This window comes from Solanum verrucosum, unplaced genomic scaffold (genome assembly GCF_900185275.1).
Source record: "Solanum verrucosum unplaced genomic scaffold, falcon-dt-bn FXZP01000256.1, whole genome shotgun sequence".
Taxonomy (NCBI): domain Eukaryota; kingdom Viridiplantae; phylum Streptophyta; class Magnoliopsida; order Solanales; family Solanaceae; genus Solanum; species Solanum verrucosum.
In genome coordinates this window covers 746,909-891,087 of record NW_026020785.1, presented here as the reverse complement: position 1 = coordinate 891,087, position 144,179 = coordinate 746,909, and the positions used below count along the sequence as shown (strand labels likewise).

Here is a 144,179-nt window from a genome sequence, read left to right as displayed (position 1 = left end):
CACTTTCTTTGGATTATCAACTTTAGAGATGGACTGGTTTGATAAGAGACACAGATCAGCCACCACATGATTAGTGGCCCCTATATCTATTTCCAACCTGTATTGTGACTTTGAGTTCTTTGATTAGAGTTCATACTTGCTGCATTTACACAGTGTGGAACCTCTGACTTCTTGTCAAGAAGTTGCAAGACCTGATTATATTGCTCTCTAGTCAATGTACAAGACTCCAGCTGGTTTTGATTTGGTAGTTTAGTCTCTGCATCACACCTTAACTGTCCATTTCCTGTATCACTAGAACTGCCTCTAGCACTTGACCTTACACCATCCTCAGATCTTGATCTCACACCATCATCAAATTCACCAGTGACATTATATGCAGAACTACTTACTCCTCTTTTTTTGAACTTAAAATCCTGTGGATATCCAATAATCTTGTAACAAGTTTCCCTGGTATATCCTTTGACCTTGCAAAAATCACACACCAAATTATACCCATTATTGAACTTATTCTGAGATCCACTAGTCCTTGAATACACGATAGCATCAAACGATCCATGTAGACTCGCTGGATCAGTACCTAACACTTTGCATTTGTTGCAACTGATTTTTGACTCTCATCACTTAGAATCATAGAATATGCCTGATTAACACTAGGCACCAGTTTCAACATCAGAATCTGACTTCTTACCTACAGATAGGAGTCATTCAGCTCCATGAGGAACTGAAACAACTTCAGACTTTGTAGATGCACCACATATTCTTTTGACCCCTCACACGAACATCCTAGGAATGGGGCTAGAACTTCAAACTCTTCCCACAACCCTTTGAGTTTAGAGTAGTATACAGAAACAGAACTGGTGCCTTGACTTAAGGTGGCAATTTCTTTATGAAGATTAAATGTTCTTGATCCATCCACCTTGTTGAATCTTTCGGACAAGTCATCCCATATAACTTTAGCACTTGAAGCATACATTATGCCTCCTAACAAGCTCTTTGAAACATAATTCATGATCCAAGACAAAACTATAGCATTGACTCTTTTCCAATTGCCCTCTAGCCCTGGAAATATTTCCTTTTTACAAGATCCATCAACCATTCCCAGTTTGTTTCTTCCTAGCAACACAATCTTCATTGACCTAAACCAAATCGAATAATTTTCTAATCCAGTTAACTGAAACAAAATTATCTGCATACCACTTACATCAGAAAAATTCTAGAACAATGGGTGATTGTTATCAATCACAGCTACATCTCCTCCATTGGTACTAGTGGCCTAACCTTGAGAATCAGCAGAATTTGGTGCCATTTCTTGACTCAACTTCGAACCTTTGAATCTGTAATAATGTCAATCGATAAAAACATGCGGAATTCCAGAATCAAGCAATGAATGTCTTGCTTGAAAGCTCTGATACCATGTAGTTTATGATGACTAGATTGAAGAAGAAGAAGAAGTGATAATTGTACTGAGTTTGTTAATACAAGCTGTAGTGAAATGTTCAAAGAACTAGCGATAATACACCAAACTTCTTGTGCTTATACACCCCAAAAAAATGGAATAGCTGAAATGAAGCACATGCATATTTTAGAGGTAACAAGAGCCATAAGGTTTCAAGAAAATATTTCTGTGATGTTTTGGGGGATGTGTGTTAATGCTACAACGTATATTATTAACAAAATGCCTAGTAATGTAATTGGTAATATGTCTCCTTTTGAAAAACTGTATAACAAACTACCTTCTTTACATCAATTAAAGTTGTTAGGGTGCTTATATTTTGCAAAGAAAGTAAATGAAACTAACAAATTGAAGCCTAGGTCTACAACTTGTGTATTTTTAGGATATTCTGAAACTCAAAAAGGATATTTGTTATATGATCTAACTAGTAATGTTTTCTTGGTTAACAGAGATGTAATATTCCAGGAAGATGTGTTTCCATTCAAAATGAAGTCCATAGAGACAGTTCCTATATTTACATACAATGGTGTCAATCATAAGGTTGATGAGTTGGAAAGAGTCTCAATAGGAACACACTCACATCAACATACTCAAGTTGATATATTGGATCAAGAACAATTTGAGAGTGTGGAGGTGGAGGTTGCAATAGGCTTACAACCACCAGAGGAACCACCAACTGAAGTACAAACATAACAATTGTCTCAAACTAAAGTGAGAAGATCAGGAAGAGGAACTAAACCACCTTTGTGGTTAAAAGACTTTGTGTCTCTAAACATTCATGAGGGACAATATAGTCTGGACAAATATCTATCATATGACAACATTAAACTAGTCTATCAAACATACTTGGTAAAAATGTCAAGTGTTGCAAACCACAGTCCTACAAGGAGGCAGCATATGATCCTAGATGGACTGAATCAATGGTTGCTGCGATCAAGGCACCGCAAGAAAATCATACTTGGGAAATAGTTGAGCTACCAGAGGGTAAAACACCTATTGGATGCAGATGGATATTTAAAGTTAAGTACAAGGCTAATGGAGATGTTGAAAATTTTAAAGCAAGGCTAGGGGCAAAGGGGTATAGCAAAAAAAAAAGGCATAGATTACCAAGAAACCTTTAGTCATGTTGTCAAAATGAAGATTGTCAGGACTGTTTTGGCTATTACTGCACAATAACACTGGCAGATACATCAAATGGATGTATTCAATGTATTCCTTCAGGGAGATTTACCAGATGAAATTTATATGCAGTCACGATAGGGATTGAGAGTCAGGGGGAGAATAAAGTATGTAGACTCACTAAATCCCTCTATGAGTTGAAAATAGCTCCCAGACAGTGGAATGCAAGGTTGTCTGAGGCATTGCTAAGGTTTCAGTTCAAGCAAAGTGAACATGATCACTCTTTATTCATCAAGAAAACATCAACAGGTTCAGTGTTTGTTCTTATATATGTTGATGATATGTTAATTACATGAAGTAGTGTTCAATTTATTGAAGAAACAAAAGATATATTGAACCAAACATTCAAAATGAGGGATCTAGGTGAGCTCAGGTTTTTATTAGGGATTGAATTTGCAAGGTCAAGTAAAGACATACTGATGCATCAAACAAAATATGCATTAGAACTTATTTCTGAAACAAGATTGGGAAATGCAAAACCTGCATGGACTCCTATTGACAACAATAATAAGCTAACTTCAAAGCATTATGATAATTATGTCAATTCAGAAGATGACAAAGAAGATCCTCCAGCGGATCAAAGCATCTATCAGAGATTGATAGAAAAGCTACTATATCTTACAATGACAAGGACTAACATTGCATTTGGAGTACAAAGATTGAGTCAGTTTCTACAACAACCTAAAAAAACCCATATGGAAGCAGCTCTAAGGATTGTTAGGTACATAAAAGGCCAGCCTGGTCAAGGGATATTGTTATCTAGCAGTCAAGACAACAAGCTTACAACATTTTGTGATGCTGACTGGGTATCTTGTTCTCTTACAAGGAAGTCTATAATAGTCTATTTTATCAAGTTTGGTAACTCAGTGGTCTCTTGGAAATCTAAGAAACAATCTACTGTGTCTAGAAGTTCAGCAGAAGCTGAGTACAAAATTCTAGCTACAACTGTAATTGAAATTATTTGGATGTTGGGTTTACTAAAGGACTTAGGGATTAAAGTGCAGAAGCCTGTAGATGTGTGTACATATAGCAAATCAGCAATCTTGTTAGCTGCCAATCCAGTGTACCATGATAGAACAAAGCATATTGAGATAGATTGTCATTTCATAAGGGAAAAAATTGTACAAGGAATAATATGTACCAAGTACACTCCTACACATGAACAACCAGCTGACATGCTCACCAAAAGACTGACAAAAGTTCAACATCAACTGCTTCGTTCCAAGCTTGGAGTTCAGAACATATTTTCACTTCCAAGATTGAGGGGGAGTGTTACTGTTAGTAACCAAAACTAAAGAAGACAAGTCACATTTGGAAAGTTATAAGTTAGTAGTTCCGTTAATTAGTTAAGAATTCTAACTAACTATTCAAGAAGCACTATATATATATAGATAGGATTGTACTCTGTAAAGGTTAACACATCAAAAAGAATACTGAGTGAGAGTTTTTAGACTCTCAAGGATAATTCTACCTCTTAAGAGATTATGTCTACTTCTTCCTCTCTATCTTCTTCTGTTTCTTGTTCTCTTTCTTCTTCTTCTTCTTCTTCTCCAATCTAGTCATCATAAAGTACATGGTATCAGAGCTTTTAAGCTAGTCATTTTGATGCTTTTCGTGACAAACGACACTATCCTACGATATGAGTGTCTACGATTGTTAATAATATAGTAACCCAACCAAGGGTTGGGGTCGTGTCCCATAGGAGTAGTTTTGAGAATCAATAACCAATTAGAATTTCATTCAAATTAGTCGTAGTTAAAGACATTTGCGATTAAAGACATTGTAAATCAAAGGTGACACAAAAGTGTGAAATATCAAAGGGGATTTTGTAACAAGTAATAAAACAGCAAAATAAACAATGAAAGATCAAGATTGGGGAGAAGTTCTTGGGGCGGGACCGCAATACATATTGATACCAAGATGTTGGGTGCATGCTTTCGATAGAAAATTTAGAAGATAATAGTGGCTAGGCTAAGCTTTACTCCTTAGGCCATTAGTCTAGTGATCTTGGTTTCGCGACCTCCCTCTCGGGCAAGCCGAAAACACATGAGTGGTTTTGTATTTACAACTACAAATCCATTAAATTAAACCACAACCACTAGGTGAAATCACCATTAAAATACATCGAACCTATCAACAAGCAAGACCCAACAATAATATCAATACATATTTGCTAAATCACACCCTAAGAGTGGGGTTTTTAGCCACATATCAAGAAATAAGAAATTATACCTAACATGATAATGAAATCAAGTGGGTATAAGAAATTAAACCTTGAATTAAGCAAAGGAATAAGAATAGAGAAGATCCACTTCCAACTTGGGAAGATGAAACCCTTTCTTCAGGTCTCCCAAAAACCCTATCCAAACTTGAGAGAAAAAGTACTATTCTATCTAAAATTATAATAAAAATGTTTCACTCTAAAATCTGATTATGTCTCCAATTACAACTCTCAACGAGTATTTATAGTTTCCACAGATTGTGTTGTGGAGGATTGTTCGACGACGTTAGTCGAGATCGCCGATGAACTCGGTGATCCGCCCTTTGGTTAGCTCATCGACTTTAGTGTCTTGCCTTCAGCATCCTCACATTCTGGATCATTGGGCGGTACAGTACTGCCTCGCGGAACTAACCGATGACTCGCCAACTGCTCCTTTCATCGCCTTTTGATCCACTTCCTTCAGTGCTTTGTGTACTGGAACAAAGGGCGGTGCATGTCCTTTCGCCGACTCGCCAAGTTGGAGTCGGCGATCCGTAGGCTTTCCTTTCTTGTTCTTTTCAGCTCTTTTTGCTCTGTTTTGTACCTAAGTGTCCATTCTTCCACTAAAACTTCAAATACCTGAAGCTTAAGCATTTTAATAAGGTATTGAGATAAAACAAGCATTTAAGGACACTATTTCTATTAAAATAAAGCCCTAAATGAGTCCAATTTGTGGACTCATCAATACCCCCAACTTAAACTTTTGTTTGTCCTCAAGCAAACTCAAGTTCAGCAGTTCAAATAAGATGTCTCAAATAGTGCTACACAAGATTAAATCATGAACATACACCATAAGACTCAAATTACTCATTTAAAAATCAATTATGTACTCAAAGATTCAAGTTGTGACACACCATTATCAAAGATTCTCATACTCGCAATATTTGCTATTTGTGCGAGTTCAGGTTCGACAAAAGATATCTAAATGCCCTCACATGAAAAATGATTCCATATTCACACACAGAGGTTTCTCAATTCAAGATCAGGAATCAAATGCAACGCTCACACTCAAAAAGAGGAACACAATACATGTTTTCACCCATAAGTTTGCCTTTATTTTCTAATCCATCTTCGATTTAGCTTATTCAAGATCAAAGAGGTCTTTCTAAAGCTTGTAATGGGGCTGAGTGAAAATGTTTGGTCATTTAGGCTCATTGGCTTTCATCCTCAGGAAATGTGGTATTCTCAAGGCATTCCCTTCTTTCCCTTTGTCAATTTTTTTTCTAGTGCTTCTAAGTCATCTTTAATTGACCTCCATAGATTGCTTGGAAACCCAATTTCTTTTGTACTATTTATTCCACAACTTGTCTTTTTCATTTTTTTTTCTCATTTTTTTATATATATATGGAGGGTTTCCACTGTTTCGCAACGCCATTGGTTAGAGAGACTTTTCCTGCACTTCTTGACTTCTCCTTTTCCTTTTCACCACACCCCAAAATTAGGCTTTTGGCCTAAGTTGTCTATTCACTAAACCACAAATCAAGAGGATTATAGGTAGTGGGTCAAGTAAGGTCTAGGGTTCATCAAGGTTCTTCCAAAGAAAGTATGGCTCAAAAGGGTGTTCAAAAGAGTTTCACATGCTCACGGGTAGGCCACAAAAGAGGTATATGTCAAATTGACTCACACTCTTTAAAGTTGCCTAATATCATCTCAAAAGTACACCTTTCTAAATCAACCATACTAATAGGGAAAATTCTAGGTTTATTCATGCAAGGTTCAATGTAAGCTCATCACATAAGGCATCGATACTTAAGTCAAGCAAATACTACACACTTTCGCTAGTGTGCAACGGTCATTACAAGTGAATCAATTCGATAAGTGCCTAGTAACAACGAGATGCAAAGAGTTCACATATTTTCTATGTAACTTCATTTGGCCTCATCGTAGCCTACATTCATGTTCGTTCAATTATAAGCACTATTCGAGTCATCAGTATTGATCGAAACTGAGACTCAAATTTTTGCAAAAGAACAGAGCCACATTCAAGAACAAATAACGGATGGCGAAAATGTGTAAAAATTTCAAAAAATATTCTGAAGGATCAAAATTATTTTGCAATTAAAGCAAACGGAGCCATAAGCTCAAACATCCACACAAGCAGTATTAAAACAAAATTCAAACAGACAACCAAAATATCAAAATAACACCCAATGTTGGGCCTTATCCCACCACAAATAAAAGCATTTGTCCTCAAAAGCAAGTAAGAGGTATTGAATGGGAATCGATAATGTAAACCAATTTACCCAGAGATATCCAGATCAACAAGTTACAAACGAGGTCAAATTTCTCAAATATTACTCGGGGTGTTGAAAGACCAACCTTGTGTGAGGATAAAATTGATATGGAGGATGCTTGGCGGCCATACAATCCACTACTGAGGACAATTTAACAACTCGAATACTCTAATAATGCGTGATATATGAAACTAGAGTGCAAGTGTGAGTTAGGACATATGAAAAAGTGAGAAAAACAGTAAATTGGAAACTTTGAAACCTTGGCTTGGAGGACTTTCCAGTAATCGCCCATTTGGCGACATTAGTCATACTAGCCTACTCATTCGGCGAAGCGCCGAATATTTAGCTACTTCGCTAAAACTTACAGGACCTCTGGTTGAAGGGGGGTCCGAACGGTGGCTTGCATTGTGCTCGCCGATATGGTCGGCAATTCGCTATTAATTTTCAAAGTTCACCGAGTTTTACAGACTCCAAACCCAGACTGGGTGAGTTCAAATTGCGGTTAATAGTGGATCACCGAACATTAAAAGAAAATTGGGTAATTTAATCTGTAAGGATCGGCGAGAAGCCTGACATCGCTGAATGCTTTCGGTGACTCGCCGAGAGGCTACTTAATTCACCCTTCTTGCCTGCACCCTTAATCCCTTTATGCACAATTTTCAATAAATAACCTAAGTGTGTGAGCACGTCACCAACTAGTATGGCAAGGTGATTATACACTCGAAATTCTCCTGCCCTGTTCATATACTTTCTAACTTTTCCCGAAGCCTTTGTAGAAATGGGAAGACCAAAAGTTGTAGGGAGAGACATGCCACCCCGACATGTAAGAGCAAGGGATTTCAAAAGAGACGAAAGGATAGCAGAACTGGCCAAAAAAAGAAGAGAGAGTAAGAAAGCAAGTGCCAGTAGGAGGTTTCCCATCGACCCCACCATTCCTCCGTGAAGACGCGGATTATACACGACTGCAAATTCCTTTTTAGCGGCCCATGACGTGGATAGAATGGTTGAAGCTAACGTCGCTGCAGAAGCTAGAAAAAAGGAACAAAATGAAACCCAGAATGACAACCCGGGGACCATTGTCGAGTTTCAGGCAACAATGCTCCGACAGATGAAGCAAACATGTAAATAAGATCCCCTCTTCACCTCTCTCTATCCTTACTTGTTTAAACTTTTGGATACTCTTATTCGCATTTGAGGAGAAATGGTTTTAACTGTGGTGGGGTGAGGCCCACCTTTGTGTGTTATTTTGATATTTGGGTTGTCTGTTTTAAATTGTATTTGCATACTGCATGTGTCAATGTTTGAGTTTATGACTCCTTTTGTTTTAATTGCAAAATAATTTTGATCCTTCTGAATTTTTTAAAAATTTTCACACATTTTCGCCAACCGTTATGTGTTCTTGAATGTGGCTCTATTCTTTTGCAAAAAATTGAGTCACGGTTCTAATCAATACCGATGACTCGAATAGTGCTCCCAATTGAACGATCATGAATGTACGACTACAATGAGGCCAAATGAAGTAACATAGACAATATGTGAACTTTTTGCATTTCATTGTGACTAGCCACTTATCGAATTGATTCTCTTGTAATGACCATTGCACACTAGCGAAAGTGTGTAGTATTTGCTTGACTTAAGTATCGATGACTTGTGTGAAACATTTTTATTATAATTTTAGATAGAATAGTACTTTTTATCTCATGTTTGGAGAGGGTTTTTGGGAGACTTGAAGAAAGGGTTTCATCTTCCCCAAGTTGGAAGTGGGTCTTCTCTATTCTTCTTTCTTTGCTTAATTCAAGGTTTAATTTCTTATACCCAGTTGATTTCATTATCATGTTAGGTATAATTTCTTATTTCTTGATGTGTGGCTAAAAACCCCCATTCTTAGGGTGTGATTTAGCAAATATGTGTTGATATTATTGTTGGGTCTTGCTTATTGATAGGTTAGATGTATTTTAATTGTGATTTCACCTAGTGGTTTTGGTTTAATTTAATGGGTCTGTAGTTGCAAATACAAAACCACCCATGTGTTTTCGGCTTGCCCGATAGGGAGGTTGCGAAACCAAAACCACTTGACTAATGGCCTAAGGAGTGGGTCGACATGAGGTTCAGCCCAAGAGGGTGAGCCCTAGTCTCATATCCTAACACTCAGCTCGAGAGAATGAGTGTGATAAGGCGTAGGCTGGTCTTCATGCGGCAAATGGGTGTCCGAGAGGAACACATTTGCAACGGGATAAGTTTCCCGAGAGGGAACTTATTTCCATTTAAAGCTTAACCTAGTCACTATTATCTTGCAAATTTTCTATCAAAAGCATGCACCCAACATCTTGGTATCAATATGTATTGCGATCATGCCCCAAGAACTTCTCCCCAATCTTGATCTTTCATTGTTTGTTTTGCTGTTTTATTACTTGTTACAAACCTTTGATATTTGACACTATTGTGTCATCCTTGATTTACAATGTCTTTAATCGCAAATGTCTTTAAATACGACTAATTTTGATGCTTATCGTGACCAAAGACACTATCCTACGGTATGAGTATCTATGATCGTCGATAATATAGTAACCCAACCAAGGGTTGGGGTCGTGTCCCAAGGTAGTGGTTTTGAGAATCATTAGCCAATTAGAATTCCATTCAAATTAGTCGTAGTTAAAGACATTTGCTATTAAAGACATTGTAAATCAAGGGTGACACAAAAGTGTCAAATATCAAAGGGGGTTTTGTAACAAGTAATAAAACATCAAAATAAACAACGAAAGATCAAGATTGGGTAGAAGTTCTTGGGGCGTAACCACAATATATGTTGATACCAATATGTTGGGTGCATGCTTTTGATAGAAAATTTGCAAGATAATAGTGACTAGGCTAAGCTTTAAATGGAAATAAGTTCCCTCTCGGGCAACTTACCGTGTTTCAAATGTGTTCCTCTCGGACACCCATTTGCCGCATGAAGACCAGCCTACGCCTTACTTCACTCACTCTCTCGAGCTGAGTGTCAGGATATGGGACTAGGGCTCACCCTCTCGAGCATGTCGACCCACTCCTTAGGTCATCAGTCTAGTGGTTTTGGTTTCGCGACCTCCCTCTTGGGCTAGCCGAAAACACATGGATGGTTTTGTAGTTGCAACTACAAACCCATTAAATTAAATTACAACCACTAGGTGAAATAACCATTAAAATACATCTAACCTATCAGCAAGCAAGACCCAACAATAATATCAACACATATTTGCTAAATCACACCCCAAGAATGTGGGTTTTTAGCCACACATCAAGAAATAAGAAATTATATCTAACATGAAAATGAAATCAACTGGGTATAAGAAATTAAACCTTGAATTAAGCAAAGGAAGAAGAATAGAGAAGACCCACTTCCAACTTGGGGGAAGATGGAACCCTTTCTTTAAGTCTCCCAAAAACCCTCTCCATACTTGAGATAAAAAGTGCTATTCTATATAAAATTATAATAAATTGTTTCACGCTAAAATCTGATCATGTCTATAATTACAACTCTCAACAAGTATTTATAGTTTTCACAAATTGTGTTGCGGAGGATTGTTCGGTGCTGTTAGTCGAGATCACTGATGAACTCGGCAATCCGCCCTTTGGTCAGCTCATCGCCTGCTGGATCATTGGGCGGTAGAGTACTGCCTTGCGGTACTAATCGGTGACTCACCGACTGCTCCTTTCATCGCCTTTTGATCCACTTCCTTTAGGGCTTTGCGTATTAGAACAAAAGGTGGTGCATGTCCTTTCAGTGACTCGCCAAGTTGGACTTGGCGATCCGCAAGCTTTCCTTTCTTGTTCTTTTCAGCCTCTTTTGCTCCGTTTTGCGCCTAAGTGTCCATGCTTCCACTAAAACTTCAAATACTTGAAACTTAAGCATTTTAATCAGGTATTGAGATAAAACAAGCATTTAAGGACACTATTTCTATTAAAATAAAGCTCTAAATGAGTCCAATTTGTGGACTCATCAGCCATCTAGTATAATAGAATGAAATTGGGCGCAACCCATACATCATGTCCAAAACTGAAATACAATAAGTATACTGAAACAATGAAAATTCATCCTTGAAGCATGAGGACTCAACAAAGCTCGAGCACCTCGAAATCAACCACTAGCCACGAAACTGAGAAACCTGACTGTGAGACCCTACATTTGGGGAATGTAGGAAAAAGTATGCGTTAGTACAAAACAATGTACCAAGTATGATAGCTATGCATAAAACATTTAAATTATGCTAAAAGAGGACATTTCATGACATGCAATTGACCAAGCTAAAACATGATATAAAAAAGCGTTAGAAAACATAAGTCATAAAACCATGGTCAATGCAAGTTAACATCAGTAAAGTCTTAGAACACGTATGAAATACTTATTGAAGTAACCTTAGTTCATTATTAATGTGGGGGATTAGGCTTAACCGACTTAGAAACCATGTGATCTATAACATAATCCCCGATGTCTCCCACACCGAAAAGGGTTGTCCTACTTGCCAAGGTAAGGACCATAACTTCTAGCTTAGATGGATCAACAAGCTAATGTCTATCTAGACAATCATCCTATGGGGGCACATAGGTAAGGGATAAGGAGATGACTTCTAGAAACCAGGCCTCTACTAACGGGATAACTTTCATCTCAATATCCACTCGGTGCTAAGCATAAACCCCACAGAATAGTCATTTCTTACTTGTTCTTATTATCCATGGAAGGGCACGTCATTTTATAAATCCAAGCTAAGTCATTATTCATGGAAATGTATCACTCATAACCAATCCAAGCTAGGTTCCATTAGGATAGCTCTTAATCTTTGATTCAATTAGGTGAGAAGACCTTTCAACCTTAGAATCCTTTATTATGTGAGAAAACATTTCACATCATGCTTTCATGTGTTTATGAGAAAATCCTTTCAATAAAGTAACAACAACATCATCATTGATACTTTTCTCTCAAAGCATCCTTAAAACATTTGCACAGATTTCATAAGAAAATGCATAATTCCATAATTTACCTTTCAAGGTTCAAAACCCACTTTCACTCATCAACCTTAAGAAATCATGGGTTAGCTATGGATTTCATCATAAATTCATGTAAATCTATCAATACATTCTTAGTTTCATAAAATTCTTATAATCAAAATCCCACATCACATGATCATAACTTGAAAACATGGGGATTGCATGGGTTCATGGGGGAAATCATCATAAAATCATAGTATTTCATCCATTCATGCAGAAGATATCATAATTCAAAAATTTAAATTAATAATCAAAAGAACCCATGACAATTGAAGAAAACCCTAACTCTATTAGGGATTTCTAACTTTTAAAATAGAGGAATTTGGGAACTTCATGAATGGAAGAAATCCATGGATGAAAACTATCATACCTTGAAGCCAAATGCTAATCTTCAATGGAGGAATTGAGACTTTATTTGAAACCCTAGGTTGAATCCTTCTTCTTCAAGCTTCCTAGAGAGAGAATTATTGGAGAGTTCTTCTTTTTGGTGAATTTGGAGAGAATGAAATGAATGGGCTAATTTGGGGGTTGAAAACATTTATATAAGGGTAAACTGACGTAGTATATGAATAAAATAATTAGGAAAAGACCCAACTACCCCTGAACTTAACTGTTGAACCACCATCGACGAACCACTGACGACAGACCATCCTGCACGATCGTCGTTTGTGGTCAGTAGGTGAGTTCTGGGCTAGTGAACTACGGGCCACCAACCACGAACTGTGGTCTCACCGACAGTCCATTGTTCAAGTCGTGGTCTTGGGCTTTCTGAGGATTCTGGGGTGACCAGTCCACGGACCATACCCACTGTCCGTAGTCCTACCTACAGGCCGTGGTTGGCCTCTGTGGCTGGCACCTGCAACTTTTTGAATGTTGCCTTTTTATCCTCTTTCGGATCCATGGTGTTACACATGCACTATCAACTCTTCTATGTCCTGTAGCCCTACTAGGGCCTCAACACTAACTTGCTTATCTTCTTTCCTAAACTTGTCATCTTTCCTAAACTCGTCATCGTCACTCTCCTCTACAACATCATCCTCAACCTCATCATCAATTGGCTTCTAATCTAACCCCGAAGGTGTATTAGATCTCATATCAGTATGAGGTACAACCTCAGGCGTCTTGGGTAAGGGGACCTCATCCCATAAAATCAAAATATTAGTGGACTTTAGCTGGTACACATCCACCCAAAATGCATTTATATCACTCCTCAACTTAGTTAAGTTGGTAGAACTACCCTACACTTCTCTCTCTCCTCAACTCTAGCTATGAGATTTTCCAACCTCTCCTAATACGAAACTAAAGTAGCCCTATGGCTAACTATTTTGAATCTCACAAGACACATATCATCCTCAATGGCCCTAATAATCATCTTGGGCACCTCTTTCTCAATCAGAGATGCCGACACATCCACAGAATGGGAAAGGTTTCCCATATGATAAATTAGGGCCTGAGTCATAAGAGACCAGGATGTGGAAAGTGGTACCAGTGAAGTGGAAGGTGCAGAAAACTAGAAGGAAAAGACGAGGGCCGAGTGATATGTGAAGGCTCTAAAGAATTATTGGGATGAGTAGAGTTTGACTCAAGAGTAGTGGGATCCACTACCGGTGTTGTGTCTGGTGGTGGCGACTTTCTTCTTGCGACATTGTCCCTCAGATAATCATCATGTATCCTCCTAATGTCGATGAAAAAGGCTGGGTCACCTTGACATCAAATTTCCCCCGAAATGGAACTCCAGTGACTCACACAACTATTTGATCAAAACAGGGAAAGGAAAGGAAGTTTGCTCCTATCGTGATCGCATGAGCATCTTCTCCTCTATGATTGCACCATCATGGATCTCTTCCCAATCTATGATGTTTCCAACCAATACAACCTTTGGGTGCCGGAGAATAGACTTGTTTTCAGATGACATGAAATTCTTACTAATAAACCCAAACCAAAACCGAGCGGCGATATTGATGTCCTTATTTTCAATCATTTCCCCATCTACCATCTGTGTGGGAGTATTGTAAGATATTAAGGGTGCCAACCATCCTTTCAGAGACAAATTATATTTCATCCGCGCCTTGTACATTTCTACCATGTTTCCTTTTGTTCCCAAAATATCATTAATAGCACCCACATGACATTGTACCTTTTCCCTTGGAATTCTACTTCTTCGAGGAGTTTCCAAATAACACCCTTCCTCTTCTTAGGCAAAGCCTTTTCGTAGGTGGCATAGAACTCATGAACCCACAATGGGACATATAGGGGTCGAGCTCTTCTAAATTTCTCAAACCCATGGAACTTGATCGTGTCCCATATGGCTAGGTAGTGTCTTATGACTCTGTCTCTAGACAACCACCTTTCTCAAGTATAGTCCATTCCCCACTATTCTGAGCCTATTTAGGGCTCTTGGAGCTATGACTAGGAGCACTCTTAAGGTACTCACATTTGGGGTGGGATTTTGAGGAATCTTATGCGTCCTGTTCTTTTCCACAACCTTCTTAGGTGCCGGAGATTTTGAAACCTCCACAACTTTCTTTTGATTTTCTACCACACACATAGTGCACAGAGTGACCTATTGTTGCTTAAAGGGATCATGTATTACTACCCCCTATTCATTTTAAGAGGGGGCGGAGGAGGATAATCATGTTCAGACTCATATGACACCACCGTTTACCTTTGGTTTTCCCCATATTTCCTGTAAGGAACAACATTTCAAAATAAAGATAGGGTTAAGGTTAGTTGAAAATAAGTTCGCCAAAATCACATTTAAAACAATGTTCTTAGGCTCACCGAATGGAAAAGTGATTGTACTAACAGGTTGGGTGAGCTCAGTTAAGCTCGCTGAAGTCTATTCGATAAAAATAAATTTCACTGAGGCATGATAAGCAGTGCCAACTCCAACTCGGTGATCCGCCTAGTTGGTTTCGGTGAACTAAGACAAGCCCGCTGAAAGTGAAATTGCAATCAGTTCAAGGTCAAGTACAATGGGTGATGCCAGCTCCAACTTGGTGATCCGCCGAGCTAAGAAAGCCCACTGAATGTCACAGGACCCAAGTCACAAATTAAAAATCAAAAGTAGATTAGGCTTACGCAGTGAATCTCTTAATCACCTTGGCGAGCTATGACAAGCTTAACTTACCCAACACCCAAATAATTTCACAAGTTACCCATATGCTAACCTATCCCAGGGTACTCAGACTTCCCTAATTATTAACAAAGCATTGCCAAATCAATGATTTGATCTTAAGAAAGACGTCACTATATCTATTATTTGGCAAATACAGGTTGAAAGAACAATACTAAGCTAATCAGACTTCACCCAATCCAAATTCAAGTAAAACCCAAAAAATTTAATAAATCAATTTCAACTTTTAACCTTCACAATGAATTTTAGCAATTTAAGGCACACAATCAATTATTCTATCTCATTGGTATCATTCAATCGGTTAATTCTAAACAACCCACATTTTTTAGTCAGCACAACACCAACAATAACAACTAACCCAATCAATATGCATCAGATTTAAGAAAAACTAACAAAGATAATGTCGAAGAACCAACCTCAGACAAATATAAGGCAGCGACAACAAGGGAGGAAGGGTTTGGGGAAATAGTCTTGGACATTAAGACACTCCAAGCAAGTAAACAAAATAAAAAATGAGCACACACTAGTATTTACACAAATATTTAAGAGTTTAGGAAGTGAAAATGAACAAAAAGGTCAAAGGGAGTCTTTTAAAATTTGAAATGACTGTTGGCCTTTTTATGTCAGGCACGTTCGGTGGTCTGTGACTACGTCGCCGAACGTGTTTGGTGAATTTACAAAGGATATTAAGCTCACTCATGATGCCTAAACAAATAGCAAACCTAAAGTTCAACTCGACGGACCTGATGTAGTTCACCTAGTGTCATTTGGTAGATCACCGAAATGGTCCCTATACGCCAAAGTTGACACTGTCACTTTTAAAATTCTTGTCCCAAATGGCGAACATGAGGATATCCACATAACCACTTCGGAGGATCACCGAATGGGGTAATTTCATCACACATTGCATCTTTTTAAACCTTTTTATTCCCTTTCATCCTGCGCTCACAACACACATTAATGAATATAATAAAATAAACTTGGGTTGCCTCCCTAGAAGCGTCTTATTTAACATCGTGGCATGACATAGGTCTTACTCATAAACAATTATTTTGGGGTTTAGAATAGTGTCACTAGGCAATGTTCCCTTTTTCCTTTGATTTAGATGGGCGAAGATTTGGTACATTTGAGTCTCCATTTGATTGATTTTCATAGAATGAGAGGTATCTATTTGAGACAAAGTGGAGAAGTCATTTTTCAAATCTTTCAACACTTTTTCAGACCCTACAACCTTGTTTAAAATCCTTGTTAAAGTATCATCGGTTCATTATCCCTCATGTTCATCTTGCTTTTTTGGTTTAAGAAAATCATGAAATGGAATATATGTATCTCTTTCAGCTTCACGATCTCTTTAGTTACCACCTAAATCTCTCCAGTCTTTCCAGCAATTATCTCTTTCCTTAATCCAAACATGGTTTCCACCCGATCTAGGTTAGTTCAGATGAGAACCCCCCATTTGTGTCTCCATGTTATTTATTTCTTCATTGTACAATGCCTCAAATTTGACATCCTCCAAGAACTATATACTGCTTTTTCTGACTCCATTTACTGTTTAAATCAACCTCCCATGATATCATGTTTGAATAACAAACTAAGTTTAGTCATCATCTTGGCCATGTTTTCATCACCCTCATGGTTCTTCTATATTTGTTCCTTTCTCATACTCAATTGTAGAGAAGACACTTGACCCTCTCTAGTATGTCATGCTTTGTTTATCTTTGTCATATCGTCAAGCAACTTTGTTGCTACATCAAACCAGTTTTGCATCAGCTCACATTGGATAAGTTGATCAGCCAACCCTTTATTGATCGAGTCAAGGCTATAATAAAAGTATTGCAGCAAAAAATTATTTGGAACACCATGTATTGGACATTGTAGCAACAACTTTTGAAACCACAACCAGGTCTCGTGAGGAGGTTCACCTCCCACTCTTTTGAAATTCTGGATGCTATCTCTGAGCTTTACCATTTTTGAGGGAGGGAAAATCTCTCAAGGGTCGCTTCGGTTAGTTCCTCCTACAAAGTGATAGAATTATTTGGTAGTTCGTCAAAACCATTTATTTGCTTCCCCCGATAAGGGGAAAGGGAAACACCTCAAACTAATTGATTCTTGTGAGATGTTCGTGAAGGAAAAATGCCCACTAATGGGGTTATCCTAACCCAGGGGTACCCCCTAGATGTAACATGTAGTATAGAACCCCGAAGAACCCCATACAAGCCACTTAGCTCTCATAACATAAGAAATAGAACAAAAGAAGTAAAATAATATTTCAAGAGTTCCATAGTTTTTATAAAAGGTCCAAAACACTTGTCTCAATAGTCATCTAATACAATAGAATGAAATTGGGCCTAGCCCATACATCATGTCCAAAAGTTGAAATACAATAAGGAAACTAGAAACAATGAAAATTCGTCCACGAAGCATGAGGACTCACTAAAGCTTGGGAATCTTGAAATCAACCACTAGCCACGAAACTGAGATTCCTGACTGTCCGACCCTAGTGTGTTGCAATATCAAGGGAGGACGATATAGAAGTAAAGAAACACAATTACCAAAATAGCACTCTAATATAAACAACTACTATAAGTAAAAATCATTACAATTGTTGGTTTGACCGACGAACTACATGGGAAAATAGACCTTATTTCATTGATTTGAAGCAAGATTTTCTGAAAGTAACAATTTCACTCGAATAGAAATAAATTCAATTGAAATAATTCTAAAAAAAAATACTTTTTATGTCGAAGACACGGGTTTGATTCATGTAAGGGATAGGTACTCATTCCCTATTGCATTCAATTTGTATTCATTGCTGAGTGATCGCTCGCTATTTGGATGGAAAAGATGGTGTGGACTTTTTAGGAAAAAGATGTCTGGCCTACAAAAAGAACTGAAGACATCTGATGAAAAGCTTTATCAATATGAGTTTCTCACTCTGTGTCTAGCTATCGCATAGGAGATCACTAGCAATTCAAAATATAAGAAAAAGGGGAATATTGGCACGAAGGCACTCACCCAACAAAAAATAGAATGCAATGTCCTCAATGCAAAATAAAACAAAGTACCTGGAGGCTGAGAGAAAAAATCCCCCTGACAGGCTATGCAAGTGGAGTACTCTTAGTTGGAGTCTCAGGAGGTGCAATATAAAGAGGGGCATCGATGCCCAGCAAAATGATCACTAGAGGTGGCGTGGTAGCTACAACTATGGCATCAGTGCCCGTCTCAGAAACCAGAAGTGTGGTAGAGTTATGAGTGACTTCACTAGACCAAAACCTATGAAGTCTCTCGAAGAGATCTCTCCACTGGAGCCTGAGAATGACCTCTTTAATCTCATGCAGCTCGGTCAGAGTATCAACAATCTTGTGATCCTTAACCCTCAGCTCCTCTTCGTTAGTCTCTTCTCCCAACTCCTCATAAGCCTTCTCACTCTCATCATCATCATCAATCTCATCATCCACAGAAACATCAGGTATAATGGAGGTAGGCACAACAGCAGGCATCCCAGGGGAACCTTTCCCAAAGCAAGGAGATGCCCATTGATTGTAGTTACCTCAGCCCTCAACGGTAATAGAAGTACCCTCGACCTTCTCCCGAGCCTCAACCCTCAGTGACAGGTTATTAATCCTTGAAGTATGGCTCGCTCACAATCGTCCCCTGACACTTGCCCATTCTCTCTATCACAAGAGCCAAGGCCTTCGTGATGGCATGGTCAATGAGCTTGGGCAAGTCCTTCTCAACCCAAAAACCTCTCACATCTACTGACCGGGCAAGGCTGCCCATCTAAGAAATTAACTTCTGGGTCGGGGGTGGGGACACAAAATAGGAGAGAGGGAGGCCTCACAACAGTAGTAGGGGCAACAGGTTGTACAGACACAACAACAGAAGATCCAACAAAAGATGAGGTTGCAGAAATACATGCATGCTCCATAGAAAGAGATGGTGTATTGGTCATAGATCGCAGGGTGGCAGGGTTGACCAATGGAATGGAATATGGTGGTGGCGGCTTTCTCCGAGCCACATCATCTCTCAAACACTCTGCCTCGGTCCTCCATATATCATTGGATGAGGTAGGTGTGACTCTCACATTTGTAGCGGCCCAAGAAATGACTCATTCCCTCTCATATAGATGCTTGATCAGAAGTAGAAAAAAGAGCGATGAATGCTCGTATCTTGCCCTCATCAACATCTCAATAGAAATAATGGCACCAACATGTATATGTGTCACAATTTAGGGGTACACCATAGATTTAACATGGCACATAGAACCCCGAAGGACTCAATGTAAGCCACTTAGCATATCATAACATAAGATAATATAAAAGTGCAGAAATCTTAAAAACATTTTTCATACAATCAAAGTATTTATAAAAGCAAAGCAGAAGTCTCATTACACTTGTCTCAAACCATCTAAACATCTTTGAATTATTCTTGGGACACAACCCATATAATAGTCTCAAAACATAAAAGAAAGACATAAATAAAGGTGATCAAATCCTTGATGCTATAAGGCCTCACCAAATCTTCTACTCCTTGCTCTTCTAGAAACCTAGCCATAAGAATGACACTCAAAATCGCCGAGCCCTACATTTGATGAGAATGTAGGCAAGAGTATGCATTAGTACAAAATTACTAAATATGGTAGCTAGCATAACATTATAAGAGCATAACATAAGAGTTAGTCAATCATCAGATATATGCCATAAACATAAGAAACCACAACATAGTCATAAACATAATCTCCAACAGAGCCATAATATAAGCATTGGTCCACATTAGGCATAATCCATGACATAAGAGATACATCATGTTCATAAGCATGGGAAATCCATAGAACTTCAAGACATAAGAGAACTACTTCTCACATAACTTCAAAGCATACTTGTGCAATGCATGAATGAGAACCCATAATCCCATCCACACTAAGTACCACTTTTAGGCCATCATAATCAAACTTACCCTCTTAGGATCTCATCCTTAGCATAATTCTCATAGGCAAGGGAACCTTCACCTTTTGTAATACATATCAAGGAAGGCAATTATAGAAACAATCCAAGTTAAGCATACAGCATATGTCTATCATAAGGGCCAATGGGTATTCACCTATCTATGTCTATCATAAAGGCCAAATGGGTAATTTACCTCTTACTTTACATGTATAGTCATAGGTATTCGCCTCCATAACTATTTTTGGGAAACATAGGTATTCGCCTCTATGCCCCACCATTATATGATATAGGTATTCGCCTCTTCATCGCTACATGAGGATCATAGGCATTTGCCTCCATGATCAACATAAAGGCTAATGGGTATTCACCTCTTGCCTTATGATAGAAGTTATATATTATGGGCAGTCACCTCACATCCCTCTCATACGAAGGTCTTTGGGTGAATCACCACAAGACATGTCGCATTTCATATTCCTTGGACTTAGATTAATTTTAGGTGAGCAAGCCTTTCAACCTGGAATCATTCTATGTGAGAGAACCTTTTATATCATATCATAGTCATGCATAAATGTGTGTGTGAAAATGACCTTTCACAGCACAACAACATATCATAATCATAGACACTTTACTCTCAAAGTCTTCTTAAGAATATATATAGATTTCATAAAACATGCATGAATCTCATGCTTTACCTTCTTGAGGTTTCTAAACTTTCCATTAATTATCATATCTAGATTTCTAATTTAGACATGGATATCATCATAACTCAAGTGATTCTATCACTTCATACATTCAGACGTTCATGAGGTAGATTAGGTGGGTAAAGTCCTTCCACAACCATTCTATCTAATAGTCTACCATTATCATATAAGCTTCACTCTTAGGGCCTTGACATATATAATACATCATATTGACTTTACTCTCAAAACCCTAGTGATCAACATTCATGACTACAAGCCTTACTCTCAAAGCTTTACTTCTTACAATCATTATTCAGACCAAGATTTCAAGGCATTATAGTCACATGTTTCATTATTAAGTGATTCTAGTCATATATTATCATAAAGGTTCAACTTCAAGCTTTACTAGTCATGATCCATCATATATACTATAATCTTATTCAATTATGTCTACATGCTTCTATTCTTGCACAATTACTACTCATATCATCAATTCTAGAAGATCATCTATAAATCCTCAATTTCCCTTCACAAGGCATAAACCTACATTACTTCAATTTCATCAATTAGATTAGGGTAAGCCATGGAAAACATTTAATATCATCATAATAATATAATTCAATAATTATTCAATCATAAACAAGCGATATCCACTCAATTGGATTCATACTCAACGTAACCCACAATATTGGAAGGAACCCTAACTTGAATTAAGGATTCATTTTCACAATTAAAGGATTTCTAAGGGCTCCATGGATGAATAAGATGTCATACCTTGGATACAATTCAGTCACAAAGCTTGGAATATTGGAGTAATTTGACCTAGATTGATTCTCTTCTTCTTCTTCTTTTTTCTTGAGTTTTCTAGAGAGAGAATTTTTTAGAAGATAAACTTTGGGATCTTTTGAGGTTTTTGAATTAATGACTTAATTAAGGTGGTTAAAGGCTTAAAATAGTTTATATAGGTGTACTAAGACCATTCAAAACGATCTCACTTAATAACCACCTAAAAAAGAATTTACCAAACAGCTCATCACTAGGCAGCCTACTCCCAAGCACTACGGTAGGCTCCACAAGCCGTAGTCCTCACCTTGTGTTGTGGTCCTGCCTGTGGTCCTTGGGCAGTGTCTTGGCCTTCACAAATTGAAGGCACCTTCACGAGCCTTCCCACGAGCCGTGGTCTTCACCACTGGCCGTGAAGTGGCTCCTGAAGGTGAGCCAGTTTGAGGCAGGTTTGAGGGAGCTACTGCCTTGGTCTTCACAGACCACACCACGAGCCGTGGTGGTGGTCGTGGAGATGAGGCAGTACATTCCCAAGCTTGGGGCAACCCCTTGGCCTTGGACCTTACCCTTTGCCTTGGCTCTTGTTTCCCTCACACTTATCCCTAGTTGCTCTACTAAACTACGGGGTGTTACAATATATCTCCCTTGGGAACATTCGTCCTCGAATGACGATTCTAAACACCTCTTAAGGTCACAACTCTAGACTAACAACTCATCATGCATGCAACTCATCTAAATGCACATAACCAAGGAGGAAAACTTCAACTCCAAGCTAAACATACTCAATGCAACACAAGGAAGTAGGAACTTCATCTAACAACCCAAAATGCAATTATGCTACTCATATTCAAGGAGGAACTACCATCTCTTAGCTAAATTATGTTCAGCATACACTCATGGAGCTCATATGCAATTAACTCTTTAAAAGCATTTATTCAAGGAGTAATCTCTCAGCTCCAAACAAAGGCATGCTCATATATTTATCTCATGAAGTCAAATAGGTAACTCATACTCAATGCACTACAACAAGAGGAAAAATAGTGCATATAAGTCATTTCCATCAAGACCTAAGCTTTTTAATGAACATGCATATAAAGAAATCATGGACACACACAATGACCTTGCTATCTAGGCACACCATCTCCCCCTTGGGAGTAAGCATAGGTGAACTTTCTAAACACCATTACTTTCAATTCTAAGGTCCAAACAAGTCATCACTAAACTCTCATACCCTTCACACAAGAGGATTCTATACAAAGGTGAATTACACTACTACTCTTTAGACAAGGCTACTCATTGAAGATCACAAGGTATCTTCTATACACCCTCTTCATCACATCTTTCAACCTTCCCTAAATTCAAAATGGTCAAGTAGGGTTCTACCATCAATAACATAAGACAATAATTCAGTCTATTCATGCTAAGGACAACATCAAAGTCTATCATATAAATCTATCAAGTCATAAAGGACAAGCAATACCGGAATCTAAATAAACCTTAAAAACACATACCGGTAGCAACATAAGGAGGTCACTCTTGTCCACCTCTAGGTTGGAGAGCTTAAGATATATTCTTCTTTGGAGCACTCCCACCCAAACCAATTGGACCGGAGGAAGGGTAGGGTTGGGACATACAACGACTATCCCCTTCATTTCTAGCAACTTTAAGGCAATGCGTTATCTTGTGGCCCAACTCACCACACCCAAAACAAATATTATAACTCTCTAGGCATTCACCCTCATGCCTTCTAACAAACTTACTACACCCCGGAACCAGAACCCCACTACTAGCTCGTTGAGGTTTAGGGTTAGGCACCCCTTTTTGGTTGAACAAAGGAGTGTTTGGGGGACTTTGCCTAGGGAACTTTTGTCTATACCTAGTGAGACAATGTCCATCGGACTCATCATGAAAGGACTTATCATCATCCATTGTAGAACTCTTTTTCTCCCTAGAACTCTCTTCCTTGAATTTTTACTCCTCAATTAGTTGGGCGAAAACCATAAGACGTTAGATATCCATATCACCAACAAGCATTGCCGTATGACAATCTTTTTCTACTAAGTCGGACACTCCCATAATAAACTTATTCATCTTAGCCCTCGAATCCATCACTAAAGTTGGAGCATACTTGGATAGTTGGGTAAATTTCAAGGCATGTTCCTTCATACTCATACTACCTTGCTCAAGGTTAATAAACTCTTGCATATTAACCTCCCTCAACTCTAGGGGAAAGAACCTATCAAGAAATGCTAACTCAAACACTTCCCAGTCTATTGGACCCGCTCCTATCGGTCTACTCTCCTTCCATTAACCATACAAATTTGTGCTACACCTCTCAATTGGTAAGCAGCTAACTCTGATTTCTCTTCGGAGTCACCCCCATGATATCAAGCACCTTATAAATTTCATCTATAAAACCTTGAGGATATTCCTCCACTTTGGAGCCATAAAACTCCGGAGGATTCATCTTAATAAAATCCATGACTCTTGAAGCCGCGGAATTCACAGTCGGATTCACCGGAGCAACCACTTCCCTATAAAGTTCTGTCGTCATGGCTTGAGCCAACATTTGGATAGTAGACCTATAATCCGCATGAGTAATATTCTCAACTAGAAGATCAACTGGATCTTGAGGAGGAGCTTGGGAAGGAACCTCATGATCCACATTTTCTTCCTCATTTGTCCTAGCATTTACCCTGTATTAGCCATACCCTGAAACCAACGAGTACGGATTAAGAGAAAGACCTAATAGAGTTAAAACTCTATGGCACGACTTAGAGAATGAAGAAGTGAAGTTTCCTAAACATCCAATAGAATCTTATTCATAAATGTGGTGCACTTCAAATTTATGAACAAGACTCTACTAGACGTGGTTTGATATATCCTAGAACCATTTTAAACTTTGTGCTCTAATTACCAAGTTTGTCACGACCCAGGGGTACACCCTAGATGTAACATGGTGCATAGAACCCGAAGGACTCAATGTAAGACACTTAGCATTTCATAACATAAGATAATAGAAAAGTGCAGAAATTTTAAAAAACATTTTTCATACCATCAAAGTCTTTATAAAAGGAAAGCGGAAGTATTATTACACTTGTCTCAAACCATCTAATCATCTTTGAATAACTCTTGTGACTCAACCCATACAATAGTCTCAAAACATAAAACAAAGGCATAAAGGAAAGGTGATCAAATCCTCGATGCTATGAGGACTCACCAAGTATTCAACTCTTTGCTCTTCTAGAAACCTAGCCACAAGAATGGAACTTACAATCTCCAAACCCAACATTTGATGAGAATGTAGGTAATAGTATGCGTTAGTACAAAAGTACTAACTATGATAGCTAGCACAACATAAGAGTTAGTCAATCATAAGATATATTACATAAACATAACAGACAATAATATAGTCATAAGCATAATCTCCAACATATGCATAATATAAGCATTAGTCCACATAAGGCATAATCCATGACATAAGAGATACATGATGTTGAAAAGCATGGTAAATCCTTAAATCCTCACAACATAAGAGAACTACTTTTCAAGTAAACTCAAAGCATACTTGTGGAATGCATAAATGAGACCCCATAATCACATTCACACTAAGTACCAGTTTTAGGTAATCATAATCATACTTAACCTCTTAGGATCTCATCCTTAGTACAATTCTCATAGGCAAGGGAACCTTCACCTTCATTCAAACATATCAAGGAAGGCAACTATAGAAATAATCCAAGCTAAGCATACAAAATATAATAGAAGCACTTCATAGGTCACCTCCAGGCAAGCTTATGCAATGCATGAATAAGAACCCATAATCCCACCCATTCTAAGCTAGGCACTTTAGGCTCTCATTTATATTTATCATCTCTTATTCTCATAGTTAACTTATTTCTCATAGAGAAGGGAAATCATCTCTAGTCATGCATGTATTGGAAGGGCCTTTCGAGCTACAATCCAAATTAGTCATGCTCATACTTCATAGCTCGTATTACTCTTTACTTAGGCTTAAGACATGGGAACTCACCTCTCTATGTCTATCATAAGGGCCAATGTGTATTCACCTCTCTATGTCTATCATAAGGGCCAATGGGTATTCACCTCTCTATGACTATTATAAAGGCCAAATTTGTATTCACCTCTTACTTTACATGTATAGTTATAGGTATTCACCACCATAACTATTTTAGGGAAATATATGTATTCGCCTCCATGCCCCACCATTATATGATATGGATATTCTCCTCCACATCACATGAGGATCATAGGGATTTGCCTCTATGATCAACATAAAGGCTAATGGGTATTCACCTCTTGCCTTATTATAGAAGTTATATATTAAGGGTAGTCACCAAACACTTCTCATATCATGTCATGGGTAATCTCCTCATGATTATCTATATAGGGATAAGGGAAGTCACCTCACATCCCTCTCATACAAAGGTCTTTGGAGGAATTACCACAAGCCTCATCACATTTCATAGTCCTTGGACTTAGATTCATTTTATGTGAGCAAGCCTTTCAACCTAGAATCATTCTATGTAAGAGAACCTTTCATATCATATCATAGTCATGCATAAGTGTGTGTGTGAGAATGACCTTTCACAATACAACAACATATCATAATCATAGACACTTCACTCTCACAGTGTTCTTAAACATATACATAGATTTCATAAAACATGCATGAATCTCATACTTTACCTCCTTGAGGTTTCTAAACTTTCCTTTAATCATTATATATAGAATTGTACTTTAGACATGGATATCATCATAGCTCAAGTGATTCTATCACTTCATACATTCAAACATTCATGAGGTAGATTAGGTGGGTAAACTCCTTCCACAACCATTTTATCTAATAGTCTACCATTATCATATAAGCTTCACTCTTAGGGCCTTGACATACATAATTCATCATATTTATTTTACTCTCAAAATCCAAGTGATCAACATTCATGACTACAAACCTTACTCTCAAAGATTTTATTTCTTACAATCATCATACGTACCTAGATTTCAAGGCATTTAATCACATTCTTCATTATTAAGTGATTCTAGTCATAAATCATCTTAAAGGTTTAAATTCAAGCTTTAATAGTCATGATCCATCATATATACTATAATCTAATTCAATTCATGTCTACATGTTTCTATTCTTGAACAATTACTACTCATATCATCAATTCTAGAAGATCATCTATAAATCCTCAATTTCCCTTCACAAGGCATAAACCCACATTACTTCAATTTCATCAATTAAACTAGGATTAGCCATGGAAAACATATAATATTATCATAATAACATAATCCAATACTAATTCAACCATAAACAAGCAATATCCACTCAATTGGATTCATACTCAACTTAAACCACAATATTGGAGGAACCCTAACTTGAATTGGGGATTCATCCTCACAATTGGGGGATTTCTAGGGGGCTCCATGGATGGAAGAATCCATGGATGAATAAACTATCATACCTTGTATTCAAAGCACGGAAGATTAGAAGATGAACTTTGGGATCTTTTGGGCTTTTGAAATTAATGACTTAATTGGGGTGGTTAAAAGCTTAAAATAGTTTATATAGGTATAATAAGACCATACAAAATGACCTCACTTAATAACTACCTAATTAGGAATTTACCAACGAGCCCCTCACTTGGCAGCCTACTCACATGCACCACGGCAGGCTCCACGAGCCATGGTCATCACCTCAACTCGTGGTCCTACCCGTGGTCCTTAGGTAGTGGCTTGGCCTTGGTGTCTTGACCTTCATAAATTGAAGGCACCTTCACGACCCTTTCCACAAGTCGTGGTCTTCACCACTAGATGTGAAGTTGCTCTTGAAGGTGAGCCACTTTGAGGCAACTTCTAGGGAGCTACAACCTTGATCTTCACATACCACACCATGTGTTGTGGTCCTCACCACTGGCCGTGGTGGTGGTCGTAGAGATGAGGCATTGCATCCCCAAGCTTGGGGAAGCCCTGCTCCTTGGCTTGGACCTTGCCTTTTGGGCCTAGCCCCTTGCCCCTTGCCCCTTGCATTGGCTTTTGTTTCCCTCACACTTAGCCCTAGTTGGTCTACTAAACTAAGAGGTGTTACAATGTGCTCTTGATCTATGATGGTGCCGACCAATATTGCCTTGTCATGGAGAAAGATGGACTCATTCTAGGATGACATCAGTCTGCTCCTAATTGATCCAAACCAATATTGTGCTACTACATTCAAATATTTATTCTTGATCGCGGCACCATCAGCGATACAATTCCCTTTCGCTTCTTGTGAAGGGCATGAGCATACGTGGTGTAGAATTACCTTACCTAAGAAGGGATGTAGGGACTTCTCGGTCTGGTGAATCCGTCAGAATTATTGAATTGTATCGTTATCCATATTATTAGGTAGTCATCCACAAATCCATCTATGGAGAGTCGTCTCTCCACAAGTATAGTCTGTTTACCAGAAACTTTAAGAGTATTAAGGCCCTTGGATCTATAATTGGTAAGACTCTAGAAGTTGGTGCTCTATCCTCTTTCTAACTACCCTTGTCTAGGTTGTGCTCTTTCTTATGTTGATGATTGTATATGGGTCGTTTTCTTATGATGGAGAGCCTCCGAAGGTTCATTTGTTGTTATTCCACGATGTCTTCTTAGAGGAGGAGGAGGGAAGGGATCTCTATTCGACCCCATATTACAGGAAACCACCTATTCGCCCTTTTCCTGCCATTACGTGCAAAGAACACATTAAACAACGCACGTGTAAAGGTTAGTTGAATTCTAAAATGAATTGAAACACATTTCAAAAACACTCCTTAGGAGCGCCTAATCGGTAAGGAGAATCACCAAACATGTTTCGGCAAACTCCGGTGAGTCCATCAAAATTGACAATGTCAAACTACTTAGGGTTCAGGCATAAAAGGCGAAGCCAATGCCAACATGGCAATTCACTGAGTTGGTTTCGGTGGACTAAGATAAGTTCGCTAAAACTGATAGTGCAAAAGGGAAAGATACATGTATCAAGGGTGATATCCTCTACCACTTGGTGATTAGCCAAATGGGTTCGGCGGACTAAGACAAGCTTGTCGAATGGGACAGTACTGAAGGCCATGTATTTGCTCAAAAAGGCGAGTTGGGTCTTACTCGACAATTTTCCTAACTTGTTGATGAGCTAAGACACACTCATTCCATTGCCAAATTTTCACAAGACAACCAACACACATAACAAATACCGATTCCCCCAACATCATAGTTTACCTATATGCTTTTATACCCTTTGGTACTTAGATTTCTCTTATTTTATCACTAAGTAATGCAATAACATACAATTTTCCGTTAAGAAAGCAGTCGCCCTGTCTATGATTGGGAAAAATCAAGAAATTGGGTCAACACTGAGCTACTCAAACTTCACTCATATCAAACTAGGCATTGACCCATCAAAATAAATAACTCAATTCAGTAATTTAACCAACACAATCAGGATTCAACATTTTCACATGCATACACAATTAAAATAGCATGGGCACAGTTCAATTCCAACAATACACAACAAACAATCATAATCAAGCACTCAATCACAGTTAACGGGCTTAAGAACGCACCTTATATGCTCTCTTAACTCAAAAACAATAACAAGAAGTTGATACACCAACCTTAATGCCGAAAATCAGCAAGAAACTAGGGGATCTGGGTTGGGTTGATGTAAATTCCAAGAAAATGCACTCCTAGAACGTTCAAGACACTCATATGAGGCTAACAAACACTCGAATAGTACTACGCAAGAGAAAGGGATTGAAAAAGCTCTACAATTTCAAAGATATTGAATGTTGAATTTGAAAAGACCCTTGGCCTTTTCATATATGGCCCATTCGGCGATCACAAATAACATCACCAAACGTGTTTAGCGAATCACCAATTTCATCTTAAGCTCTTCAAATATGCTTGAGCTAACACCAAACTTGAAGGCCGATTAGGTAGACCCTATAGAGTGTAATGCACTCCAGTGAATCACCCTTTAAAGTTCTGATCGGTGATCTTGAGAGGGCACTTTTCCATCTTTTTAATTCCAAAAGGCAGACAAGACTTAGTCCACGTAATGCCTTTGGTGGATTGCCATTTGGGTTTTGCATCGTCTATGCATCGCTTTGAAATCTTCCAACCACTTTTTAACTTGTACTCACATTACACGTTATTTGAAATCAACAAAAACAATATTAAAGACTTAGGTTGCCTCCAAATAAGAACCTTATTTAACGTCGTTACACAATATATTGCTCAAACTCAACAATCATTTCTAGGGTTCGGGATGTTGTCACTATGAAAAGTTCCATTTTGCCTTGGATGTAGATTAGTGGAAATTTGACCTAGTTGGGTCTCGAGCTGCTTGATAAAAACTGAGTGTGAAGTCACCGTTTGAGATAAAGTTGAAAAGCCATTTTTCAAATCTTTCAACACCTTATCGGATCCTTTAACCTTGTTATAGATCCTTACAAGCATTTATTTTGTCGACCTTCCTTCTAGCCCAGCTAGAGCTTTTCAGCGTGGACGATCATGGGGAGGCACATATCTATCTTTGTCCAACTCTCTCTCTCTCCAATTTCCACCCCTCTAGTCTTTCCAACCACTATATCTATCTTTGCTCCAACCTTGATTCCCAATTTGTCATTGATAATTGTTGTGAGAACACCCCACTTAATTTCCCAAGTATTGAACTTCTTCATTGTAGAATGCCTCGAATTTGGCATCCTCCAGGCACTTCCCGTTGTTGGTTCGAAGTGCATTCATCGACTTGGTTCCACCTCCCATGGCTTTTTTTGACATCAAATCGATTTGGGTCATAATTTTGGCCATAGATTTATATCTTTCATGGCCCCCCTTGACTTGTTCTTTGTTCGAATCCACTTTTAGAAGGGATGCTTTCTCCTCCCTAGTATGCCATGCTCGGTTGACTTTATTGATATTATCTAGCGACAAATAATCTATATAGTACGGTTGTCTTATTAGTCCACCATGGACTAAATGATCATCCACGCCTATATTGACTGAAGCAAGGTCCTAATAAAAATTATTCTAGAAGCAAATTCTCCAGAACGACATGCGTTGGACTTTGCAACAGTAACTTCTTGAAGCTTAACCATGTTTCGTTCAAGGGCTCACCTCCAATACTTTTGAAATTTTTTATTTGGAGACGAAGTTTAACCATATTTGAGGGTGGAAAGAATCATTTAAACAACACCTCCATTAGGTCATCCCATGAAGTAATAGAATCATTTGACAACTCTGCCAACCATCTTGTAGCCTTTCCCAATAAAGAGAAAGAGAATAGTCTCAAGCTTATGGATTCTTGGGAGATATTCTTGAACACAAAGGGTTCACACATCTCCTTGAAATTCCTAAGGTGCTCATGGGAATCCTTATGAGCTAGACCCCTGAAAATTCCTTTCATCTAGAGCAATTGGATCATAGTACCGATGATGTGAAACACTGTTTTCTCGGTTGTATGAGGTATTCAGATTGCTCCCGCGGTCTGAATGACATTAATGGGCATGTCATTTAAGTCACCCCATTTTGACCATAGTGACTATCATTATCTCTCCCATGGTCAATCATTTTGTCAACCTACAAATCAGCCAACAACAGCAAAAAACAACTCCACTACAAATAAACCAAATTAAAATCTAATTTCTTAACTAGAATTCTCAACCACCATTCCCTGACAGCAACACCATTTTTTATAACGCTCAAATCACCCTCGAAAACCAATTAAAAGAGTAAGCAATTGTAGTTTGTAAAAACCGAACGAAGAGTGGGGGTTGAATCACACAAGGAATGGTATATCATGGAGAATAATTTATCGAGAGATTTGGACTTTAAATTAGATCATTTGGAATAATAAGAACAATTGGGTGGAAGGTACCACCAACTTAATATAAATCTTTTGTTTTCAATTATCACAATTAAACTAAAATTTGAACAAAATCAAGAGTTAACTAGCTATCTAGGGGTGCGGGAATTTGATATCAATGTCACATATGAGTGATTGTGTTGCTCTATATCTATGTACATACATGAATAGGTTAAGTCATCATCATTGACATTATTCATCTTTTGATCTTATAACATCTAGTCATAGAATCACCTTTCGGTCTCATCTATATGTCATTTATAAACAACCCATTACCTTACTACTCTCTCTTTCAAGAATAGGGAAAATAGATCTAACCCATAACCTCTCTTTCAAGAAAGCCAGACATCAAAACTAAATTTCTATTATTGAACTAATTACCCATTCTACTTAATCTCTTTCGAGCATCAACTGGATATTAGAAGTAGGAGTTAAGTTTGGAACCTTAACCCTTAAGTTATCCCATGGTAATTAGAACAAATTCATGCATGAACAATAACAAATGGAGCATAGCATAATACCCACTACATTAAATGAACACCTAGCCCCATTAGAGCACCCCCTAGATCTTAGGGTTTTAGCCATCCATCAAAAAAAGTAAACAGAGACTTTCCATGAAAGCAGCCATGGATAGCTCGAAATCAACCAATTAAGAGTAAACCCACTTTGGATTTAACTTCGAATTATCAAATTTAAGCTTCAAACTGTAAAACTCCAAGTAGACTAGAAAAAGTGTTCTAAAAAGTAAAGTTTTCTAACTCAAAACATTCTCTTGAACTCTGTAGTTCAACTCTCTAATCCAACTCTCTAGAAATAATATCCTTTGGGCTATTTATACTTCCCCAAAATCCACTTCGCAACCAACTCAGTGACATTAGTCGGGCGCGCCAAACTCACTCGATGAATATCCCTTCACTCCCCAGCTCACCTTATGATGCTCTAGGCTTCATGTGTTTGAATCTCAGTTGGAGAACTCGATTGAGTCAGCCTTTCAGATTCGACAAGTAACCAAATACCACATTAGTTCGTTGTTCGAGCATTAAATCTTTGCTTTGCAAACTCTCAATTTGGATGATGTGCATCAGGATTACCTTTCTAACACCGCGTATCTCCTTTTCCACTGGATTTCGCCAACCTTCTTTGGTAAACACAAGTGCTATGCACTGTCAATCTGGGTGAGGTCGTGCTCAGTTAATGATTTCCCCTTCATGTTAGGCAATCAACCATGTTCATTTTGCACTTCTTTTTCTATTTTTTGCCATTCTTTCAAACATCAATCCTTCCCTTGTCCAATTGCCTTCGTAGTTGCAAATTATCAATATTTGATTTTAAAAATACCAAGTTAGGCATTGAGCACACTAATTATTGAGCTAAATGGACCTTATATGAGTGCAAATCTACCTCTCATCACTAACCAGGATCTCTAGTAGTCCATTATACGGCCTCGGGCCCAATGAGCAATTAAAAGTAGATTAAAACTCAAGAACAAGTGTAGCAACCAACAATCCATGCCAAACAAACACACGACAACCTAAGTTTCACATTACATAGAAACCATTTCTAAGGATACTAAATGATATCAAAGTCAAAGATAAATCTTAACTAAGGTTTTCCAATTAAAAGCCACACTAAGCAACCAAAAGATAGCCATATATTGATTATGGATCAAAAACCCTAAACTAATCAATAAATAATCAAACAAACTAAGCCAAGTCTAAAAGTGGTTAAACTGTAACGTACCTCAAGGCTGAAACAACACACAGAGTGCTGCTCTGGAGCTATTCCCTTCCAAAAGGCCTCCGCACGATACCACTTTATGAACAACACAACAGGAATGCCAAAATAATGAAGAAAAATAATACCCATATCAATATAAGAAATTGAAGTGGAAAAACAAGCACAAAACATAACGATGAGACCTATACACGAAGTCAAACAATTGAATCTAACATGAGTTCTACACAGCTCAAGCAACTTCGGATCCTAAAATGGGCACAATTCGATCAACACTCAAGCAAATCAGCCCCACCATTAATTAGCTCAAGAGAATCACGAATGGAGAATTAGAAGGAAAATGTTTGATTTTACCAAGTTTTACAGAGCATTTATCAATCTCGGAAAGTGGCCATGTGATTTCCGCATGCAACCCACCAATAAATGCTCTCTAATTCGCTAAAAGCCCAAGTCTTTAAATGGAGTTTGCATGCTGAAAAATGACTATTAATTCTTATAACTGCCAAGTAATTAACACTTTGCGAACATGGAGGCTTGCCTGCAAACATGGAGGTTAGCCATGTTGACCCTTCACGAATGCGGCTGGAGGCTTGTGAATGCAAATGCTTGGGACAACAACCCTCTGTGATCCTGGAAAGACTCATGCCAATGTGAAGGCTTCAACAATAAACCCTTCGCGAATGTGAGGGTTCCTTCATGAACGTTGAGGACACATGAAATGCTCTCTTGGAATGCAGGCCAAGCATTGCATCATAATTTCACCAAGAATGGGAATTCCCCCGATGGGAGCTCCAGATTTATTCGAAACTCTTTCAGTGAAAACAAATTTTCTACCAAATAAAAATTGATATTCCAAACTTAACACAATTGACAAAAACAAATATCATCTCATAAAATATTTAACCCAAGTCAATAGTTATAACGAAACAGCAAACAAAATGACAAAATCCATAAACTATTCGACAAACACCTTGGGATCAAAACCCAAGGTCGTTCTAGACCAAACTCGGTATTCTGGAGCTAACTACGTTGATCTAATTTCCATCTTAGTGTGTTTAACAAGATTGTTACAGTAGTAAAACTTTGGCGAAAATTTTAAAGCTAAAAAATCTAACAACACAAACTTAAAATAAAAGCCTCAAAACCCATACCAACCACACTACTAGACAAAAAAAACCTTTCAGAACTGATGGAACTGACAGAATCCTCATTCAACATCAAACTTTCTAGGTGTTGACTAAAGTCAACTCTCTTTTATTTCAAAAGGTTCCAAAAGAAAAATTAGCTCAAAGCACGCTGGAAAATGTTCCACCCAATGAAACACCACACAAGAGCTACAATGAAGCTATGTGAAGGGGGGAAATAGTTAAAGTATGCAAAAATACAGAAACAACCTTGAGGTCATTAAATTCCTTTTCTATCTCCTAATTCTAATTTGACGACCAGTGATTTACTGAATGTTCAATTGCAAAAGCTTGCCTCTTAAAGTGTAGAAAGAAGAGAAATAGAAAATCAGAGAAAAAAAAAGATATAGGTTGTAAGTACAGAGAAGAAAAAGAAAAGGACGACGACGAATGAATACCATTTTCTGGGATTGAGGAGAAGGAGGCCTAACTTAGATATAAAAAGGCCATAAGTATGTGAAGTAACACGTCTTTTCATGAAACAATATTTTTCTTTCATCGAAGTGACTATAATTTTTCTTTTAAAAAAAGTTTTTCCATTCGATGGTGTTTCCTTACTGTCTATATGTTTCTTTCATGAAACTGTATTTTTTTTTAAAAAGAAAAAAAGTTTTGTATGAAAAAATGTTTTTGTTTTAAAAAAGTTTTCATGAAACTATTTTCTTCTTAACATAAGATTGTATGTCTTTTTATTTTATTTGATGATGTTTCCTTACTTTCTATATGTTTATTTTCTGAGAAATAGCTTCTTGGTTCTGGTTACGCGCTATGTGTTTGACTTACCTGCTGGTTTTGTTAGTAGGTGTTATCATGACCTAAGATTTTAGGCTAGGATAATTATTACAATTTTTAACTTGGGGGGGGGGGGGGATTTTAGATGAAAAAAAGATAGTAAAAATAATAGAGTAGAGAATAATGAAATAAATATACCGAAATAAGTGAGAAGTTTTAGACAAGAAAAGAAATAATGATAATCCAAAGAGAAAATAATGACAGAACTATGAATTTCTAATCATGGAGTGGTTTCAAGGAAAAGGAAGTATTACATAAAAAGAGTGAATTACGGAAAATAAAAGAAAATTTAGCAAAGAAGCAAATATACGTATGAAAAGGATTTTAGAACGAGAGAAAATGAGAAAAAAAAAGGAAAGAAATAACCTTATTTTAAAATAGTCGATAAATAATAAAGGAGAGGAAAAAAATAAAATAATATTTTTTCCTTTTAAAGGAAATAGAGAAAAAAAGAACAATAAAATAATAATTTTTTTCCTTTTAAAGGAAATAGAGAAAGAAAAATCAGGAAAAAATGCATTTAATATAGTCTATATGTTATCATACTGTGTCAATTCTATTCCAAAATAAACCTTTTCAAATCAGCACACAAAAACAAATATTGTAGCCCAAACCCTAAATCTATTTTCTTCTCATCAACCACACTTTCTCTCTCCCCTCTATCTCTTGCAGTTTTAATGCTAATTTGCAACTTTCATCATCCATGGATACGTTCAAATTTTCCATTTTTTGAGGAAAATATAGTCATTTTCCCTACCCCTTCTTACATATGCCTCTCCCGAGAAATGACTCTTTCATTTCATGCTCCAAGGCATATCAAATATTCAAGTACAAAGAAGATTTTACATTCACAAGAACACCACTCCTTTTCATATGCATATCATCTCACAAATAATTTTTATTCCCCTCTCTATCTCGCATTGTTTGAAAAACGAGTGTAGATTCGAGACCTATAGCAGTGAACAATTCACTACGCCACAAGAGGTAATCCTAGTATACTTTGTCTATTCTCTATTGAACTATATTATTTTTGAAATCAGTGATTTAGTTCTTTATGTTGTTTGTGATTTCATTTCCATTTCTTTTATAGCCCTTGGGTATAATGATGTCTAATAGATATGTTATTTTCTCTATCGAAAACATGGCAATAATATATTTCATACATGCTCATGCTTCAGATTAATCTTTGTACTTACGGTGAGTTAGTACATACACATCACATAAATGCTCCTATTATTGTTGCTTTCCATGTTTTGATTACTGTTAGGATTTTTATTATTCTTATTCATATTACCCTTTTATTTTTACACGAACACTGAAGTTGAAGAATCCCAATTTAAGACTTAATGTCACCGCAAGACATGAAATATGCATATACATCTTCATTTCTATCTTTTGCTCCTTGGAAACCTACACGAACACAAAGGAACAGAGGGAGGAGTACCAAATATTCCATTCTCTATCCTGCTAACAACTTGTGTATCTTCTTTTAAATATACTTTTGGGTACTTATCAATTAGTTACTTGTGTTACTGATTTTGTATGGCATTTTACATTTGATTGTAATAGTTATAACTAACTATCACACGTAACTTATAGTTAATTAAGTCAATCACATGAAAGAGTCTTAGCACAATATTTTGTTTCTTAAAACCTACCTCATAGTTTAATTCAGTAGTATACATATAAGCTATATGGAGTCTCCATTACTAAGAATCAGTTTTGCATCTATCAAGTAGGTTTCCGATAGGTATAAAGTTGTGAACGCATTCCAAAACTCAAGACTATATGCAGTCTACTTGTTTTGATGTATAATAAAGAGCAAATAATTCATCAATACATTGTCTAAACTACGGATTGACTTGGTTCGTCAATAACTAGTTTTATAGTCGTCCTAATAGGAATATCAATGGGCTTGGCACTTTCTAGTTTGATGCTTTTTAGCAGATCACAAATATAATTTTGTTGATTGATCATAGTCCATGTTGATGACTACTTAACCTGTAAGCTGTTGTCACGTCAGTCGACCTATTTTATTAGATATTCATCACGATTATCATTTGTAACCTGAAATTTTCATGTTAATGCTAAGTTATCTTACTTGAATGTCCAGAATGTGTTCACATCTAGGCTATATGCAGTCCTACTAGAAACCAATGGGTTTGTCATGCCATGAGTTTTGTAAATGCATAATCTATTTGAAAATCATTGAGCACATACGGAAGATTAATGACTTCTTTCAATACAACTTCTTCTTCTAATGGCAATCTACTTTGAAGTGTTTTGTAATCTCATGATAAACTTAATAATAGCAATCTGAATATTACATGTATAGTTAGCGTGGAAAGGAGTAGGATTAGATTGAGGAAAAACTATAATGACCCTCTAGGTCATTCATGTATTATTGACTTATTTATTATGCTTAGAGCATTCTTATAGCTACCCCAGTCATTTATTACTTACTAAGAATGATAGTTATTTTACCTGGTTTTTCATTTAGATTCTATCCAAGTTTCTTTTTTAGAAACTTCAGAAAGATAAATGGTTCACTTTGGTCAAAAGCTCAAGAAGATGACATCATAAATCAATTCTAACGGTTCTGTCAGCTTTGGAATATTATGTTTTTTTCTAGAGGGACCTTTCATAAGGATCGTGAGGCCTCCATGCTAATCTTGAATCCCCTTGTGGAATTTGGGTTAAAATAAAGTTTGGATGTGGGACCTACTTTTTATCAAGATGACCTCAGTTTAAGTTTTCAACGTCTCCGCTTATTCTAGAATACATAATTTGGTGGGGTAGCATATTTCATTTGTGTGCACGGGGTTCCAAATGAATCTTGAGTACCACGTCGGTGTTTTCAATTGATGTACCAGCAGATTGTATTGGTGCCTCCTTTGGCGAGGTGGCATTTGTGACTTAGCGATTATGGAGGGTTGTACTTGACCATTATGATGGTGTGCGCCTCTGTCTGTCATTAAGATTAGTGGTCATGTGGCGTTGACCACCCTCAATCATCTTGTTTGCAAGGTTTGGCTTATGGGTTCTTGAAGGTCATTTAAAGGATGGACCACTATCGCGGCCTCCTTCCTCCGCTATCGTGAAGTGTATTTATGACATTACATTTGATTAAAAGACCATATTATGATTTATTTTTGTTCTAACATTTCCTTCTTCGATTGTTAGAGTTGTTAGTGTCTGATTTCGGTGATTAAAAGTTTAGTATGTTCGGGAAGGTTGTGGCTACACATTGGAGTGTGTGGGGATTTCCGGGGAAAGCTTGTTTGCAATAAATCATGCTCTGAAGGGGATGCTTGCCCTCTTGATTTTGCTTAAATGTTAAATTGTCTCATGTTGGTGGTTGGGTGTATTTCATGCCCTGCCTATTTCAGGATACAAGTTTGGGGATCGTAAATGGACCTTTTGATTGAACCAATTTTTAAATTCCTAAGGGGGTCCCACATTCCCATTTTGACTTAATATTTTGGTCTTTCTCCTATTAATGTGATTGGTGTCTAAATGACTGTGTTAATATTGTTATTTTATAGTTGATAGTGTCGCACTATTCGTAGGCCGTTCTGAATGGAGAAGCACTGAAATTGTGAATTTGAAGCACAAACTAATTTCTTTGAGGTAGGCTATGGCTTCATGTCCTTAAGATTGAGCTCAAGAATTTAAATACATGTTGATATGTGTGAATTTGAGTTTCATAGCTAGTTGATAATGCTTAGTTAGTTAATATCAAGTTTTAAGCTTCTGTCGGCTTTTTCAGGCTACTAGCATGTTGTTCTTCATGCTCGTGATTATCCATACATTGTGGAATGACTTGTACATGTTTATTGTTGTGGTTGAAGGCATGTTCGACCTTAGTCTAGGAGTAGACTAGTGCTTTCCCTAGACTTTCCTATCCAGGAGCATGTGCTTGCTTCAGATTACATAGCTCAATGTCGATTGATGTAATAGGGTTTGATAGAATGAGTCTTCGTTATTTAGTAGCTCAATTTTGATTACCTTCTATCTATACCTCAACTTTTCTACGACCATAGTGATTCACAATTAGGATATCAGACACGGTTGGACAGTTTGGGATTGGATTTGGTTTGGGCTTGGAGTTTTTGTATTGATTATCTGGGAGTGGACAATCTTCCATGATGGCATTGTGATGTTTATTTGACATGGTATTCTTTAACAGATTTATGGTCGAAGATTCAAGTTTTGGTCACACCGCCCTATTTATTTGGCATGGGATCTTAAGCAGCCTTGTGGTCGCAGATTCAAGGTCTGGTTACTCTGCTCTTCTATTAGTGAGAAATTCAATGTTTGGACATTTGATTTTCAGTCACAGTCTGTAGTTTGGGATAAATATAGACACTAAAGATTTAGCACTTTAGATGACAATCTATTAATTAAATACATACTAGTAGACAAACATTCCACCTAGTAATATGAATTGGTACTTGGTTGTCTGAATGGTTCTATTATCTCTCTAAAAATTCTTTTCATTCTTGATTTTACTAGCACTAAAAGGAAGGAACAAAAACACAGCTCTGCTAAAGCAACCTCATCAACCCAACTACTAGCCGAACAATTTTAAGAAAATTTGCATTTTGGGTTTCCTAGTTTTGAGAAATGTATGCTGCCTTTTCGCATGTCTCGGGGGGATTTTTGTTGGTAAGTGCAATTTATTTGTGATTCAATTAGAGTTTTTTGGGTCCTATATAGTCTAGATTTTAAAAAAATATTATGGTACAATAGAGATTTTGAAGGAATTTTTGTCATTTTGATTTGCAAAATGTGATGACGTTGTTCTTTTGGTGGATGAAAATGAAGAAACATTTGTGACCAAGTATCTTGTTGGTAAGAATGGATTGAGTGGGGGTTGGAAAGGGTTTTCCAATGCTCACAACTTTCTTGAAAGAGATGCCCTGGACTACCAACTGATTCGGCCCTGCGAATTTTAGGTAACACCTTGTATCTGCTTAAATCCTAGTCATTTTATTAAAGAAAGAGTTACTTTTTTCATTTGATTTATCTTATATTCATCGATAATATGAATAAATTTCTTCATTAACCTTGAGATGTAGTATTAGGAGCGAAGATATATTTAACAAGGTGGGAGTTGGTCCCGTGGTGGACAAGATGAGAAAATTGAGACTGAGGTGGTCCAATTTGTTAAAAAGAGAAGCAATACCAATAACACAATAACGAAGGAATCCACGCTTCTCCTCTTCACATACCAGAACAATCTAATTCTTGTTTTCCACATCCTATCCACCACAGGGCCCACTCCCACCTAATTAAATATATCTCTGTTTCTAATACTACCTCTATAGGTCATGCAACAATTCATGTACACTATTGGTGCATATAAGATCAATAAAATGAAAAAAAAAAAAAAAAACTCTTTAATTTCTTTAATAAAATGATTTGGATTTAAGCACTTACAAGGTGTTACCTTAAATTCCCAGGGCTGATTCAGTTGAAGACCAAGACAACTCTTTCAAAAATATTGTGAGCAATGGAAAAACCTTTTCAATCACCACACAATCCCTTTTTATCTATTAGGTATTTGATGTGAAATTCGTCTTCATTTTCATCCACCAAAATAACAGTGTCATCATGTTTTGACAAATAGGAATCGAAAAACTTTCTTCAAAAACTCTGTTGTATCAAAATATTTATAAGACCAAACTAACTCTAATTCTATCAAGAAGAAACTAAACTCACCAACAAACACCTCCCCCCCCCCCCCCCCCTCCCAAAGATATACGAAGGGAGCATATATAATTATATTTTACTAAAGCACCAGGAAACCTATAAGGCAAATTTGCTTGAAATATTTTGGCTTCTAGTTGAACTGATCAGTTTGCTTCAGAAAAGATTGTTTCTAAATGAAGAATCACAAGCATTTTCAGAGAGATAATAAAACCAGTCAGACAACAAAACAACATTTCATAAGAATATAATTTCTTTTAGATATAATATCCTATATGAATATGAAAATTTTAGTTTGAAATATAAAACTTAATGAAAGAAATGTGAAAGACGAAAAGCATCAAGAGAAATCACTCTAACTTGTCGTTTTCAACAACTATTTAAGCTCACAAATTTCTAACAAGAAATAATTTGTATTTTTCTTTTTCATTTCTTAATTATTTTTGGCTTGTTCTTCATGTTCTATGTTTTTCTTCTTCATTTGGACGAATATGGTTTTTTCACTATGTTTTCCTTTTGCATTTTATCCTTCTTTCATTTCTTGGTCATATTATTTAGAACATTCATTTTTATTTCATTTTTGTTTAATTTAATTTTTTTGTCATATTATTAAGAACATTCATTTTTTATTTCATTTTGTCTAATTTAGTTTCTTGCTCATATACTGTTAAAAGAACACATTTAGTTCTCTATTTCCCTTCATTATACCATCATTGTAAGACTAGTATCTTCTAGAGAAAAAAATTGAATATATGTTATAAGTAATTCCACCATAAATTTGAAGTATTTTTTTCCAAACTAACTAAACTCTTTTTTGTTTCACTTGCATTATGCTCTGAGGTTCACATAAAAAAAAACTCTGATTTGTTGTACATTTGACATAAATAAAAAACCCAATTTTCAGAAGTTTGCGAAGAAAGATTTTGGAGAAAATATTTTTTTGACCGAGAGAAAATCAATAAAAATCAAAACGCATGTGACACATGTAATAAAATTGAAATGCTATAAACTTGTAGGTATTGTTCCAAACTAATGAACATCCGATACGAATAAATATTTAACTTCTTACTAGATATATGAAGATGAAACATGTAACCTCACAAAAAATAGCATACACCATTTAAAGGAAGCCTGCAACTAGGAACTAGTTATACTCCTAATGAGGACAAGTTTTTGATAAACAAAATTTTACCATGGAGAAGTTGCTAGAGCCTTGAAATGGAGTTAAAGATTTCATCTTCCTTTGTGAAACACTTCATTTTAGAGTTAAGACATGCTTTGCTTTTAAAAGCTTTTCATTAAAATTCAACATTTTATCTTTTGCTTTATCTAGCTCAACTTTTTTTTATTCAAGAATGTTCATTGATTCACATGACAAGTAAACGAAATTACTAAGCCTTGCGCGTACAAATCTAACTCTCATGCAAAAACACTATGTCTCTTTCAACGAATAGTCTTAAACTTTAAGATGATTGCTAGGGGTCGAAATGTTGAAAGCTTTAATGGAATCCACAATTTCAATAATAATTCCAGCATTTATGTTGACATTTAAGCCACATAATAAATGGTCATGCATAAATAAATTTGTGCGACAAAGATCGTACTATTTGGTCCAGAAGAGTGGATGAACCTTTGAGTACGTGATCAAGCCATTAAAAATAATGTTGAAACAAGAATAGTCATTGATCACATCCTTTAAGTCGACTCTCTATCCTGAAAATCTAATGCCTTCATAAACTTCAGAGTCATTTTATCTCTATCGTTGCCACATTGATATCTTACTAGACCGCGGTCAAAGTTTGACAATAACATGGCTTCTTCTTGTTTGTCATCTAGATGAATATCTAGTAAATTAGGCTTCAAGTATTTCTCCTCTTTTGCTTCACAATTCTTCATCTTAATATACAGAGGTACTATAAGAAAATAGAATGTCAAATTGTACATCTTGATTGTGATAGAAATTAAAATATATTGCTTGTAACCATAGCAAATTTGTTTGGTTTACCGTGAAATCTAGAAGAAGAAAAACACCATCAATTTGTGTCGAGCAATTTTTTCTTAAAATGTATATAGGGGAACTGTAATTAGGCCATTGATTTGCATCCCTTTGGACAATTCAATAAAATTCCAACATACATAAAACATTAGCATTTTAAAACTACTATTCTCAGTATGTTCAAATTTTACTGTCTTGTATCCAAATGGATGGAAATGTACTAATTATAGTTTCCCCTGTTTTAGTTATACATTTTAAGAGACAATTGCTCCAAAAAAATTGATGGTGCTATTATTCTTCTGTATTTTGATGCTAGACTAATCAAATTTGGTACGGTTACGAGTGATATATTTTAATTTCTATCATAATTAAGATTTACAGCTTGACTATTATGTTTTCTTAGTAGATCAATGTTACGAGATGAAAATGGTGAAACAAATTAGGAGAAATTCTTGGAGCCTCATATTATATATATATTCATCAAGATGAAAAACAAGAAGAAGCCATATTGATGACAAACTCGGACTGCAATCTTGTAATTGATCAACGTGGAAATGATAGCAATAATGGCACTAAAGTTTATGAAGGCATTAGAATTTGACGATCAAGAGTTGAATTAAGGGATGTGATCATGCAGAATCTTCCTCAAAAGCTACTTAGTTCTCGACTATATAGATCCCTGTGGTTGGATCATGCAGAATCTTCCTCAAGAAGATTGCGTCAAGGGACCCTTCTACTGCATGTACATCTTCTTATAAACATGATTTCATGAGTTCAAACAAGTGACTCCATGCCTAGAATCTAAGGATTTCCAGTAAATCCTACATTCCATTGAGATTCAAGAATCTATTCAGTACTTTTTTCTTACTCAGAATTTCTTGTCTCTCTACACGGGTCAGTTGCATATTAGCATTGGCACCAAGTTCCTCATTCATAATTGCTTGTATCACTTACTTTTCACTATCTCTTTTATTTTTCATCCCATATTTATTTCTTTCACCTTTTCAACTGATCACCTTCTTACTGGACCTAGAGACTCTGTTGGGTTTTAAAAGGTATGAATGGAAAATGAAGAGTTGCGACTTTTATGAAGAGCTGTGACTTTTATGAAAAGTTGTGACTTTTATTAAGAGTTGTGACTTTTATGAAATGTTGTGACTTTTATGAAAAGTTTTTGCTTTTTTGAAAAGTTGTGACTTTTATGAAAGGTTGTGACCTTTCCAAAAGATTGTGACATTTCCAAAAGGTTCTGACCTTTCCGCTGATGCACAATAATAACCTTTTCACACTACCCTTTGTTTTCTATAAATTGAGGGTTTTCATCTCATTTTAAGAGAACTATTTTTTCTATATTTCTTCTACTACAACTGAATGTAGTATTCTAAGTCTACTTTACTGCCGTTGAGTGGTTCACTGACACCGTGGTTTTAGGTACCGATACATTGGTGAGTAAGATTGTTCTATCCTGGAAGGATATATTTCATTAACCTCGGGTACTTGAGGGGAATAATTTTCTTAAGGGGATACTGTGCATTCAATGGACTCGATTTTCTTTCATTGACAAATATATTTTTATATTGTTTCTAATCTCTTTCTGATTCTATTTTCTCTACTAGTTTTAATTTTCTAGTTTTGAAAATACTCTTTAAACTTTGTTGTTTCGTACCAAGTTCTTCAAAGTTTTGTTCTAAGTGTCTTAGGAATACAAGATGAACAACAATTTTAAGAAAATTATTGTACTGTTGGTATTTCTTGTATTCTACTGATTGAGAGAAACAGATCATGGAAGTAGAAGATTAATGCATTATTTCTCCAGAATTTAGTGTTTTGTTTAGCAAGGTCGAAGTGAGAATGTACTAGAAGAATTGGTGGTATTTCGGTTAAAGATTACACCATGTAACTTCTTAATTTTTATCTAAGGAGGAAAATAGTTTCTAAAAGTTAACAGTTTTGATATTTATCATGTATGTCTTTAAAAAAAGATCTACAAATCATATGATTTTTGAATGAATTTTCCTTGGCAAAAAGTGTTGCCTTTATAAAAATTTAGTTTGCAGAATGAGAGATACACATTTTTGTTTGATAAAATAGTATGTCAAAATGTTATAGTTGGAAGGCTATTTTAAAAGAAAAGCATATCTATGCGATAATCTAAGAATATGTTTAATTCTGTTTGGAGACTAAAAACAAACTTTTGTAGTTTTGTACTCCATGTGAAATTTGATTGTGTCTAATTTTTGTAGACTAAAATTTTTTGTAGTTTTCTACTCTGGATAAATTAGACTACGCAATTGGTTTGAAGAATATGACAAGTTCACATAATAAGTCAATGTTATACTTTTGATTTTCTATAAACTTCACTGTTATATACAACCTCAAATTGTACAAAAAATTTTTTCTTTATTGTTAGAATTTTAAATACTAAGTGGTATGTCTATTTGTGATAGAGGAAAAATACCAGTGACTTAGAGCTTGTGATTTTCTGCCTCTATGGAATGAACTTTGATATTGTGTAAAGATTGTCAAATGAAATTGAAGCACTATAATTCTTTTGTAGAATAATATTTCAAAAGAGGTTTCATGTTGCCAATGACACTTTGATAGCATGAGAAAAATATGTGGAAAAACTATTTTAAAATACTTGAAAAATGTTTTTGAGATCATATTTAAAATGTGGAGGGTTCTTTGCTTATGACAAAGATAAAATAAGACTTAGTGTCTAATTTAAATTTGGAGCACAAGATATGAAATTCGATGATACTTTTGTATTATATTAGACCCATAAAATTCTTGGAGTATATTTGATATTGTGGTCGTTGAGTTTCTCTTTTACTAGTATTTGGTATGGCTAGTATGAAACTACCTAATTATACGTATACTTGTTCAAAATGATTGAGTTCTTTTATGAAAAAGTGTCACTTAAAATGTTGTGATTTTTCATGAGAAGCTATACCTATTACATATAACTATTTGTATAGACATGAATATTGGTGAATAGTCATTAGTCATGTTTTGTAAGAGAGGCATTTGGACTATATTGTCTTTATTGGACCCGATAAAACTTTGTTCATGGGTAGTTCTATAACAATCAAATTGAAAGTTATGAAAAGGTCCTTGCGAAAAGGACATTTGACAAGGTGATGACTCTAAACAATGTTTGTATCACACAAAATTGTAAGAAATAGGAACAAATATTTGTGAGAAAAAGCTACCTCGTGGAGACCTTTTCAAACTCAATATCTTTGTTTGTTCTTACTTGCTTGAGTCAAACTGTTTGTGACATGAACATTTGGGACATGTTAATTACAAAACCTTGTAAAGAAAACTGATAAACTTAAAATTTTTGTCTAACTTTGAGTGCAATAAATTAAAATGTCAAGTTTGTGTGAAATCTAAGTATGATGAGCATTCTTATTAATCTGTTGAAAGGAATTATAATCCCTTAGAGTTGATTTACACTGACATTTGTGATATGAAGTCAACACCATCTCATGGTGGGAAAAAGTATCTCATAAGTTTTCTTGATGATTGCATTTGATACAATTATGTCTATTTGCTGAATGGTAAGGATGAAACAATAAAAACGTCTAGGCAATATAAAATTGAAATTGAAATCAGTTGGGAGAAAATATGAAGTGATAGGGATGGAGAATATAAATCTCCTTTTGCAAAAATATGTTTGGAAAGTGGATTTATCCATCAAACTACTGTCCTATTCACCTAAATCTAATGGAATTGCACAATGGAAAAAAACCAAACTTTGAAGGAAATGATGATTGCATTACTTATAAGTTCAGGTTTACCACAAAACTTGTGTGGAGAAACTATCCTTACTGCAAAAGGGAACAACAAAAAGTTTTCTTTTCAGAAAGAAAGCAATTTTGTTTGTTCAAGACACATTCTATTCCATATGAGAAATGGAAAGGAAGGAAATTCAACTTGAAATATTTCAAAGTGTGGGGGTGTCTAGCCAAAGTCCAAGTTCCTATTCCTACAAGGATTAAAATAGGACCTAAGAACTGTGGACTATAAAATTAGACTTGAGTAGTCTAGTGAAAGGTCTAAAAGACCTTGGAAAGAACAAAAGGATAATGTACTTAATAGAGAGATTCAGACATGTAGCAAATGTCAAAGGACATCTACTACCTTCAAATCTGATTTTGTAACATTTCTTATGTCTTATGTATACTCATTCTTTGAAAAGATGGTGTCAATAGTGAGATTGGTTCAATCTTGAGCAATCCTATTGGAAATTGGTTGATCTTCCTCTAGGAAATAAACATTTGGGTTCAAAGTGAATCTTCAGAAAGAAAATGAAAGTCGATGGAACTGATGACAAATATAAAGCAAGACTTTGTCAAAGGCTTTAGAAAAAAACAATGTCTTGATCTTGTCGACACATATTCGTCAGTGACTAGAATTACATTCATTCGGATGTTAATATTAATAGTTGTGGTATATGACCTCCAAATTCATCAAATGAATGTGAAAACAACTCTTTGAAATAGAGAATTAGAGGATGAAATTTACATGGAACAGCCCGAGGGTTTTGTGGTTCCTGGTAAATAAAAGAAAGTGTGCGAACTTGTTAAGTCACTTTATGGACTAAAACAAGCACCTAAACAATGACATAAGAAAATTGACCAAACCATGTTGGCAAATGAATTTAAGAATGATGAAAGTGATAAATGTGTTTACATTAAAATCGCAAGGTCGTTGTTTATTTGTATATTGATGACATGTTGATCATCAGTAGAGACACTAATGACATAAATGCTACAAAATGTATGCTAGAAAGCAAGTTTGATATGAAAGATGTTGGAGTTGCTGATGCGATCTTAGGTATAAGAATCCTTAGAACTTTATAATGTTTAGCATTGTCACGATCTCATTGCATTGAAAAGGTACTTGACTAGTTCAAATATTTGGATTTAAATATTGTCAAGACTCCAATAAATGTGAGTTTTGCATTTCAAAAGATTTAAGGCGAAAGTGACTCACAATTGGATTGTACTAGAGTATTGGGAAGTATGATGAATATCACGAAGTGTGCTTGATCAGATATAGTATGTGCTATTAATGAACTAAGTCGGTTGATGAGTGATCACAATCGAACTCATTGGATGAAAATGAAAAGAATTTTGAGGTACTTAAGAAATACTCAAAACTATGTTTTGCATTATAACAATATCTAGCTTATTGAAAGGATATAGTGATGCAAATTGGATCACCGGGATCAAATGAAGTAAAATTCATGAGTGGATGTGTATTTATTCTTGGTGGAGGAGCAGTATTTAGGAAATCTTCCAAAAAAGATAGGTATCGCTAGCTCTACAATGATCTCTGAGCTACGTGCTCTAGATAAGACCGGTGAATTAGTTGAAAGACTCCAAAATTTCTTGATAGTTATTGTTTTTTGGCCCAAACCTTTGATGGTCAAGATGCAATAGGTAGGGCATGGAGCATGATGTATAATGGAAAGTCTCATCATATAAGACATAAATATAATATCATTAGAAAACTACTCTCTAGTGAAATTATCACAATTGACTATGTAAAGTCAAAGGATAATGTGTCGGGACCACATACAAAAAGGCCTAACTAGATAGAAAGTTTAAAGATCATTTAAGGGAATGGGTTTACGGCTTAGGAAAAGTCATCATGGCGATCACTCTACCTAGTAGACGGGAAATCCCAATAGCTAGGTTGAAGCAGAAAAACAAAGTTGTGTCCGACAATTCGACATTGTTAACCAACTTAATCCATTCTCATGATGAAGACAATGTTCAAGAATAAGGATACAACATTAAGGCTAGTTAATAAGTTAATAAAGCTTAAAGTTCTTAATGATTTGCTAAGTTTGGTAGATTTGACCAAATAGTGTATCTACGCGATAACACAGTTAGAAATCACCTATGTGAGTGTTAAGTGTAAGCCGCTTCAAAGAGGATGATTGTGAAAATCCCATCTCTCTATACACTCATGAAACCAGAAGGTGTTCATGGCTGAAATGAACAGAACCGTAAGAACCATAAATGGTAAAAGGTTGATTGTGTGACTTATGGTTGTCTAGGTATACACACAAGCTTGACGGTTCAAAGATATCAAATCTATCATTTGACCGAGTATATAGGACTTACGTTCAATACAGAAAGATCAAAGGGAAACCTACTTATCCAGATGCAATTAATTCTTGCTTGTAAAGTACATATACTTGTCCATTTCTTTGTCTTCGGGTCATTCCCCATTCATGCGGGGGATTGTTGGATTTTAAAAGGTGTGAATGGAAAATGAAGAGTTGCGACTTTTATGAAGAGTTGTGACTTTTTTGAAAAGTTACGACTTTTATGAAAAGTTGTGACTTTTATGAAAAGTTGTGACCTTTATGAAAAGTTGTGACTTTTATGAAAAACTATGACTTTTATGAAAGGTTGTGACCTTTCTAAAAGATTGTGACTTTTCCAAAGGGTTGTGACCTTTCTGGGAAGGCACAATAAGAACCTTTTCACACATCCCTTTGGTTTCTATAAATTGAGGGATTTCCTCTCATTTTAAGAGAACTAATTTTACTAGACTTTTTCTACTACTACTAAATCTAGTATTCTAAGTGTACTTTACTGTCGTTGAGTGGTTGACTGACACCGTGGTTTTAGGTACCGATACACCGGTGAGTAATATCGTTCTATCCTGGAAGGATATATTCCATTAACCTCGGGTACTTGAGGGGAATAATTTCCTTAAGGGGACACTTTGCATTCAGTGGGCTCGATTTTTTTTCTTTGAGAAAAATATTTTTATATTGTGTGTAATCTATTTCTGATTCTATTTTCTCTACTAGTTTTAATTTTCTAGTTTTGAAAATACTCTTTAAACTTTGTTGTTTCTTACCAAGTTCTTCAAAGTTTTGTTCTAAGTATTTTAGGAATACAAGATGAACAACACACTCTTGGTTCGATTCTTACTCTAATGTGTTCATAACTCCCCTGTCTATCCTTTCCTATTGTAATTTAAAAGGTAGGATTCTCCTCTTCCACATAAGAGGCATCCACTTCCTCCATATCTACCTGTCACGAATCAAAGTATACCATAGGCGTAACATGATGTATAAAACCCCGAGGGGCCCTACATAAGCCACTTAGCTTACATCATACAAGATAATATAATTTAAAGAGTTCTAAATATAGCATTTCATATTTACAAAGAGTTTCTGAAGCAAAGCAGAAGTCTAACATTTTAATCAATATGCTATATAATACATCATCATAAGGAAAGTGATTGCGATTGTCACGACCCAAGCCTAGGGCCTAGACGTGACATGGCGAATGAGGAACCCGAAGGAACCCCAAACAAGCCTCTCAAACTTGTCATCACACTTCATCGGTCGCGGAAGTACATTCAACATTAATTAACGGGAAATAGGGACTAAGGGCAAACCATTTCAAAATGACATCATAGAACAAGAGTCAAGTTCATTTACAAAATACTCGTCCAACGCACACCTCTACATACATAGATAGGACGGGGCCATGACATTCTACCGGCTCCCCTCATAGTCAAAATACAATTGCAAGCTAAAGTCTCAAAACATAGGAGTAGAAAACATAACATAGCCCTCGAATCATTGAGGACTCACCAACAACTCGGATAAGCACCGTACTAGCCACGTGAATGAAAAGAAGGATCAAGAGTAACTCCGGTCCCTACATGGTGACATCATGTAGGCAAAATATGCGTTAGTACTTGGAATGTACTAAGTATGCGGGGTGCAACACAACAATAGAAAAGGACACAATCGAAATACAAGAAATAGTTTCATAGGCATTATGAATAACAATATGAGGATACATGATCAAAGTGAAGTCAAAACATGTTTAAGTAACTCTATACTAATAGTAGATATCATATGTGTATACATGATCCAACCAATTTATAACCCCAACTTAGGATGGGGGATGCCGTTCACACCCGGACACCCTGGTGGCAAGGTATAAACCCCTCACATGGTTGATGTTGGTCACACCCCAAGCATCCTAGGTGGTGAGATATAAACCTCTCACATGGTTGATGTTGGTCACACCCCAAGCATCCTAGGTGGTGAGATATAAACCTCTCACATTGTTGATGTTGGTCACACCCCAAGCATCCTAGGTGGTGAGATATAAACCTCTCACATGGTTGATGTTGGTCACACCCCAAGCATCCTAGGTGGTAAGATATAAACCTCTCACATAATTGTCCGGTTCTTTTCCCCCGGACCGGGCATGGTCATGCAACACTTTATATAGGAAATTCTCATTAGGCTCTAATGCAATCTCAAGTATGGAATGAACATATACACAAGCTTAGTTTGTCATCAATACATCTTTTGAGTTCCATACATCTCATAACTCAAGCTTTAAAGCATCAATTTATCAATTCTCCATAGTTGGACATTTTGTCAAACACCTTGAAGGCATGTAATGGAATCAAAGAGCATGGGAAATAGGGTAGTAATTATGCAGCCAAACCAATGAACAACCTACAACAACACCTTTTTAACACCCACAATACCACATGAAAATCTCCACATCCATTCCAAATTTAGGTTCAAGTTCTAGGGTCACAACATGCTCAAAACAATCACTTTTCATGTTTAAAATTCAATGTGTAGGAAATTATTACAAAGAACAAGACTAATATATGAATCTTAACTTAAACCATGAATTAGTGAGTAGAATAGAGTCTAGGCACTATGGGTGGAAGGACCCATGAGTTCAACACCACATACCTTGAGTTCTTATGAAGGTCTTGAGAGTGTCTTCAATGGAAGCTTGCAACTTGGGACAAGAGTCTCTTCAATCTTGAGGAAGGTTTTGGATTAGGGTTCTTGAGAGAACTTGAGAGAAAATGTGTCTAAGTATGGGAGAGGTGTTTTGGAAATGTTTTAGAGATGAAATTTGAACTAATGCTATATAGGAAATAACATATGCCCTTTGGAAGAAAAATTCGTCCAACACTTAGAAAAAAAAAAAGGGCGGGTGAACAGTAAAAAAGGCTACTGGAAATTGCATTCCCTGCCGGACAGACTTTACGAAAATGGGCATAACTTCTTCGTCCGAACTCCGAATGAGGTGAAAAGAAGTGCGTTAGATAGCTAACTCAAAGGGTTTTCCATGGATATATTATTGGCCACCAAATAATTTGTGTGCTAGGAGATATGACCCTCCAAAGTAGACCCTCGAAAAGGCTTCACTTGGAAATTTCGGATTTTGATACGGTTGCTCTAAAATTTGGGTTAGACCCATTCCCCACTCAATTTGACCCCCTAAACAAGAATATGAAGTCGGATTTCCGAAATCATGCACGGATTTTGAGATATATGAAAATTACAATTATAGGTGTTTCCGAAGCACATTTTCGGGCATTTTTGGGGTCGTTTCAATATCTCCCCCTTGGGAACATTCGTCCCCGAATGTTAAAGAAACATACATGAGAGACACAAACATGACAATTTCAGCCCACATAAGGATGCAACAATGCACTTACACCTTATTTCAAAAACCTCAACATAATTGTAAAACCACAATGAACCAATTGTCAACTTAAACATGAATGTATGCAATGACATTATCATGTTTAGTGATGTTCAAGGAGAAACTACCTTCTCCTAGTCATAACACACCAACATCAACATTTCTCATGTTCATAGGAGGAACTACCTTCTCCTAGTCATTACATAGTCCATACATCATTAAGCACATATGCAAGTTTCCATGTTCAATAGCACTCTTTCAAGGAGGAACTTCTCAACTCCTTACTAAGACATGCTCATACCTTATTTTCATGAAGTACAATAGATCACTTATAACCAATGCACTACAACATGAGGGAAACAACTCATACAACTCATCTTTCTTCAAAAACACAAGTTTTTATGGAAATGCGCAAACCTCATTAATTCACATAAACATGGGAGGAACTACCTCCTCTACTCTTTAGGAAAGTTTCCACCACATAAGGAGCTAACATTCCATTTCATAAGAACACATTCAAGCATGTTCATTTAATTCACATCATCAAGTCAAGTATGCCATATTACACACAATGCACAACTTAGGAGAAAAAAATCTCCATTTAAAACACACATCATACAACATGAGAGAATAGGACTACTTCTACGAACTCAATATGCATGCAACTTAGACATATTCCGTTTCATTGGAGGAATTTCCTCCTCCAACTCAAATCATGCTTATCATATGATCTTCGGCCAATTATGCAATTACTTCTTAAAAGCACATTTAAACCATTCACCTCATGAATCACATAGGTTACTTACTCTAATTGCCTATCAACATGAGGGGCATGAAACATGAAAACTCATTTTTATCTCAAAACATGAATTCTCAAAAACATACCTTTCATAAGGAAATCATCAGAAAATAAAAATCACACATGACTTCTAAAACATAACATAGGCCCATCTAGGAACTCTTGGTCTCAAGCTAGAATAGGAATGGAAGAAAGAGATGAGGATGTCGGGATTTCAACAAATCATGCTTTTTAAGCACACCATCCCCTCCTTAGGAGGAAGCCCTCACTACAACCCTCAAGAAAACTTTTTCCAAGCACTCCTAAAGACATAACCAAACTCACATTTTGCCATTTTTGCAAAAGTCTATGGTCCTCAACATCTAGCCATACCACCTTTATATGACACAATCAAACACCAAATCCATAATAGGAAGAAATTGTACCCAAATGTCATCCTACTCAACAAGGTGATAACTAGTACACACTCAAGGGCCCCATATTCTTCTAACCATCCGAGCCCTATCATCAATAAAAACACACCAAGTATGCAACCCATCCATACTAAGAGTCACATCAAGGCTTAACATGCCAAGTTTCACTAAGTCAACAAGAGTATTCCTAGGGGAACAAGGTAAGAGATATTCTTCACAAACCCCTTTTTTTTCTAACTTTAAACCATTAACCGGGGTAAAATCCGAAAAAGGTTCTATTAACTCATCCGGAGAACTCTAAGCCTCATAGCCTCATAAGGCATCATACAAGATAAGGTAGTACCGGAAATCAACATAACACTTACTCTCATATGAAATTACCACATACCGGTACCTTCATCCCAAAAATTCTTCCAAGTCAACCCTAGTAGCATCCTTTTCTAAGGCCGTCACTAGGATATCACTCAAGATCTCATATGAATCTACCAATCCGGGTCTAGATTGCTCCAATTCACTAAACCACATAAGGTGAGAATTCAAGCAAACCTATCTCATAAACATCAAGGACACTCAATAACCTTACCATCTAAGCATATTATCCCGCATTGGGGTAAGCCTAAACTATCTCATTACACAACATGATTCTCAAACCAATGAGGATCTCACTCCTACCCTCTTTTAAAGGAGCTTAATCACTCAACATCTCTAGGTACCACTTAAGAATCACTATTCGTCAAAATCCAACACATCATAAAACTCATAAGGACTAAGTTGAGTTATACTAATCACTCACATATGGCCATAACTAAACCCATGAATATTAAGGACGACACAAAAAAAAAAAATTCGCGATATTCTCTTTATCAAGTCACGAAAGACAAGTATTACTAAAATTACTCTTACAAGGTTCGTCACCTTAGATAACTCCTTTATAAACTCTAGAGGATCTTCCTCTATCTTTGGCCCATGGAATTTCCGCAATTCAATAAAACATAAAACACATACCGGAACCCTTAAGATCCACTACCACTCACTCTTTGAGACTTACGGGTAGACATCCTTTCTTGGTTAAACCTTAGAGGAACTTAGAGGAGTTTTGACCGAGAAACCTTTCTCTTTTTCACTAAAGTTGGATTAAGACAACTCTAGACCATGTCAACCCTTATCACCACTTTTGGTGGGGTCTACCAACCAACTATGCCTAGGTATTATCTAAGCACCCTACTTAAGTGACCATACTTAAGATCAATCTTAAAATACAACAACTAACCCTTTGAAGTTGGTCAACACTTATACTTCTTATTCTTCACCTTAACTAGATGGTACATGCAACCCTCAAAGTCAACTTCAAAACACAACATAATCCCGACCTAGGGCATATAATTTCTTTTCCCATCTCCACTCTCAGATAGGCTCCTTTGGGAATCAACAATTTGACCATACGGGTTCTACCATCAACTAAACATAACCTCACAATTACCTTGCTAGGTAGGCACACTATCTCCCCCTTTGGAGTAAGCCTACACAAGTTCTTCTAACCAACACAAAGACAATTATGAAGCATTAATCACACAAAATACAACTTCATAATCTATTCCATCAAAGCTCACAAGTCACATAGCCATAATTGGCATTACAACCACTCGCTCCTTCTAGCAAGAACCCTTCAAGTGGTCCAACTTTAAACACCATAAGACAAGGAATAAGAGAGAGAGCTTATAGATCTATGGCACGACTTAGAGAATGAAGAAGTGAAACATTTCCTAAAACGTCTCATAGCCTCCTACTCATAGTTGTGGTGCACAACACAACCATGAATCGGACTCTAATCAACGCGGTGTGTTGGACTCCGAGGATCTATCAACCTAGTGCTCTGATACCAAGCTTGTCACGACCCAAGCCTAGGGCCTAGACGTGACATGGCGAATGAGGAACCCGAAGGAACCCCAAACAAGCCTCTCAAACTTGTCATCACACTTCATCGGTCGCGGAAGTACATTCAACATTAATTAACGGGAAATAGGGACTAAGGGCAAACCATTTCAAAATGACATCATAGAACAAGAGACAAGCTCATTTACAAAATACTCGTCCAACGCACACCTCTACATACATAGATAGGACGGGGCCATGACATTCTACCGGCTCCCCTCATAGTCAAAATACAATTGCAAGCTAAAGTCTCAAAACATAGGAGTAGAAAACATAACATAGCCCTCGAATCATTGAGGACTCACCAACAACTCGGATAAGCACCGTACTAGCCACGTGAATGAAGAGAAGGATCAAGAGTAACTCCGGTCCCTACATGGTGACATCATGTAGGCAAAATATGCGTTAGTACTTGGAATGTACTAAGTATGCGGGGTGCAACACAACAATAGACAAGGACACAATCGAAATACAAGAAATAGTTTCATAGGCATTATGAATAACAATATGAGGATACATGATCAAAGTGAAGTCAAAACATGTTTAAGTAACTCTATACTAATAGTAGATATCATATGTGTATACATGATCCAACCAATTTATAACCCCAACTTAGGATGGGGGATGCCGTTCACACCCGGACACCCTGGTGGCAAGGTATAAACCCCTCACATGGTTGATGTTGGTCACACCCCAAGCATCCTAGGTGGTGAGATATAAACCTCTCACATGGTTGATGTTGGTCACACCCCAAGCATCCTAGGTGGTGAGATATAAACCTCTCACATGGTTGATGTTGGTCACACCCCAAGCATCCTAGGTGGTGAGATATAAACCTCTCACATGGTTGATGTTGGTCATACCCCAAGCATCCTAGGTGGTAAGATATAAACCTCTCACATAATTGTCCGGTTCTTTTCCCCCGGACCGGGCATGGTCATGCAACACTTTATATAGAAAATTCTCATTAGGCTCTAATGCAATCTCAAGTATGGAATGAACATATACACAAGCTTAGTTTGTCATCAATACATCTTTTGAGTTCCATACATCTCATAACTCAAGCTTTAAAGCATCAATTTATCAATTCTCCATAGTTGGACATTTTGTCAAACACCTTGAAGGCATGTAATGGAATCAAAGAGCATGGGAAATAGGGTAGTAATTATGCAGTCAAACCAATGAACAACCTACAACAACACCTTTTTAACACCCACAATACCACATGAAAATCTCCACATCCATTCCAAATTTAGGTTCAAGTTCTAGGGTCACAACATGCTCAAAACAATCACTTTTCATGTTTAAAATTCAATGTGTAGGAAATTATTACAAAGAACAAGACTAATATATGAATCTTAACTTAAACCATGAATTAGTGAGTAGAATAGAGTCTAGGCACTATGGGTGGAAGGACCCATGAGTTCAACACCACATACCTTGAGTTCTTATGAAGGTCTTGAGAGTGTCTTCAATGGAAGCTTGCAACTTGGGACAAGAGTCTCTTCAATCTTGAGGAAGGTTTTGGATTAGGGTTCTTGAGAGAACTTGAGAGAAAATGTGTCTAAGTATGGGAGAGGTGTTTTGGAAATGTTTTAGAGATGAAATTTGAACTAATGCTATATAGGAAATAACATATGCCCTTTGGAAGAAAAATTCGTCCAACACTTAGAAAAAAAAAAAGGGCGGGTGAACAGTAAAAAAGGCTACTGGAAATTGCATTCCCTGCCGGACAGACTTTACGAAAATGGGCATAACTTCTTCGTCCGAACTCCGAATGAGGTGAAACGAAGTGCGTTAGATAGCTAACTCAAAGGGTTTTCCATGGATATATTATTGGCCACCAAATAATTTGTGTGCTAGGAGATATGACCCTCCAAAGTAGACCCTCGAAAAGGCTTCACTTGGAAATTTCGGATTTTGATACGGTTGCTCTAAAATTTGGGTTAGACCCATTCCCCACTCAATTTGACCCCCTAAACAAGAATATGAAGTCGGATTTCCGAAATCATGCACGGATTTTGAGATATATGAAAATTACAATTATAGGTGTTTCCGAAGCACATTTTCGGGCATTTTTGGGGTCGTTTCAGCGATGTAACTCATACATCGCATACAAAGTCTAAAAAAATGGAAATGACATAAAGTTATAAAAGTTACATCATCCTCGAAGTATGAGGACTCACCAAGGCTTCAAATATCTAATGCAATCAACTAGCCATGAACGAAGGAAGAAGAATCGCCAAGCCCTACATTAGTGAGACAATGTAGGGACAAGTATGCATTAGTACATGGAATGTACTAAGAATGAGAGGAATGCAATAAAACATGAGATGTGATTATAATGGGACATTATCGAAAACATGAAAAGCATGAACAAGTTAAAACATAGTAAAATCATTTTAAAAGATTCATAAATGATGAACACGGTCAATACATCTTTAAATTATAAAGGAAGCTTCATAAAAAAATAGTAATTGAGTTAGTTCATTTTGTGGGAAGATTACCATTAACCGACATACACCATGTTAGCTATAACATGGAATCCACTATATCCCTCATACCTAAAGAAGGGTAATTGTACTTACCAAGGTAGAACCTGTACACATCATATCATGTGTGTAACGACCCTTCTGAAATAATATAAGCCAATAACTTACGAGATTTTTATACATATATTGCCCTCACACTAGACGAAAATGACGTAAAAGAATACTACCAACTTCTGAGTACCCGAACTAGATCTTTCATGCTTCACACAATCATACAAAATTAGTGATAATTTAATATAATACAAGACTTGGGCTTGCACACCCCAAAAGGTCAAAACATAGAGCCATACTTATATTACAACCCATAGCGACATGATCAATTTAGTCCTCAAAATTTCATGTAAATATACAACACATAGATCATGTACAAGTCCCAAGGTTTATACAAAATATAGATGACTATATGCAAATGTGATCTTCCTTAAGGCTCTCAAAATTTCCATCTCCACTGGCCATCTTCATGCATCCACTCGATCATTCCCCTACGATAGAAACAGCTATCGCTAAGCATATAGCTTAGTGGTGCAAAACTATAGTTTCAGGGCCATCCGATTCACAAAAAAATCTTTCTCAAGTCATGTGCAACATAATTGAACATAATTAATAAATCAAATAAACAATATATAAAGAGTATCAAGTTCGATATTTAAAGACCCAAATGTCAAGAACGTTCATAGCATCATTTTCCAAGAGATTCAATAACAAGGCTCGCCCAATACGTACATCATGTCCTCACACCAAGCACAAGCAAGTATCAAGAAGGGCCGACGCCCTATATCAAGAAGGGTCAAAGACCAATAATCAAGAGAACCAAGAACCATATTAAGAATGGCTTTCTAGTTCGTACTTAAAAATGGACAACTTCCATTCTTAAGATGGACTAAAAATCCAGAATCAAGATGGCAAATGATCCGAATCAAGAGTCATGCCAATAGTGACAAAGTCACAGCCACAAGAAGGACAAGGTCCCAACAAGAGTGCTAATTGATCAAACAATCCGTACAAGTGGGCGAGTTACACAAGCATCTTTAACGTCTCAAAGGATACCAACACAACAATGCAAAGTGACAAGAGGTAACCAAGGTACCAAGATCAAATTTCAAATATACTAAAGGTTAAAAGAGTGCAAGTACAAGTTTATACACAAACCTCAGTGCTTTAGCAAAGAAACAGTCCAACCAATGTATCAAGGTCCTCAACTTGTTCACGAGTATATACAACCTTTAAAATACAATTAAACAACTTCTTTAATCCCTATCAGCTCAATAATATTGATGTAAAATAGGATCATCATCACAAGTAAAATTAGCCTGCACAAACACAACAATGCTCCCAAAACAGTGATTCTGGCCAGCTTAGTACCTCATGTCGCAACTTAGATTTGAAATGGAAAACAGCAAAACTAGACTTTATAACCTTCATGAAATATGTAGATACATCTCTTAGGGTTGCAAACAAACAAGAATCACCGCAAAATGTATTTTGTACAACAAGATATATTCAAAACACTAACAGCTGTTCATACAGAATTTGTAATTCCAAAATCTGGACAGAACTTGTTTTATGTTGCGTCCCATATTTTGAGTCTATAACAGCTGAATCAGAGTTTGACATAAACATAAGAGTTGTAGGTATATGAATTAGCTTTCCAAATCATATTAACGCACTGTAAACTAAGTTCTAGAGAGAGAGATATGCATGACATACCAAACACTACCCAGCTCAGAAACAAATTTTGTCACTTACCAACAAGAAGTGTGTGTTCTTGAATTCCAGCCAAAAAGGGCCACGTCTTTTTGTGATTTTGAAGAATAAACTGTTTAGCTAAGGTTCTAATGTTCTTAGACTTGAGGGAAATGAATTTAATTGAAGGAGGTGTGAAAATATATAGTTACAAAGGTGATACTTATCACCTGTACAGATGTCACCAAAAGGGGCTGCCCAAACAAAAAGTTGGCTGCCCAAAAAGCATACATATGTCTATATGTATATCCCTTACCTTCCTTTTAAAGTTATACATAATTCTAATTAGGATACCTAAACACCCCATCACAACTCCTTAAATTACGATAAGAATTTATGCTAAGCAAGTTGGCAATTATCACAACACTTCAAGTTCCCAAAATGAGACTAAAACATATTCTAGTAATTAAGCAACGGTAAATCGACATGCGACTCTTGGTTAGTATTTAGGGGTGTTACAATGTGCTATATGTGGATCCACTAGCTATGTCATTTAGGACAACTCCTAGGGGGGCACGTAGTTTAGAAATAGAGGTTCCTATGAGAAACTAATCTAGTTGAGCCTCCACCTAAAAGCCACTCGGTGAGAACTAAAAGGAAATTAGTCGAGTTAAGACAAGAAAACGAGAAGAAAATTCGTCGGGCTTACCTGGGGGAGAGATGGCACAACGCGCCACTGATACACCACCAGGGCTGGCGTAGCGCGTCAGTAGTGTGCCAAATTAAAGCAGTCTATGAACTTAAGGGGTTGGCGTCCTGCACCAACAGTGCGCTCGGGTCGTCTGCCCCCACCCATTTTTCGTCGTTTAGCCCGTATAAGTCCTTTAAAGTGTACTAATACTTCCTATCGATTTTAACTATTTTAAATGACTTCTAAACATCTCGAAATCATCCATAAACATGAATCATAACATTGATTCTATAAATTCAAATTCTAGGAAAGTTGAGAGCCAAGTCTAGAGAGTTCTTAGAGTCTTTTCAAAAGTCTTTGCAAATACTTTAAACTTGTTTTAAGACTTGAGTTTTGAGTTAAGTAAAGAGTAAAGAGTGAAGTTCATTTCTTCAAAAGAGTATATGGGGACTAGGTATTCCCAAAGAGTAAATGTTTTCACATTTAAACAAGAAAGGAAAAATTGATTTCCAAAAGATCCTTTGAGCTAGTTTTCACAATTAAGAAAGGAAACACTTATTTCCAAGAGATCCTTTGGGCTAGTTTTTCAGCAATTATCTCAAATCGCAGAAAGAGTTATGTTTTTAAACATATGAACTAGTATATTTTGGGAGTAGTATTGAGCACCGATATAGGGGCAAGTTCATACAACTCTCAGCCCCCATAAACCATGTAGCCATCATAGGTATAAAAGGCTCATACTCTTTAGATGATTCCTTATTGAGCATAGACTAGTGGATCCACTTAGTAGTTAGGTTTTATACCCTGGCAAGGTATAGTACGTCCCTAGCAGCGTGAGGCAAAACGTTGTATCATCACATAAGTCTTAAGTGATGGTTGCCAGTTAGAGAAACTCCTATAGAAGTATTTCGTATTCTTATAAACACAGTGTTAATTGTTTTTTTATATACAAATAGAGTTTATATCGTATCCTTGCATACAACCTGAGTTACTATTGTATTTCTCATTACAGAGAAATGTTATCCATGTTTTAAAAGATTTTATTTATATTGCATTCATATTATTTCTTTATATTGAAATGAGTTAAGTTGAGCCCAGGTATGTTTTTTCAGTTCCTTTCAAGCTTATGTCTTGTTTTAGAATTCCCCTCGCATGCTCCTACATTCAATGTACTGATGTCAATTGGCCTACATATTTTTATGAAGTAGATACAGGTAACCAGGATCAACATCCAGCGCATCGTTGATTCTAGTTGAGCATTGGAGTTGTTGGTGAGCTTCCTTGCTTCTGGAGGACCCTATTTTATTACTTTATCATTTTAGTTCATTAGGATGTTGTGGGTCTTGTCCCGATGTCCATATCAGTTGTCAGAGGCTTCATAGACAGTTAGTTGATATTAGTTCTTGAGTCTTTCCATTCCGGTTTTGATGTTTGAGACTTGAGTGCCATTTTGTCTAGTGAATGTTTCTATATACATTCTATGTTGTCTATTGAGATTTTAGTTTACTTTTTAGAGTATTTTTTTATCATGAGTAAGTCTTCCACTAAGAGTTAAGCTAGGTTAAGGGTTTGCTTGGGGCCAGCAATGGTTCTCGAGTGCCAGTCTCGCCCAGGTAAAGGCTTGAAGCGTGACAAATTCGATATCAGAGCACTGAGTTCAAGATTCCTAGAGAGTCTATGAAGTCGTGCCCGTAGAGCCTTAGTAATCGGTGTGAAGCGCGACATATCTATAATTAGGAGCTTGCGACACTTAGGAACTATCTCACTTCTTTCATACTCATTTCGTACGATAAAGTTTATCTCTAAAAAGTTTCTTCTAATTTATGCTTGCGCGTGTCTTTCAGATCATGCCTCTACAAAGAGTTGTTAGAGGTTGTCCTACTAGAAGGATTGTTGAACCATATGATCAAGGGGTACCTAATGCACCAGAAGTGCAACCCCAGGAGGAGGTCACCAATGCTAAGTTCCGTGAAGATATCTAGATGTTGAGCCAAGTTGTGACCAATCAAGTTGGACAGAGAGAGAATCAACAAGAAATAGCTGATAGTTCAAGGATCTGTGAGTTCTTAAGGATGAATCCTACAAGCTTCACAAGTTCAAGTTTCACTAAGGATCTGGAAAACTTTGTTGAGGAACTTCAGAATGTTTTTGAAATTATGCATATTGCAATGCTGGGAGGGTGGAACTAGCTTCATACCAAATGAAGGGTGTCTCTAGAATTTGGTTTGATTAATGGAAGAAGAATCGAGTTGAGGGTGCACCACTTGTGGTTTGGTCTCTGTTTGATAAGGCCTTTTTGGGGCATTTCTTTCCCCGAGAATTGAGAGAAACAAAGGTACGAGAGTTCCTCACTCTTAAGCAGCATTTTTTAAGTGGTCTTGAGTACAGTCTAAAGTTCACACAACTTTACCGCTATGCTCTGGAGATGGTTGCTGATATGAGAAATAGGATGAGTTTGTTTGTTGTCGGGTTGTCTCGTTTGTCTAGTAGGGAAGGTAGGGCAACTATAGTGATAGGAGAAATGGACATAGCAAGGCTGATGATCCATGTACAACATGTTGAGGTAGAGAAGCTGAAAGATAGAGAGGTATTTCGAAACAAGAGAGCTAAGACAGGAAATGTGTCCGGACAACATAAGATTAATGTCAACCGGTCATCTTTCCAACAGAAACGAAAGGGACCTGCCCCATCATCTACTAGTGCACCTGCACCGGGGAACAAAGGTGAGTACAATAGTCAAAATTCACAGAATTTTAGAGTTAGACCTGCGCATTCTCAAGGTAGTATGGCACAAGAAGATACTAAGAATCATGTATGTGTTAAGTTTGGTAGGAGCGACTCAGGGGTGTGTCGTGATAGCTCCACTGGTTGCTTCATGTGTGGTCAAAACGATCATTTTATGAGAAAATGTCCTAAGAACATGTAGGGTAATGGTAATGGGGGCAATAGAGCCCACTTTTCTTCAGTTGCTCCACCAGACAGAGCTACATCTAGAGGAGCTATTTAAGGGGCAGGAGGAGGAGGAAACCGTCTTTATGCTCACTAGTCACCAAGAGCAAGATGATTCACCAGATGTTGTCACTGGTATGATCCAAGTCTTTAACTTTGATGTTTATGCATTGCTAGATCCAGGAGCGAGTTTATCATATGTAACTCCTTATGTTGCGATGAATTTTGATGTTTTTCCTGAGAAAATTCTTGAGCCCTTCAGTGTCTCTACACCTTTTGGTGAGTCTATTCCAGCATAGAGAATCTATCGTGATTGTACCATTTCTATCAATCACAAGAGCAACATGGCTGATTTAGTTTAGTTAGACATGGTAGATTTTGATGTCATTCTAGGTATGGATTGGCTTCATGCCTGTTATGCCTCAGTTGATTGTAGAACTCGAGTTGTCAAGTTCCAGTTTCCTAATAAGCTAGTTATAGAGTGGAAGAGTAGTTCAACAGTGCCTAAGGGTCATTTTCTCATACAAGACGAGTATCAGGAAAAATATCTATACCGAAGTCTATTTCTTTCTCAGGAGGGACTCCGGGAAGATCATCTAGAAAGACTTTTGGAAACTTTTTTACTACTGGAACTGACTGAATAAGAGGTATCTCAGCACTAGAGTCATTACCTCGGACTAAGTGATAGACACACCCCTTGAAAACTAACTTTCTCGCCTTAAGGTACGAAATAAATTGACCCTTAGGCACTGTTGAACTAATCTTCCACTCTATAACTAGCTTATTAGGAAACTGGAACTTGACAACTCGAGTTCTACAATCAACTGAGGCATAACAGGCATGAAGCCAATCCATACCTAGAATGACATCAAAATCTACCATGTCTAACTAAACTAAATCAGCCATGTTGCTCTTGTGATTGACAGAAATGGTACAATCACGATAGATTCTCTATGCGATAATAGACTCACCAAAAGGTGTAGAGACACTGAAAGGCTCAAGAATTTTCTCAGGAGGAACATCAAAATTCATCGCAACATAAGGAGTTACATATGATAAACTCGCTCTTGGATCTAGCAATGCATAAACATCAAAGTTAAAGACTTGGATCATACCAGTGACAACATCTGGTGAATCATCTTGCTCTTGGTGACTAGTGAGCATAAAGACGGTTTCCTCCTCCTCCTGCCCCTTAAATAGCTCTTCTAGATGTAGCTTTGTCTGGTGGAGAAACTGAAGAAAAATGGGTTTTATTACCCCCATTACCATTACCCTACATGTTCTTAGGACATTTTCTCATAAAATGATCGTTCTGACCACACATGAGGGAAAAATATCTATATCGAATTTCTCTCTCAGGAGGGACTCCGGGAAGATCATCTAGAAAGACTTTTGGAAACTTTTTTACTACTGGAACTGACTGAATAAGAGATATCTCAGCACTAGAGTCATTACCCCGGATTAAGTGATAGACACACCCCTTGAAAACTAACATTCTCTCCTTAAGGTACAAAATAAAATGTCATTCTAGGTATGGATTGTCTTCATGCCTGTTATGCCTCAGTTGATTGTAGAACTCGAGTTGTCAAGTTCCAGTTTCCTAATAAGCTAGTTATAGAGTGGAAGAGTAGTTCAACAGTGCCTAAGGGTCATTTTATTTCGTACCTTAAGGCGAGAAAGTTAGTTTTCAAGGGGTGTGTCTATCACTTTAGTCCGAGGTAATGAATCTAGTGTTGAGATACCTCTTATTCAGTCAGTTCCAGTAGTAAAAAGTTTCCAAAAGTCTTTCTAGATGATGTTCCCGGAGTCCCTCCTGAGAGAGAAATAGACTTCAGTATAGATATTTTTCCTGATACTCGTCCTGTATCTATTCCTCCATATAGGATGGCACCAACAGAGTTAAAATAGTTAAAAGCGTAGTTGAAAGATCTCCTAGAAAAAGGTCTTATTCGACCAAGTGTCTCACCATGGGGCGCTCCAGTCTTATTTTTGAGGAAGAAGGATGGTTCCTTTAGAATATGTATAGATTACCGTCAGTTGAACAAGGTTGCTATCAAGAATAAGTATCCTCTTCCAAGAATTGATGATCTCTTCGATAAGCTTCAGGGTGCCACTTGTTTCTCTAACATAGACCTCAGATCTAGCTACCATCAGTTAAGAGTAAAGGAATGTGATATTCCGAAGACAGCTTTCAGGACCCGTTATGGTCATTATGAGTTTTTGGTCATGTTGTTCGGTATAGCTAATGCGTCTGCAGTGTTCATGGACCTTATAAATAGAGTATTCAAGCTTTATTTAGATATGTTTGTTATCGTATTCATTGATGACATACTAATCTATTCGAGGAATGAGAAAGATCATGCTAGTCATCTTAGAATAGTTCTCCAAACTCTAAAGGATAGAGAGTTGTATGCCAAGTTCTCTAAGTGTGAGTTTTGTCTTGAGTGTGTGGAATTCCTGGGCCACATTGTTTCCGGTGATGGGATTAGAGTTCATATTCAGAAAATAGAGGCAGTGTAGAGTTGGCCTAGACCCACATCTCCAACTGATATTAGGAGTTTGTTGGGGTTGGTTGGATATTATAGAAAGTTTGTCGATGGGATCTCATCTATTTCGTCTCCTTTGACCAAGTTGACTCAGAAAATAGTTAAGTTTCAATGTTCTGAAGATTGTGACAAAAGCTTTCAGGAATTGAAAACTAGGTTGACTACTACCCCATTATTGACCTTACCAGAGGGTACATAAGGCTTTGGTGTATATTGTGTTTCGTCCAGAGTTGGATTGGAATGTGTGTTAATGCAGAATGGTAAAGTTATTGCTTTTTCTCCAGACAACTGAAAGTTCACGAGAAGAACTACCTAACCAATGATCTAGACTTGGTTGTTGTAGTATTTGCTTTGAAAATATGGCATCACTATCTTTATGGTGTTCATGTGGATGTGTTCACCGATCACAGGAGTCTCTAGTATATGTTTAGTCAAAAAGAGCTTAATCTGAGACAGAGGAGGTGGTTAGAGTAACTCAAGGATTATGACATGAGTATTCTATATAAACCAGGTAAGGCTAATGTTGTTGTTGATGCGTTGAGCAGGTTGTCTATGGGTAGTACCACCCATGTTGAAGAAGATAAGAGAGAGTTAGCAAATGATGTGCATAGACTTGCACGATTAGGAGTGCGGTTAATGGATTCCAATGAAGGAGGAGTGGTGGTGATGAATGGGGCAGAATCATCATTAGTGTCAGAAGTGAAAGAGAAACAAGACCAAGTAACTATTTTGCTTGAATTGAAGACAAATGTTCATAAGCAAAAAGTAATGTCTTTTGAACAAGGGGGAGATGGTGTATTGAGGTATCAAGGTAGGTTGTGTTTACCAAGGGTGGATAAACTTCAAGAGAGGATCATGGAGAAATCTCATAGCTCCAGATATTCTATTCATTCGGGTTCCACAAAGATGTATCGTGACTTGAGAGAAGTATATTGGTGGAATAGTATGAAGAAAGGTATTGCTGAGTTTTTTGCTAAATGCCCGAATTATCAACAAATTAAAGTAGAGAAACAAAGGCCCGGTGGTATGGCACAAAATGTAGAACTTTTGGAATGGAAGTGGGAGATGATAAATATGTATTTCATTACTGGCTTGCCACGGTCTCGCAGGAAACATGATTCTATTTGGGTGATTGTAGATCGATTGACAAAATCAGCCCACTTTTTGCCTGTAAAGAGTACCCATTCAGCAGAGGATTATGCCAAGTTCTATATTCAAGTGGTAGTAAGACTTCATGGATTTCCGAGGTGCATAATTTACTGCACAATTTTGGAAGTCTTTCCAAAAATGTTTGGGTTCGAAAGTGAATTTGAGTACTGCTTTACATCCTCAGACTAATGGCCAAGTACAGAGAACTATTCAGACTTTAGAAGATATGTTGAGGGATTTTGTGATTGATTTTAATGGTAATTGGGATTATCACCTACCTCTCATTGAGTTTGCTTATAATAATAGTTATCACTCAAGCATTCAGATGGCTCCTTATGAGGCTCTTTATGGGAGGCGATGTAGATCTCCAATTGGATGATTTGAAGTTGGTGAAGTTGGGTTGATAGGACCAGACTTAGTTCATCAAGCTATGGAGAAAGTTATCCAAGAGAGGTTGAAAACACCGCAAATTTGTCAGAAATCCTACACTAATGTTAGGAGAAGAGACTTAGAGTTTGAAGTAGATTATTGGGTATACTTGAAGGTTTCACCCAAGAAAGGTGTTATGAGATTTGATAAAAAGGGGAAGCTTAGTCCCTGGTATATTGGTCTTTACAGAATATCCAAGAGGATTGGTAATGTAGCTTATGAGTTGGAGCTACCACAAGAGTTAGCAGCAGTTCGTCAAGTATTTCATATTTCCATGTTGAAGAAGTGTGTGGGTGATCCTTCACTTATCATACCTATTGAGGATATTTGTATTAAGGATATATTATCTTATGAGAAGATTCCAGTTCAGATTCTAGATCGCAAAGTTCGCAAATTGAGAACTAAGGAGGTAGCTTCAGTTAAGTTCTTTGGAGAAATCAGTTTGTTGAGGAAGCCACTTGGGAAGCTGAAGAAGATATGAAGAAGAGATACCCACATCTCTTTGAGTAAAGAGAAATTCTAGATCAAGGTACTAATTCTCTTCTTAGTACTCTTTAATTGATATACTGAATGTGTTAGATTTGCTTGTTGGGTGTTTGAGCTAAATGTTAGATATTACACCCTTAGTCTACTTAGAGTGATCTCATTCGAGGATGAATGTTCCCAAGGGGGAGATATTGTAATACTCCGCTATTTGAAAGAGCTAGAATTACTAAGAACCATTTTTGGAATTAATGAAAATCTGAAATTTGGCAAGTTATATTAAGTATGAGTTTTGGGTCAACTTCAAATGACCATAACTCTAAGAACAAGATGATTTAGGTGAGCTACAAGATACTATATGAAAGTTGTTTGAAGTTGGCTGTCTAGATAAGGAAAGTTAACCCGATTTTAAAGGGGTATTTTGGACTTTTCCATACCCAATTAATTTATTTCATTTTTGGTAATTAAGTAGGGGTATAAACTCAATTAATTTAGTTTACGCACACAAAATTACGCTAGGGTTTTAGAGAAAAAAACTAAAGAAGAAAGAGAAAGGTCAAGATTCGTTGATTTCTTGAGGAATTGATTGTGGATTTTGCCAAGGATTCAATCCTACCAGGTATGTGAGTTCACATTGCATTGTGTTCGTTCACCCACGTGCCAATCATGTTAATTTTTGCATTAAATTCATTGTAGAAAATTGAAGGTTAATGTTCTTGATTTGTGTTCTTGAAATTGACATTTGTTCTTGAGATTAGGATGAGATTGATGAGTTCTTGAGGAAATCAAGTTGATTTTAGGGTTGTATTTGAGTAGATTCTTGTCTACATATTGGGTATCTGAATAATAAAAGAAATAGAGAAAAAGAATAGAAATAAGTCAAGTTAAGACCAGAAAATGAGAAGAAAATTCATCGGGTTCACCTAGGGAGAGCTGGCGCAACGTGCCACTGATACACCAGCAAAGCTGTCGCGACGCGCCACTGATACGCCAACAGGGCTAGTACAACGTGCCATTGATACTCCAGCAGGGTTGGCATGGCGCGCCAGCAGTGTGCCAAAAAGCAGTCTCTGAACTTTAGGGATTGGCGTGTCGCGCCAGCAGTGTGCCCGGGTCGTCCACCCCCACTCATTTTTTGCCATTTAGCCCGTCTAAGTCCTTTTAAAGTGTACTAACACTTCTGGTCGATTTTAACTATTCTAAATGACTTCTAAACATCTAGAAATCATCCATAAACATGAATCATAACCTTGAATCCATAAATTCAAATTCAAGGAAAGTTGAGAGCCAAGTCTAGAGAGTTCTTAGACTCTTTTTGAAAGTCTATCGGAAATGCTTTAAACATGTTTTAAGACTTATGTTTAGAGGTCAGTAAAGAGTAAAGAGTGAAGTTCATTTCTTCAAAAGAGTATATGGGGATTAGGTATTCTGAAAGAGTAAATGTTTTCACATTTAAACAAGAAAGAAAACACCAATTTCCCAAAGAGCCTTTGAGCTAGTTTTCTGTAAAGAGTAAATGGTTTCACAATTAAGAAAGAAAGGAAACACTAATTTCCAAGAGAGTCTTTAATTGGGCTAGTTTTTGAGCAATTATCTCAAATCACAGAAAGATTTATGTCTTTAAACATATGAGCAAGTATATTTTGGGAGTAGTATTGAGCACCGATATGGGGGAGAGTTCAGACAACTCCCAACCCCCATAAACCATGTAGCCATCATGGATAGAAAATGGTGTCACACCCCTTTTTTTGCGTACGGCGGAAGGGTTTTTCAAATTTAAGTGAATATTGATTTAGGGATTATTTTTTTCAGAGTCGCCACTTGGAATTGAGTTATGGTGTTTCAAGTAAGCTGTTTTGTTAATCCCTAATCAAAAGGAAATGACTATTTATTTGATGTGCGAACTAGAAATACAGGTAAGGAATTCTTTTGACCGAGGGGAAGGTATTAGGGATCCCTCAAGTCCCGTGGTTCTAGCACGGTCGCTTTTATTGACTTCTACTTACTTTTAAATTATTTTTGGATATATTTTATATGCTACAGTTTTGCTCGTATTTTTTACTATTGAATTTTATTTGTTCTCAACCTAGATGCATAACTGCATTCTTGGTTTTGACATTTAATAGTTTCGAAGCATAACTGTTTTATTCTCTTGAGTGTGTCACCTAATATTTTATGTCTCACATCTTTATTTTAAAAATAAAATATTTATTAGAATTTGTGTCATCAAATCCTTGAATTTCTTTTAAATGTTTCAAAAAAGATGTGTAACCACATTCATAATTGAAACAAATATTTTTAACAGTCTTAAAACTCATCTAGTCATTAAAACACAAAAAAAAAAATTCCTTTATACATAAAACCAAATAAAGTAAAATAAATCTAATTGTTGAGGATACAATATATAATTCTGACATCATTTCTATATCCTTTTATTTTATATTAATAATAAAAATTTATTTAAATGTTTTTAGCCTAAATATCTACTTTATCATTATTATCTAAATCAAGACAAGAACAATATCATGACCCGTTCATTTTTAAGAGGTCTCAACTAGCGAATAGAAAAAGATAAAAAAGTAATCATTGTTAAAGCTACCTTCATTCATTAAACAGAGATATAATACCTAACAAATTGTTCATTGCGAACAAATTATGAATTAAAAAATAGGAAAACTTGTCATAAAATTACATCAAATTCCATAAATAAATTAAAAAGATAAGGTAAAATTGAATGCCGCAATATCTTGATCGAAGATTGATTAGAACGCCCACAAATTTTTTGTAGGTTATTTGTGATGGTGTATATGTTGTATTTGTCTGAAAGTAATGAAAAAGAAAGAAAAGAACTGAAGGTATTTGTGGATTTTTGAAAGAAAATCAAAGAATGTGAAAGGAATGTTTTGTTGTGTGTTACGTATTTTTGTGTGCAGTGTGTTGTTTTTTTTTTCATTCGTTTATGCTACTGGCCGTGTGTATGTGTATTTTTTGGTAGTCTCTTTGTGTGTGTAGTACATAGTATATATAGGAGTAGGGGTGTCCATTCTTTTTTTTTTGTATACGTGTGTGTAGTGGGGTTGTGGTAGATATTGTTTTTCTTTTTGGCAGAATGGGTGTGTGGGTTGGAATAATGGCAGTAAATGGGATAATTGGAAAGTAACTGGCTTGTGGTAATTGGCAAGAAAAGTGGGGTGCTGGGGTAGATTTAGGTTATTATTTTTTTAAAATATAATATAATATAAGGTCCATTTGTGAATCCAAGGGACAGAGAATTCGATGAAGAAATAAATCTGGTCTATTTTATCCAGATATGATTTGTGTTGTATAACTCATTAAGGTCTGGAGAAACTTTAACCCATTCTTTTTATAATTTGATAAATGGATCAGGTAATATTTTTCTAGTTGGGTCATGGTATGACCACCAATTTAAAAACCAATTAGGAATTGGTCCTGCAAATATCTTTGCACATACCTTTATAAACCATGTATGTTTGTGTCTCTCATTATTATAATAGAGGACTTTATGAAAGTCCTGAATGTAGTCCCAGTACGTGAAACTCATAGCGATTTTATTTAGGTTGATATGTCTTTCTTTCATGGTGGAGATACCCCAATCTTCAACAGATATAATCTGTTTAATTATTATTTTTGACAAGTTATAAACATTTTCACTTGTATTGTAGCCTGAAAAGTGTTGGAATTCAACACTACCAGTACTTATCAGAATGGTTTCGTAATACAATCGGGCTTTGTATGACTCGCCCGGAAATATAAACCGTTGATTAGGTACCTTTGGAATATCTTCCAAGGTTCTTCTTTTCTCTGTATCTCAGAGTTTTCTAGAAGAAATATCATTTATTTTTTTGATACCTTTTCATAAGACTTGATATCATCATTGTCTTCTTTGGCTATTGATGCAAAAGTATCATTTTACTTTTGTGACAGATAAGCCTGCAGATGTGCGTATAACGGACTTCCTTCTGGGATATCTTCCAGATGTACTGAAGAAGAAGCCTCACTTTGGGAGATTTTGGAGTTTATCAAACTCATTCATCCTTTTTGTATAACTGGGGAGTTAGAAGATGATCTGTATGACAATCCTGGGGATGATCTTCCCCTTCCTCTTGTGTTATTTCCCCTATCTCTGCCCTTGGTTACCCAAGGAGGGTCCATCCTGCAAACATAACACTTTGTTTTATACGGATGTATCATAATAGTCACTGTAATAATTATCCTCATCGATATCGATAATTTCTTCATAATCATGTATAGAGAAATCTTCTCTAATAATATCATTGATAATTTCACATAAAATTAATTCCTGCAAATCTCTATTAAGAGGAATTATTTTTAAAAGGGTAACTAAAGTTTTCTCATCAAATAAAGTAGTATAAAAACTCATTATGAATTTAAATATTCTCTGGATAGAAAATACGGAAGAGAGTTATCACTTCCCTTTTTATATTGAATCTCAAAATCAAAGGGAGCTAACTGGGCCTGCCACCTAGCAAATGTTAATTTTGATGCATCATGTTTAAAATATTTGTTAAACATATATTTAACAGATTGAGCATCAGTTTTTATCAAAAACTTTTGATTATATAAATCATCCTGAAATTTCAACACGCATTTAACGATGGTTAACATTTCATGAGCCACCGTACCATATTTCTTTTGGGCCTCACTCCATTTTCCAGAATGAAATCTGATCAAATATTCATTTTTGTCGTTGGGATTAATTTATTTTAATATCCCACCATAACCATTATTAGACGTATTTGTCTCAATAATTTTTTGCCAAGCATGGTTAACAAGAGTTAAGCATGATAAAGATTGAACACGAAGTTTGATATCCTTTACCAAAGCAGTATGACTATTAGTACAAGGTGATTTATGATCCTTTTTCTACCTGTCATATAGAGGGGCCAAATCACGAGATATTTTTTTATAGAAAGAGGATATGTAATTTAAATTCCCTAAAAATCTTTGCAATTGAGTCCTATTAGTGAGAATAGCAGGAAATTTTAATGCAAAGTCGATTGATCTTTGAATCGGGATAACTTTCTCTTGACAAATATGATGTCCTAGAAATCGAACATCAGTTTGAAACAAACTCATTTTTGGTTTAGAAATGACAAAACCATTTTGTATAACAATTTTCTTAAAGATATCAAGATGCTTAATATGCATTTCAAACATTTTTGAGAATACTAAAATATCATCAATATAAACAATGATGAAATCCAAATATAGGTTGAAAATAACATTTATATTTTCTAAAATTCAAATGGAGCATTTTTCAAGCCGAATGACATAGCATTCCATTTATATTGTTCAAATGGGACATTAAAAGCTGTTTTATAAGCATGCTCTTTAAAGAATTAGATCTGTCAATATCTTGATATTAAATTAAAATTTGAAAATATATTGGCATCATATAATCTTGATAATAAATCTCTTTTATTTGAAATAGGGTATCTAATCCATTTCAAATATTTGTTTAAAGGTTTATAATTGATAACCAGTCTAGGGACACCTCGTTCCCTTTCAGCAACATTATTAACATAAAAGATTGTGCAAGACAAAGGTGATTTTGAAGGTTTTATCAAACCCTTTTGTAAAAAATTATAAACTCTTTTTTTGTAGAATTCTACCAATTTGGTGTTCATCTGGCAAGGACGAGATTATTAGGAATATCATTCTCAGAAAATCATCTTCATAAGGAAGAGTAACAATATGTTTTTTTCGATTCCAAAAAGCACTAGGATGATCGGCATAGATATCAACTGCAATTTATTCAGAAATTAATTTCATTTTTTCCTGTACTTTGGTGGATTTCAAAGTATCAAATATATTTATGCTAAACAATTCTAGTTGCAAAGAGTCATCATGCCGTTGTTTTATATTAATGAAAGCATTAATATCACGAGAAATAGGGTCAGTGATAAAAGTATAACTTATATCTCTGTCTTCATAAGTAGCAGTAAAACATTTAGCATTTATGCTAGTAAAAGGATAAATAGCATTTATAAAAGGGGTTCCAAGTATAATTGGAGGGTATAACTGATTTTTAACCAAGAAAAAGAAATGCGGAATGCAAACTTTATTTTGGCAAATGCAAGTATTAGGTAATTTATACTTTATATCTAAAGCATGTCCAGAGGCAGATTTAACCAAATGAGTTGTTTTTTCAAAATAATTAGTCGTTACAAGACCTTCTTGAATACAACTAACATCGGCTCCACTATCAATCATGGCAATATCAGTTATTAAAAAACTATTATGAATCAATATGGTGCATTTAACATACCATTTACTAGCAGTAACAATTTGCATCATTCCTAAAAACATACCTTGTCTAGGATCAAGATTAAAAGGTTTTGCAAGAGTATTTTCTTCAACAATGTTTTTACCATTGATATTAACAGTTTCTATCTGAGTAAGTCTATGATCACAAATCATTTGATTTTGTTTAAGAGTTTTAATGTCATTTTTCAATCTTGAGTGCAATTTAGCTTTCCATGAGTATAATCGATTTATTATTTAGAAGAACTTCTTGATAAAAAATTATCTGAATTTGGTGCAAAGCCTGTTGATTTGTCAAACAATTTCCCAGACGAAATGGAAAAATCTTTTGATTTTAAAAATCATGTTTCCTTCTAATTTAATAAATTTCATGGTTATCCCAAAAAGAATAGTAATACTAAGTATTCTCATAAACCTAGCATGGATACCTATTATTATTCCAAACCAACTCCTCAAGATGTATTGATAGAGGAACGAGACTGGAATCAGACTAATATCTCTTATAGTGGGTCTGAAATTTATGAATGGAATCTTGATGGTTTAACTGATAGACAGTTAACTATTCTTGTTCAAAGAATGCTTATGTATGCAACTATCTGTAAAAGTGTTAAAAATACAGATAGAAATATTTGCAAAATTATTATTACAGATTTTACTGGCCAACTCAGAGGTTGGTGAGATAATTATTTGAGTATCGAGCAAAAAGCAGCGGTGATAAATTCTATTGTTGATAACGAAGGTGTTGATAACTTGGACATGGCTCTAGCGAAAAATAGAGAAGACGATGTTTATACATTAATCTTAACAATTTTAGAACATTTTAATGGTATTACCAATCAGTATGAGACTATTCGTACCTTATTAAATGGTCTACATTGTAGAACCTTAGGTGAATTTAGATGGTATAAGATACTTATATGAGTAGGGTTATGGAATTTCCCAAAAATAGTTATGAGTATTGGAAAGCTAAGTTTATAGATGGCCTTCCCCCTTTGTTTGCCGAAAGAGTAAGAATAGCTCTGAGGACTGGTCATGGTGAAATTCCTTATAAGGATTATACTCATGGAAAGCTGATAGGAGTTTGCACTCAAGAAGGAATAAATTTGTGCAATGAATTGAAGTTATCTAGACAGCTTAAGATGGATAATCTTAAAGAAAGGTCTCAGCTAGGAGACTTTTGTTCCCAGTTCGATTTACCTGATACTTCTGCTAATAGCAAGAAGAAGAAACATAGAGATTCTAGAGGCTCCAATCCTGATAAACCTTATAGGAAAGAGAGGTCTAGATATAGATCTAAAGAAGAACGCGATACTAGAAAAGCTTTTCATAAGTCTGATAGATTTACCAAGAATAGGTCCAACCGAGATCTCGCAAAAATCAAGTGATATAGATGTGGAAATTTCAGGCATATAGCACCGAATTGTAAGCTTGAAAAGTTGAAATCCCTTGAATTTGATGAAGAAGTTCATGATAAGATTTATAGTTTCTTATAATCTTCTGGTTCTTAGTCCGATTATGATTCTGATTCATGTTCTGAAGAAGAGATTGATTTGCTTGATTTAACTGATAGTAATCAACATGATAAAATGAATACTTGCAATGCTTTTCATGGTGATATTTGTTCTTTTGAAAATGATGAAATTTATAAATTGCAATCTCAATTTGAAGATTTGAATATGAATACTATTACTTCTGATAATGTGATAGAACATTTGAAAGAAGTTACTGATAATAATCTTCCTCAAAAAATTATTCAATTAGCTCTTAATAATAATGCTAGTTCTAGTTCTTCAAAAAATTTGGAAAAGCAAAAGAATGATTTTGAATTCGAATATTATGCACTTTATTCTTTGTTTGAAAGTAATAACAGACTTAATAAACAAACTACTCCTACAAGAGATTCTTTTTTTGATGATTTGAAAAATGAGATTAGATCTCTTAAACAAAATCAAATGATTTGTGATCATAGACTTACTCAGATAGAAACTGTTAATATCAATGGTAAAAACATTGTTGAAGAAAATACTCTTGCAAAACCTTTTAATCTTGATCCTAGACAAGGTATGTTTTTAGGAATGATGCAAATTGTTACTGCTTGTAAATGGTATGTTAAATGCACCATATTGATTCATAATAGTTTTTTAATAACTGATATTGCCATGATTGATAGTGGAGCCGATGTTAGTTGTATTCAAGAAGGTCCTGTAACGACTAAATATTTTGAAAAAACAACTCATTTGGTTAAATCTGCCTCTCGACATGCTTTAGATATAAAGTATAAATTACCTAATACTCGCATTTGCCAAAATAAAGTTTGCATTACGCATTCTTTTTCTTGGTTAAAAATCAGTTATACTTTCCAATTATACTTGGAACCCCTTTTATAAATGCTATTTATCCTTTTACTAGCATAAATGCTAAAGGTTTTACTGCTACTTATGAAGATAGAGATATAAGTTATACTTTTATCACTGACCCTCTTTCTCGTGATATTAATGCTTTGATTAATATGAAACAAAGGCATGTTGACTCTTTGCAACTAGAATTGTTTAACTTAAATATATTTGATACTTTTAAATCCACCAAATTACAGGAAAAAATGAAATTAATTTTTTAACAGATTGCAGTTGATATCTGTGTCGATCATCCTAGTGCTTTTTGGTATCGAAAAAAGCATATTGTTACTCTTCCTTATGAAGATGATTTTTCTGAGAATGATATTCCTACTAAATCTCGTCCTTTCCAGATGAACACCGAATTGGTAGAATTCTGCAAAAAGAAAATTGATAATTTATTACAAAAGGGTTTGATAAAACCTTCAAAATCACCTTGGTCTTGCACAACATTTTATGTTAATAATGTTGTTGAAAGGGAACGAGGTGTCCCTAGATTGGTTATCAATTATAAACCTTTAAACAAATATTTAAAATGGATTAGATACCCTATTCCAAATAAAAGAGATTTATTGTCAAGATTATATGATGCCAATATATTTTCAAAATTTGATTTAAAATTAGGATATTGGCAGATCCAAATATTTAAAGAGCATGCTTATAGAACATTTTTTATTGTCCCATTTGGACGATATGAATGGAATGTTTTGTCATTCGGTTTGAAAAATGCTCCATCTAAATTTCAGAAAATCATAAATGATATTTTCAACCCATATTTGGATTTCATCATTGTTTATATTGATGATATTTTAGTATTCTAAAACACGTTTGAAATGCCTACTAAGCATCTTTATATCTTTAAGAAAATTGTTATACAAAATGGTTTGGTCATTTCTAAACCAAAAATGAGTTTATTCCAAACTGTTGTTCGATTTCTAGGACATCATATTGGTCAAGGGAAAGTTACCCCGATTCAAAGATCAATCGACTTTGCATCAAAATTTCCTGATATTATCACTGATAGTACTCAATTGCAAAGATTTTAGAGAGTTTAAATTACATATCCCATTTTAATAAAAAATTATCTCGTGATTTGTCCTCTTTATATGACAGGCTGAAAAAGGATCATAAATCACCTTGGACTGATAGTCATACCGCTTTGGTAAAGGATATCAAACTTCGTGTTCAATCTTTACCATGCTTAACTCTTGCTAACCCTGCTTGACAAAAAATTATTGAGACAAATGAGTCTAATATGGGTTATGGTGGGATATTAAAACAAATTAATCCCAACGACAAAAATGAATATTTGATCAACTTTCATTCTGGGAAATGGAGCGAGGCCCAGAAGAAATATGCTACGGTTGCTCATTAAAATGTTAACCATCATTAAATGCGTTGAAATTTCAAGATGATTTATATAATCAAAAGTTTTTGATAAAAACTTATGCTCAAATTTTTAAATATATGTTTAACAAATATTTTAAACGTGATGCATCAAAATTAATATTTGCAAGGTGGCAGGCTTAGATAGTCCCCTTTGATTTAGAGATCCAATATAAAAAGTGAAGTGAAAACTCTCTTCCGGGTTTTCTATCCAGAGAATATTTAAATTCATAATGAGTTATTATACTACTTTCTTTTATGAGAAAACTTTTGTTACCCTTTTAAAAATAATTCCTCTTAATAGAGATTAGCAAGAATTAATTTTATGTGAAATTATCAACGATATTATTAGAGAAGATTTTTCTATACATGATTATGAAAAAATTATCAATATCGATGAGGATAATTATTACAATGGCTATTATGATACATCTGAATAAAACAAAGTATTATGTTTGCAGGATGGACCCTCCTTGGGTAACCAAGGGCATAGGTAGGGGAAATAACACAAGAGGAAGGGGAAGATCATCCCCAAGATCGTCATACGGATCCTCTTCTAACTCCCCAGTTATACAAATAGGAAGAATGAATTTGATAAACTTTAAAATTTCCCAACGTGAGGCTTCTTCTTCAGTACATATGGAAGATATCCCATAAGACTATGTTATACGCACATCTGTAAGCTTATTTATCACAAAAGCAAAATGATACTTTTGCATCAATAGCCAAAGAAGAAAATGATGATATCAAGTCTTATGAGAAGGTATCGAAAAAAGAAATGATATTTCTTCTAGAAAACTCTGAGATACAGAGAAAAGAAGAACCTTGGAAGATATTCCAAAGGTACCTAATCAACGGTTTATATTTTTCGGGTGAGTCATACAAAACCCGATCGTATTACGAAACCATTATGATAAGTACTGGTAGTGTTGAATTCCAACACTTTTCAGGATACAATACCAGTGATAATGTTTATCACTTCTCAAAAATGATAATTAAATAGATTATATCTGTTGAAGATTGGGGTATCTCCACCATGAAAGAAAGGCAGATCAGCCTAAATAAAATCGCTATGACTTTCACATACTAGGACTACATTCAAGCCTTTCATAAAGTCCTCTATTATAATAATAAGAGACACAAACATACATGGTTTATAAAGGTGTGTGCAAAGATATTTGCAGGACCAATTCCTACTTGGTTTTTAAATTGGTGGTCATACCATGGCCCAACTATAAAAATATTACCTGATCCATTTCTCAAATTATACAAAGAATGGGTTAAAGTTTCTCCAGAGCTTAATGAGTTATACAACACAGAGCATATCTGTTATATGTACAAAATAGACCAGATTTATTTCTTCATCGAATTCTCTGTCCCTTGGATTCACAAATGGACCCCGGAAGTGGGATTCACCGAGGAACAAATTCCCTGCTTATACAGGACCTTTTATAATAATTTTTTGGGATAAATTAATGAAAAAGGATCCCAAAACAGAAACGTTTTATGGGAAAGAACTGTTAGATCTTACTTCAAAAAGGATCCAAGAATATGGTATTACTCCCAAAAAATCTCCGTTCAAGATGGAGGTAAAGAAGCAATGATCAACAACTACTTATAAGAAATCAAGCGGAGTCTGCTTCTCAACATCACTCAATATGAGAAATCAGACATTTCTATGAGAAGTGAAACAAGAGAAGACGCTACCGATGATATCCAAGAAGCTCAACATATTGAAGCAACTACATCAGAAGATACTCTAAGAAAGGCAGAGGATTTCCTCAAAAACTTAAAGGAAAAAGAAAAACTGTAAAGACATCTCTACAGTAAAAAGCCATCATCAACAGTAAATACAATGTTGATCAACATTAGATATATTGTTTAGGGGATAAATGGGACCCAACATTACTGTACAAAGATTTTAAATGTTTTTTTCTCTTTCTATAAATAAGTTTGTTTTTAATTTCATTAGGCAGCAGCTTAGAAACCCTTCTCTCTCTCCTTTTGTCTCCCCACCTGTAAAGCTCTCAAATTGAAAAGTTGGAATTCCCAGATTTTGGCTGGAAGTAAATACAACTTGTATAGTTCAATCATAGGCCTTGAGGTCGGCCACCTTTATAAGGTATTATATTATTTCTGATTACATCTTTTAGTACTTCTCCGATCTGAGCCGTGACTATGTCCGACTAAAGATTCATATCTATGTCTACTAACTAACTTCTCTTTTATATCTACCATGAAAGATCTAGACTTTATCAAAATATAAATAAATTTATATATGGTTTCTTGATTTGGTTCCAAGATGGTGGTATAGTCAGATTCGATACTATTTTTATTGACTTTGTCTTTGTGACTTCGTCTAGCCAGCCGTGGTTCTAAGCGCGTTAATGAGTTGAAAAGGGTGTCTATACCCGGTTAGAACTGCTAGACACATGGGCTCAATAAAAATACGTATTAAATCTTGACAGGCCCCTTGTTTGGGTAAAAGGATGAGATCCTTCCATACAATCATCAAACTATATAAAATTTGCATATATTTCGGTTCAGATTTATGCCTTGAATTCGGATGCTAATAAGCTAGATTGAAGATGACCGCGCGGACTATCGCTAGTCTTCAGAGATCCTGTAAGTATAATATAATATTATTTAATTATTTAATTATTTTTCAACTAACAAAAATTAAGTAGTTAATTATCAGTTATAATTAAGAAATTCTAGCTTATTATTAAACTAAAATTAAAAATAAAACATATATTATTTTGTTATTTTCAAATCTTTAAAATAAACATACTAAAATAAGAAAAAAATAATTAAAATATCTAACTTGGACATAAAAGAAATATTTAAGGAATAAAAATAGTGTAAAACCTTATGTTCGATCAAAAATTACGTGTCTATAGTTTGCCCCTCTTTGACTGGAAACACAAAGTATTTGTAGACAAAGAAGTAGACAATGCGACAAATTTTGACGGGACTCCTATTTGAAAGAAAAAACTTATGCGACCGAGTCTTAGTTTTGGACATCCTACATATCTCGGGTTATAAGGGAATCAGGTCACATGTAGTTCCAGGAGATGAGGTGATGAGTTAGAAGTTAAGTGAGGTTCCATCGAGGCTTGAGGTTGTGGCTCCTAGCCTTACATAAAAAAATGAAAGCTAATAGTCAAAAGGAAAATAAAAGTAACAAGTTCCTATATATCCAGCTTCTCTTGAGTCTACACTTGAATTTTGACTTTCAAATATCACCTTGATTTTTTGGGTGAGTATCTTGATCTTGAATTGGATTCGAGGCTTAACTTGCCACTTATAGTGAGTTTTTAACACTCTTCTAAATGACAATTTGAAATTTTTTGTGAATGACTGCATGTTTTCTTGATCAGAAGCAGAATAGAAATAGATGTGAGGAAGTCAGACTGCTACATGCATTGAAAAAGTTGATTCTGGCTATCATGTAATTGATCATTCTGAAAAGAGTTGAAACTTTGTTCTTGAATTTCAAATCCCTGTTTTGCTTGAAGAAAACCTGAAAACCATCACAAACAGAAGAAATAAACAAAAATTTTGCCCCAGTTTTTGCTGGAAAAGTTTTTGTGAGTTATTAGCAAATGTGGATTTAAAAAAATAAATTGAGACTAGGAAGTGTTTATCCTAGAAAAAAATTTAAAAAATAAAGGTCTTAGACTAGGAGGTGTTTATCCTAGGAGAAAATAAAATACAAATGTCTCAGTCTAGAAAGTGTATATCCTAGGAGAAAATAAAAAATAAAGGTTTCAGACTAGGAAGTGTTTATCCTAGGAGAAAATGAAAAATAACAGTCTCAGACTAGGAAGTGTTTATCCTAGGAGAAAATAACAATAACGTCTCAGACTAGGAAATGTATATCCTAGAAGAAGATAAAAAAAAACAGTCTCAGACTAGAAAGTGTTTATCCTAGGAGAAAATGAAAAATAACAGTCTCAAACTAGGAAGTGTTTATCCTAGGATAAAATAAAAATAGCGTCTCAGACTAGGAAGTGCTTATCCTAGGAGAAAATAAAAAATAATTGTCTCAGACTAGGAAGTGTTTATCGTAGGAAAAAATAAAAAATAACAGTCTCAGACTAGGAAGTGTTTATCCTAGAAGAAAATGAAAAATAACAGTCCCAGACTAGGAAGTGTTTATCCTAGGAGAAAAAAAAAATAACAGTCTCAGACTAGGAAGTGTTTATCCTAGGAGAAAATAAAAATAACGTCTTTGACTAGGAAGTGTTTATCCTATATGAAAATAAAAATAACAGTCTCAGACTAGGAAGTGTTTATCCTAGGAGAAAATAAAATAATGTCTCAGACTAGGAAGTGTTTATCCTAGGAGAAAATAAAACTAAAGTCTCAAACGAGGAAGTGTTTATCCTAGGAGAAAAATAAAAACAACGGTCTCAGACTAGGAAGTGTTTATCCTAGGAGAAAATAAACCTAACATCTCAGACTAGGAAGTGTTTATCTTAGGAGAGAAATATATATATATATATATATATATATATATATATATATATATATATAACTATTTGTGCAAGCCTAAAAATAAAAATGGTGATAGGTTTTTATTGTAGCCCTATTATCCAATTTGAACCTGTGAAACAATGTTTATTTTAGCAAGAAAGCCTCATGTTTCTAAAAAAAAATGTTAGTTTTAAATTGGTGGTCGATTTGTGGCCTTGGCTTTGAAGATGATTGCTCTTGTTATTGCAATGTTGAACCATATCGGCTACGATAGACTGTTTCCATTTGCTAGTCAGTCCACCTTGATAATCTTGAAAACATCTCTAATTGTTCAGAACTTCATATTTCAGATTTGTCATATTGTTTCCACCCTTCAACAATAATTGAATCTTGCATTCATATAAATTCTAAAAAAAATTCAATTACTGACAAGTTACTATGCATATAACTATTTCTTGAGTCATGTCACGATTGATGGGCTGACCATACTTTGTTTCGTGCAATTGAAGAGATGGTAGCAATTTCAAAATCATTTTCTGCTTTCTTAATGAAGACCAACTCAAAATCGAATTGAGCAACACAAAATAAGAAGAAATAATATTTGATCCTTTTGAGAAAAAATAAATAAATAAAAATAAATGGACTCCATTGATAGTGGTGGTCAATTCTAATGATCATGACATGCATTTTGGATTAAATAGTATGGTTTGTCCAATCAATCTAAATTTCATCTTTGTCAAATCAACTTTGAAGTCAGACTTCTATAATCCAACTTTTGCACTAGATTTATGACTAACACTTGATTGTGGTGCTTCGGAAGGTTTTCACAGACAAGTCTCTCTCTTTGATTATCTCTTCCTCACTATCGTCTTACGGTGCTCTGAGGGTTTTCACCAATAAGACTCTCTCATTTTTTACTTTCTCTCAACTCAAATGATCTCCTATAGGGATTTTGAGGATTTTCATCTATAATATTCCCTCATTTTTAACTCCTTATACGAGTGACATGACAATTTTCCTTATATAATCAACATTGAATGCTTGCTTGACTTGTCATCATTAAAAATTGATCAAAAGGTCTTTATTTAGATTGTAACGTGGCTTTTGGATAGGATTAGAAAGAAAGGATCGGCATGACAGCTCAAAGATACTGCGTAATAGGGTTAAGACTTACAACTTTTGGAGTCGGCTTTTGTTTGCAAAAATAAAATAATAATAATAATAATAATAATAACAATAATTATTATTATTATTATTATATTATTATTGCCCCAGTTTTTGTGATGAGGACATTCTAGACTTTTTCTTGGTTGGACCGAACGTCAAATAAGGTTGCCGACGTATCTTGTCAAAGCAAGAATCAGGTCGAGTGTAGTTCAGAAAGCTTGTTCTACTATTTTAGTTATTAATTTTTTTCAACTTTTTTTTCCCTTTTTCGGGACTATTTTTCTTAACTCTTTTTTTTGTGATTTCTTTTTTTCTTTTTGAATTTGTGATTTTTCTTTTTTTTTCTTTTTTCTTTTGACTGTACTTTGATTCCATAAGAGGGGTATGAAAGAAAATAAAATTAGGGCTCAAAAGGGTAACAAAGGACTATACAATGTTTGGATAGTAGAATGAAATTTCTTCGTCATATCAATTATTAAAAATGTCTAATACAAGCATGACATTTAAGATGTGAAGTGAAAATCATACAATATCTCTTTGCAACGTATGCGTTGATGGATATGTATATCATTTTGTTCCAATTGTCAGCTTGAAATCTCCGTTTGAGTAATACCTTCTTGACAACAAATGACATAAGTCAATTTAAATGAAATTTATATTTTCAACCATTTTCATACTAAAGGATGTATCAAGGTGTTTAAGTCCTTTATTCATTTCCTCAAATATTTTCTTTTTGACTTCTTTGATGTATTCAATCCATGATTAGATATAATTTTAAGAACAGACCAAATCCATCTTGCATATCATGTCACAAAAACTGAATTAAAAATAGAGATGTGTATATGGAACGCTAAATAGAACATGTCAAAGTGACGCAAAACAAAGATAATATTAAGATAAAAGGACTTGATGACAAGACAATAAACTAAATTTTAGGTTATAACACTATAATAACTCAAACTACGACAAGACTAAACAAACAGACACATAAGAGAAATGATAAAAAGGTCTGACTTACCAAAAGAAAATTGCATAGCAGAAATGATAACAAAATAAATTATCTATACACACTTTTCGAGAGAAAATAAGAGTGTCTCCCAATCACCAAACTAGACTTCTTATCCACTCTTTTGCACGTTAGCCTTCGTGAAAGCTCCACCAATTTCAATCATCACTTCTTTAGAATTGAGAGAATTTTCATATTCTTTTTTATCACATATCATCTCAAAGAAGTGTACATCATTAGGTGCTGGTAGAGTATTCTGAGTAACATTTGAGGGGTTATCATTTTGGACCACAATCATCTTTGCTTGGATCATTTTTTCCACCTCACTTTTCAAAGTTCGACAATATTCAGTACAGTTCCTTGGGGAATCAAAATGGTATGCACATCATGCTACAGGATTGAAACCTTTTGAATGTGGATTTGCATAGTTTTGAGGAATCGGCTCTATCATATTCAAACGTTTCAATTTCTCAAATAAACTTGTGTAAGACTCGCCAATTGGTGTGAAATTGTTCATAGGTCTTTGACCTCCTTGAAATTCCTGTCTTGGATGGGATTATAAGGTGCTCAAAAAATTTTAGAAGAAGGACGAACATTTTGATATGTTGGTGCTCACCATTGATGATTGTTTGATGGATATGCAAATGGTTGTGCACCATACACTGCATATTGAGGTGGTACAATAGAGTATTGTGTGTCTTGCATGGGGAGATAGTGATGGAATTGAGGTGGTGCATAATGATAAAGTGGACCCCTTGGATTTATTTGTATGTCTGACACAACATTCACTACATCCTCCTTCATTTTCTTTCCCCCAAGATTTCCTGATCCATTTTTAATCACCTATGTTGTGGCTTTCAAGGCAGCTTGACTTACAATTTTTTCAGAGTTGATGTCATTTTCCACCATTTCACCAATCTTAATAACTTCGATGAATGTTTTTCCAACGACGGGAAGTAAATAATGAAAATAGTTCGGTTCTTGCGCTTGGAGAAAAACATCAATCATTTTCGACTCTTTCATTAGAGGCTTAACCCTAGCAGCTTGCTCTCTCCACCTAATAGCATATTCACAAAAAATTTCGGTGGTTTTTTTCCTCATGTTGGAAAGTGAAATACGATCTGGAACTATGTCAATGTTATATTGAAACTGTTGAACAAAACATCGAGCCAAATCATCCCATGTATGCCAGTTAGAAGAATCTTGATCTATGAACCATTCTGAGGCAATTCCCATCAAACTTCCCCAAAATAAGCCATGATCAATTCTTCTTTGCTTCCATCCCCTCTCAGTTGATCACAATTTCTCTTTAAGTGAGCTATAAGATCCCCATATCCATCATATTTCTTGAATTTTGGAGTTTTAAAACCGATGGGTAAATGAACGTGGGGAAACATGCACAAATCACTGAACGAGACACTTTTCTGACCTCCCAATCCCTTCATATCTTGATACTTTGTTCCAAGCTCTTCATCTTTCTAGTCATTCTTCATGTTCCTCGTTCTTAACAACTTTTTCAGCTTCTACAGGGGAACTATACTGATGAGTGTGAGGATAAGAACTTGAAATTTTAAGAGCTTCTTTAGGGGTGTAGCCATGATCATGAAGAACTTGGGATAAGGGATCATTGTTGGATTTGGGCACCATTGTTGGCTGTGGAATGCTATTAGTCGGCACAGTTGGCACGAAGAGTGGATTACTCATCATAGGTGTAATCAAAAGGCTCACCGTAGAAGTTCCAGCAACGTTGGATGTGTTAGCATAGAGGCCGAATCTAGGTGGATAAATTGGATAATTTATCGACAGTTGGATAGGGGGTGACATATTTGTATTTAGATAGTCACAGACTGAAGACGGTGGAGCTTGTCCACTCACCCAAGCTTTGTACATCTCTGCCATTTGCTTTCTTAATACCCTTACCTCTTTTGTTGACACTGTTTCTTGTGAAGCCATCTGGTCTTGGACCTCATCATTGTTCGACTCATTTTCGTATATGTGGGTCATTTTCTTTTTTCCTTTTGATCTTGTATTATACGGATGCGATGCCATCTTAACCACAAACCAACCACCTTTAAGTTAATTGTGTGCATGGATAATAAAGTTTGTTAGGGTTAGACCTTCTTCAATTTAAACCACATGGTGCATGTTATGCATACACAAGTCTTTTTATTTATAGAATGAGTTTAGAAAGTCTAATATTTTGTAACGACTGGGAAAATTGTAGGATGAACTAGAGCCTTAACGTGGGGTTAATGTCATGAGTTAACGGCAAGGGCTAAGGGTTTTGGGTGTAGGCCATGGTTTGGGAACCTAGGCTACCTAAAACTAGTCCTAGCTACTGCCTCCTTAGACCACGAGGGTCTTCACGTCCCGTGGTGGCAAGGCAGTATGCTCAAGTTTGGTGCCAAGCCAAGTCACCCATTCACGAGCCACTTCACGACTCATGGTCATAACCACGGGCCGTGGGAAGGCTCGTGGGGTTGCCTTAATTTGATGGTGAGGAGATACTGCCCCAATGTTCACGGGCACCTCCACGAGCTGTGGTGCCCTAGACGGTCCGTGAAAGTGAACTTGGATTTCACTTAGGCTCAAGGGAGGCAAGACAACTTTGCCTAGGTTCTGCCTCATGACCACAAGTTTTACCACGACTCGTGGTGTGAACACGGATCGTGGGAACTTCTGTGAACTTGCCTTGCCCTTGGAGGGCTTGGCAAGGATGGGAGGCACACTTCCTCAAGGACCACGGGGACCACCGCGACCCGTGGTACCCCTCACAACCCGTTTAGTTGGGCGTGGTCCCTAACGGGCTACCTCAAGTTGGGGGGTTTTGGTAGTTTCGTTTTAATGTGTTATTATATGGGGTTGATTTTAAATTGTATATATGATAAATATATAAGGTTTTAAGTCTTTTAAACAAGTCATTCACTAATTTTTCCCAAATCAAATCCCAAAGTTCTCTGTCTCTATATTTCTCTCTAACTCAAGGAAGAAGAAGGAGTGGGAGCTAAGGTTTTGGATTCAAGGCTTTCTTCATCAAATTTCTTGGGAAATCTTAGCAAAGGTATGGTGATCCTTCATCTAGGGTTAGCTTACACCCTAGATCCATCTTAAAAGTAAACTTTTAAAGATTTCAAGTTCATGAAAACTTAGGGTTTTACTCAATCTCATGGGTTCTTTCACCAAATGGTTTTCAAAGGTTTCTAATGGCATATTATTGTAATATTGTTGTTATATTGATGATTTAAGATGAAAATACTCCATGAACCCATGATTTCTCTCTATTACTAGTTTGTGCCTTTATGAAGTGGGTTGCTTGACAATACTTTTAAGTTCCTTTTGTTCATGTAATAGACATTTTAATAGTTGTTTCAATTGTAAAGGGTTGTGTCTCTATTATGTTTTAAGATTGTGTGTAAGTTCGCCATGTGAGATTTAGACTTCCGTTGTATTTCAAGTTCTTCTTTTATATGAAGTTTATTATTTTGGATTTAAATGAGTTTTAATTCTGCACTATTTTCATATCGAATGCAATGAAATGCTATGAGGCTTGTATAAGGCTTTTCGGAGTCTCGTACGTCGTGTCGCATCGGAGGCCTAGACTCGGGTCATGACAAATATGGTATCAGAGCACAAGATTTTGGAAATGGTTTTTAGGATCAAAGTCTCCCAAGCCACGTCTAATAGAGTCTTGTTCATCGGTGTGAGTCACGATACATCTATGAGTGAGAGGCTATAGGACGTTATAAGTTACATTTCTTTCATATTCTTGAAGTCGTGCCTTAGAGTTTAGTTCTATAAGTGTTCTTTTCCTAATCCTTCTCTTGTGTTTATAGGATATGTACACAAGAGGGAGACCCACAAGGAGAGTAGGAGAAGAGAATGTGAATGAGGGAGTTCCTCCCCAAGGTCCTCAAGACATCCAAGTTCCGGTAGAGGTTTCAAATATGACCAATGAAGAGATTAGGTCGGCTTTCTTAATCTTGGCCCGAGCCATGGCAGTTCAAGCAACTAGAGATATGAGGCCTGGGGTAATGCTAATGAGGGTACTATGGCTTCTAAGTTGAGAGACTTCGTGAGGATGAATCCTCCGGTGTTTCTAGGTTCTAAGGTAGGAGAGGATCCCCAAGAATATTTGGATGAGGTGTATAAGGTAGTGAGTGCTATGGGGGTGACTTCAAAAGAAAAGGCGGAGCTTACGTCCTATCAATTGAAAGATGTTGCCCAAGTTTGGTTCACCCAATGGAAGGCTAATAGGCTGGTGAGAGTGGATCCTATAGAATGGGAGGAGTTTAAGGAAGCTTTCCTTGGTAGGTACTTTCCTTGTGAGAAGAGGGAGTGTAAGGTTGAAGATTTTATCAACCTTAGGCAAGTTAATTCGAGTGTGCAAGAGTACTCTTTAAGGTTTATCCAATTGTCTAAGTATGCTCCATCTTTGCTGTCAAACCCTAGGGATGAGATGAGTAGGTTTGTGACCAGTGTATCCGACCTAGTCAAGGAAGAGTGCCATACGGAAATGTTCCATAATGACATGAACATTTCTAGGCTCATAGTGTATGCTCAATCCATTGAGGAGTCCAAACTTAAGAGGATGAATAGGGATGTGAAGAGGGGTAGATCCGATGAGCAAGGTCAGCCTAGGTTCAAGTAGAGGGCTCCAAACCAAGATTCTTCAAGTGCTCCTAAGGTTAACCAAGAGAAAGGTGGTGGATCTCAATTTTCTAAACCTACTTGCACCACTTGTGGCAAGAGGCACTATGGGAAGTGCCTAGCCGGTACTAATGGGTGTTATGGTTGTGGGAAGAATGATCACAAGGTGAAAGATTGCCCTACTCTTATGGCTAGAGGAAGGGAGGCCAAGCAAGCTTCTAAAGATGGTGCGGTTCCTATCCCTCCAAATTATGGTTGTTTCTATGCTCTTCAAGCTTACAAGGACAAAGGAGCTAATCCGAATGAAGGCGTCGGTAAGTAATAGTTCCTCATGGTCATGAATGTATTGATGAGGTTCCTATGTTGTTTTTCATGTTTGCCTTAGTTGGGTTTTCTCCTAAGTGAGGGATGGTATGTTGAATAGAAGGTTGTGGTGAGTTTGGTTATCCTTGTCACTTTCTTCTATTCATATTCAAGCTTGAGACCAAGAGTTCCTAGTAGCTTATTTTATGTTTTTGAAGTCTTATATGAAAATGAGTTTCCATGGTCTCCTTATGTTATGCATGTCTTGATGAGTTTATGTTTACATGATAAAATGAGTTTTTTTTTATTTATGTGTTCCTCATGTTGATATGCATCTATAATGAATTTCCTAAATACTTCATTAGTTGAATTGATGAGCATGCTTAAATGTAGTTTTGAGAAAAGTTGCATAATTTGGCTATCGATGTTGTAATGAGCATGATGTGATGCGAGAAGGAAATTCCTCCAATGAAATGATAAATGTTATTGTTTTGTGCATAATGAGTTTGTAGATGTAGTCCCTACTTTCTTGTATTGCATTGAGCTTATTGATGTGGAGTTGATGTTTCCTCCTATGGTATATGAATTATATTGATTTGTCATGATTGTTGGGCTGCTAGCCTTGAGTCATTTTTCCCTTAAAAGTGTTTAAAGTGTAATTCGAGGACGAATGTTCCTAAGTGAGGGATAATGTAACGACTCAGAAAATGGTAGGATGAACTAGAGCCTTAACGTGGGGTTAATGTCATGAGTTAAGGGCAAGGGCTAAGGGTTTTAGGTGTAGGCTATGGTTTGGGAACCTAGGCTACCTAAAACTAGTCCTAGCTTCTGCCTCCCTAGACCACGAGGGTCTTCACGACCCGTGGTGGCCACCACGAACCGTGGTGCCACCCGTGCTGGCAAGGCAATATGCTCAAGTTTGGTGCCAAGCGAAGGCACCCCTTCACGAGCCACTTCACAACTCGTGGTCATGACCACGGGCCGTGGGACGGCTCGTGAGGTTGCCTTAGCTTGGTGGGAAATACTGCAAGTGGAGGAGCTACTGCCCCAAAGTTTACGGGCACCACCACGAGCAGTGGTTCCCTAGACGATCTGTGAAAGTGAACATGGAGTTCACTTAGGCTCAAGGGAATCAAGGCAACTTTGCCTAGGTACTGCCCCATAACCACGAGCTTCACCACGACTCGTGGTGTGAACCACGGATCGTGGGAGCTTCCGTTGACTTGTCTTGGCCTCGGAGGGCTTGGCAAGGATGGGAGTCACACTGCCTCAAGGACCACGGGCAACACCACGACCCGTGGTGCCCCTCACGACCCGTTTTATTGGGTGTGGTCCCTGACATGCTACCTCAAGTTGGGGGGTTTTTGGTAATTTTGTTTTAATGTGTTATTATGTGGGGTTGGTTTTAAATGGTTTATATGATAAATATATAACGTTTTAAGTCTTTTGAACAAGTCATTCACTCATTTTTCCCAAATCAAATCCTAAAGTTCTCTCTCTATATATTTCTCTCTAACTCAAGGAAGAAGAAGAGGTGGGAGCTAGGGTTTTGGATACAAGGCTTTCTTCATCAAATTTCTTGGGAAATCTTAGCAAAGGTATGATGATCCTTCATCTAGGGTTAGCTTTCACCATAGAGCCAACTTCAAATAAACTTTTAAAGATTTCAAGTTCATGAAAACCTAGGGTTTTACTCAATCTCATGGGTTCTTTCACCAAATGGTTTTAAAAGGTTTATATTGGCATCTTATTGCTATATGTTGTTATATTGATGATTTAAGATGAAAATACTCCATGAACCCATGATTTCTCTCTATTCCAAGTTTGTGCCTTTATGAAGTGGGTTGCTTGATAATGAATGTATATGAATAAAAACTTGTTCAAATGGCTTTAGATTGTTGAAGTATGTCATTACTCATGCTTATTTTATGGTGCATTGTTGGTGTATTGTTATGTGAGGTTTATGGCCTTAAAGGCAAGATATGAGAACCTACATGTTGATTTATAATTGTTAACTTGATGTTTATCCACTTGAAAGGTGGAGGTGTTTACTTATTATGTACATTGTGACCATGGCCTAGAAGGCATAGTATGAGAAATTGAAGTGTTATCATGACATTGTATGAATGAGAATTCAATAAAGTTAATGTGATCACGTTATGAATGTAAATGTGTTATTTTGAAAGACTATTTTTCAATTTGACGTTCATGAATGTTGATGATAGAATATGAAGGATTCTTCAATATAAAGTATACCTTGAATTGGTAGGGCTTATGCATCCTTTTCTTGCATAAATGATTATATTGTTGATTGTTGAATCCTTGGATCAGTAGGATCTTGACACCCTTCCACACATGCCTATATTGAACCTTGGGATCGGTAGGCTTGCGGCACCCTTCCATTAATGATGGTAATGAACCTTGTAATTGGTAGGCTTATGGCACCTTTCCATGAAGGTTAATGATGAGACTTGAATCGGCAGGCCTATGGCATACTTTCAAGAGGAGTTAATGAGCTTTCCTCAATGGACCTTGAATCGGTAGGCTTAAGGCATCCTTTCATGTGTTAGTGAATGAAATTGGAGTCGGTAGGCCAATGGCACCTCTCATATGTGATAATGTCAAGGTAATGAACTATTCTATGGGAATGTAGGCTAAGCAACGAGTGGATTTGGTTAGATGGAAACTCCCACAAAGTTAGGCATGAGTTTCAATGATCGTCTACCTTATCCCATAAACTATGTGCCCGCATAGGTCTAGCTAGTGGATCCACCTAAGCTATATGAGCTGGTCTTCCTTAGGCAAATTGACCACATTTTTACGGTGTAGGGACTTATGACACCGGATTCAATGACAAGCTCTCATGGTCTATGTCGGGTAATGCTTATTTCCCATCATGCTAGATTTCATTGTGGGTTCTTGATAGGTTCTACAAAGTGTAGGTAGCAGTATGGGATGCTACCTATACATTGCACGAGTAGGCTTTGAGAGGGTCATAGTGAATTTCTCTAAATCATAATGGCTATGATGTGAATGTGTCCTAAATGAAGTTATTAAGGAATGCTGGCTCTTAAATGCTTAATATGATGTATATGCTATACTTGGGTTATATTATGAGTTGTTTTCCCTTGTAATGCCTTAAGAAATGATATGTCTTTTATGTATGGATATTGTGCAAAAGATGAAAAGGAAGGAACGGTAAGTTCACTCTTGGTGGCCTTAATGTGGTGCCTTGGTGTGGATAGTGGTATGGGACGCCATCCATGCATTGCACAAGGTATAGCATAAGGGTCATTTAAAAGTGAAAGTCGAAGGTAAAGGTAATGGTTTCCATGTGATATTGCTTAAGTGTGAAGTTATGACTTATATGATGTTAATGCTTGTATATGATGTTGTTTATGTTATGGTACATGATGTTTCTAAAAAGTGGCATAATGCATGGTTTCTAACCAAATGTCCCCTTTTAAAGCATGCTTTGCATGGTCATCATACTTAGTACATTTCTGTGTACTAACCCATATTCTTTATGATTTACTACAAGTGTAGGTTCCGGCAAGTGATTCCTTCTAGCTAGTTTGAAGTGTTGGATTTCTTTTCCTCCAAGACTTGTTATGTCCTCATGGATTCGAGGACAAGACTTTTAAGTTCCTTTTGTTCATGTAATAGACATTTTAGTAGTTGTTTCGATTGTAAAGGGTTGTGTCCCTAGTATTTTTTACAATTGTGTCTGAGTTGGCCATGTGAGATTTAGACTTCCGCTATATTTCAAGTTCTCCTTTGAAATGAAGTTTGTTATTTTGAATTTAAATGAGTTTTAATTTTGTGCTATTTTCATATCGAATACAATGAAATGCTATGAGGCTTGTATGAGGCTTTTCAGAGTCTTGTACTCCATGTCGCATCCGGGGCCTAGACTCAGATCGTGACATTTTTAATCATAACTAGCTCAACTATATTTATTTTTTTCTTATTATTTGATTATTTCTTTTTATTTTTATTTTTAAAACTGATGCATTGATCAATTTTATTTGGATTGCGTACATAACACGCTTGATAAAAATGATTAAGATCTTTGGATAATTATTTTTTTTACTAAATACTTTTTTTTTGAACTTTTAAGATAAAATCTTTTGTTTTCTTGATTTACTAAAAGAAAATTATGCAACAATCTATTTTTTAATCTTGAACTTCATGCTAAAATGAAATAAAAAATATTTAAAAAATTTTACTTTTCGTTTGAGTGACGAATTCGAAAAGTTCCAACATTATTAAGCTAATATTGTTTTTGGTAAGAAGAAGAAAAAAAATTGTTGAATAAAGACAACAACTTCTTTATTTTTTTGAATTTTTGATGAAGAATTTTTTTTAAAATTTTCTTTATGCATAAAGGTAACCAAACCCAAAGAGGGTTGCCTACGTATCTCATTGAAATGAGAATCAGGTGTGCGTAGTTCGTTCAGATTGGACAATTAATTTTTTTGAAAAGATGGAAATTTGTTGAAACATGCAATAATATTTTTTGTTTAAAATGGTATAAAAGATTGAAATGAATTTTATTTTATTTTTCTTGTGATTTTGTTTAGAAATGATTTTTTTAAAGAAATTCATAATTTCTAAAACAATTTTTTATATGTGTTTTCTCTCTAGTTCTTAAGTAAAAATCAAATGTCAACTTTTTTCATTTCACTAATCACTATAAAAGTGTAGAGACCTTCTAAATAATATTATAAATAGAACGTAGAATGCACATGTTGGTCAAAAAGAGGGACTCATGTCCTAGACTGACCCGACTCTTGTTTAGAGGCTCACTAAGTCAAATGCAAATAATGTAAATAATTGGAGTCTTCTAGGGATAACCATGTCTATGTTCTAATTTTACTAGGTTCAAACCTGAAGAGATTGGTGTCTAGACTAGCTTACCCGAGTGGACAACTCGAGCCACGGAGGGGCAACTTAGCGGTAGCAGTGCTATTCCAACTTAATTCTTGTCCAACCCCACCTAACATATGTGACTAAATACCCTTCACTGGGTGTTAAGAGTCCACTCCAGTTTTATCTCAAGGAAAAGTAGGATGCATAACTGCATTCCTGTGAACGTGTGTTAAGTGTGTTTAAAGACTCAAAAACGGTGCGCGAGAGAAGACGATTTAGTACAGTTCAACAATATAAAAGCGATAAATGGGCATCAAGTAGCACATTAGGCCATCATACACAATATATCCAAAAAATAAAATAATAAAATCAAGTAAAAACCAATATAACAAAGCTTGAATTTTGGTTATCCCGCAGTAGAGTCGCTAGAGATGTCACACTCTTTTTTGCGCACGGCGGAAAGGTTTTTCCAATTTAAGTAGCGATATTGATTTAGGGATTTTTTTTCGGAGTAGCCACTTGGAAGGTATTAGGCATCCCTTGAGTCCCGTGTTCTAGCACGGTCGCTTTTATTGACTTGTACTTACTTATTTTTAAATTATTTTTGGATATATTTTATATGCCACAGTTTCGCTTGTATTTTTCATTATTGAATTTTATTTGTTCTCAACCTAGATGCATAACTGCATTCTTGGTTTTGACATTTAATAGCTTCAAAGCATAACTATTTTATTCTCTTGAGTGTGTCAGTCACCTAATATTTTATGTCTCACATCTTGAATTTACAAAATAAAATATTTATTAGAATAATTTTATCAAAGTGTGTCATCACATCCTTGAATTTCTCTTAAATGTTTCAAAAAAGATGTGTAACCACATTCTTAATTGAAACATATATTTTTAACAGTCCTAAAACTCATCTAGTCATTAAAATACAAAATATTTTTTCCTTCATACATAAAACCAAATAAAGTAAAATAAATCTAAATGTAGAGGATACAATATATAATTCTGACATCATTTCTATATCCTTTTATTTATATTAATAATAATAATTTATTTAATTGTTTCTAGACTAACTATATCTACTTTATCATTATTATCTAAATCAAGACAAGAACAATGTCATGACCCATTCATTTTTAAGAGCTCACAACTGGCGAATAGAAAAAAAAAGTAATCATTGTTAAAGCTACCTTCATTCATTAAACAGAGATATAATACCTAACAAATTGTTCATTGCGAACAAATTATGAATAAAAAAATAGGAAAACTTGTCATAAAATTACATCAAATTCCATAAATAAATTAAAAAAGATAAGGTAAAGTTGAATACAGCAATATCTTGACCGAAGCTCGATTAGAACACCCACAAATTTTGTGTAGGTTGTTTGTGATGGTGTATATGTTGTATTTGTCTTAAAGTAATGAAAAAGAAAGAAAAGAAGTGAAGGTATTTGTGGATTTTTGAAAGAAAATCAAAGAAGGTGAAAGGAATGTTTTGTTGTTTGTTACGTATTTTTGTTGTGTGCCACTAGTTTCTCTAACATAGACCTCAGATCTAGCTACCATCAGTTAAGAGTGAGGGAATGTGATAGACCAAAGACAGCTTTCAGGACCCATTATGGTCATTATAAGTTTCTAGTCATGTCGTTCGGTTTAACCAATGCGCCTAGAACGTTCATGGGCCTTATGAATAGAGTATTCAAGCCTTATTTAGATATGCTTGTTATCGTATTCATTGATGACATACTAATCTATTCAAGGAATGAGGAAGATCATGTTAGTTATCTCAAAATAGTTCTCCAAGCTCTAAAGGATAGAGAGTTGTATGCCAAGTTCTCTAAGTGTGAGTTATGGTTTGAGTTTGTGGCATTCCTAGGCCACATTTTTTTTGGTGATGGGATTAGAGTTGATACTCTGAAATAAGAGGCAGTGTAGAATTGGCCTAGACCCACATCTCCAACTGATATTAGGAGTTTCTTAGGGTAGGCTGGATATTATAAAAGGTTTGTCGAGGGGTTCTCATCTATTTCGTCTACTTTGACAAGCTGACTCAGAAAACAGTTAAGTTTCAATGGTCTGAAGCTTGTGAGAAATTCTTTCAGGAATTGAAATCTAGGTTGACTATTGCCCCAATATTGACCTTACCAAAGGGTACACACGGCTTTGTTGTATATTGTGATGCGTCCAAAGTTGGATTGGGTTGTGTGGTAATGCAGAATGGAAAAGTTATTGCTTATGCCTCCACACAGCTGAAAGTTCACGAAAAGAACTACTCAACTCATGATCTAGAGTTGGTTGTCGTAGTATTTTCTTTGAAAATATGGCGTCACTATATTTATGGTGTTCATGTAGATGTGTTCACCGATCACAGGAGTCTCCAATATGTGCTTAGTTAGAAAGAGCGTAATCTCAGACAAGGGAGGTGGTTAGAGTTACATGAGTATTCTATATCACCCAGGTAATGCTAATGATGTTGTTGATGCCTTGAGTAGGTTGTCTAGGGTAGTACCGCCCATGTTGAAGAAGAGAATAGAGAGTTAGCAAAATATGTGCATAGACTTGCACGATTAGGTGTTAATGGATTCAAATAAATGAGGAGTGATGGTGATGAATGGGGCTGAATCATCATTAGTGTCAGAAGTGAAAGAGAAACAAGACCAAGATCCTATTTTGCTTGAATTGAAGGCAAATGTTCATAAGAAAAAAGTAAAGGCTTTTGAGCAATGGGGATATGGTGTATTGAGGTATTAAGGTAGGTTGTGTGTACCAAGGGTGGATGAACTCCAAGAGAGGATCATAGAGGAAGCTCATAGCTCCAGATATTCTATTCATCCAGGTTCCACAAAGATGTATCGTGACTTAAGAGAAGTATATTGGTGGAATAATATGGAGAAAGGTATTGCTGAGTTCGTTGCTAAATCCCCGAATTGTCAACAAGTTGAAGTAGAGCACCAAAGGCCCAGTGGTATGGCTCAGAATATAGAGCTTCCAAAATGGAAGTGGGATATGATCAATATGGATTTCATTACTGGCTTGCCACGATCTCGCAGGCAACATGATTATATTTGTGTGATTATTGATCGAATGACAAAATCAGCCCACTTTTTTACGGTAAAGACTACCCATTCAGCAAAGGATTATGCCAAGTTATATATTCAAGAGGTAGTAAGACTTCATGGAGTTCCAGTTTCCTTTATTTCGGACAGAGGTGCAATTTACTGCCCAATTCTGGATGTCTTTCCAGAAAGGTTTGGGTTCAAAAGTGAATTTGAGTACTGATTTTCATCCTCAGACTGATGGTCAAGCAGAGCGCACTATTCAGACTTTGGAAGATATGTTGAGGTCTTGTATCATTGATTTCAAAGGTAATTGTGATGATCACCTACCTCTCATTGAGTTTGCTTATAACAATAGTTACCACTCTACCAGTCAGAAGGCTCCTTATGAGGCTCTTTATGGGAGGCGATACAGATCTCTAATTGGATAGTCTGAAGTTGGTGAAGTTGGGTTGATAGGACCAGGCTTAGTTCATCAATCTATGGAGAAAGTGAGAGTTATCCAAGAAAGTTGAAAACAACGCAAAATCATCAGAAATCCTACACTAATGTTAGGAGAAGAGACTTAGAGGTTGAGGTAAATGATTGGGTATACCTGAACGTTTCACCCATGAAGGGTTGGCATGGAGCGCCAGCAGTGCGCCAAAAATCAGTCTCTAAACTTTAAAGTGTACTAACATTTCCTATCGATTTTGACTATTCTAAATGACTTCTAAACATCTATAAATCATCCATAAATATGAATCACAACCTTGAATCCATAAATTCAAATTAAAGGAAAGTTGAGAGCCAAGTTTAGAGCGGTCTTAGAGTTTTTTCAATAGTCTTTCGTAAATGCTTTAAACTTGTTTCAACACTTGAGTTTTGATTTATGTAAAGAGTAAAGAGTGAATTTCATTTCTTCAAAAGAGTATATGGGGACTAGGTATTCCCAAAGAAAGGAAACACTAATTTCCAAAAGAGTCTTTGAGCTAGTTTTTAGTAAAGAGTAAATGCTTTCACAATTAAGCAAGAAAGGAAACACTTTTTAGATGATTCCTTAGTGATTTTGAGCATAGACTAGTGGATCCAATTAGTAGTTAGGTTTTATACCCCTGGAAATGTATAGGACGGCCCTGGCAGCGTGAGGAAAAACGATGTATCATCACATAGCTCTTAAGTGATGGTTGCCAGTTAGAGAATCTCTCATAGAAGTATTTTGTATTCTTATATAAACAGTGTTGATTGTATTTTTATATACAATCATAGTTCATATCGTATCTTTGCATACAACCTGAGTTACTATCGTATCTCTCAATACATAGAATTGTTATCCATGTTCTAAAAGCTTTTATTTATATTGCATTCATATTATTACTTTATATTGAAATGAGTTAAGTTGAGTTAAGTTGAGCCCAAGTGTGTTCTTTCAGTTCCTTTCAAGCTTATGTCTTGTTTTAGAATTCCTCGCATGCTCATACATTCAATGTATTGATGCCAGTTGGCCTGCATCTTTTTATGATGCAAATACGGGTAACCATGATCAACATCCAGCGCATCATTAATTCTAGTTGAGCTTCAGAGTTTTTGGTGAGCCTTCTAGATTCCAGAGGACCCTTTTTATTACATTATCATTTTAATGCATTGGGATGTCGTGGGTCTTGTCCCGACGTCCATCTCAGTTGTTAGATGCTTCATAGATAGTTAGTTGATGTTAGATCTTGAATCTTTCCATTCATGTTTTGATGTTTGAGACTTGAGTGCCATTTTGGCTATTGAATGTTTCTTTATACATTTAAGTTGTCTATTGAGATTTTAGCTTACTTTTTAAAGTATTTTTATCATGAGTAAGCCTTCCGCTAAAATTTAAGCCAGACCAAGGGTTCGCTTGGGGCCAACAATGGTTCACGACTGCCAGTATCGCCCAGGGTGTAGGCTCAGGGCGTGACAAACTTGGTATCAGAGCACAGAGTTCAAGAGTTCTAGGGAGTCTATGGCATCGTGTCTTTAGAGTCCTAGTTATCTGTGTGAAGCGTGCCACATCAAAATTTATAGATCAATGCATGGGTTCACATAGAATTAGTTGAAAGGCATGTAATAAAGTCTAAATCATCAAAATAAGACAATAGTCAAGCAATTGAATCTATTTAAATAGAACCCATGAGGATTTGATTGGAAACCTATTCAAGTTTTTTTGGGAATTTGAATTGGAGAATCGAAGAAACTTTGGGGGCTCAATGGGTGGATGGAACTCATTGATAAACTCTCTATATACCTTGATTAAATCCCTAAGCAATTATGAAGAAAGGATTCTTAAACTTGAAGAACCCTAGCATTTTCTTCTTCCTTGATCTAGAGAGAATATTTTTTGAGAGAACCTTGGAGAGAATTTAGGAATTTGGACAAGTTTAGGGAATTTAGGAGAATCAATTGACATTTGTAGTTTAGGTCTTAATTCACTTTTATAAGTCTTGAAATAAGGTTTAAAATGACATAGTTTAGGTGCCAAACATTTTGATGAAAGACTATAATGACCCTAACTTAAAAACCGATGAGGTGCCTTCAAAGAAAAGCTTCACGGACCTTTAATGCTTCATGGCTCGTGAAATACTTCATGGGCCATATAACTAGTTCTGAAATTGCACCTACCCGACAGGGTTTCACTCAAACAGGCATAAATTTTTATTCCAAACTCAAAATGAGGCAAACTTTGTAGCGTTAGAAAGAGGATGCAAAGATCTTTAGTTTAATAGGTAATGGGCCACCCAATTCATTATGTGCTGAGAGATATAATCGTTTGAAGTTGACCCGAAACTTAAAAAACTATGGGTGACCTATATGGACTCCTAAACTGATTGGACAAGTCACCACAGGCCATTTTGGGTCCCACCATGGTGACCCCCGCTTTTGCAGCCTTCGACGGTTGCTCACCATGCCCTAAACAAACTGTGGACCCCTAAACGGGTCGTCTAGGGTGCCATGAAGGGTACATGGTCCATTTTGGTTTCATGGACTTGCCCATTTCCCCTCTTTAGTCCTCTTCAATGTCAAAGGTGTTACACTACCACCTTTTGTTAATATACTTCCGCTACAGCTACAAAATAGCATATTTGCCTTCTTCATCTTGTAGTATTGTCCAAATAGGACTTTAGCACTTTCTCCATGTACTATTTTGTTTTGCCTCTTATAACTGGTCCCTTAGTTTTTCCCTCCATTAGCTTAAGTGGACTTGCAAAGCTAGTTCGTTTGGCTATTTTGATACCACTCCCTTTGGGAACTCATAATCCATATTTTCAAACAATTTCGTACCAGGTTCCTGTAGAGTACTCATAATCCATATTTTCAAATATTCCCTTTGGTTAATTTTTGCAGTTTCAGTGATTTACAAATACAAGAGAGTCAGTTAAGTAATACTGGCATATCGTCGCAAAGTAGTACACTCAAAAGGACTCCACCTAATGGACGGATACAGAGATAGTATCCAGAAAGATCTTGGGATTACATTCGTCAAACCAAATATCTTTAGCAGTCGCAAAAGAAGTGACGGGGCTCAAAGGAAGTAAACAAGTCATCCTTTGAAGCTAAGCACTTTTCATCTTTTGTAGGAAAATCCCCTTCTCTAGTCTTGGGAAATTGAGCGAAGGAGAACTAGGTCCCACTCCTAGTTCCATGGTTGTGTACTTGCAAGCTTTGCCTGATGATTCTTTTTCTTTTCCAAGTGTTTATTCATGTAATAGTAAAAAAAATTACTTTATTAGATGTCTGCACTTTCGTGTTGTTTTGACCAAAACCTTTGTGTACGCAGCAACTACCAAGTCCCTCCTTGAAGGCATTCCTTGAGTGAGGAATTTTTGTCTCTTGCTTTTCATATTCGAAGCAACCATCATATCATACATCAACCTTGAAATACCCTTTTACATAACTGACATATTTTGTTCCTGATACACTCAAAACTACACCCTAAGATGATCTAGTGTGGTCCTATGCAAATATAGTAATCAAAATAAGGTTGAGGTAAGATCCCACAAAGAATAAGGAAAAATGATTTTAAAAAATAGAGCAATAACTGATGGTTTGATTTCTATTCTGTAAGAGTTGAAAAGAATTTGTATATCTAGAACTAGGATTCACAATATAACTAAGAGCTATAAACTTAAAATTTAAAGAATTAATCTTGTGTCCCAACAATACGATGCACATTTTGTCGAAGGTAATATAGTAATAAAACAAGGTTGGGGTCGAACCCCACATAATCAAAGCAATGATTTTAAAGTCACAACAACATCCAATGGGCGTTGAAAACTCTTCTTTGCATTCATCATAAGCAAAGTGCAAATATGCACATTCCTGCATCTATTTTTTAACAAAAACCATAGAATTGGATGTCTAAAAATGCAATACTCATGATGTTTTTAGTCGGTATAAACAAATCATTTGCAACATAGTAGTGTTAGACAAAACCTATTGCACTAATAAGTTGGTTAAGTAATTTCTCCGATTAATGATAAAGGGAAGCCCAATGCAAAAAGATCTCTATGAGTGGATTATGGGAAATGACCTTGCCATGAGGGTCAATTGTATCTAATATTACCTTTCATTTCTAGTAGAGGCTATGAGGTTAATGCCAACTTAGTTTTGTTATAAATAAAGTCAAGGCACTAGTTACTAGTGAAGATTTCCATTGTGATCATTTATTAGGATCAGTAATTAGGAAATAAATACATACGAATTCTAACTAATGGCATAGTAAATACATTAGTCCAAATAGGGTTGAGATCAAATTCTACAATAATAGGGTGAAAATGATACAAATTATAGGATTACCATACTGATAGTTTGACTTCTATTCCACAATAGTTTAAATAATTGTAATCACCCTTTCTGGTCGTTATAGGGAGACCTATGGTGAAATATTAGAGTCAAAACAATTTTTTGGTAATGACATGAGTCTTTACAAATTCCCTCATATCGAGAGTTATAGTGATCATTTTATGTTTTTATTGTTGAATATGTTGGCATATTGTTGGGCTTGAGGCCTTGGTCGAGGAACAACTGGATTTAAGGTTAATTTTATATGCTCTGGGAGCTAGGTATAATTAGTAATGTACATCTAGTTGTTTAGATTCTATTGTATGGATGTTGGTGATGGCATGCATTGCATCATTACTAATTTTCACGTGTTTTGTTGTACAAACCCAGTAAACAAATTGATTTTCACTAGTTTGTTTGAAGTTCATTCTACAATTTTACTCTAGAAAAACTTGTTTTATGCACGTTATACTACATTTACCACTTTGATAAATTAATTTTTGAGACAAAAGAGTCATCAAGGAAGTGCTCACTTTTTACTTGATCGGTCTGGAGTATCGTTGACCCTTTGTCTAGTGATTTGGTTACACAAATCCCTGCTACCACGACGGAGCTGATCCAGTAGTATGACAGATAGGTTAGAATCTTGAATTGGGACTAGGCAGCATATATGGGCATTCCGAGTCCTGTGGTCCCAAAACACAAGAAGAGGGTTATCCACTTGGGTCCTACCTAAGGCTGGCAATTGGACAGGATTTTGTCCGGTCCAGTTTCCATACCGGTATATCCGGTAACGGTTGAACCGGTAAGGAAACTGTCTGATAGGGTACCGGAATAGGTACCGAAATGAAACCTAGGTTTTTATCCGGTTTGGTTAGACCTGGTTCCGGTCTGGTTTATCCGGTCCAACGGTCAGTTTCCATTTTAATTTGTTTTATGTGAATGTTAGAATTTAGCCATTGGGCCCTTCTAGCCATTGGGTTGGGACCCACCCCTCTCTAACCCCTTAACACTATAAATATACCCATATTTTTTAATTTAACTTACAAATTCATAAACTATTTCATTAACATATTACAAAATCTCTCGAATTTCAATCTCTCATAAATTCAAATTATTATTTTTTATATTGACTTGGAGTTCGGATTTCGGAGATTTATTTGAAGTAAATCGGAAGCTTCTTTTGGAATCTCTCAATTCCGGCTTTGGTTATACGTCTACTTTTAAGTAGACGTTTGGTACATTCATTCCAACTTTCATTTTTTATTTGTTAATTAATTAAGTTATTTTTTTTGTTATATTATCTTGCTTGTTTTTCATAATATTTAGTTATTTTAAACTTGAACATGAATTCAGAAAGAAATAGTGGTAAAAGACCAATGTTGAAAAGAAAAAAATAATAGGGGAGGAGGAAGTAGTTCTAAACATCTGCCACCTAGATTTAGAATTAATACTAATGATTATACTTATGTTGATAAAACTTCATTTATGTCACGACCTATAGAATTTCTTGTAATTGGATTTTTAAAGCTAAAATAAAAGCTAGAATTATAGAATTTAAAAATCGTTGTAAAGAATGTAGACTTGCATATAGAAAAGTTCCAAAAGAAGTATGCACTAGATGAAATTCTTTATTTGAAATGCTTGAAGTTGCTTATGTTTATTAAGAGCCGATACAATTAGTTTTTAATGCTCATAATGCGGACCCGAATTTAAAAATTGTCTATGAAGATTGGGAAAATACAAAAGAATGTATTGAATTTTTAAGTGTTTTTTATAAATCAGCAAATGCAGCTTCTGGTCAATATTATCCAACTATTTCTTCTGTTTTAGTATATATTTATTCTATTTCATCTGAATTTGAAAAATATAAAGCAAAAGATCGATTTAAAGAATCACGTGCTTTTATGATTGAAAAATTAAAAAAAATATTTTTCCCTATTCCTCGAATCTATTTGACTGCTACTTTATTCAACCCAGATTACAAATTAAAAGGTATTGAAAGAATGGTTGAAAATATTAATGCAAATTTAGAAATTAAAGATGATGAAACTCCTAGTGTTGAAGATTGTAAAAGAAGCATATTTACAAAAGCTAGAGATTTATATAATACATATAAAGCTATAGAAAAAAATATTCCAATAGTTGAACCTCCATCTTGTAAGCATAGAAAGTGATGATATAGATGAGTTTATGGATGATTATCTTGGTCTTAATCCTCTATCAATAATGATTTTGATTTATATTTCAATCAGACACGGAAAAAGATTAGGCATGAAGAAGGACAACTTCAAGCTCAAATATTAGTAGGGTGGAAGAATCGTGAAAAATAATTTCCGACCCTTGGTAGGGTTGTTCGAGATGTGCTAGCAATTCAAGCATGATCGATTGCTTCGGAGCAAGCCTTTAGCGCAGCGAGATTTATGATTGGAGATCATCGATATTCATTAGCAAAGGATAGTTTGAAAATATCAGTGTTGTTTAGAGATTGGATCAATGCCGAAAGAAGAAATACTGGACTAGCACAATTAAGTAGCCAAATAGATGATGAAATGGATGAAATATTTGGTGATAATAGTGATGATGACATGGAAGCAATGGAAGAACAACAACAAATACAAGTTCCAAATAATGTTTCTTTTGAAATGATACAAAAGTTACGAAGAGAATTTCAAAAAATTATCAATTATTAGTATAATAATTAATATTCAATACCTAGATTATGTACTCTTTCAAGTATTTGTATTTGTACAATTTATTTATTTGAATAAATATACGGCTATTCGTCTTGATTTTCTTTTAAAATAGTATCTTATATTTAATGCAAGTCATTTTACAAATTTAATTTTCAACTATTTTAATATTAGTCTAATATAAAATTGAATTTTAAGGTTTAAACTTTAAACTTTAAATTTAAAATTGAATTTAAGTTTAAACTTTAAAGTTTAAAATTGACTTAAAAGTTTAAAGTTTAAATTGAATTTAAAATATAAAGTTTAAAGTTTACAAAATATTTAATGTTTAACGTTTAGAGTTTTAACTTGAGTCTTGACTCTTGACTCTTGAAGTTTCAAATTTATAAAACTTCAATTTGAAACTTTAAAGTTTAAACTTTATTAAACTTTAAAGTTTAAAGTTTCAAATTGAAGTTTTATAAAAATTTAAAAGAATAAGTTAATAAATATTTAATAATATAATATTATTAATATTAAATATAATAATTAATAATATATATTATATAATAATTAAAGTTAATAAATAAATAAATAAAATTACCGGTACAATCAACAATGATTCGGTAAGAACCGGTTTCGGTCCAGTCCAAACCGGTTCCGATCCAATAACTATGGGATCGGACAGAACTTTTGGAAAATTCCGATAAAACCGGTTCCGGTAAGACCCGGTTCCGATAATTTAACCCTTTAACAAGGATCAGTTCCAATAAAATTGGTCATGTTGATCCGGTCCTGTCCAATTGCCACCCTTACTCCTACCTAGCATGTTAGGAGGTAGGTGTATATACATGGTTGTGTGGAACTTGTTATTATTGGGCACCTTTCGCTTTATTGCATAACTTGGATTAATATGTTTCGCCTATCACAAGTATAATTGATTATTGTTTGCACCCACCAGTATTAAGGGGGGTCGTTTGGGATATTTTTGTTGTTGTATACATTACCGGATTATGGGGTTCGGTTAGGTTGTGGTTTGTATAGAATTGTTAATTTTATGTCTTTTTGTTAGTTCGTTATATGAATGGCTTGGACTTGTAAATGTATTGTCTCTGCCTGGTTTGATCATTTGTATATAATTGTTTATTTTATGGTTTGTTAGTTCGTTAAATGAATGTCTTGGATTTGTCTCTATATTGTCTCTACCTAGTTTGGTCGGGTTGGATGGGCCTCTTAGTTGTTGTGATATGTAGCAGTGCAGCGGTGGTTACCGTTGTTGTACTTCGGTTAGTTGAATTACGTAGTGTACTCTTGTAGTGATTAGCCTATTGGGCTAGCACTTCAAGTATGTTGTTTTGTCTGAGTCACTTGCTTCTTATATTCTATTCCTTTGTCTTTGCTCACATTTATTGTTCGATAATTTTTCTTTAGCGGCTTGTACTATACATTCCCTTTTTACTTGTTATTTATACTTTCCTTGTCTTTGGATCTCAGTGGGCCTAAGCCTACTAACTACTTCTTGTTGGTACTCATATTACATTCCTGCACACTACAGATCATAGTACGAGTTCTCGTCATTGTTGTGTGCCTCATATGTAACAGGTTTTGCATTTAGAGGCTGGAGTGAGCTCCTTCTCGCCTTTGACATGTACCTCGTGTGGAGAAGACCTTGCATTCAGAGGGTGAGGTCAGCTCCTGATGTTCGGAGTGTCCATTCCCCCTTTGTTTTTGCTAGGAGTAGTCATGATTTTCCATTCAAAGATATATATATGTGTGTGTATGTATGTGTGTGTGTGGGTTATTATCATGTACTCTATTGAAATTAGCAGTAACACCCCAGAAATTTTTTGAGCTAAGACTCGAACTGTTCTTCGTAGTGAGTGAGATTTTTGCAAGGAATTTAAGATTTCTTGAGTATTAAGGACACTAGATGTAGCACCTTGAGTTCCAAGAAGAACTAAAGAGAAAAGAATTCAAGTCATTCTTAAGTTTTCTTAAGTTTTGGGTCAACTTCAAACGACCATAACTCCTAGTACAAGATCATTTAGGTGAGCTACAAAATAAAAAATTAAAGCCCTTCGAGTCCTCTTTTCAACTCCACTGAGTTTGCTAAATTCCGAGCACTGAGTAAAAAGTTATGACTGATTTACTAATGATGCACAAACCCGGAGCAGCTCCGCGATGGCTCTGCGTTACGGAGCCAATATGGACCTCACTGCCTGGTGAAAAATTATTCCGACTCCCAGCTCATTTAAATTATTTCTTTAAGGGTATTTTAGTCCTAAAAACCCTTAGGAGGTCATCTAAATTGCCCTAAACGAGTATAAAAACAGTTTTCTTAAATCAAACCCTCTCATTCACTCCAAAGATTCTACGCTCAAGAAAATCAAGAAAGGCTAAGGCTAAGTTCATCTTCCCATATTTTCCTTCAAGTTCTTCAAGAAGATGATTCTTTCAGGTATGTAAGCTTTCATAGTGTTGGGTTTGTTCGCCCTCACTCCAATCATGTTTAATTCTATCCTTGAATTCGTTTTTGAGATTGAAGTATTAAGTTCTTGAGAAGTTTTTGAGTTTTAGCCAATATTGATAATCTTATTGAGTTCTTGAGGTTTGTGTTTCGTTCTTTGATAATGAAGTTCTCATTGAGTACTAGAGGCGAGGGTTGCGAATAAGATGAGTTAATTGATAGTTCTTTTTGTGGGTTTCGCTGAAATTGTTTTGTGTTAAAAGAATTCATGAATTTGACCTTAGAATTGCAGTAGGTATGACTTGATTCGAGTTTGAGAGAGAAAGAAAAGATCGGACAAAAATATGTGCCCAAATCCGCGTCGCAGAGGATTTTTAAACATTCAGTCCCTCAAAAAGTACGCCCTCTCCGCGACACAGAGTCCACTGTCCCAAAATTTATTTTTGCGATCAAAGATTTAATTCCATCTCCGCGTCGCACCAGTGTTTTTAAGTTTGGGTCTTAGCCTGTTCTTGTTATCAACTATCTTAACCCTCCTAAATCATTGAGAGGTCCTACATTCCCAAGCATAACCCTTCAATCCATAATTCAAATTCAAGGTAGAGTTAAGAGTTAAGTTTTGAGAATCCATTCGAACATTCTAAGAAAATCCCTTTGAGCCCTTTTGAGGAGTCTTCTACAACTTCTAGTAATTTGTTTCAAGGCTCGAGTAAGTGAGTAAGAGGATGAGGAAAATGTGTTCATGAGTCTACTTTGTCATCACAAGATCTTTCCTATAATGAACCATAACTCTTGAATTCATAATTCACATTCAAGAGAGAGTTAAGAGCAGAGTTCAAGAAATCCTTTGAGTTCAATTGTGAATCCTTTGAGATTAACTATCGATTTGAACTAAGTTTTGAGGAAGTAAGTGAGAGAATGAGAAGAGTCGTATACATGAGTTCCATATTGCTTTGTAGATCATCGAGTCGAGTTGTTTCATTCCCATAACTCCGCATGAACATCGTAAGTTGAGTATCCTTTAGAGAAGTGGTATCTTCAAGTTCTAAGTCGTTAAGTACTGAGTTCCTAATCCCTTTTGAAAAGTATCTTTGAGTCCTTGAGTTGAACATTTCATGCCCATAATCCTGCATGAACACTATAAGTTGAACAGTCTTGAGATGAGTAGTATCATTGAAGTTCTTGAGTTCCAAGTATTGAGTTCTATCTATGGTTATTGAAAACCTTGCATTGAGTCGTTCATATCCATAATTCGGCATGAACCATAGTTAAGTCTTTTACAAATGTTTTAACTTTGTTTTTAAGACTTAAGCTTTGAAGTATATATGGGAACTAAGTATTCCCAAGAGTAAATGTTTTTCACATTTAAGATGAGAGGAAACTGAGATTTTCAAAAGAGTTTTGAGTAAGAAAGGGAACATCGATTCCAAGAGAGCTTTTAAGCTAAGTTTTGAGTAATTTTCTCAAACCAAAGAAAGAGTTTTGTTTTTACAAACACATGAGCTAAGTATATTTTGGGAGTAGTATTGAGCACCGATATGGGGATGCGAGTTCATATTAACCCAAGTCTCCATAAACCATGTAGCCGTCATGAGTAGAAAAGGGTCATACTTTTGAGATGATTCCTTAGTACTTTTTAGCATAGACTGGAGAATCCACTTAGTGAGTTAGGTTCTATACCCCGGCAAGGTATAGGACGGTCCTTGGTAGTGTGAGGTAAGACGATGTATCACCACTTAGGCTCATAGTGGTGGTTGTCGGTTAGAGAAACTCCCACATAAACTATATAACTTTATTATATAAGTAAAGTTGAGTTTGTTATTGCATTTTATTTAACGAACTAGGTTGTTTTTACTGTTTTATAAAGGTTTCCATATATTGCATGTGTATTGTTGCTTTATATTGAGTTGAGTACCCAGAGTTGAATATCATATCTTTGAGTTGAGTATCTTATCTCTGAGTTGAGTATCTTATCCTTGAGTGCTTCTAAGTCGAGTAAGTTTGAGTAGTTTTGAGTATCCTTGAGTTGAGTAAGTTTGAAAAGAGGTAAATATGTTTCCTTTTATCAAGTTCAAGCTTATTTTTATGTTTTAGAATTCCCATTACATGCTCGTACATTCTACGTACTAAACCATTTGACCAGCATCTTTTCATGATGCAGATACAGGTATTCAGGATCATCAACAGGAGATTCGTTGATACATCCGGGAGTTAGAGTTAGTTATGGTGAGCCTCCTTGTTTCCGGAGGATTTAATTTACTTTTTTCAGTTTAGTCAGGATGCCGTGGATCTTGTCCCGACTTCCATCTTTATCAGTTAGAGGCTTCATAGATAGTCAGTATATAGTTGAGAAGTATGTATTATTTATTTATTTTGTTAAATATTTTAAAGACTTAAGTTGCCCATTTTATGGCGAGTTGAATATATTATTTTTATTCTAAGTTGTTCATTTGAGTTAATCTCTTACAAAGTTGAGTTTGTTGAATTTTATTTCAGTTTTAAGCTTTTACATGCTTAAGTTAGTCTTCCGTTTGTAGTCAGCCATGATGAGGGTTCGCTTGGGGACCAACAATGGTTCTTGAATGCCGGCCATGTCCAGGGTGTATACTCGGGTCATGACATTAGCAGCTCAACTACCTATTGATACCAGATCATGAGGATATTCTTTTATTTATATATATATATATATATATATATATACACTAGTAAGGTATTGAAATTAATATTTAATATTTATGTACAAGTAAAAGTAGTAAATTACTAATCTTTATGAGTTATCGGATTACCCAAAAATTCAATATTAATAACCAATATCGAATTTAAAATGTTAACCAAATAGCAATAAATCAATAACATTTTTTCGATTCGGTTTATAGGTCGGTTCGATATTTGCACATTCCTAACTCTCACATTAAAAAGTACTTTCCAACAAAAGCGACTTTGTATCTATAGAAACTCGAATCTAATACCTCTAATTAAGAAAGAATTAGTATTCTGCTGCATGAAAGACTTCTATTGCATAATTGTCAATAAAGGAAGAACACCACAACTAAGAGGTGTTTGAATTGACTTAAAAGTTAGTCAAACCTACTTTTAAATCAGCTTTTGACTTTTGGAAGTGTTTGAAAAATATAAAATAACTTAAAAATAAATCGAAAAAATGACTTAAAATAAGTTATGGAGTATTTTGCAAGGTAAGAGATAAACTTAAAATAAGTTAAAAACAAAAAATAGATTTCTCCATACTTTTTATTTTTTGACTTAAAAGTCATTTAAGTTTAACTTTTTATTTTTTTGTTAAAAACAATTTTTGTAAACCTATCCTTACGGACTCTAAAACCATGACGTTGAAAAGTTCAACAATTAAAACACAATAATATATATATATTAAGAGGATAAAAATAATTTATTCACTGTCAATGATTTTTATTGTTACCTTTTAATTTATACCTTTTTTTATTCTTTCTATGGATTTTGCCTTATGGGCAGGATTGATCGTAATTTTAAAAAATCAAACTTAAATAGTAGTTAATTATATATGAGATTTTTTTTTTTTTTGGAAGTTATCACATTAAAAATGGAGATAGTAATAATAATAATAATACAATTCCTATTGTTTTAATTTTCTTGATTCTCTAACTATGAAACAATTACTAATAAAAATAATATAGTTCAAAAAATAATAAAAGCAAACTTTATTATTAATAAGAACACCTTTTAAGACATAGAAAAATATATTTCTCTCTCTTTCAAATTCTCTTAGGGAGAACAATTTAGTTCTTTTTAAAAAATGTCAAATGTATGAAATTGAGGACGAACAAAAGGGACGAACAATTTAACAATTGATTAACATTTAACTATAGAATTCGAAATAGTTGAACTCAAATATCAAATACCAAATTTAAAAAAAAAAACTATAAGCCTTTTACTTTCTAGATGTTATTTTATTTTTCAATCTTATAATTCCTCCCCCTCCCATGCGTCAAATAAGTAGAATAGTAGAGGAAATTAACACATTCAACCACAGTTTAGGGACTAATTGAACGATTTCTGTAAGGAACAAATATTAGTGCCACCATCCAACAATAGTTATCCATTATATTATTCTGGAATATATAACTATACTTGTTCACTTCATGAAATTAATGGATAATTTTATATTTAATTTTTATTTTACCTCTTATCATTATTATAATATTTTATATTATATTTTTCAAGATAATGTATTTATTATATTCGAGGAAGAATTACCTTCTATTTATTACTAGGTAAACTACCCGTGCTTCACACGGGATTAAACTCTTTTATTAAGCTTACATATGATTATTCAGTAATATTTGTATTTTCGATACATACTCTACATTGTCAATAACATTTTATTTTAAGGCAAAAAATTCCTCCGAAATCTTAAAGCGCTATATTAATAACATAAGCATAAACTAATGTCTGTAAAAAAACATACGCGGATTTGTAACAATAGAATAAAACAGAAAGGAAAAATGGTGTTGTAAGTCACTCAACAGGAGAAAAGTACACGAATATTTATTTGTGTAGAAGAAGAAGAAGAAGTAGTTCAAAATTTTCATTGTTTTAAAATGAGAGGAAACTCCTCTATTTATAGACAACACGGGGTAGTATCAACAAATGCTTATTGTGCTTTATCGGAAATGTCACAATTCTCTAGAAAAGTTACAACTATTCGGAAAGGTCACAACCTTTCATAAAAGTCACAACTCTTCACAAAAGTCACGACTCTTCACAAAAGTCACAACTTTACATTAAAATCGCAACCTTTCATAAAATTCCCAACTTTTGATAAAAAGTCACAACATTTCATGAAGGGTAAGACTAGTTTTGGAAATAAATAAATTTAAAAATGAATCATGGTTTGTGATGGCGCCACGTAGGCGGGCCTAAAGTAGCTCAATCAGGCAAGAGGTCAACATGCGTGCCTGGCAGCTTTAGAGGATAATTTTCGTAATTTCAATAACTTGGAAACATATTATTGGTCAGCAGAAACTAATGTTGTCCATTAATGATATAATTTTGAGTGTAGTTGACAAAATTACCCATCACATCTCATGTAGCTTTTACTCGCCTCTGTCTTTATTTTTATTTTCTTTAATTGACAGCCACGTGTATTCTAAGAAAGGTTATTTTGGAAAGGCAAATTAGATTTCGATTGCATTATTACATGAAAGATTATTACTATAATAATAATTATTAACTTAAAATATTTAAAAAAGCATAAAAAATTTAGTGCATAGTAAAATTTTTATTAGTACTACATAAATTAGAATAAAGAAAATAACATATATTATTTATTATGTCATAAAAAAATAATATAAATCAGAATATTTAACAATATAATTTGGAATAGGAGTAACAAGTATCACAATAATTAACAACTTAAATATTTAAAAGTCATATAGAAAATTTGATTGACCCTCAAATTTTCATCAGTGCTACATAAATTGAAACAAAATAGATAATATATATTTATTAAAAATGACATAAATAGCACTATAAATCATAATAATCACAACTTACAAGTTTTGAAGACATATGAGAGAAATTACGTAAAAGATATTATAAATTGTAATAATTAATAGCTTAAAAGTGCTTTGATACCATTTTTCGCTGCGGAATTCATTTTACTGGTAGATGATAAATTCATGATATACTAAGATATTTTTGGTAGTGTGGTAGGTGAGGAATTCATGACATTTTTGGTAGGTGAGGAATCCATTTTAAAGATTTTATTATAATATTCTTTTGCTAAGTGTTTTAATCTTGATATCTCTTTAATATTATTTATGATATATTCTAGATATAACATATCTTGGGTTCTTAGGTACATATATAAATTATTTTTCATTAATTGTTTTAATAGTTTTACATAGCTTATGTCCAATATTGTAAATATTCGTAGTTCATTTTAGTCTGAATTTATTTCTAAATCATACCACTCTATTCTTTCGAGGTCTAAATCATGTAGGTCTATTTCATACCATTGTTGGTTTAATATATCTTTTGATCCGTTATCATTAAATATTTTTTCTCATATGATTCTTCTTAATTCTATTATCTCTATACCTTTAAGAATATATAAGATTAAAGTTTCATAGTTTTTTATCATTTCATCATGCATGTATGTAGTCATGTTCGTTGTTATGCAGGTTTTTTATTTTCAATTATTCATTCCTATCATATTCATAATTAATTAAATTCATATTAGATCATTATGAACTAGATTATCTGTTTATCATGTTCTCTTGCCACTACTAGCATCGTACTTTAGCGGATACTTCCTTCTTATCAGCGCCTCAACTTTATTTACTCCCCTAAACGGCTTTCCTTGCCTACCGGTTTCAACATTAGGATAGCATAGTATTGAAGTTTTCTCTCTGTTTCCAGTGTGCTAATAAACTAGAAATCATGATTCAAATAATTCTAATACATAATAACAAACATAAATTTATTCAATCATATATATGATATTCAGGAATATATGAAATTAGTTCTGCATATTTTTTGAATAATATACCTTTGCCTCTTGCTTATCCATGATATCTGAAGGTTGTTCCATTATCTATTAAGTTTTTAAATATTTGAGAGAGTGTTTTCTAAGAAAGCTTCGTTTATTTCCGACTTACTTATTATGTTACATATACCTTCCTTTATATAGAAAGGAATTACAGTAGTGCACGATAATGCACGTACTATACTATTTACTGCACAATAATGCACTACCACCTATTAACCAGATATTGCAAGCTAATTGGACAAAAATACCCTGACCATATATGTTCAAAATGCAATGGAGAAGGTAATGTAATCCCCGATGTTCAACTAGAATGATAAAATAAAAGAAGATAGAGACGGAAAAGAGATAAGATAAAGAGAAGAAGACAAAGGACAAAGAGATAAAAAGAAGACATAAAAACGTGTTTGGCCAACAAAGCCAAAAGTAGATGTAAATTATTATGTAAAAGTCTTTAAGTGTACAGTATTAGTCACATTATTGTAAATTATTCGGTACAAGTTAGTAGAGTAAATTAGTCTAGTATGCATGTGCATTATTAAAGTAGTATGGACAAGTGTAAAGTGTGATAGGTGGTGTGCATTGTTAATAGGACAAGTGTTAAAGTAGTAGGTGGTAGTGCATTATTGTGCAGTAAATAGTATAGTACGTGCATTATTGTGCACTACTGTAATTCCTTTCTATATAAAGGAAGGTATATGTAACATAATAGGTAAGTCGAAAATAAACGAAGCTTTCTTAAAAACACTCTCTCAAATATTTAAAAACTTAATAGATAATGGAACAACCTTCAGATATCACGGATAAGAAAGTGGCTAAGGTATATTGTTCAAAAAATATGCAGAACTAATTTCATATATTCCTGAATATCATATATATGATTGAATAAATTTATGTTAGTTATTATGTATTAGAATTATTTGAATCATGATTTCTAGTTTATTAGCACACTGGAAACAGGGAGAAAACTTATATACTATGTCATTCTAATGTTGAAACCGGTAGGCAAGGAAAACCGTTTAGGGGAGTAAATAAAGTTGAGGCGCTGATAAGAAGGAAGTATTCGCTAAAGTACGATGCTAATAGTGACAGGAGAACATGATAAATAGATAATCTAGTTCATAATGATCTAATAAGAATTTAATCAATTATGAATATGATAGAAGGAATAATTGAAAATAACAAACCTGCATAACAATGACCATGACTACATACATGCATGAAGAAATGAAAAAAAACTATGAAACTTTAATCTTATATATACTAAAGGTATAGAGATAATAGAGTTAAGAAGAATCATATAAGAAAAATTATTTAATGATAACGAATCAGAAAATATATTAAACCAACAATGGTATGAAATAGACCTACGTGATTTGGACCTCGAAAGAATAGAATGTTATGATTTAGAAATAAATTCAGATTAAAATGAGGTACGAATATTTACAATATTGGACAGAAGCTATGGAAAAATATAAAACTATTAGAAAAATTAATGGAAAATAATTTATATATGTACCTAAGAACCCAAGATATATTATATCTAGAATATATCATAAATAATATTAAAGAGATATCAAGATTAAAACACTTAGCAAAAGAATATTATAATAAAATCTTTGAAATGGATTCCTCACCTACCAAAAATGGTACACCTACCAAAAATGTCATGAATTCCTTACCTACCACACTATCAAAAATATCTTAGTATATCATGAATTTATCATCTACCAGTAAATTGAATTCCGCACCGAAAAATGGTGTCAGAGCCATGGTTGAAAAGAAATATAAGACGAAACATACTAGTAGAAAGTTAAGAAAAATAAAAAGAAAATTAAACAAATTATATCCAGAATACAAACAACTGAATATCATAAAAACTGATAACGACAAATTAGATCAATTAATAGATAATATATCTAAAATAGAATACAAATATATTCAATATTTAAAAATAGAATGAATAACGAGAATAATGAATATAGATAAAAACTTACTGAAATAATTATAGCGAAAAGACAAGAATTAACACATAGGTAAAGTAGACTTAACAGTACTATATTTGCAGGAACTTGTAAAAAATCTATAGTAGCACAGAGGAAAACTATTTTATATCTACAGATACGGATAGAAAGTTAGAATATAAACTTCAACACAATTTATAAATGAATAGGGAAGAATATGCCATAGACGAAAAAATATATGAAAACTATGACGGATTAAAAATAAAGATAATATTTTCTAATCTAAGAAGAAGATACAAGAAAATAGGTGACAATATAAGTTTAATGTTAGAAAAAGAAACGGTAAAACTAGAAGATAGTTTAACTGATATGATAAAAATAACAAAAGAAAATGGAGAAATAGATAGAAAAAGGGAAATTGAAAAAATAAAACAATAAGCAAAAAAGAAAGTACAACAATTAGAAGAAGTAAAAAATACTAAAATAATAGAACTAGAAAAAGAGCTGGCAATGTTAAAAGAAATGTATGAAATGAAACGAAAAGAAACAGAACAAAAACAAAATTAGCAAATGAGATAATTAAATTTAAAGAAAAATTGCAATTAGAAGATGAATTAGAAGGAAAAGAAGAAAATAACCAAGATAATCTACCTGAAATAAGAATTGATGAAATAAATGACGATGATCTAGATGAACAACATTCAGAAACAAGCGAAACATATACGGAACTTTTAACAAATATAGATAATACAAAGAATTTAGAAGTAAATACAGGAGACATAGACATGGATGAAAAACCTAGTACATTAGGAATAAAAAACACAAAAAATTTAAAATATTATAATATAAACTATGAACAATATGATAAAGAAAAAACTATATGGGATAAAAGATTAAATAAAAAATGGACACCTAAACCAATAACTGAACAACATGATTTTTTAGATTTAGACTGTGTAGCAGATGAAAGTTTAAAAACTCTAAGAAGTAATAAAAAATCTAATGGTGAATTAACTACTACAATTATGGAAATATTATATAAGTACGAAGTAGCTATAAGAAATGAATTTAGTAGTATGACAACAGAAGTAGAAGAACAAAATAAAGAAAAAATCATAAATCAAAATCTAATGACAAAATTAGAAATATGTAATATGTGTTATATAGATGAATATACATGTGCATTTAGAAAATATTATTATAAAGGAACATATAACACAGAAGAAAGAAAGGAAATAAGAAAAATATATTTTACAAAATTACCAGAACCTTTTAATTCAAAAGTAATAAAAAGTTGGAATGAAGCAGGATTAACATATACCTTAGGAGCTAGAATAAAATTCTTACAATGATGGTTTATAGAACTATGTGAAAAACATAAAGAAGAAAGAAAAATGAAAAAAAAATACTAGTAAAAAACTTAGCATGTTGCAAAAATAAAACGGCACCCCAATTTGGTTGTACGGACAAATACTATAAAGAGAGATATAACAAAAAATATAGATCGAAATATAAATATAAAAAACCAAGAAGAAGATACTATGTAAAAAAATACAAAACCAAAAGACCATATAGACCAAAAAGAAAACTAACGGAATGTACCTGTTTTAATTGTGGAAAATTAGGACATATAGCTAGAGATTGTAAATTACCTAAAAATTCAAAGAAAAAAAAAATATCAGAAATAATAATATATACGATGAAAAATATACGCAGATAGAGTACGTAGATTATGAATTAGAAAGTGAAGATAGTATATATGAATTATCAGAAAACGAAATAGACGAAATGAAAAATAATTCAGTAATAGAATCAGATAATGGATACTATATCAATAACTGAAACAGATATACAAATAATAACGAAAGAAAAATATCAAGATGAAAAATCGGCAGAACAAAAAATCCAGAGCTAAAAGGTGACGTTGGGAAAACACCTTAAAACCCATAATATTTGTCTAAATATAGCTGCAGGTACAAGTAAACAAGTTAGTGAAAAACAACATAAGAATACAAACTTAAACCACCTATTTGAAAAATCATTTACTTCAAAAATGCCAAGAAACACATTGACTATGGAACCACAAATCTCTACCTATGTAGATGGCGAACAAAATGAGAAAAAAATTATATAACCATGTCACGAGAACATATATTGAAAATATATACAAAATTCAAACCTATTTAAACCATAATCCTAGATCCACTACAACCAAAGAACCAAGTCAAGACTACTTAACCCGAAAATTACAAGGTTATAACAAGCTAATCGCACAGCCAAAAACTAACGCCAATTTAGTAAGGACATGTTAAAATTATGGACTATTAAATACCGTATACACATACGACGGAGAAGAAATAAGTGGAATACCAGAACTACACAAGGCATTCATTACATATAAAAAGTTACCAAAGGAAATTTATTTTATGTAAAGTTTTATACAGCACCAGCAGAGATATTATACGAAGAGATAAAACCTCCGATTCAAGTTATTAATATCGGACTAACCAAAGACATGATTATACCTGAAGATATTGGACAACAAGAAGAAATACGAAAAATAGAGATACCAAGTTTTTATGACAATAAAATAATACTTGGTATATCAACTATTATACAAGAGTTAGCAAACAATTATTTAAACGGAAATGCTATATGGAGTTACTACTCTAAAGACCAGTTAATGATATATTCAAATTCAAGAGAACTAAGGAAAGCAAATATGGATGAAGTCTAGAAATGGATTTTATCATTATTAAACCAGAAGAAAGACCTACGACAAGAGCACTCAAATCAGGATTTATTTCGTCAGAACTATTAACCTAATATTGCAAGCTAATTGGACATAAATATTCTGACCATATATGTTCAAAACGCAATGGAGAAGATAATGTAATCTCCGATGTCCAACTGAAATGATAAAATAAAAGAAGATAGAGACGGAAAAGAGATAAGATAAAGAGAAGAAGACAAAAAAGATAAAGACAAAGGACAAAGAGATAAAAAGAAGACATAAAAATGTGTTTGGCCAACAAAGCCAAAAGTAGATATAAATTATTATGTAAAAGTCTTAAAGTGTACAGTATTAGTCACATTATTGTAAATTATTCGGTACAAGTTAGTAGAGTAAATTGGTCTAGTATGCATGTGCATTATTAAAGTAGTATAGACAAGTGTAAAGTGTGATAGGTGGTGTGCATTGTTAATAGGACAAGTGTTAAAGTAGTAGGTGGTAGTGCATTATTGTGCAGTAAATAGTATAGTACGTGCATTATTGTGCACTACTGTAATTCCTTTCTATATAAAGGAAGGTATATGTAACATAATAGGTAAGTCAAAAATAAACGAAGCTTTCTTAAAAACACTCTCTCAAATATTTAAAAACTTAATAGATAATGGAACAACCTTCAGATATCATGGATAAGCAAGAGGCTAAGGTATATTGTTCAAAAAATATGCAGAACTAATTTCATATATTCCTGAATATCATATATATGATTGAATAAATTTATGTTAGTTATTATGTATTAGAATTATTTGAATCATGATTTCTAGTTTATTAGCACACTGGAAACAGGGAGAAAACTTCTATATTATGTCATCCTAATGTTGAAACCGGTAGGCAAGGAAAGCCGTTTAGGGGAGTAAACAAAGTTGAGGTGCTGATAAGAAGGAAGTATCCACTAAAGTACGATGCTAGTAGTGACAGGAGAACATGATAAACAAATAATCTAGTTCATAATGATCTAATATGAATTTAATCAATTATGAATATGATAGAAAGGAATAATTGAAAATAAAAACCTGCATGATAAAGAACATGACTACATACATGCATGATGAAATGATAGAAAACTATGAAACTTTAATCTTATATATACTTAAAGATATAGAAATAATTGAATTAAGAAGAATAATATGGGGAAAAAAAATATTTAATGATAACGGATCAGAAGATATATTAAACCAACAATGGTATGACATAGACCTACATGATTTAGACCTCGAAAGAATAGAATGGTATGATTTAGAAATAAATTCAGACTAAAATGAATTACTAATATTTACAATATTGGACAGAAGCTATGGAAAATATAAAACTATTAGAACAATTAATGGAAAATAATTTATATATGTACCTAAGAACTCAAGATATGTTATATCTAGAATATATCATAAATAATATTAAAGAGATATCAAGATTAAAACACTTAACAAAAGAATATTATAATAAAATCTTTAAAATGGATTCCTCACCTACCAAAAATGGTACACCTACCAAAAATGTCATGAATTTCTCACCTACCACACTATCAAAAATATCTTAGTATATCATGAATTTATCATCTACCAGTAAAATGAATTCCGCACCGAAAAATAGTATCAAATCTATGATGAAAAGAAATATAAGAAGAAACATACTAGTAGAAAGTTAAAAAAAATAAGAAGAAAATTAAACAAATTATATCCGGAATATAAACAACTCAATATCACAAAAACTGATAACGACAAATTAGATCAATTAATAGATAATATATCTAAAATAGAATATAAATATATTCAATATCTAAAAATCTATCTGTATATAATAGGAGAAGAAAAAAGTGTCACATGTCAGTACCACAAAAATTCAGCAATTTTAAATTGTTTTTAAAATTTGTATTCAAAATTAACAAAAAAAAAGAAGTAACCAACTAAATTTTTATTAAAAAAACTGATTATTAAAAAAAAAAAGTTAAAAATTCTGGATATTTGTAGGTGAAATGAGTGGTTTTTTTATTTTTTAATGGGGTAGTTTCTTTTTTTATTTTTTTATAAATTTATTTTAAATTAATAATCAAAAAATAAAAACTTAAAAACTGATTATCAAAAAAAATTATAAAAATAAGTTAAAATTGTGGATCTGATTACGTTAAATGGGGGGTTTTTTCTTTTTCATTTTTTAAAATATATTAAATTATATTCATAGAACACACCTTAGTTAATAATATAAAGAAAAAACTTCCAATCCAAAAAAATTAAAATGAAAAGAACTCACATCCATTAAATAATCAATTTAAAATTTGAATTTCAAATATTAACTAATCTTATCCCTTTAAAAACGCCTAAACTTCCTAACCGACATCTTTAAAAAAAAATACTACTTAAACTACATCATCCACACCTTTTTAAACCAATTCATCAAAAATGTGTAAAACAAAAATCACATTCAAACAAAAATCCAAAGCCTTATTGTTTGTTGGGAGCCGGACGATCATGCCAATTTCTGCATTTCAGGCCATTATGATGAAACTTTAGTTCAACCTAATCTTCAAAGATCAACTTCCATTTTACTTATTGCCAAGCCAAGAGTGTAAGATTGACAATATTGACCAGTTTTTAAAGTATTTATTTCTTTTTTGTTTTTTTTTTTATCAAGAAAATATGTTGTATATGGAGATCTTAGATATATTTTATCTGAATCAAAAATTGAACCAAATTGATTAAATTAATTCATTTTAAGCATAATTTATGGCTTATGAACTTTCTTTCGTATTTTTCCTCATTTCATTAAAGATGATTTATAAAGGAGGAAAAATCAGTCATTTATTTTTTTATTGAATGTCTGATTTATGTCATTAACATTGCAATTTGCAATAAAATAATTCATTTAAGCAAAATTTATGGCTTATGAATTATCGTTGATAATCGGGAGATAGAAATTGAATCATTATTATATTTTATTTTATTTTTATTTTTATATTTTATGAATATTAAAATGAATCCACAATAAGGGATTTATAGGTAAGTTCTTTTTTTATCTGAGATTTATCATAAAATTGAATCATTATTATATTGAATTAAAATATTAATTTAAAATATGAAATATTTAAAACTGAATATATCTATTTAAAAGATAAAAAAATACTTTTTAATTTTAAACAAAAAAAAAGGAAGAAGAATATAAAATCAGAAAAGGAATAATAAAATATTAACTAACTAATTATAAATATGTGGCTATAATAAATACTCCACTCATGATGAAGTCTTTTAAAACAAAATTTATATCTAATAAATAAAACTATTTAAAAAAACCGACATTGATTAAACAAATATTTAATGGTAATTTATATTTATGACAATGAAAGTGATATGTTCCATTTCACTTTCATGCACCTAATATGATATTTGGTTGTATCAATGATTATATAAATCTCTCCATTTGTAAGGCCCTATAACAAATGGATAGTTTTTGCTCAATATTGTGTGAATATCACAGTTAATGACATAAAGAATTATAACAAAGGAAGATCTCTTATTGTCATACATACTTGCCACTACACATAATTTTCCAAAGATTTCAACAAATTACAATACGCATGATTTGACTAATAAACTTTACCGTAAACAACACATAAATATTTTTAATTTTTAAAATAGTAAAAATATTTTGAATTTTAAATATTTTAAAGGTAACATTAAAAATAATTAATATTTTATAGATAATATTTTTTTTAAAATAGAGAAAGATAAGTGCTCTTTTTTCATCTGAGATTTACCATAAATATTTGAAAATATTGAATTCAAAATATCAATTTAAATTTCTGAAATTAAAAATAAAAATATTTAAAATTGGAAGATATTTTTGAAGGATAAGACTACTTTTTAATTCTATAAATGAAGAAGAAGATAAATTAGAAAAGGAAAAATAAAATATTATATGTGGCTAAAATAACTAATGGAGTCTTTTAACACATAATTTATATTTAATTAACAAAATAAATTTTAAATATGAAACTACAAACTAAAAATATTTTAGAAGATAACTAACTATATTTAAATGCATAGCTAAATCAATTACTCCACATACACACGATGGAGTCTTTTTTAAAAATATTAAAATCTAAGTATTTTAAATCTAAAAATCTTTTAAAAGGAAAAGGATATTTTTAAATTTTAAACAAAGAAAAGGAAGAAGATAAAATCAAAAGAGGAACAAAAATAATAATTAACTAACTATGTTTAAATATGTGGCTAAAATAACTGCTCTCATATACGATGGATTCTTCTACAATTCATATTTATCTTTTTCATTTTACAATATTTGTAGGCCTAAAATTTAGGAATGTAAATTTGTTTATTTTTAAAAAAAATCGTGTTTGGCCTTATTTTTTCTATTTATGTTATATATAAATAAAAATAGTTGTGTTTTTAATTTTTGTAATGTATGATTTATGACTATTTTTAATATCAAAGTAAGATATGTTACTCCTCCATTAGTGAAGGAGATTCATTGTAAAATAGTTGGATTATGTAGATAAAAACATGATGAATGTTTTTTTTGGTTATGGGGTGATGAAATTTATTAGTTTTCTTTAGTTATGTATTTCAGTTTTAATTGGTGATTCTTTTGATTGAAAATTCATATATGAAAGAACAAAAACTTATGAATATTTTTTTTGATATGTAATTTTTATTTAAAGTATGTTAAAAATTCCATGCTTTTATACTTGATGTATGAAAATATGTCAATTGTTAGAATATTTGTTAGACAATAAAATTAATAAATTTGAAAATATAACTGATAATGTAACTACAAATTATATTTAATTGTAAATTGTGAAAAATACATATGCAATAACTTTTTTTCCTCACTGATTTGCCTCTCTTTTTAATGATTTTTTCTTTCAATAACAACTACATCTTATAGGATTAACCTTTTTATATAACTTTTCTATTCAAAGTGTTTTATGAAATTGATTTGAAAATGTAAACATTATTTAGTAATAAAATATTACTATATTTAGATGATTTTTAGAAAATATCATGTAATCAATATATGAGTTTCACAAAAATAGAAAGATAAAATTTAAAAATTTGAATATCGTGCCTACAATTTGATATTTAATCATTTCATGTGAAAGTTAGATTTTAAAACTTACTAACAAGGATATAATATTATTTCAATTAACCATAATTAAAAATAATAGATCAAACAAGTAAAAACACATAAAGTAATTGTTTTTTTAATCAAATTAAAATAAACAAAAAAATTAATATTATATTTATTAAAATTTCAACAAAACATAATTAAAAACAAAAAATGTAGCTAATTATAACTATAAACATAATATTTTAATTTTAATAATATAAGTATTAAATTGTGTATTAATAATGCACTACAAAGTACATAGTAAATTTTATCACTTATTTTTAATTTAAATATCCGCGCAACGTGCGGGCACGTATACTAGTACAATGAATAACAAGAATAACGAATATAAACAAAAACTTACTGAAATAATTATAGCAAAAAGACAAGAATTAAGACATAGGCAAAATAGACTTAATAGTAATATATTTGCAAAAATTTGTAAAAACTCTATAATAGCACAGAGAAAAACTATTTTATATCTACAAATACAAATAGAAAGTTTAGAATATAAACTTCAACACAATCTATAAATGAATAAGGAAGAATATGCCACAGACGAAACAATATATGAAAACTATGACGGATTAAAAATAAAGATAATATTTTCTAATCTAGGAAGAAGATACAAGAAAATAGGTGACAATATAAGTTTAATGTTAGAAAAAGAAACGGTAAAACTAGAAGATAGTTTAACGGCTATGATAAGAATAACAAAAGAAAATGAGGAAATAGATAGAAAAATGGAAATTGAAAAAATAAAACAACAAGCAAAAAAGGAAGTACAACAATTAGAAGAAGTAAAAAATACTAAAATAATAGAACTAGAAAAAGAGCTGGTAATATTAAAAGAAATGTATGAAATTAAACAAAACGAAAAAGAACAAAAAACAAAATTAGCAAATGAGATAAATAAATTTAAAGAAAAATTGCAATTAGAAGAAGAACTAGAAGAAAAAGAAGAAAATAACCAAGATAAACTACCTGAAATAAGAATTGATGAAATAAATAACGATGATCTAGATGAACAACATTCGGAAACAAGCGAAACATATACGAAACTTTTAGCAAACATAGATAGTACAAAGAAGTTAGAAGTAAATACAGGAGACGTAGACATGGATAAAAAACCTAGCACATCAGGAATAAAAAACTCAAAAAATTTAAAATATTATAATGCAAACTATGAACAATATGATAAAGAAAAAACTATAAGGGATAAAAGATTAAATAAAAAATGGACACCTAACCCAATAACTGAACAACATGATTTTTTAGATTTAGACTGTGTAGCAGATATAAATAAAACAATTCAATTATGGATGAGATATATATCAAAACAATTAATAGATAACAAAATAGGAATGACAGAAACACCAGGATATATAGAAAGAACACTTATAGGAACAGTAAAATTATGGCTACAAAATTTATCAGATGAAAGTTTAAAAACTCTAAGAAGTAATAAAATATCTAATGGTGAATTAGCTACTACAACTATGAAAATATTATATAAGTACGAAGTAGCTATAAGAAATGAATTTAGTAGTATGGCAACATAAGTAGAAGAACAAAATAAAGAAAAAATCATAAATCGGAATCTAATGACAAAGTTAGCAATATGTAATATGTGTTATATAGATGAATATACATGTGCATTTAGAGAATATTATTATAAAGGAACATATAGCACAGAAGAAAGTAAGGAAATAAGAAAACTATATTTTACAAAATTATCAGAACCTTTTAATTCAAAAGTAATAAAAGTTGGAATGAATCAGGATTAACATATACCTTAGGAGCTAGAATAAAATTCTTACAACGATGGTTTATAGAACTATGTGAAAAACATAAAGAAGAAATAAAAATGAAAAAAATACTAGTAAAAAACTTAGCATGTTGCAAAAATAAAACGGCACCCCAATTTGGTTGTACGGACAAATACTATAAAAAGATATATAACAAATAATATACATCAAAATATAAATATAAAAAACCAAGAAGAAGATATTATGTAAAAAACTACAAAACCAAAAGACCATATAGACCAAAAAGAAAACTAACCGAATATACTTGTTATAATTGTGGAAAATTAGGACATATAGCTAGATATTGTAAATTACCTAAAGATCCAAAGAAAAAACAAATATCAGAAATAATAATAGACAATGAAAAATATACACAAATAGAATACGTAGATTATGAATTAGAAAGTAAAGATAGCATATATGAATTATTAGAAAACGAAACAGATGAAATGGAAAACAATTCAGTAATAGAATCAGATAATGAACACTATATAAATGACTGAAACAAATATACAAATAATAACGAAAGAAAAATAACAAGATGAAGAATCGGCAGAACAAAAAATAATATTTGATAGTAATATATTTGAACAAATAAAAGGAAAAGAATTAGACCTAAGCGTAAAAAAAAAAATTCGAAATACCAGCAATGAGAAATTGGTTTAAACGACAAAAAGAAGAATATTATGTAGTAAGTCAAAGGGAACATATCATAGATTGCAAATACACCAAAAGAAAGGCTAAAATACCAATAATAAACAAATGAATAATAAATAAAGAAATACAAGATATTAAGGCTAAAAATCCAATTAAATATGTACATTCAGGAGGAACAAAAATACTAATAAAAGCATGTTTTAGAGAAGGAATAGATACACCCATAGAAATATACTTAGCGGATGATAGAATTATACAACCCATAGAAAAAAGTATAATAAGTGCAGTAAAAGGTAACCTCATATACCAAAAATTTAAATTCATAATAAGTGCTAACTACTCAGTAGCAATAAATGACAGGAATATAGATAAATCACTAGTATTATATTGGAAAATGTCAGGGATAGAACTAGCCCAGGATGTAAAATATTTACAGCTAGATGTAAAAACTTATATGTTTTAACAACAAAAAATAAAATAACAACAAAACATAAAATAAAAAAAATAAAAATAGAAGATCCTTTTGAAAGGATAGTTACAGTCATAGATAATAATGATTATAGTTATAATGAGATTGATAGAAGAAGATTTAGAAATAGTAAAAGAAAGGCTAAGTACATCAAAAAGAATAAACTATGAAATACCCAAATATAATAAAAAATGAGTACCTCAAGAAGAATAGATAAAACTCCACAAAAATCAATAGAAGAAGAAATAGAACCATATCATTACTACATAACAGGAGTAATGGAACAACGAAAATATCTAATATTAATAAATACAGGACAAGAAGAAAGCTATATTACAAGAGAACTAGTAACAAAAGATGAGATAATTACTACTGAACAATCATGCCCTGAACTACCAAAGGCATTAATATATACCGAAGAAACTACAGAAAAGGAAATAATCATTGGAGGAGTACCAATAGTAATAAAGTTTAAAATATATCAAGGAGATAAAAATATCACTTTAGAAATAAGATGGTTAGAACAAGTAAAATCATATAATTTAGAGGACAAACAGTTAACAATAAATTATAATAATAAGAAGATAATAATAAAAAGAACTTTCTTATGATAAAAACATGAAAATATATATACTTGCAAAGATAATAATATAAGGATATTACAACAGATATTATACACCATTAATAGACACAAGAGCATAAGCTAATATATGTAAATACAATTGCTTACCAGAAGATAAATGGGAAAAATTAAAAAAAACCGATAGTAGTAACAGGATTTAATAATGAAGGATGCATGATCATATATTAGACAAAAAATATAAAAATACAAATATGGGATAAGATATTAACTATAGAAGAAATATATAACTTTGAATTGACCACAAAAGATATGCTATTAGGAATACCATTTTTAGAAAAAATATACCCACATATAATAACAAAAACACACTGGTGGTTCACAACATCATGTGAACAAAAAATAGGAGCAAAAAGAGTAAATAACAAAAAATGAAAAACAACAGAATGGATAAAAGGAAGTGAAAAAATTACACAAAAATTAGAAAATATAAAAGTAGAAGACCCTAAAATAGAATTAATTATATTCTCTATAGATAAAGTAAAAATAATCCAAGATAAGTTAGAATTATTATCTAGTGAAGATCCTTTACAAGGATGGGAAAAACATAAAACAAAAGTAAAAATTGAGCTAATTGATAATAATAGTATAATAACCCAAAAACTATTAAAATATAATTTTAATGATTTAATAGAATTTAAGATACATATAAGTGAATTACTAGAAAATGGGTATATACAAGAAAGCAATAGCAAGCATACAAGCCCAACATTTATAGTAAATAAACATAGTGAGCAGAAAAGAGGAAAAAGTAGAATGGTTATTGATTATAGAAATTTAAATGCAAAAACTAAAACATATAATTACCCAATACCAAATAAAATATTAAAGATAAGACAAATACAAGGATATAATTACTTTAGTAAATTTGACTGCAAATCAGGATTTTACCACTTAAAGTTAGAAGAGGAATCTAAAAAACTTACAACATTTACAGTACCACAAGGATTTTATGAATGGAATGTATTACCATTTGGATACAAAAATGCCCCAGGTAGATATCAACACTTTATGGATAACTACTTTAAACAACTAGAAAATTGTGTAGTATATATTGATGATATATTACTATATTCTAAAACCCAAGATGAACACATAAGATTATTAGAAAAATTGATATATATTATAGAATATTCAGGCATAAGCCTAAGTAAAAAGAAAGCAGACATAATGAAAAATCAAATAGAATTCCTAGAAATACAAATAGATAAAAATGGAATAAAAATGCAAACACATATAGTACAAAAAATAATTAAGTCAAATGAACAGCTAGATACAAAAAAGAAATTACAATCATTCTTAGGACTAGTAAATCAAGTAAGAGAATACATATCAAAATTAGCAGAAAATTTAAAACCATTACAACAAAAATTAAAGAAAGATGTAGAATACCAGTTTGATAAAAAAGACCAAACACAAATACAAAAAGTAAAATTGTTATGTAAAAACCTACCTAAACTATATTTTCCGGATGAAAACAAAAAGTTTACTTATATAGTAGAATCAGATGCCAGTGAAACAAGTTATGAAGGAGTCTTAAAATACAAGTATGATAAAGAAAAAAATAGAACATCATTGTAGATATTATTCAGGAACATTTACTAATGCAAAAATAAGATGGGAAATAAATAGGAAAGAATTATACTCAGTGTATAAATATTTACTATAATTTGAACCATATATTGTATATAATAAATTTATTATAAGGACAGATAACACACAAGTAAAATGGTGACTAACAAGAAAAATACAGGATTCAGTAACTACAAAAGAAATGAGAAGATTGGTATTAAATATGTTAAATTTTACATTTACTATTGAAGTGATAAAAACTGATAAGAATGTTATTGCAGATTACTTATCAAGACAAAACTACTCAAACTGAGAAAGAAAATGCAATTGAAGATATACTCAAAGCCATTACTACACTTTGTATAAAAGTGGACGATATGGAAAATGAGATACAAAAGCTAAAGACTAATGAAGATAATCTGAAGTCTAAAGCTAATACAGGTCAGCAACATGATTGTAAAAATGCGGAGCTAAAAGGTAACGCTGGAAAACACCTTAAAACCCATAATATTTGTTTAAATACAGCTGCAGGTACAAGTAAACAAGTTAGTGAAAAACAGCATAAGAATACAAACTTAAACCAGCTATTTGAAAATCCATTTACTCTAAAAATGCCAAAAAACATATTGACTATGGAACCAAAAACCTCTACCTATGCAGATAGCCTACAAAATGAGAAAAAATTATATAACCATGTCACGAGAACATATATTGAAAATATATACAAAATCCAAACCTATTCAAACCGTAATCCTAGATCCACTACAACCAAAGAACCAAGTCAAGACTACCTAACCCAATAATTACAAGGTTATAACAAGCTAATCGCACAGCCAAAAACTAATGCCAATTTAGTAAGGACATGTTACAATTATGGACTATTAAATACCGTATACACATACGACGGAGAAGAAATAAGTGGAATACCAAACTACACAAGGCATTCATTACATATAAAAGAGTTACCAAGGGAAATCTATTCTATGTAAAGTTTTATACAGCACCAACATAGATATTATACGAAGAGATAAAACCTCCGATTCAAGTTATTATGATCGGACTAACCAAAGACATGATTATACCTGAAGATATTGGACAACAAGAAGAAATATGAAAAATAGAGATACCAAGTTTTTATGCCAATAAAAGAATAATTGCTATATCAACTATTATACAAGAGTTAGCAAACAATTATTTAAACGGAAATGCTATATGGAGTTACTACTCCAGAGACCAACTAATGATATATTCAAATTCAAGAGAACTAAGGAAAGCAGATATGGATGAAGTCCAGAAATAGATTTTATCATTCTTAAAACCAGAAGAAAGACCTACGACAAGAGCACTCAAATCAGGATTTATTTCGTCAGAACTATTAACCAGATACTGCAAGCTAATTGGACATAAATATCCTGACCATATATGTTCAAAATGCAATGGAGAAGATAATGTAATCCCGGATGTCCAGCTGGAATGATAAAATAAAAGAAGATAGAGACGGAAAAGAGATAAGATAAAGAGAAAAGACAAAGAAGATAAAGACAAAGGACAAAGAGATAAAAAGAAGACATAAAAACATGTTTGGCCAACAAAGACAAAAGTAGATGTAAATTATTATGTAAAAGTCTTAAAGTGTACAGTACTAGTCACATTATTGTAAATTATTAGGTACAAGTTAGTAGAGTAAATTAGTCAACAAGTGTAGGGTAGTATGCATGTGCATTATTAAAGTAGTATGGACAAGTGTAAAGTGTGATAGGTGGTGTGCATTGTTAATAGGAAAAGTGTAAAAGTAGTAGGTGGTGTGCATTGTAATAGGACAAGTGTAAAAGTAGTAGGTGGTAGTGCATTATTATGCAGCAAGTAGTATAGTACGTGCATTATTTTGCACTACTGTAATTCCTTTCTATATAAAGGAAGATATATGTAACATAATAAGGAAGACGGAAATAAACGAAACTTTCTTAAAAAACACTCTCTCAAATATTTAAAAAACTTAATAGATGATGGAATAACCTTCATATATCATGGATAAGCAAGAGGCAAAGGTATATTGTTCAAAAAATATGCAGAACTAATTTCATATATATCACACCCCTTTTTTTTTCCTCAATATTTAATTTATGTATGTTTTGAATGAAAAAGAGTTTCTCCAATTAAAGTGACATTTTTGAAAAGGGATTATTTTATTATTCAGATTCGCCACTTGGAATTGAGTTTTGGTGTTCCAAGTCACCTTATTATTTAAACCCCTAATCAAAAGGAAATTTGACTCTTTATTTTTATTGGTCTACGAGAACAAAGATCGGGTAAGGAATTCTGTTGACCAAGGGGAAGGTATTAGGCACCCCTCGAGTCCCGTGGTTCTAGCACGGTCGCTTCATTGACTATATATGAATTAAATTAATTGTCGGATATTGTATTATTAACTTAATAATAAAAGTTATTTACCTCATTATTTGGTTTATTTTAAACCTATTTATATTATATTAATATATTTTCGTTAATTAAAAAGAATGTATATCACATAAATTTATTCAAACATAATAAAGTAAAGTTAATAGATGGATATTTACAAATCTTGATTTGTCTTGTAATTTCTTTTCTTCTCCTTTTTTTTTCTTCATGTATTTGTATTTTTTATTTATGGATAGAAAATATGTAGGTATCTAATTACTAGAAATTAGAATTTGTATAGGATTGTATTTTTAGTTAGATTTAGAATAGAAATAAAATTTTATGTGATTTGCAATTAGTTTTAGCAAGAAATTCTAAATAGATTAGGACTTATTTTTAGGAAGATTTTTCTTTTTTAATTTTTAATTTTTTTTTTCTTTTTTTTTTTTTGTTTTCTTTTGCACGTTTTTCCTTACTTTTCTTCATTAATTTATATTTTTATTATTATTATTTTTTCATTCTGTCTCTTCTTATTTTTTTTTAATTTTTTTTTCACGTTTTTTTTTTGTTTGACATTCTGTTTCTTCTTTTTTTTTTGTTTCTTTACTTCTTATTTTCTCTTCTTTCTTTATCATTTTTTTTTTATTATTCTTTTATATTCACGTTTGTTTTTTTTTTTATGCTTTCTCGCCTTTTTTATTTATTTATTTAATTTAGTTTTCCTAATTATTCATTATTTTTTTACCATAAATCTCTAAATAATATTCATATATCCTCTTAATTATAATTCGAATTAAAACGATAATCATCTTAACACTTATTATAAAGACAAATTATTTTTTATCAAAAATAATATATTAAAAAAAAAGCAGACTAAAACACATTCCTCATAGGTTTTCTAAAGCACTAATTTATATCCTAATCTAACAAGTCTACAAATAATTTCAACAAAAAATAAAATAAAAATTCTTAAGTGAAAACTAAGGTCCAAGAAACATTAGCTATTCAAAATTAAATATCACGAAACCAATTTCAATATTAATTACATCTAAAGAGCATAAAATAATAATTAAAAAAAATGTATGATACATCTTTTATTTTTATTTTTATATTATTCTAAAGCAAGAAACGTAAACGGTTACATTTTTCTAAGCATTTTCATCACAAACAATGGTAGATAATAATAACATGCGACTCAGAAAACTTCATATTATTGGAATCAAATTTCGTACGAGCATTCCAACTACATTATGCGAGAATTTAGAGTTACCTCGCTGCGAAAATTAATACCACAAAAAAAACAACTGCTACGATCTACTGATTTCCAAAGTTAATAGCTAATATTAACTTTAAAGAGCCACGAATCCGAAACCTTGAGCGAAACCTTGAACGCTGACTTAATTTTCAAAATAAGACTCACTTTTTGTTATCTTTTTTTTTTTCTCTCTCTGTTTCTGTGTGTATGTGTATTCTTTTTTCTTTACTGAGCATATGTTTTTATAATAGTTTGGGGTGTGAGTCTGGTGCTAATTAAAATGAACGTGATGGAGTGGGGTTAAGATTTAATTTAAAATTTAGTTGAGAATTTTAGGATTGAGATAAAGGAAGAAAAATATTAACAAACAAATAATAAAAAAAATAAAAATAAAGAAAGAACGAACAGAAAAAGAAAGAAAAGAAAAAAAAAACATGTAAAAAAATAAAATAAAAAGAGAAAAGATCGTGCAAGAGGGGAAGAAAAGAAAAAGAAAAAATAAAAAAAAAACTAAATGGGAGGAGGATTTTTAGTAAATAAGTTAAGGAAGTTGGGGGTAATTAGGATAAAGGTAAGGTAATTTGAAATTTTTAGGACTCTTCTTTTTATCTTTTATTATTTTTTTTTTTCTACTTTTCCATGATATATACGACTATTATTATTTTTTAGACTAGATAAAATTTGAAAGATTAAAAAAAATACGTTAAATTCAAAAGCTTTCTTTATTAAACTTTAAACATAAAGTGAGCTTATAATTTGTTGTGATTTTCAGTTTATTTTAAATATAACCCTACTGAAATAATAATATTTAAGTATTAAAATTGGGTGTAAAATTTTTATGTTTTGGTAAAAAATTAGGTGTTCACAGTATGCCCCTCTTTGCTTGGAAACATGAAGAGTTTTCATGCAAAGACGTGAACACTGTGACTAATTTTTTGACCGAGACATTTATCCAAAAATGTGAAAATAAGTAAAAAAGGAGAGGTTTGACTGCGCCCTAACTTTGGACAAACTATCTATCCTGAGTTAATAATCAGGTGTAGTTCATATATAGGAAGGGACGGGAGAATAATTTTAGGTAGTTGAGTGAGGTTTTGTCGAGGTTCCGGTTCGTAGCTCCAGCTGTTACATTAAAAGGAAAATACAATAGGAGAGAAGGGAAAGATAAAAGATCATATCTACTCCACTAGTACTGAGTCTTCATTTTGAATCTTCGGTTATCGCTTCACCCTCTTTGGGTAGGTACATCGATTCCGAACTTTCATCTTGATATTTGAATTTATGATCTGAAACTTATGATTTGACTTGAGTCGTTGACACTCTTCCGCATGATATTCTTGAATGCTTGTTTTCTCGAGAAGATGGTTCATGATATGTTGAGCCGTTACATGGGTTGAAAACGACTCTAAATGTCGTTGACATCTGACATTCTTCGTTTCTCTAATCAAAACGAGGATTTTATTCTTGAACTTCAAATTGGTATACTAGGTAGAAACCTGCACGCCATAAAACAAGACAAACAAACGAAACAAAATTTTTGCCCCAGTATGCACTAGGAAAATTTTGTGAGTTATTGATGAAAGCTATAAAAGTTTATACTACGCATAATAATAATATACTTTTTAAAAATAAAGGGAGATTTGTGCCCAATATAACCAAGGTTATTACGCCCTGTGAAGTCATAAAAAATAAGATAGGAGTTATTGTGTCCTACACGCAACCAAAGATTATTGTGCCCTGTGAAGACATGAAAAATAAAAAATAAAATAGGAGTTATTGTGCCCTATATGCAACCAGGGGTTATTGTGCTCTGTGAAGACATGAAAAAAAATAAAATAAAATAAAATAAAATAAAATAGGGGTTATTGTGCCCTATATGCAACCAGGGGTTATTGTGCCCTGTGAAGACATGAAAAAATAAAATAGGGATTATTGTGCCCTATATGCAACCAGGGGTTATTGTGCCCTGTGAAGACATGAAAAATAAAATAGGGGCTATTATGCCCTATATGCAACCAGGGGTTATTGTGCCCTGTGAAGACATGAAAAATAAAATAGGGGTTATTGTTCCCTATATGAAACCAGGGGTTATTGTGCCCTGTGAAGACATGAAAAATAAAAATAGGGGTTATGTACCCTATATGCAACCAGGGGTTATTGGTGCCCTGTGAAGACATGAAAAATAAAATAAAATAGGGGTTATTGTGCCCTATATGCAACCAGGGATTATTGTACCCTGTGAAGACATAAAAAATAAAATAAGGATTATTGTGCCCTATATGCAACCAGGGATTATTGTACCCTGTGGAGACATAAAAATAAATAAAATAGGGATTATTGTGCCCTATATGCAACCAGGGGTTATTGTGCCCTGTGAAGACATGAAAAATAAAAATAGGGATTATTGTGCCCTATATGCAACCAGAGATTATTGTACCCTGCGAAGACATGAAAAATAACGTAGGGGTTATTGTGCCCTATATGCAACCAGGGATTATCGTGCCCTGTGAAGACATGAAAAATAAATAGGGGTTATATATATATATATGTGTTTTTTTTTTTTTTTACTTGATCATTTATTTTATTTTATTTTTATTTTTGTACATTTTCCAAACATAAAAGAAACAAACAAAATAAAAATAAAATGCCCTAGATTTTATTAAGAAAAATAATCTTTTTATTTTATTTTATTGTTATCATTATTATTGTGGTGCATATTATAGGAGAGACAGGGATTCAAAAACTTACCTGGTGGCGTTTGACTCTCGCGAAATACTTGCACGATTTTTTCTTTGTACCTATTTAAAACAAAGAATATTTTGTTAGTTTTTTAAAACGGTGGTTGGTTTGTGACTTCGAATATCTTGTGGAGTTTGACTTTGAATCTGTGTTGGTTGAAAGAATCATCATATTGACGATCGCGCGAATAGCTTGAAGATGCTTTATAGACGGTCCTTATCTTCTCTTGAAACACTTCTTGTGAACATTTTGACCCATTTCTATCTTGTGCACGTTGTGGGGTTCATCCTTTCCAAAACAACTTTTTTGCTTTATCGATTTTCACACGGTATCGTTTTTTTGATTATTTTTTTTCGATCGGTTCACAGCCCTAGTCAATGTTGTGCATGCCCCCAACATTCAACTGGAAATACCGTAGTCAATTTCGCTACTTTAATTTGATTTTCTCACTTGACGCGAGTTTATGCTGAATGAGACTCAAAGAATACCGAACACAAGTACAAATGACACAAATGAAAGGGTTATGAAAGAAAAGTTATGTCTTTAGAAGAAGGAAATAAGTAAATGTTTAAAAGGAATGAAAAGGATCTTATCTGAAAGTACGTGACCACCTTAATGAATCATGACATGCATTTGGACTGAACGTTTGATCCTTCTAAGTTGTCTGAATCTCATGAAACAATGTTGTACCTTTAAGTCTATAGCCTGACTTCTATCTTGATTGTGTGTAAGGCTGGGCACCGGAATGGGTTGTACCGGTACCATTCCGGTCCATTCCGGTCCGGTAGTATTCGGGACGGGATGGGATACATTGGAACCGGTACACGGAACGGAACGGTACCATGATTTGGTACCGGTATACCGGTACCGGTTCATCCCGGTTCATCCCGGTTCATTCCGGTTCCGTTCCGGTCCGGTCCAGTACCGGTCCGGTCCCGGTAAATCATTTTTAATTAAAATAAAAAATAATATTTTTGTCATTATTTACTTTTATTAGCATTTCTTTTTTGTTTATTTAATTTTTTTAAAAATTACAAACTTAAGTTATTTAACTTACAAGTTATAAGTATAACTTAATAACTAATAAACTTCAAAAGATTCAAATCTTTAAAACTTATAACATAACTACATAAGCTCAAAAACTAAAAAAATAACTTTATTAAACTTAACTTACAAACTTATATACGTAAAATTTAAAAAAAATCTTTAAAATAAACTTAAGTAAAATTATTATAAATTTTAAAACTTAAATACTATAAACTAATATAACTTAGAAAAATAAAAAAAAACATTCGAATTTTCGTAATTCAAAATTACTCAAAAAAAATAATTATTTTTTGAAATAGCTATATGTGCCGTCCCGTTTATCCCGTTCCGTTCCGTTCCGGTCCATTTCGGTCCGTCCCGGTTCTATCCCGGTTCTATCCCGGTATATAGTGGGACGGGACGGAACTGAGCCTCCATCCCGGTAATTCCGGTCCGGTTCATCCCGGTACCGGTCAACAACCCGATCAAACCGTCCCGTTCCGATCCGGTACCGGTTCGTTCGGTCCGGTGGTCCATTCCGGTCCGGTGCCCAGCCTTAATTGTGTGCTCATGCCAAGACGGAATGTCATCATTTGATCAATGGTGCCCTTCATGGTTTTCCACCAATAAGACATTCTTATCTCTTTTTCTCAACTTACTATCGTCTTATGGTGCCCGTGAGGGTTTTCAACTCATAAGACTCTCTCATTTTTTATTTTTTATTTTTTATTTGTAACACACCCGTAGGTTACAATGTCATGTCTCAGCCCTTGGAGAATTGAAGAACATGATTATTGTTTTATTCAGTGATTAGACCGACCCCAATGAAGGGTTGCCTACGTATCCTCTTAGGAATCAGGTCGAACGTAGTTCAATAAAACTTTTTTTTTTTTTTCTCTTTTTTTTTTTTTTTTTTTGCACCAGAAAAGTGGTGTTTGAAATAAAGGAGGATACATTTTTATCCTCTTATCTTGAGAATGTTAATCATGAGAGTGTCATAACAAAGAGTGTTAGGCGTAGTATCTTTTGATCGAATCTGCGTTAACAATTGTGTCGATCGCCTTTCCCTCCATATTTGCCAGTTGCAAAGCTCCTTTTGATAGCACTTGTTTAATAACATAAGGGCCTTGCCAATTTGGGGCAAACTTCCCTTTGGCCTCGTCTTGATGGGGAAGGATGCGTTTCACAACAAGTTGACCGACTTCAAAATTACTTGGGCGTACCTTCTTGTTATAAGCTCGAGCCATCCTCTGCAGATATAATTGACCAAAGCAAATTGATGTCAACCGTTTTTCGTCTATCAGTGCTAATTGTTCTAACTTGATTTAACCCATTCCGTGTCCTCAATTTCTGCTTCGACAATGATTCAAAGAGAAGGGATTTCAACTTCTGCGGGTATGACAGCCTCAGTTCCGTAAACCAATAAGTAAGGAGTTGCAACCGACTGACGTACGAATAGTTGTGCGGTATCCTAAGAGAACAATGGTAGTTTTCATGCCACTGCCTAGATCCTTGCACCATTCTCCTAAGAATCTTCTTAATGTTTTTATTTGCCGCTTCAACAGCCCATTTGCTTTGGGTCGATAAGGGGTTGAATGACGATGAACAATTTTAAATTGCTTGCAAACTTCCTTCATCAGGTGGCTGTTAAGATTCGCTGCATTGTCTGTAATAATGATTTTTGGTATGTCGAAACGACATATGATGTTTGAATGAACAAAGTCCACCACTGCTTCTTGGTGACTGATTTGAATGTGACAGCTTCCACCCATTTGGTAAAGTAGTCGATAGCAACTAAAATAAACCGATGCCCATTAGATGCTTTCGGCTCAATGGCCCAATAACGTCCATTCCTAAGCCACAAAAGGCCACGGAGCAGACATAGGGTGCAACTCTAAAGGGGGTGAGTGAATCAAGTCGCTATGAATTTAGCACTGATGGCACCTGCGTACAAATCGGAAGCAATCTCGCTCCATGGTCATCCAATAGTACCCTGCCGGATAATTTTTTTTGCTAAAACATAACCGTTCATGTGAGGGCCACAAACCCCTGAATGCACCTCATTCATAATTGATTCTGCTTCTTGAATATTCACACATCGCAATAGATTCAAATCTGGAGTCCTTTTATATAAGATATCGCCACTCAAAGAAGAACCCATTGGCGAGTCGCCTGATAGTTCTTTTTTTTATCTCTATCAGCATGTATTGGATATTCTTTAGCTTTTAAAAACCGTTTAATGTCGTGATACCAGGGCTCACCGTCTGGCTCTACTTCAATTATATTGCAATAACCATGTTGATCCCTAACTTGGATTTCCAACGGGTCAATATAGGTATTACCCGGGTATGGAAGCATCGAGGCTAGGGTGGCCAAAGCATCAGCTAACTCATTGTGAAACCTGGGAATGTACCTGAATTCAATGGACTTGAATCTTTTGATGAGGTTTTCTAAACATTGTTTGTACGGCATGAGTTTAATGTCTCGAGTCTCCCATTCGCCTCGAGCTTGTCGAATGAGCAAATCGGAATCCCCTAAAACCACCAACTCCTGCACATCCAGATTTATTGCCATATTCAAACCCATGATGCAAGCTTCGTATTCTGTTGTGTTGTTGGTAGAAAAGAATCGAAGTCGTGCTGTGGCAGGATAATGACATTCGTTTGGTGAGATAAGAACTGCCCCAATTCCTACTCCATTTTTGTTGACAGCCCCATCAAAATATAATTTCCACACGTGACCATCATTAGGAATTTCTTCCTCAATAGAGTTGATTTCTTCATCAGGGAAGTATGTCCTTAGGGGCTCGTATTCGTCATCGACCGGATTCTCTGCTAAATGATCGGCCAACGCTTGTGCTTTCATGGCGGTGCGAGTGACATAAATAATATCAAATTCCGTAAGCAAAATCTGCCATTTTGCCAACCTACCTGTTGGCATGGATTTTTGAAAAATATATTTCAAAGGATCCATTCGAGATATAAGATAGGTCGTGTAGGACAAAAGATAGTGTTTCAATTTTTGGGCAACCCAAGTCAAAGCAAACAAGTCTTTTCTAACAGAGTGTACTTTGCCTCATAGCTTGTGAACTTTTTGCTCAAATAATAAATGGCTTGTTCCTTTTTTCCCGTAATGTCATGTTGTCCTAAAACGCAACCAAATGAATTATCCATCACTGAAGATATAAGATAAACGGCCTACAGGTTCTGGTGGGACCAATACCGGAGGGTTTGCTAAATATTCCTTAATTTTGTCAAAAGCCTCCTGACACTCACTTGTCCATTTGATAGCAGCGTCCTTTTTCAACAACTTGAATATCGGCTCACATGTGGCGGTGAGTTGAGCAATGAACCTGCTGATATAGTTTAACCTTCCCAGAAAACTCATGACTTCAGTTTTGGTTTTTGGAGGTGGCAATTCTCGAATGGACTTTATCTTAGAGGGGTCCAATTCAATGCCTCTTCGACTAACTATAAAACCCAAAAGTTTGCCAGATGGCACTCCAAATGCACATTTAGCTGGATTAAGCTTGAGGTTGTACTTTCTCAATCTTTCGAAGAATTTTCTTAGATCACGCACATGGTCGCTTGCGTTCTAGATTTAATGATGACATCATCGACATATACCTCAACTTCTTTATGCATCATGTCATGGAATATGGTAGTCATAGCTCTCATGTAGGTTGCTCCCATTCTTCAGACCGAATGGCATGACTCTATAACAATATGTACCCCATGGGGTGGTGAAAGCAGTTTTTTCTGCATCTTCTTCATCCATGAGAATTTGGTGATATCCGGCGTAACAGTCCACAAAAGATTGAATCTCGTGTTTGGCACAATTATCAACCAGGATGTGAATGTTGGGTAATGGAAAATTGTCCTTTGGACTTGCTTTGTTTAAATCTCTGTAATCAACACAAACTCTGATCTTTCCATCTTTCTTTGGCACTGGCACAACATTAGCCAACCAGGTAGTGTATTGGACAACTCTGATCACATTTGCAGTCAGTTGCTTCATGATTTCCTCTTTAATTTTATCGCTCATGTTGTCTTAAACTTTCTCTGCTTTTGCTGGACAGGTGGAAAATCAAGATGTATTGGATTTAAACATAATAATAATATGCGATTCAAAAAACTTCATATTATTGGAATCGAGTTTTCATACAAGTATTCTATTTAAATCATGCGAGAATTTAGAGTTACCTCGGTGCGAAAATTAATACCACAAAAACAACTGCTACGATCTACTGATTTCCAAAGTTAATAGCTAATATTAACTTTAAAGAGCCATGAATCCGAAACCTTGAGTGAAACCTTGAACGTTGACTTAATTTTCAAAATAAAACTCACTTTTTGTTATCTTTTTTTTTTCTCTGTGTTTTTGTGTATCTCTGTATATGTCTGTCTTTTTTCTTTACTGAGCGTGTGTTTTTATAATTGTTTTGGGTGTGAGTCTTGTGCTAATTAAAAGGAACGTGATGGAGTGGGAATATAATTTAATTTAAATTTTAGTTGAGAATTTTAGGGTTGAGATAAAGGAAGAAAAATAGTAATATGATATTTAACAAAAAAAATAAAAAAGAAAGAAAGAAAGAACGAAGAGAAAAGAAAGAAAGAAATAATAATAATAATAATAATAATAAAAACAAACGTGTAAAAGATCGTGCAAGAACAAAACAAACAAAAAATAGAATAAAAATAAAATAAACTAAATGGAAGGAGATTTTTTAGCAAATAAGTTAAGGAAGTTGAGGGTAATTAGGATAAAGGTAAGGTAATTTGAAATTTTTAGGACTCTTCTTTTTATCTTTTATTATTATTATTTTTTCTACTTTTCCATGATATATACGACTATTATTATTTTTTAGACTAAATAAAATTTGAAAGATTAAAACAAAATACGTTAAATTCAAAAGCTTTCTTTATTAAACTTTAAACATAAAGTGAGCTTATAATTTGTTGTAATTTTCAATTTATTTTAAAATATAACCCTACTGAAATAATAATATTTAAGTATTAAAATTGGGTGTAAAATTTTTATGTTTTGGTCAAAACTTAGGTGTTCACACTAAGGAATCATCTAAAAAGTATGATCCTTTTTCTGCCCATGATGGCTACATGGTTTATGGGGGCTTGAGTTAATATGAACTCGCGTCCCCATATCGGTGCTCAATACTACTCCCAAAATATACTTAGCTCATATGTTTTGAAAACAACTTCTTCCTGGTTTGAGATAATTGCTCAAACTTAGATTAAAAAGCTCTCTTGAAATCAATGTTCCCTTTTGGGTGTTCAAAACTCTTTTGGAAATCTCAGTTTCCTCCCATCTTAAATGTGGAAACATTTACTCTTGAAATACTTAGTTCTCATATATCATTTTAAAGAAAATGAACTTTGCTCTTACTCTTTACTCAACTTCAAAAATTAAGTCTTAAAACAAAGTTAAAAACATTTTGCAAAAGACTTCTTGAAAAGACTTTTGAAGAACTTCGTAGACTTGGCTCTTGACTTTCATTGACTTTGGATTTATGGATTCAAGGTTATGATTCATGTTTATGGATGATTTCTAGGTGTTTAGAAGTCATTTAGAGTAGTTAGGATCAATGGAAAGTGTTAATAAACTTTAAATGGACTTAAATGACAAAAGCTAGGTGAAAAACGCCGATTCAGACGCGTCCCTAGCGCGCCGTACCAGGCCCCAATTTACTGGGGCTCGTTTTGGGCGCACTGCAAGCGCGTCGCTCCAGCCTCCTGGCGCTATGGGGGCGCGACGGGCCTGGCCCTTCCTAGGTACGTCTGACGAGTTTTTCAACTTATTTTCTAATCCTAAATCGTTTTAAATCGATTCCTTTTCTCAATACTTTCTTAGATTCAGATACCCAACTTATGTACACTATAATCTAACTCGGAATAACTCCTAACAATAGCTAAAACGTATCAAGAAAACCCATCAATCCCATGTAAGTTCAAGAATGAAAACAATTCAAGAACATAACTCAAGAACATCAAATTCTAACTCTTTTAGAACGAAATCACTGAATTAAATATGCTTGGCACGTGGGTGAACTAACCCGACGCTATGTGATCTCACATACCTTGTAGCGATCACCCCCGACGAATTCCACAAGCCAAACTTCGACGATCTTGAATGTTCTTGCTTCTTCTGCTCCTTTCTACTTAGCACTAGCGTGAAAACCCAAATTGTCAAATTGAATAAAATCTGATTTAACCCATATTAAACTCCTAAAAATGGATTAAAATAATAGGGCAATGAAAAGACTAAAGTACCCCTTAAAATTCTGGATTGGACATTTCCTTAATCCAGTAGCCCAACTTCCAAAGGGAATAACTCACTCATCCGAACTTAGAATCACACAAACTTGGAAATGTTGGAAAGATCATTCCAAGAGCTTTCCATCCATATATGGAACTACACCTAACTCTTCCTGAGCTAGGAGTTATGGTCGTTTGAAGTTGACCAAAAACTCACTTTAACTTAAAATTTTGCAGATTTCCTTGTACTTTCCAAAAATGACTATTTCTAGATTTTAACTTCTTTCTAGTTCTTTCTAGTTGCAAGATGTTACAAATAAGATTATAATACCTTAACCCCATTCCTAGTGGTTGTCTTAACTTGAAACTCTTCTTAAGTTAGAGAATTGACTTTTGAATATTATTATTTACAAGTAAAATTACCCGCGCTTCGCGTGAGAATTTAATATCACCAAATTTATAAAATAATACGTAAAACCTATCATTCATTCAAACTAAAATACTATATTATCTTACATACAAGATTACGTAGTAACAAAGATTAGTAATGTAAAGGAAAATGAAAATGATTACATCTTATTATTTGCCCTTAATAACATAAGGATAAATTAATGACTATAAAAATACATACCAGGATCAATAACATAAGCAATGGTGCAGTGAGCTAGTCAACAGGAGCAAAGTACACAAATATTTAATCGTGAAGAAGAAGAAGATGAGGTTCAGAATTTTCGTTGTTTTAAAATGAGAGGAAATTCCTCTATTTATAGACAACAAGGGTAGTGTCAACAAATGTTTAGTGTGCCTTATCGAAAAAGTTAGAACTATTTGGAAAAGTTGCAACACTTCGGAAAGGCCCATAAAAGTCAAAACTTTTCATAAAAGTCACATCTGTTCATTAAAGTCGTAACTTTTCATAAAAGTCGCAACTCTTCATTAAAGTTGCAACATTTCATAAAAGTCACAACTTTCATAAGTGTCACAACTTTTCATGAAAGGGAAAGATTGTTTTGGAAATAAATAAATTAAAAGGAAATTCTGGTTTGTGGTGGCTCCACATAGGCGAGCCTAAGGTTCTCTTTTATATATATATGATATGATTACTGTAATAATAAAACAAGGTAGACTAAGTGTTAAGTCTTTTTATACTAACTAATTGTTTGTTGAAATTATCCCAACTTTATGATCTAATTATTAAGAATTCATCACCAACTTAATTA

General features: G+C 34.1%; 2 pseudogenes; one reads left to right on the top strand and one right to left on the bottom strand.

Moving 5' to 3' along the window:
* The first annotated feature begins 62,582 nt into the window (after positions 1-62,582).
* Positions 62,583-77,986, top strand: LOC125813093 (uncharacterized; annotated as a pseudogene).
* A 7,519-nt stretch (positions 77,987-85,505) lies between these two features.
* On the bottom strand, positions 85,506-140,731 carry LOC125813092 (uncharacterized; annotated as a pseudogene).
* Between the last annotated feature and the right edge of the window lie 3,448 nt (positions 140,732-144,179).